The sequence below is a fragment of the Nannobrachium achirus genome (assembly GCF_963921795.1).
Source record: "Nannobrachium achirus genome assembly, chromosome: 15".
Taxonomy (NCBI): Eukaryota; Metazoa; Chordata; class Actinopteri; order Myctophiformes; family Myctophidae; genus Nannobrachium; species Nannobrachium achirus.
The window spans coordinates 6,330,171-6,454,846 of NC_137822.1; the positions used below are offsets into that span (position 1 = coordinate 6,330,171).

General features: G+C 41.6%; 13 protein-coding genes across 13 annotated transcripts in view; 6 read left to right on the top strand and 7 right to left on the bottom strand.

The window, feature by feature from the left end:
• The window catches only part of LOC308299185 (uncharacterized protein), a gene marked incomplete at both ends in the record, with an annotated part of 20,737 nt that extends 15,860 nt beyond the window's left edge, over nt 1–4,877 (bottom strand). The window contains 2 exons of the mRNA XM_080742903.1: nt 1,482–1,580; nt 4,178–4,877. Of these exons, the coding sequence (XP_080599029.1) occupies nt 1,482–1,580; nt 4,178–4,877 (799 nt within the window). The remainder of the gene's footprint in view (nt 1–1,481; nt 1,581–4,177) is intronic.
• A 14,147-nt stretch (nt 4,878–19,024) lies between these two features.
• Nucleotides 19,025–21,207, bottom strand: LOC308299186 (proteinase-activated receptor 2-like; the record flags this gene model as incomplete). Its single annotated transcript, XM_080742904.1, has 2 exons — nt 19,025–19,033; nt 20,095–21,207. 2 exons carry the CDS (start codon nt 21,205–21,207, stop codon nt 19,025–19,027), a joined length of 1,122 nt encoding a protein of 373 aa, XP_080599030.1.
• Nucleotides 21,208–31,341: 10,134 nt separating this feature from the next.
• LOC308298903 (proteinase-activated receptor 2-like) lies at nt 31,342–34,430 on the bottom strand. The gene is made up of 2 exons (XM_080742598.1): nt 34,338–34,430; nt 31,342–33,926 (listed from the first exon to the last, which is right to left on the bottom strand). Exons 1-2 carry the CDS (start codon nt 34,405–34,407, stop codon nt 32,764–32,766), a joined length of 1,233 nt encoding a protein of 410 aa, XP_080598724.1. The 5' UTR covers nt 34,408–34,430; the 3' UTR covers nt 31,342–32,763.
• A 15,742-nt stretch (nt 34,431–50,172) lies between these two features.
• LOC308299187 (proteinase-activated receptor 2-like) lies at nt 50,173–52,058 on the bottom strand (the record flags this gene model as incomplete). Its single annotated transcript, XM_080742905.1, has 2 exons — nt 50,173–51,560; nt 52,052–52,058. The coding sequence occupies 2 exons, from the start codon at nt 52,056–52,058 to the stop codon at nt 50,173–50,175; spliced, it is 1,395 nt and encodes a 464-aa protein (XP_080599031.1).
• A 4,085-nt stretch (nt 52,059–56,143) lies between these two features.
• LOC308299188 (proteinase-activated receptor 2-like) lies at nt 56,144–57,349 on the bottom strand (the record flags this gene model as incomplete). The annotated part of the gene is made up of 1 exon (XM_080742906.1): nt 56,144–57,349. One exon carries the CDS (start codon nt 57,347–57,349, stop codon nt 56,144–56,146), a length of 1,206 nt encoding a protein of 401 aa, XP_080599032.1.
• Nucleotides 57,350–58,302: 953 nt separating this feature from the next.
• On the top strand, nt 58,303–66,737 carry LOC308299189 (proteinase-activated receptor 2-like; the record flags this gene model as incomplete). The annotated part of the gene is made up of 3 exons (XM_080742907.1): nt 58,303–58,317; nt 60,687–60,693; nt 65,656–66,737. 3 exons carry the CDS (start codon nt 58,303–58,305, stop codon nt 66,735–66,737), a joined length of 1,104 nt encoding a protein of 367 aa, XP_080599033.1.
• Nucleotides 66,738–70,797: 4,060 nt separating this feature from the next.
• Nucleotides 70,798–72,113, top strand: LOC308299191 (proteinase-activated receptor 2-like; the record flags this gene model as incomplete). Its single annotated transcript, XM_080742909.1, has 2 exons — nt 70,798–70,804; nt 71,029–72,113. The coding sequence occupies 2 exons, from the start codon at nt 70,798–70,800 to the stop codon at nt 72,111–72,113; spliced, it is 1,092 nt and encodes a 363-aa protein (XP_080599035.1).
• A 7,513-nt stretch (nt 72,114–79,626) lies between these two features.
• Nucleotides 79,627–80,586, top strand: LOC308299192 (proteinase-activated receptor 2-like; the record flags this gene model as incomplete). The annotated part of the gene is made up of 1 exon (XM_080742910.1): nt 79,627–80,586. Exon 1 carries the CDS (start codon nt 79,753–79,755, stop codon nt 80,584–80,586), a length of 834 nt encoding a protein of 277 aa, XP_080599036.1. The 5' UTR covers nt 79,627–79,752.
• A 3,654-nt stretch (nt 80,587–84,240) lies between these two features.
• LOC308299193 (proteinase-activated receptor 2-like) lies at nt 84,241–86,546 on the top strand (the record flags this gene model as incomplete). Its single annotated transcript, XM_080742911.1, has 2 exons — nt 84,241–84,248; nt 85,490–86,546. The coding sequence occupies 2 exons, from the start codon at nt 84,241–84,243 to the stop codon at nt 86,544–86,546; spliced, it is 1,065 nt and encodes a 354-aa protein (XP_080599037.1).
• A 3,098-nt stretch (nt 86,547–89,644) lies between these two features.
• On the top strand, nt 89,645–92,989 carry LOC308299194 (proteinase-activated receptor 2-like; the record flags this gene model as incomplete). The annotated part of the gene is made up of 2 exons (XM_080742912.1): nt 89,645–89,687; nt 91,905–92,989. 2 exons carry the CDS (start codon nt 89,645–89,647, stop codon nt 92,987–92,989), a joined length of 1,128 nt encoding a protein of 375 aa, XP_080599038.1.
• Nucleotides 92,990–96,151: 3,162 nt separating this feature from the next.
• Nucleotides 96,152–101,533, bottom strand: cox5ba (cytochrome c oxidase subunit 5Ba). Its single transcript, XM_080743273.1, has 4 exons — nt 101,378–101,533; nt 99,418–99,488; nt 98,159–98,258; nt 96,152–96,954 (listed from the first exon to the last, which is right to left on the bottom strand). Exons 1-4 carry the CDS (start codon nt 101,484–101,486, stop codon nt 96,839–96,841), a joined length of 396 nt encoding a protein of 131 aa, XP_080599399.1. The 5' UTR covers nt 101,487–101,533; the 3' UTR covers nt 96,152–96,838.
• An 8,969-nt stretch (nt 101,534–110,502) lies between these two features.
• On the top strand, nt 110,503–113,805 carry LOC308298792 (vesicle-associated membrane protein 8). Its single transcript, XM_080742467.1, has 3 exons — nt 110,503–110,641; nt 111,864–112,034; nt 112,829–113,805. Exons 1-3 carry the CDS (start codon nt 110,639–110,641, stop codon nt 112,964–112,966), a joined length of 312 nt encoding a protein of 103 aa, XP_080598593.1. The 5' UTR covers nt 110,503–110,638; the 3' UTR covers nt 112,967–113,805.
• Nucleotides 113,806–116,482: 2,677 nt separating this feature from the next.
• Nucleotides 116,483–122,751, bottom strand: LOC308298773 (heterogeneous nuclear ribonucleoprotein D0-like). The gene is made up of 7 exons (XM_080742446.1): nt 122,628–122,751; nt 121,745–121,913; nt 121,200–121,361; nt 120,428–120,559; nt 119,806–119,920; nt 118,279–118,437; nt 116,483–116,578 (listed from the first exon to the last, which is right to left on the bottom strand). Exons 1-7 carry the CDS (start codon nt 122,735–122,737, stop codon nt 116,511–116,513), a joined length of 915 nt encoding a protein of 304 aa, XP_080598572.1. The 5' UTR covers nt 122,738–122,751; the 3' UTR covers nt 116,483–116,510.
• Nucleotides 122,752–124,676: the final 1,925 nt, after the last annotated feature.

Genomic DNA, 124,676 nt, shown 5'->3' on the forward strand with positions numbered 1-124,676 from the left:
TTGATGAATCAATCAACCAACACTTGGAGGGACAGCGAATACAATTCCCGGCACCGGCAGGTGCCGCGGCAGGTGCCGGCCGTTACCTAACCCTAACCATAACCCTAACCCTCACCTTAAAGTGATAGTTCACCTATTTTTGACATGAAGCTGTGTGAAATACTTGCCATTACAATAGGGGTTACAAATGTATTAATTCATTACCAGAGTCCCGTGGTCAGAGTTCTGGTCAGTTTTAGATGAATATAAAGTAGTTCCGGTGATTTGGCAGGGGTTCATGGCCCAATCATTAAAAATAGATGAATCCACAAAACCAGCTTCATTTGTATTGTTGACCTATTTCTACCAAATAGACCAACTTTCGTTCAACTTTGACCCCTCTGTCACATGGTACTATTTTTTGTGTCCAGTATCACTACGCCGCTGCAGCGTATTTCCCCACAACAAGGTGCTTTGCAGGCAGCTGAACAGAACGAAACCTCGCTCTTTATGGTAGAAATAGGCCAACAATACAAATGACGCTAGTTTTGTGGATTCATCTATTTTCAATGATTGGGCCACGCCAAATGGCCCCCACCCCATTGGAACTACTTAATATTCATTGGAAACTGACCAGAACTCTGACCACGGGACTCTGGTAATCAATTAATACATTTTTAACCACTGTTTTAATGGCAAGTATTTCACTCAGCTTTATGTAAAAAATAGGTGAACTATCACTTTAACCTCAGTAAAACTATGCGCCGACATATTCCATCATATTCAAGGGCTTTTGGAGAGAACTCAGAATCCAGTCAATTCAGTTTAGAGCACTGGAGTGGAGTGGAGGTGTGTCTGTGACACAGCTGATCCTCGTTGAGAATATCAAAGAATATATTTACTGATGCCGATGCATATTTATTTATTGATTGATTACATACTTTGTTAGTATATATATATATATATATATATATATATATATATATATATATATATATATGTATATATATATATATATATATATATATATATATATATATATATATATATATATATATATAAGGATAACAAAAAGTCCTTGTTTCCATAGTGGTCATAGAATAACTGGCTATTATCATTGTCATGAAATTTACTGCCAAGAGTATCGTACAGTGAAAATACGTACTGAGGTGTGAGTGGTCTTCAGGTTCCTCCTGTTTAATAGAAATGTCCCTGGCCGAGTCTGGAGAGTTCATCTTCACCTGTAGTCTGGACTCCAAAGACTGGTCTGAAATTAAGTAAGAGAATAAGGAATATTAACTGAGACCTAGTGGAGAATAACAATAATGTTTGCTGAAGGTAAAGGCAATATCTAACCCATCTCTCAGATGAATGAGATAGTTTGGATCTGAGATGTAGTGGAGCAGAAGTAAGAGTATTCGAAATTGATAATACTCAAGTAAAGTATGTATACCTCAAAATTGTACTTAAGTAAATGTAGTTACACCACTGGTGAAACTTACTAAGGTGTGGCTTTTCTTCAGATTCCTCCTGTTTCACTGAAACACTTCCAGCCTGGTCTGGAGAGTTCATCTGCACCTGTAGTCTGGACTCCACACAGTCTGGAAACAAACAATTACAATCCCAAAGTTCAAGATTAATAACAAAGACTTTAAGAGAGACACTCAACATCAACAATAAAATAAACTTTCAGCCCCCTTTTCACTTCAGTTTGTTCTGCACAATCTGATGTGGATAATATAATATACCGCATTGGCCCGAATATAGGACGACTCTGATTATAACACGTCCAGTATTTTTCAAATATCCTTTTGGGGAAAAAAATAATATGTTGAAGACAAAACAAAATACAGTTATTTATAAAGAAAAACTTTCTTATTGTAAAATTATTATAGAAAAGCTCATACAGAGTACAGACAGATAACATTCTGCTGTATCAAGTTCTATTCAAGAACAATGTTCACAATTCAGACTGTGAAAAACGAATTCTAGACTGCAACAAAACAGTTGTGCAATACATCATTGGTGAAACAATAAACGGTTTGCTATATTGCAGTTTGCAATAAAAAAAGTAAATAGATAAAAAAGGGCAGTATAACTGCAAACTGGCCTAACAGCTGGCTGGCTCTTAATATGTAAAACATCTGACTGGGAGGGGGAAGGGTGCTACATTGCAACTATCCTAATTATAATCTATCTATAAATGCGACAAATCTCTGTTTGTTTGTTTGTTTGTTTGTTTGTAATCCGCGTATCTCGAGAACCGTTCGTCCCACCGGCTTCAGATTCGGCACGCGCGTTCCCCCGAGTGCAGTGCCGGGCCTCGACCCGACCCGACTCGCGGTTTTCCGAAACCGGCGCGAAACGTTCGGAATCTCCTTATGCGGAGCTGATTGTTGACATCAGGCTGTTCCGGAGGAAATCGGCGCAAGCGCTGAGTCATTGTGACATCACTTCATAAAAGGCTCTGACATCACGTACGCCACATGAGTCAACACAAAATCTCTGTGAATGTGTATGTATGTGTCTCGAGAACCCTTCTTCCCACCGGCACGCGCGTTCTCCAGATATGGGCATAAAGTCTGACATCAGAGTTTTCTGCAACCGGTACTGTGTGTGCAGAGATCTTCATATATGGGCATAAGTGGACAAAGACAAACAGATGGTCAAAACGGGTCCTATGACAACAGGTATATTGGGGTTTGCATTAAAGGGTGGGGCATTCATGGGGTTTGCATTAAAGGGTGGGGCATTCATTCCCTATTTCAAATTCGGCACGTGCGTTCCCCACCGCAGCAGGTAGTGCAGTGCTCGGCCTCGACCCGACCCGACCCGATACACGATTTTCTGGAACCAGCACGAAAGGTTCGGATTCTGATGTCTGACATCAGGATTTTCCGGAACTGGCACTGTGTCTGCATAGATCTCCATTTATGGGCATAAAATGGATGCAGACAGACAAATACAGATATCTCCATATATGAGCATAAATGGACACAGGCAAACAGATGGTCAAAGATCTCCATATATGGGCATAAAGTGGACGCAGACAGACAGATACAGATATCTCCATATATGGGCATAAATGGACACAGGCAAACAGATGGTCAAAACGGGTCCTATGACAACAGGTATAATGGGGTTTGCATTAAGTTTGTCTCCTCCTCCATCTGTTTGTCTGTGTCCCTTTATTCCCATTATGGAGATCTCTGTATCTGTCTGTGCCTCCGACTGTGTTGCAGACACAGTGCCGGTTCCCCCTTTAAGGCAAACCCCATTATACCTGTTGTCATAGGACCCGTTTTGACCATCTGTTTGAAAAAGCGACAGAAATCTCATATATGGGCATAAAATGGACGCAGATAAACAGATATCTCCATATATGGCATATATGGGCATACAATGGATGCAGAATCACAAAGATCTCCATATACGGGCATAAAAGGGACACAGACAGACAGATACAGAGATCTCCATATATGGGCATAAAATGGACGCAGATAGACAGATATCTCCATATATGGGCATATATGGGCATAAAATGGACCCAGAACTATAACTGCAGTGATCTCCATATATGGACATAAAATGGACACCGACAGACAGACAGATACAGATATCTCCATATATGGGCATAAATGGACACAGGCAGACAAATGGTCAAAACGGGTCCTATGAAAACAGGTATAATGGGGTTTGCATTAAAGGGCGGGGCATTCATTCCCTATTTACATTGTTCCGAGTTGGCCAGGTCGCCGACTAGACGCTGGGCCGCCCGAAGGGCGGCCCAGCTTCTAGTACAATATAATGGATCATAACTGTGATTATAATACACTATAAAGTATTAATGTATTACTATGATAATTACAATACACATACTAGACTATAATAGTGGTTATAACACAATAGAATCTATTATCATGTGTCACAACTATATCCTGGTGGTCTAAATGAAAAGTCAGTGAGTGATCAGTCATTATGAAGTGTTTGGCCCTGTTTGGCCTAGCTCAGACCTACTCTGGATTGGATACTTTTTAGTACCACATCTGCTTTCACACCACTCTACCCAGGTCCTTGTAGTGGAAAACCTGGCACAAGTGGGCAGTGTGGAGTGGTGTGGTGCTGGGCCATGTCAGTGGAAAAGGGGCTCCTCATAGCTCATATGTATCAGAATAGACTACAGTACATTATTACTCACAGAGGTCTTCTGCCTCGCTGGGCTCACTGTCGCTCTCACCACTCCTGTCCTCGTCGCGTTGTTCCATGGGCCCTGCCTCCTCCCACAGAACGTCATCCTCGCTGCCATCCATAGCGTTGGAAATGCAGCATTTCTTGAACCCGTTGATGATGCTCTCTGAGGAAACAGCATCCCATGCCTGTAGGATCCATTCACAGAGCAAACGTACAGCAGGCTGCTGGACCCTTCCAGTCAGCGTTAGTGTGTGATCTGCAGACAGGAGCCACTCCGTGTATCTCTTGTGCAGACTATCCTTAAATGGCTTGTTGACGACAACATCAAGCACCTGTAGCTGGCTTGTCATTCCCACGGGGATGATCACTAGGTCACCGTTCATCGCGCACACTTGCTTTTTGACAGGCTCAGTCAAGTGTCCATCCAACACCAGCATGTTTCTTTTTTTTCTGAGCCCCCCGCGCCGTCGGCCCCACACAACCTTGAGCCAGTGCACCATCCAGCCCTTTTCCTGGGCACGTACAATAATGCCAGGTGGCATGGTTTCTTTGGGTATTCTATTGCGTCTTAAAATCACATAGGGGGGCGGTTTTGTACCATCGGCAAGGCATGCCAACATCACTGTAATCCTGCTCTTCTCGTTACCAGTAGACTTCACTAAGACCGATTTCTCACCTTTCTTGTGCACGGTGACAGGTACTGGCATGTCGAAATAAACAGGTGTTTGATCAGCGTTGCCCATCTGATCCAAGGGGTAGTCATGTTTCTTTCTTAACTCAAGCACATATCGCTGATAAGACCGTAGCCTTTCTCTGAAATCAGAGGGCAAGCGCTGGGCAAGGCTTGTCCTGCGTCGCAACACTAATCCATTTCGCGTGCTCATTCTATTATACCAGCCGAGACTCGCTTTGAACTCAGTGGGAGGGATGTTGAGTTCTTTGGCTATTTCCAGGGCCTTTAGCTGGATCACCGGTCTGGTGATAGGCAGTCCGTCATTTCGTTTTTCAGTGACATATTCACACACCCTCCTGTCAATCTCTTGGAAGCGGCCGCTTTTGGGACCACGGAAAGCTTTTCTCTGACTGTTTGCACTTTTTAGACATTCTTTTTGTGCTCTCCATTTTCGAACGTTACACTCTGTGACACCATATTTCTTGGCCGCCTGGCAGTTGTTTGTTGACTCTGCCACGTTGACAACCATTAATTTAAAGTTGGCATCAAAACTTCGCCTCTGTTGTTTGCTTACTTGTCCAGCTTTAGAGCCACTTTGTTCAAGACGTTTGCACCGTTCCTTCATTTTACATCACAGCTGACTGAAGTTGTCTGTGTGCGTTCACTGTGTTGCTTGTTGCTTCACTCGCTTACTGGTTACTTCGGTGCCGGCAAACTCGTAGTAATCCTCTCTGATAGACGATATTCCCTCTTTAAAGTAAGCAGAATTATAGATGTATCTTTTTAGAAAATCCATTTAATTATTAAGCCATTATTTGTGCAATTGAAATACTACTACTACTACTACTACTACCACTTCTAATAATAATAATAATAATAATAAAATGTTTTAATAATATTCTTTTTCAGGTAAAACACTGTTCAGGTTCACTACTATCGTAATTAAAATGCCCTTTTCCCTTCAGGTCAACGCTTCTTATTCATTGAATCATAAAAACACACTTTAACAGCTCTCAAGTGGGTAAGGACCGTCATGTATTCAGGGCTAGGAAGGACCGTACTTGTCTTTAAGCTATTTTAGCATTTAGCGTTTAATAGCCCACAAAACAAACCTGTGTAAATTCCTCCCGTCTTCACAACGTGCCAGCCTGTAGCTCTAACGAGTCCGACTGTCGTGCAAAGACAACCTCCGAGTTGCAGAGACACAACTTATAACGAAGGTTTGTTCACTGCAAACTTATGTTATAACTTATAGCAGACTTTCGCCTATGTGAAATGAGCAGAAATAGCGTTAGCAGAAATAAGGCTTCCGGCGCCGATCTCTTCAGAATAAGAGTACCCCTAAAGCCATTGAAAAACGTTGAAAAACGGACAATTTGCCATAATATGGACGTTAAAAATATAGATTAAGTATCTAAACGAACATACAAAATGCTAATTATGTTTCTGTGTAAAAAAGAAAGATTTTAATAACATAAAAACATGATAAATGGATAAATGCTGTTCACTGGAGTGCATAGCCTTTACAAATTTGACTCTGGACAGCAGGCGTCTCTTTGCGTCGTAACTTTGAACACACGCACGCGTTCGGGGAGACGTCCTCTATCACGCCACACTCTCCGCTAAGCGGGAGAGGTGTAAAATCTATTTCTGTTGGCTTTCCAGTGCAGCCACCCGCTCAAAAAAGTGACATTTTCAGACATTTTCAAACTCTAGTTGGCGCTGGAGAGCAGGCGGCTCGCTGCGTCGGCACTTTGAACACACGCACGCGTTCGGGGAGACCTCCTCTATCACGCCACACTCTCCGCTAAGCGGGAGAGGTGTAAAATCTATTTCTGTTGGCTTTCCAGTGCAGCCATCCGCTCAAAAAAGTGACATTTTCAGACATTTTCAAACTCTAGTTGGCGCTGGAGAGCAGGCGGCTCGCTGCGTCGGCACTTTGAACACACGCACGCGTTCGGGGAGACCTCCTCTATCACACCACACTCTCCGCTAAGCGGGAGAGGTGTAAAATCTATTTCTGTTGGCTTTCCAGTGCAGCCACCCGCTCAAAAAAGTGACATTTTCAGACATTTTCAAACTCTAGTTGGCGCTGGAGAGCAGGCGGCTCGCTGCGTCGGCACTTTGAACACACGCACGCGTTCGGGGAGACCTCCTCTATCACGCCACACTCTCCGCTAAGCGGGAGAGGTGTAAAATCTATTTCTGTTGGCTTTCCAGTGCAGCCACCTGCTCAAAAAGTTGTCATTTTCAGACATTTTCAGACTCTAGTTGGCGCTGGAGAGCAGGCGGCTCGCTGCGTCGGCACTTTGAACACACGCACGCGTTCGGGGAGACCTCCTCTATCACGCCACACTCTCCGCTAAGCGGGAGAGGTGTAAAATCTATTTCTGTTGGCTTTCCAGTGCAGCCACCCGCTCAAAAAAGTGTGTGTGTGTGTGTGTGTGTGTGTGTGTGTGTGTGTGTGTGTGTGTGTGTGTGTGTGTGTGTGTGTCTGTGTGTCTGTGTGTGTGCGCGCTAATAATGGCAAACATTATTCAAACACAAATCACACAAAACTGTTCAATTAAAGGTGCAACATGCAATGTACCAACTAAGTGCAAACACACTCAAATGTAAAAAGCAATAAATATATGAAGTACGACATGCTTTGTACCAAAGTGAAAATACACTCAAATGTAAAAAGGCATACAACATGCAATAAATATATAAATGAAGTACAACATGCTTTGTACCAAAGTGCTGGGACATCATTTTGTGAGAACATCTTAGAACGTGAAAATGGCCGTACTTGAAAAGACTTTCTAAGTTGTTTCGGCACTTGTCCTGGTTTATACCACCCCTCCTCAGGTGGTGGGGGGAGGACACGCTGTTTCTGTGGTGGCCTGTACAATACTTTGTCACAGAAATCTATGGCTGACTGTTTGTATAATGTGCGAATTTTCTCTACACATTCATCAAGTTTGTGTTTCTCATTTCCTAAAAGCAAAACCTTTGTGTTTTTGAACATGGCCTCACTGATCGCTGTGTTTTTCTTCATTGGTTTATTTGAGCAGCATAGACGGCAGAGAATCTCTGCAAATCACCTGAGAGTAGATCTGACCATACTGGAATACTTGGGAGGAATGTGAACAGTTTGTTTAAAATAGTTTCTGCATGATAGATATAAGTATACCTGTGTCATTGGTGTTTTTCATTGCTTGATTGGCTTTAGTCCTTAGTTGTTCAAAATGGTCTTTGAAGGGAGATGCACTTAAAGGAATGTGCTTACAGTCAAATACATCATCGCCCTCAATGTCATGTGGACTGCCTGGTTGATCATGGTCTTCCTCCCCTCCCGGCATTTTCTGCGTTTCAGACTGGATGCTGAGAAGACTAGCTTTCACCTCACTGGAGTTCCTTTTACTACCAAGTACAATACACGCTGCATATACTATATTACTTGCTTGCTCTAGTGTTTTGGCATTAAGTAAAAGGCTAAAGATAAACATAGCCAATGTATACCTCTTATCTCTCTGAATGTACTGTTGTTTGCAAATGTGACTAGCCTGTTTCATCAAATGACTCTTACATGCCCTTATGGTACAATTTCAAATCTTTGCCATCTGCCATTCCGGTCACTATTCTCCAACAGCGTAACAAATACGCTGGCATGCTATCACCATTGAGTATGCATACCAGCTTGCAAAAGCACTATGGACCTGTCACTATTGATCTGAACAGGTGTTGCATTGCAACCAAATATGTCCCTCTCTCTGGCCCTCAATTCCGTGAGGATCTCCTCCACAGCGTGCTGTGTATGAGTGTCGCTGATCATAAATGCTACAGGTGTTGAAGCGGATGATGAACTTACAACAAGCTCATAATACAAAATTATTTTAGTTGTTATATTGCTCTTAATGGTAAAGTGAGTATTTAGGAAATTGAAAGGAAAATCTTAACCTGTTTCATGTGTTTGTCCTATCTTGGATTACTCCTCAGGAGTTTGGACCTTGTCTGTATTCTTTTATTCTCTACTAAGCCGGAGAGCTGTATAAAAAAGCGTGGCGGGCCGTCCAGTGCAGCCAGATGTCAGAAAATGTTGAGTGTTTTCTTAAATCATGATCAAATGGGCAGTACAATAGAAAGTGGGTCTCATCCTCCACTAGCCACATAGTCTTTGATTTAATTCTGTTCCAGTTTACCGTCCTGATTCAATACGAAGTGGCAATATTCCCAAGCAAAACAGTGCACACATGCAGAGATCACTGGCTCATAGATAGACCACACACAACACATTTTTCACATTTATACACATTTTAATAGGACTGGCCCTCTTATTAAGATATCCCACCTGAAAATCCTACTTGCCATTCTGTCATCTGGCAGGTCAAGTTTTCTGTTCCACAGGTTTATCATATTAATCTTCCACCTAACTTCACACTGTATCCATCCCATGTCACCATTAAAGCAGATATAGGAGCCCATTTGTAAACTCAAAGAAAATATTTGATATCCCTCTCATGCACACTTACACCTTTGTTAAGTTACCTGAATCCCAAACTCCAGAGGAGTATTCCAAGATAGGACAAACACAAGTCGTTTTAATTTCCATCAATAAATACTCACTTTCTCATTCCCACATATTATCCCTACTCCCAGCTGTTTGCCTTTGCCAAGTAAAAACTGCACTTTTTCTCCCCGAACGCGTGCATGTGTTCAAAGTGCCGACGCAGTGAGCCGCCTGCTCTCCAGCGCCAACTAGAGTTTGAAAATGTCTGAAAATGTCACTTTTTTGAGCGGGTGGCTGTCTCCCGCTTAGCGGAGAGTGTGGTGTGATAGAGGAGGTCTTCCCGAACGCGTGCGTGTGTTCAAAGTGCCGACGCAGCGACAACACTGCCGGAAACCCCATCTCTGTATCTCTGTATCTTCTTCTTCTTCTTCTAATGGGGTTTCCGGCAGTGTTGACGCTTTAGCGTATTACTGCCCTCCGCAGTTCAGGGTGGTATTGCACTCCTTAGAGTTCCTATATCCTCTGATAGAGGTCTGCGTTGTGGAGGAAAGCCAGGATGCTCCTCTCCACAGCATGATGCTCCTTTCGCTGACTGAACAGTGATTTATAATCCAAGATAGAGATTCCAATATCCTCCAGTTCTTTGCGTAACTGAGCCCTCTGTTCCCTGTATTTCTCACACTCAAGTAGCACATGCACAACAGTCTCCGCTCTCCCACACTCACACAGTCCATCTGGATGTTTCCCAACAGTTTTCAAGCAGCTGGCTAGCCCACAGTGACCAAACCTTAGCCTAGTCAGTTTGACAGAGTCTCTTCTGTCCCCCCCCATGTCCATGCTCTTTTTGACAGATGTTTGCGCTGAGAAATACAGTCTCCCTTTCTCTTCATTGTTCCACTCCTCTTGCCACTGTTTCTCAAGCCCCTCTTTTATGGTGCTATAGAATTCTGGCTTGCCCAAAGGGATTTTCACATTTATGTTCTCTCTCTGTAGCGAGTTTTTGGCCAACTTGTCAGCTACTTCATTGCCCTCTACACCTGCATGCCCTGGGACCCAAAGGAAGCCTACATCACACCCTGCTTTCTCTATCTTGTTTAAGCATATTAAAGCTTTGTTTATCAGATCGGCTCTCGCTCTCGATGTCCCACTCCTCAGGGCCATCAAGGCCGCAGCTGAATCAGAGCATATCACTACTTTTTCGGGTTTCACTTGTTCAATCCACCATAATGCCCAGATTATGGCCATTATCTCTGTGGCAAAGACGGATGCCCCGTTTGTGACACGCAAGCCTTGCTGGACCTGAGGGCCCACAACATAGATTCCACACCCTGCTTTTTGGCTGTCCTTAGACCCATCCGTAAAAACCTGCATGTGTGACCCCCATGCCTCTTCTAGATACCTGTCAACCTGTGAGCTAGTGATGCCTCCCTCCTGCTTCCTATCTAGCAATGAGAGATCTACAATAGCCTCTGGGAGCAACCACACTGGTACAATCGACCAGAAAGCATGTACTAGGCCCACTTTATCTTTATCCACTCCAACTCTCTCAGCCAACTCTCCAGCCCCAGCTAAGAAATTTCTTTTTTTCCCTCCGTCAGCAGCAAACTCCCAACTCTCATTCAGCAGGCACTTGGCTGAGAGACTCAGGCTGGATCCTTTTAGTTTAGCCCAGTAATGCAGCCCTAATTTATTGCGCCTAATTCTAAGCGGCCACTCTCCCATTTCTACGAGCAAAGCTGGGATGGGAGTTGTTCTAAACGCCCCACAGCACGTTCTTAGAGCTCTCACCTGTATGGCATCCAACTTATCTAAGTTGGACTTTGCAGCAGCTCCATACACAACGCTCCCATAGTCTATTGCTGACCTGATCATTGCCTGATATATCATGAGCATAGTCCCCCTCTCAGCTCCCCATTCACACCCTGCCAGGCTCCGGAGTATGTTTATCACCTTTTCACATTTGACCCGCTCTAAAGGAGCTCCGTACAACTTTAGCCCTATTTCTGGGATTTTCCTTTTACACCCAAATATCATATACTGACTTTTAGATACAGAAATTTTAAAACTCCACTTGTTTGCCCACTCTTCTATTACATTTAATCCTTCCTGGGTTTTCTTGAGCAAAAACTTCACATTCCTGCCTCTCCTCCAGATGGCCCCATCATCAGCAAAGAGTGACCTCCCAAATCCTTGCCCAACTGTTTTAAAAATATCATTAATCATAACATTGAAGAGGACTGGGCTGATAACTGATCCCTGCGGAGTGCCATTCTCTATGTTCACAGTTTCGGAATACGCCCCTCCCACTCTCACCTGTATTGTTCTGCCCATAAGGAAATCCTTTATCCAGTTAAGCATCCTTCCCTTTACTCCTGCATCATGCAGTTTAATTAATACTCCTTCTTTCCACATGGAGTCATAGGCTTTTTCAATGTCTAAAAATACTCCAACTATAGCTTCCTTATTTACCATGGCCTTTCTAATCTCCAAGTCCAGGACTGCTACAGAGTCCATTGTGCCTCTTCCTATTCGGAACCCATTTTGATAGTCAACAAAGCATCCTCTTGTTTCTAAGAAATACACCAGCCTGTTTGTTACTATACGTTCCATTATTTTGCACAAAACTGACGTCAGAGCTATAGGCCGGTAAGAATCAGGCTTTGATGCATTTTTACCTGGCTTCAGTATTGGAATTATGACTGCATGCTTCCACTCCGCTGGTAAGCTACCTGTCTCCCATATTATATTAAACAGTGTTATTATCTCATCAAGCACAGAGTCTTTTAAATGTTTAAACATCTCGTAGCACAGTCTGTCTCTTCCTGGGGCAGTGTTGGCCCCGGCCTGAATGGCCTCTCTCAATTCTTTATGAGAAAAAAATAAATTAAATGCATCACTATTCTCATGGCAGTAATTAAGCTTCCACTGCTCACTCCTCAACGTTTCCACTCTCTTCCTCAACCCCTCTTCTCCCAGAGTGGTTGAGTTATGTACAGCCTGAAATGCTTTGACAAGCATACTTGCCCTCTCTCCGTTACTAACAGCCTCCCTTGTTCCATCATTCAGAATTGGCATTGCGTGCCTTCTAAATTTTCCTGACATTCTGTGGACTCTTGACCACACTTCTCTAAGGGGGGTATCCAGGCCTATTGTCCCACAATACTTCCTCCAACAATTCCTCTTAGCCTCCTTAATAATTTTCCTTACAACTGCTCTTAGTCTTTTATACTCAATTGCATTTATTTGTGAAGGATATTTCCTTAGCTTTCTATATGCTCTATTTCTATTTTTTATGGCTGCATCACAGTCCTTATTCCACCAAGGGACAGCTACTCTGTTTTTGGGACTCTGCCTCATGGGGATTGAGTTTAGTGCTGCACCAAGTACCATTGAGCAAAGAGATTGATTAAAATAGTCTATTGTTCCATTACTTTCAACTTCCTCCACTAGGGCTGCTGTCTCTTCTTCAAACTTTTCCCACTGGGCCTGAGCAAAATTAAACACTTCGGGCCTCTTGTCTATTTCTATTGTTAGTGTTCTCCCAAACCCACTCAAAATGGGAAAATGATCACTGCCCATAGTGTTTCTTTCTATGGGTTCCCACTCCCCCACTCTAGCCAACCCTGGCGATGCAAGCGTGAGATCAATACATGACAGTTTTCCTGTCTCTATCTGAATCCTAGTGGGCCTACCGTCATTCAACACTATCAAACCGTGCCTTTCTAAAAAGTCCTCTATTATGATTCCGTTCCTATCCCTCTTTTCACTTCCCCACAAAGGATTGTGGGCATTAAAGTCCCCAGCCCAAATAACTGGGGATCTGATTTTCTCCATTATTTTGTCTAATTCCTCCGGTAACAGTGCCTCACATGGATTGTAGAAATTGACAACAGTTATTTTCCCTTGTGAACTCCATATTTCAGTTAACACACACTCAAGGCTAGAATCGATGTCTACTACTTTGTACTGAATTCCTGTTTTAATAAACACAGCACATCCACCATGTCCATCTGCCCTATCCTTCCTTACACCCACATAGCCTGGCATAACAAAGTCTAGACATGGTTTTAACCATGTCTCTTGAACACATATAAGATCAGGCTTGTCTGTTCCAATGTCAACAAATTTCTTTAGTTCTTGTCCATTTGCAATTAGGCTCCGTGCATTCCATTGCAGAATAGCAAACATGATAATTAATTTAATCATCATTAGCATCGTCTTCATCAACCTCAATTTCCTCTACCAAATCATCCTGTGGCTTAGGTGCCTTCTCTTGGTTGCCTGACATGTCTGTCATAAATTTATGAAGTACATGAGGGTCACATGCTCCAGTTCCCAAGAACCTCCCGGCTGCCTCAACCACCTTCTTCATTATGTTAGACCTGCTTAACTCCTTGCCTTTGGGCGGATTGGTAGCAAACACCAGTACATCCACCATAAATGCCATTAAACCTTCTTTTTTAACCACAATCGAATCAACTGGCACAGGAGCAACTGGCACAGGAGGGTATGGGGAACGTAGAGACACTGATGGGGACATCTGAGAGTGAGAGCCAACGTATACTGACACATTTTCACTTTTTCCTTCCACTTTCTTTACCGCCTCTGCATACGAGATATTATGCTGCTCTTTGATCTCCTGGACCTGTTTTGCCTTTCCAAAGTGAGGGCATCCCCGAAAAGATGCCATATGCGTGCCTCCGCAGTTACAGCATTTAGTATCCGTCACTTCACAATTCAACAAATCATGCCCCCCACCACATTTTGAGCATCTTTGACTGCCGCGACATGACGCAGCAACATGGCCAAAACGTTGACATTTGAAGCATCTAAGCGGAGGCCTTTCATATTTCTTCACTTGGAAAGACAGACAGCCGAAAAACACTCTGGTCGGCAAACTATCCCCTTCGAAAGTTATCAGAACGGGGGCGTTCTGGTTACCCCCCTCCCGCGCTTTAAATCTCTTCACTTCTGTAACTTTTCCTCCCTTCATTTGTTCAAGCATCTCTTTCTCAGATATGTCAGCACAAACTCCATAAATCACCCCTTTGACTCCCTCTGCTGCTCTCTTTGAGATGGACGCCTCTACAGTTAGCCCAGCTATCTTTTTGACTGTCGCCGCTTTCTTTTGCATTTCAGCGCTCTTACAAGTCACCATAAGCATACCATTAGCCAAAATTCTAGCGTCCACCTCACCAACTCCCTTTAGCGTTTCTGCTATTTTTAAAGGATTCACAGCTCTAAACCCCCCCGCTCCCTTTGGGTCCTTCAGCTTGAATACAACTTTAAACTCCTCGTCTGTTTTCCTCATTTTCCCCGCAGTTAAGTCCCCTTCTGGGTTGACTCGCTTTAAACTTTTGCTCCCCCCTCCCCCCCCTTGGCAGAAGCCATCGACAGTTCCTGTACTTGTCCTCCTCCAACAAAGTGATGCTTTGAGTCCCAATACAATAAAGAATGTTATCCGTTTCAATAAACGGCAAAGATACAGCTCATGAAAGAATTCGACTTGCGCTCGCTCTCTGCCCGCTCCTGGCAGACAAACCGGCGTCCGACGTCACTTCCTCCTTCCTCCCTTTCTCTGTATCATTCACGTTCCGACTTTTTAGCTATTTATCTCTGTGCTCTGCTCTGTTTGTTTGGATGACGTGTTTCAACCCGGATGAAAGAGAGGAACGGACACAGTCACCCGTGCCTTGCCTCTCTCTCGTCCGGGTTGAACACACACACACACACACACACACACACACACACACACACACACACACACACACACACACACACACACACACACACACTGTATTGGACTGAAATTATTTCAGCTTTTGTTGATTTCTATTCTACAACTGCAAATCACTTCCATCATAATGTTAAAGACTCTATGGAGCAATCTATTCAACTAAATCAGATGAACAATGTTTTCTGGTGACATTTTTAAAATCAATGCCCAGACCAGTTCCCTAGAACCACATAGATGATTTGGTTGAACATGTACTGACATCTAATTTCTGTATGTTCAGCTCCATTTTTACCACTAGGTCTCAGGCACCAATATGGGGTCTAAAATGAATTTGCTTCCTTGTACTGTGGCTTCTTTTAAAAAAAAAGGAAAAAAAAGAAAACGATTTAATAATCTTTAATTATCAACACAATCCATTCCTACCATGTATCTCCAATTGGAAGAGTTACATTGATATTTTCTTCATCTGGAAAGCATAACAATCTCAATTAGAAATACTGTTCCTACGAAACAGTGTGGGCTCGCATGGAACACCATGTATGGGCGCTCCTCATTGGCTAAGGTCCCTGCCTTTGTACTGTCGGTAATTCTTTAGAGGAGAATAAACTTGACCTATAAAGTTTTGGTATAACATACTGGTCTCGCCTTTCAGCGAGCCCAATAATAATTTCTGATAAACACTAACAGACTTAATTTGAAATCCCCTATGGAATGGACCAATCCCCAATCACATACACACCCATTGTAACAGTTACAATGGGTGTGTATGTGATTGGGGATTGGTCCATTAAGATGAACTTTTTATACCCTGGTGTACAGAGATTCTAACAGACTTGGTGCTGATCTGAATAGGAAACCCACGGATAACTCTATTTTACATGGTCATTCATTCCAACCTATTCCACTCAAGAGAAGGCTGCCCATTCCCCAGTTCAACTGCATTCATCGCATCTGTAGCTCAGATGCAGGCTTTCAAACTCAACCTGATTTGGTAAAGCGATTCAAGCTAAGACAGTACAAACATGAATGTGTTGCACAGGCACAAAGCTGTTTTGAGAAAGTATCACAAACTGAATACCAACAGCACTAGACCGGTATCTGACCCCAGAGTCAATTGCATTATTCAATATTCACCTTTAGGTAAGGAATTTGAGAGTGTAATAAAATAAACACTGGCATATTGCTTTTCAGCACCTCCTCGGATAGTCTACAAAAGGCCACCTAATCTAGGAAGAGCTGACCTATACCACCCATAGAGTTATGACACCACCCATCAACCAGCCAAGCCACTTCTTACAGGACATCCCTCAGGGTAACACAGCCGCTGTCCTCAGTGTAATTTTACACATAAAATCACTACCTTCACACACACGCACGTACGTACTGAGTGGGAGTGTGTGAAAGTGACGTACCATGCCACAGGCTCTGTCTGTTTGTCTGTTTTGCAATGGAAAGTCAGGTTAATGTCTTGGAAACAGGGTCTCAACCCCTTCCATTATCCTCATCGTCACTGGTAGCTTATGACTGTGTCTAAACATGTAGCCCAACCTGTACAGCAGCTGGGATCTGCTCCTCTGTGTTGGACTTCCCAGCCCAGGGCGTTTTGACCCCCACCTTTGTGTTGCCTGCACTGCTGTACTTTACCCTGTCAAAGGACTTTCACTTGTGAGACTCCAACTCTCTCTGTGTAAAAGGTACAATACTCTGCTTTAAGTTGTTTTTTCAGACATGTGGGGGGAGTGCTTTTGGGAGGCTGGAGAGAGGAACACAAGAAGAGAGAGGAAACAAGCCCTAGCCTCGCTATAGGCTATAGCTCTGATCTCCTCTGATCCTTTTAAAAATGTTCTCATCCAAATAAGAAATTGTTCACCTGCTGTATTATTACAACTAATCTCACACAGCTTGCTGAAGAAAGACTGTTTCAGCACCTCGGACAGTGACCTTGTGGTGATTGCGCACCCAAGCTATGGGGCTGTTAAGTATGACATCATTTTGTAGGCAGAGGACAATTTCTGCCCCCAGTTTCCATGAATCTTTTTACTATTTACACATTTTTCTTCTCTTTGTTGTTGAAAGGAAAGTGTTAGAATTATACTTTAGTCGTTATTTGTCTCGGATCTGTTGAAATAGCGAGGGACAGAAAATGCTCTGGGGGCAGAGTTCTCCTCTGCCTACAAAATGATGTCACGGCTTAAAAATACTTTTAAACATGTCCTCAGCCAAATAAGAAATTGTTCACCTGCTGCATTGAGAGCATCACCATTCATTTCACACAGCTTGCTGAAGAAAGTTTCAGAACTGTTTCAGCACTTCGAACTGTGACCTTTTGGTGATTCCCTCATAATAGAGGGATTGAGCGCACCAAGCTTAGTTATGCAGACCACTGACGAATTCATGAGTTCATGGGTCATAGATAAACATCTCTGTGATGACCTACAGCCAGGGTTTACTTATGAACTGACATGTCATGACAGGTCCTCCTGTGTGTTTCCCTTCATTGCTTTACATACCATAGGATGAGTAACAGGTGACAGGGGAAGGTTCACACTTAACCCTACAGTATATACTTGAGCTTAATGTTGTTTTGTGTCTTAACCACATTTACATTTGTGATCAGAACACTTTTTCTCTTAGTAGATTTAACAAGTAGGCAATTTGTAGTTATAAAATGATATGACACAGAATAGCTCAGATGATGAGCTACTGCAATATACAAATTCTAGGTGGGGTTGGCGATAGGGCCTTTCTGTGTGGAGTTTGCATGTTCTCCCCGTGTCTCCTAGGGTAGATGCCCTCACAAAAACATGCAGTAGTCCTGGTTTCTATATTACCTCTCCCTAGCCAGCCAGGTGCTCCCCAATTCCCCTGATGCTGCAGGGGGAGAGTGGAAACCAGGACTACAGGTTAAGTAGTTGGCACTGGGTGAGAAAATGGTTGCAAAAAACGTGGGATAAAACAAAATATATATATAAAAAAAAAGAAACATAACAGTGATCTTTAATTGGTGGTTAAGTAGTTAAGTGGTTAAACAAGGACATACAGTATCTCATCCGATCTGTGTCTACTTACGTATAGGCACAGATGGGACTCCAGTTTGTCAAATAGAAAGAACATACAATAAAACTGGTATTTATGGCAAGGTTTTTCTTAAACCTTTGGATAAAAACCTTGAGTCTGAAACTGCTCAAGTTACCGTGAAGCGATGCCAAAATAGGAGAGCGAATACGAAGTAACAACATCTGGTTTATTCAGAGATATGTCCACAATACAGCATTCCTCCAATTACAGCGAAGACTAAATCTACCAACCACAGCAAAGACAATACACAGTATATACTGTAGGCTCCTGGAATTAAGACCCTCCCTTCAAGTGTGTCAAATTGGTTGAGGGACACAACCCTTCCTTCCTGGCAGGCCACACCTCCAGGGTCCATCATACAAGCAAGAAGTCATGGCCATGGGACAATCATAAGCTGATAGCTTTTGATTTTCAAAAGCAGTGTTAATTTTGTGCAGCCAGACAACGCCACTCTGGGAATTTCACCCAAAGAATACCATATAGACCATGTATATTGAATGAATACCCAATCACAGGTTTGATAAAAAGATGAGCAGAGACGTGCATTTCCAGTTTAAAAGTAAATACTTGTTTTATTTATAATTCAAGGCAGCTCATGTAATAAGAATGTCAACTGTAAGGAAAGGTTTAGAAATAGTTTATTCAATACAAAAGAGCTGTAGCTCATAACATGTACCTTTATTTCACAAATGCTAGTATTAATATCAAAAGGTTAAAATGACACAATCTACTGTTATCAAGCAGACTATAGGCCACTATACCGGGTGGGTAGGAGTGCAGAGGTGTCCAATTTACAGGAGGGTGGCAAGGAGTGAGGGGAAGTGAGGGGGAAAGGGTTAAACCACCACCAAAGGGAACGTACACTTCACTTCTGTCACTCGCACTGCAAAGAGAAACACACTATTAGACACTCAATAAAAAATAAAAAAAACAGGAAAAAGCATGCAGACACTTTATCATGCACTATTTAAAAACACTAACCCCCCCCCCCCCCCCCCCTCCAAGTACACCACTTGTGGCCAGCCACCTGTCAGGGCTCCACCCTGGTGAGGCCACGTGTCATGAGCCACCCAGAGCTGAACAGCACCGCATGCGTGCATACGAAGCTATGGCGATCGGGTCCACGCAGTCAGTGCTCTGGCTGGTCCACAAGGCAAGTAAAACATCATGGGGCTAGACAGTGGCTCCGCATGAAAATTCCCATACGAGGCCAATAGGCCTATTGACAGGTGTGGGGAAATAGCAACACCTCCCACAGTAGGATTCCCACTGTCGTGCCTGCTACATTAAAGAACACTCAGATTATGCCCAACATTAAAGAACACTCAGATTAAGCCCAAAACTTCATCGCTGCTAGAACATACAATTGAGGACAGTGCATACCTTCCATGACTCTAGGACCCAACATACCACCAGGCAACCACAAGTGAGCTGCTGGCTGGGTGTGGCTCCCTTTTATACAGCTAGGTGTCTCAGCTGTCCTGCATATTGGGTGATTAGGGGAGTCACATGACCCAAGATAGCTCAACCCACTACACTAGGATGGAATAATGTTGCTCTATCAGTATTTCTTTCTTTGTTGATGCTGCTACTGTAAGTGTTTATGTGGATATACTTAACAATCTTATCTTATCTTAAAGGTGATTCTGCTAAGCCTAATGTTACCCTTCTGTATGGAACAATGAACAATATGAAGAGGCTTATTGCCACCGAAGGGAGAGACAGCTGCTGATTTCCGAAGGTCGCAGTATACCATGAGAAATGTTGTAGCTTGTCCTTCCGTCCTTCCTTCCTTCCTACTGTAACATTTCAGGCCTACTGTAACATTTCATGTTACAGTAGGCCTAAGTGTAACATTTCATGTTACAGTAGGCCTAAGTGTAATGCAGTAGCCTAATTCAAGTGTAGGAGATGTAGTGTTTGTATTAACTGCACAGTGTGTACCGGTATAACTGTAGCCTCTGTGCTCTCTGTATCCCCAGGCACAGAGGACGTGTCATTCCTGCAGTGGTACTCCACAGACTCCAGCCTCTCCATTGTCATCCTGCTCCTACAAAGCAGTGTGTTCTTCACATGCTTTCTGAAGTCATCTGACACAAAGTAATAAATAAAGGGGTCTAGACAACTGTTAAGGCTGGCCAAACACAGAGTGATGATACAGAAGCCATATCCAGTATTAGTCTCCCCAATGCTCAGCAGAGAGTAATGAATCACCAACACTATGTTACTGGGGACGAAACACACCAGGAATGTCACCAGTACCGTCACCATCAACACCAAAGCTTTGCGACGGTTCTTTGCTGCTGTGCTGTCTAGCATGTTGTTGTCCAGGTACCGGAACAGACGAAGAACATTTACAAAAACAATCACTATGCAAGGAATAAGAAACACAACAGTGGCCATTAACATGAAGTAGTAATAAGGGTACTTGACAGAAGCGAATGGATTGTTTATGTCCCATATGACACTGACATCATGGCAGGTGGTAATATTGAGGTCCATGACTCTAACTGTGTGATCATACTGGTATAGAGGAATGGTGGTGGTCCAGATGAAAACCCAGATGGACACACAGACACCAATTGCCACTTTGTTGTTCTGCTCAGAAAAAGGGTCGACCAGAACCCGGTACCTCTGGACACTCAGACAGGCAATGAAGAGGATGGAGCAGTACATGTTCCCATAGAAGAACCCCACCAAGACTTTACACATTCCCTCTCCAAAGATCCAGTCATTTCCATTAAAGTGGTAAGCGATCTTTAGGGGGATCCAGATGACAAAAAGCACGTCAGACAGAGCCAGGTTGGCCATGTAGATCGTTGATGGATGCTTCTTCTTGGTCCTGAACAGAAACACCCACAGAGCCATGGTGTTGGCAGGCAGGCCCACAACAAACACTATGATGTAGAGGATGGGGAGGAAGATGGTGGTCAGATGACTCTTCAGTGTGTCAGCTGTTGCTTTATCCACACTAACTAGGACCTGGTCCTGGGGGTTCTCAATAAAATGAGTGAGACCACGTGGGTCTTTTCCTTTAATAGCTGTTGCATTATCCATGCTCAATTCTCCATCTCCACTAACTCCACTAACATTGACGTTGTTGTTCAACGTTGTTGACGGCTTCAACACAACCCCTCTATGACCATGTTGCTTCATCCACATCCCGGTGGTCCACATGCTCAATGGAACCACTGCCTTTTTTTCCTATAAGAAAGCCAACGTACACAAAAGTCAGTTTTACAATAGTTTAAAATGAACAGAGGTAACTTAAAGGGATGTTTCACTTTCAAACATGTTTAACGTCTACTCTCGGCATAAGAAGAATACCAGCTCTCACGGAAATCTGCAGCAGGATATCTTTTATCTAGATGAGCATATCATACTGACGTAACAGAATTGAACAGCAACCCTCTTCATTATGTTTCTAATATAACGTTATATGGCGATACATTTCCTGCTTGAAGATATGATTTCATGCCCGGTAGGCTATGCAAAATACATTTTGTTTTTTTCTGTCAAGTGTGTGGGGCTGCTGTCAAAGGGAAATAGTCATTAGTAGTCCTAAGATATAATGTAAAAATGGACGTGATGATACCATCTGGAATACACAGCATACACAATCTATTTAGGTGATGTTTGTCTCCACCAGCCGAAGGCATGGGGGAGAGTATGTTTTCCCCTCCGTCCGTCCGTCCGTGCGTGCGTGCGTCCGTCCGTCCGTCCGTCCGTGCGTCCTCGCAGATTGTGAGCACCTAATCTCAGTCGCCGTTGGCCCGGTCGCTGCCAAAGTGAGCACACACATTCCCTGGATGCCAATCTAGAACCTCTGCCCCAAATCTTTCAAATGGGCCTTTTCTAGCGCCACCTAGTGGCCGATGTTCGCAAAACACATTTCTGTGCACTACTCTTACAGATTTTGTCCAAAAATCCTACAAATCGGTAGGCAGTATCTCGACAGTCATGTGATCGACACGGATCTGTCCGATTTTGCATATTCCATCCTGATTGGCTAAGATTGGCTTCCAAAGTTTGTAGGATTGAGCCGTTTTGAACAAAATGCCTCAAATCCCAAACGCAAAGTGCAATTATCATGAAATCGCGCACACACGTTCCCACTAGGCCGAGGAAGAAATGCCACTTAATTTTTTTTAAATCAGCCTCATGGTGGCGCTATAACAGGCCGATTTGTGGTTTTACCTATAACTCCCCCGATCAGTTTCAAACTTTGTAAGCTTACTCCCTAGAGGCTAAGGATAAACCTTTGCCCTGCATTTTTCACATCAGCCTTTTATAGCGCCACCTTTGGGCCGACTTATGTAAAACATATTTTTGGATATTACTCCTTGAGATTTTATCCAAAAATCACGCAAATCGGTACAAAGTATCTCTATAGTCAGGTGTGGGCTCATATTCCATCCTGATTGGCTAATATTAGCTTCCAAAGTTTGCAGGATTGCTCAGTTTTTGAACAAAATGCCTCAAATCATCAACGCAGCTTGCGATTACCGTGACATTTGCCACACATATTCCCACTAGGTCAAGGAACAAATGCTACCTTTTTAACATTGTCCTGTTATAGCGCCACCAGCAGGTAGACTTTAGCAAAACACATTTTTGGAACACAATGCTTGAAATCATGCATGCAGCGTCCGATTGCCATGAAAGATCTAAGGTGAAGAACATATGCCACCCTTTTTACATTGGCCTATTATACAGTAGCACCACCAGGACGCACGGCCTGGTGGAGACCTGTGCTCGGAAGAGCACTACTTCTAGTTTATGTTTGTTTTCTTATTATTTAGTTAATATTGTTGTTGTCTTTATATTTTCTAAAACAATAATTCTCATTCATACTATGTTTAACATTTACATAAAAAATGTGATAGTGTATAAGTTGTCCTAGAGATATTTCACAGGGCACCCCTATAAATATGTTTTCCTCCTAGGCACCCCTTTATAGGCTATTAATAATTTTCACTCGCCATACCTATATCTATCTATTAAACCAGCAAACTCACTCACTCACTCACTCACTCACTCACACACTCACGCTCTAACGCTCACGCTTATCTACGTTTATCTATTCACTCGATTCAGCAACTGATCCCAAAGTTCACATGGTATTGGCCATTAGCATTATACCAACGGTGACGGAGCCCGAATTTAATTTCTCCCAAATTAAAGCTGTTTATTAGCGTTTTCTACTGTCTGTTGCCAGGGTTACGGTCTGTTCCTCCAGGCCATGGGATCTGTAGCCCCACACACACACAAACACACACACACACACACACACACACACACACACACACACGCACACACACACACACACACACACACACACACACACACACACACACAGCTCCCTCTCTCACAGTTAGGAATATGCATTCTCTCTCTCTCTCTCTCTCTCTCTCTCTCTCTCTCTCTATCTCTCTCTCTCACACACACGCTTTCACCAGGTGCGTTTGATGTGTGTCTCATCTACGGTCGCTTATCTCCACAAATAGGGCAAAAATTTGTTTTTCCAAAATCTTCCTGATCCATGTTGATGACATGAGTGTAGACATGCTGTGTAGTGATTTTCGTGATTTTAGGGCAAAATCTGTATAGGAGCAGTGTCCAAAAATGTGTTTTTAAAAATCAGCCTGAAGGTGGCGCTATATGGGACAGATTCATGTTGATGGGATGAGTGTAGACATACTGTGTAGCGATTTGCGTGATTTTAGGGCAAAAACTGTAGGAGCAGTGTCCAAAAATGTGTTTTAAAAATCGGCCTGAAGGTGGCGCTAGAAGAGGGCCATGTGAGAAATGAGGGGTAGGGTCTCCACGTTGCCTTGGCGGACGAATAGGTACCGGCCCCGGCTCTCCCGGACGCTCCTAGCCCGAGTTACGGCATTTTATGTGAGCTGCAGTGGAGGGGGTCCTCCACTGGGGGCGCCACCACTTTTGCATCCGTTCTGGAGCACCAGGAGTGGGTGGTCCCCAGGAATTCCCCGTGAGCAGCCCCGTTGGGGTGGTCATTTGGTCATTTTTGCACATTTGGTAATTTTTTACACCTGGGGGTCCCCCAGGGACCTGGGGGTCCCTGAAGCTCCTTGGAGGTTGTAGTTTGGCAGGTAAGGAGTGTGTGTGCAAAATTTGGCATGGATGGGGGCAACGGTTGTGGAGATATGAGCAGGGCAAAAGTGTAACGTGTGACGTGTGACGTGTGACGGACGGACGGAGAGACAGACAGACAGACAGACAGACAGACAGCCGGTGGAGGTTTTGGTAGTAAATGTAATTATGACCAGTAAGACTCCCTAAGTAAAACAAGTCTTGACAGGTCAGGAGCAGACATGCTACAGCTGTGCATCGACAATGCATTGGTTGGTTCCCAAACTTTTTCATGTCAAGGAGCCCCCATCTGAAAATGTGTAATGCCACTAATGCCAGGCCGGGATCCCCCAAAAGAGATTTTCTTTCTTTTTTTTAAAGATTTTAATCAAAGTACCCCCCCCCCCCCCCCCACACACACACACACACACACACACACACACACACACACACACACACACACACACACACACACATAGATTGCATGTTGATAGCAGATCTACACGCTTAAAGGACAACTATGTTTTCATATTTTACATGTAATGTAATTAGAGTAAAGGTTGTGCGCTTGTAGATCGGCTATTTTCAGCGCCAATGTATTTTGGTTTAAAGTGGTTCAAAAAATTCTGATGGTATATCATCATTTAGCTGGGGACCCCACTTTGAGAACCACTGCCCTACTGCATAGTGCATACGTCCATGATTCTCCATGTCACATGAATGCTGCACGTGCACACACGCACACACCAACCCAGTACGCACGCATACAAATTACTTGGATTACCTTTGGATGCCGCAAAATCAAACATTGACAATATTGCACATAAAAAATGGACGCACAAGTGCGCAAATATTTATATTTTCCCTTGAAACACTCTCAACAATTTCCAAAACAAGAATAAAAATAGTATGTGCCTTGAGTTGTGTATAAACTGGGGGTCCTTGACATTAAAAGGTTTGGCAACCACAGCTCTAGATATACTGACTTTGCACCTTTGACCCTGGAGTTTCCACGTCCATGAACTGAAGAAACTGTCTGCTGTAATTATAATTAGAACTACGTCTAAAGATGCTTCTCCTTTTGATTGATTGAAGAATGTATTAGAAGTTTGCAATAGAAAAAAGTACAGTTTCATGACAGTACAAATCACTGGTACAAGGTCAACTAAAAGGAGATCCTAGAAAGCCGAGGCTTATTTCCACAGGAACCACACTTTAAGTATCTCATATAACATTGAAAGACAGACGGATAGAACATAGTACTTTATCTAGGATAATATCAGTTTCAAAAGCATAACATCAAATACAAAGGCAGAAAAAGAGAAAAAAAGGGGGGGGGGGGGGGGGGGGAGCATGGGGGCTTAGTCTATTTCATTCACGTTTGGTGAATGTAGCTGTGGGCAGGAAGAGTTGATGTCTTCAGGCGGTAACCATAGTTCGAGTGCATCTCTCCACTCCGACATGTCTCCTTTCCGACATGTCTCCATTCCGACACTAACCCTATCTCTAACCCTAACCCTAAACCGAACCCCCATGGGAGTGTCGCCACTCCGACAATAAGAAGTCAATTTCGGAGTTGCCTGATCAACCTGATCAACCCCTACACCCCCACCCGTTCACTTAGATCAGCCAACTCAGGGATGCTGAGTTTTGCTGACAGAACCCTCGCTAAAAACCCCAGGGCAAAAATCCACTCGTCCGAGACAGTTTACCCTCCTGGCCGCGTTATTGGAAATGACACCCGAGCTCCGTTTTAAAGAGGAAAAAAGAGCTTAAAACCAACTTGCTAGGGTTACGTTGTCTTGGTGTTGATGAAGACAAGTTTATATCGGATCTGCAAGCTCAAAAGTAGTCGCATATAGTTGTCTGAATTGTATGAGTGGAACGTTAAATCAGGCACACTGCAGTGCAATTATTTACTATAAAATCTACTATTACATTTGCGTGTACAGTACACTGGGACTTGGGAGTTAATCTGTTATATAGGCTCGTGATCGCGCTGCTGCTGTTGTGATGTCTACATTATAGACATGATGTCTGCAAAAAAACACTTTCTTTAATATAGAAAACATTTGTATCATAGCCTATTCTTCTTCCTCGTTGTAGGCCTATTGTTGTTTTTAATGTAATGAAAATAGGGAGCTTTATTATGAGGAAAAAACTGGTGTGTTTTCCCTTTTAAAATTGGGTAAAATCGCGCATTTTTAAACACATTTCCTTAACGGTTATCACTTATGTAACCGATAAACTTTTGCTCCCGACAACCCCCCCCCCCCCCCCCCCCGATTTAAGTTGTGTTTATTATGTAATTGTATAATGGATGTCAGAAAATATGAAAAAATATAAATATTGGAACCGTTAAGAGAACCGTTAGGAACCGGAATCGCTAAGGACTCGGAATCGTTAAAATCCTAACGAGTCCCAACCCTAGTCTAGCTAGGGGTTTGTCATGATGCTGAATCCACTGCAAGCATCATGAAAAAAAAAAACACTCCTTGGGCTAGAAATGGCCTCAGAGAACGATGCATAGGTCTATATGGGTGAGCATTCATGTTAGTCGGAGGCCTTAGGATTTTTTTTCTCGTGCTAATCAGTCTAAAAGCGCCAAATTTTGCACAGATGTAGCCCAGGGCATGCTCTAATGATTTAGCTAGGGCGCCCGAGTCGGCGACCTTCGGGGTCCCATAAAACGATGGTTTAGTGATGAAAAGTGATGAGTCATCACTTTTCAGAGTTTTGTGGGTGTTTTCTGGAGCTGTGGCGACCCTGCAGGTCGCCGACTCGGGCGCCCTAGCTAAATCATTAGAGCATGCCCTGGGCTACATCTGTGCAAAATTTGGCGCTTTTAGACTGATTAGCACGAGAAAAAAAACCCTAAGGCCTCCGACTAACATGAATGCTCACCCATATATGCATCATTTTCTGAGGCCATTTCTAGCCCAAGGAATGTTTTTTGTGCAAAACAAATGCTTGCAATGGATTCAGCATCATGACAAACCCCTAGTTAGACCCCTCACATCCTACTTAAATACCCAGAAAAAAAGTGTTTTTCTGGGTATTTTCCTCCTGTATTGAAAGTCGATGGGAGCCCAACTTGATTTGGCCGCTGTGGCGACCCCGAATGTCGCAGACTCGGGCGCCCTAGCTAAATCATTAGAGCATACCCTGGGCTACATCTGTACAAAATTTGGCGCTTTTAGACTAATTAGCACGACATTACCATGTCATCTCCCTAACGCCTCCGACTACCTGGCATGCCCCATTTTGAGCATGTCATTGAAGGCCAAGTAAATAAATGAATACGTAATGAGAAACATTTCTGAAAATGTGTCGTGAGCTTTTAGATTGGCTTTCACAACAATGGCTTATTATGTTTCTCTGTGGCTCAGTGATTAATGCAGACATATTATCATTGTAAAATGTGTAGCACATTGGCATAGACAATAAGGAGTTTATTAAGTATTTTTGGTAAAAGAATAAATGTGTTGATTGATTTGTGTTAGTTGAAATATTTAATACATTCTCTGAAGTTTTGCTATATTTTGTTTTTATATTTGGGCATTGCTTCTGAGATATTTCCACTCATTTGAATCATCTGCTGCCTTGTACATGGTACATGATGACGTAGGCCGACATTTAACTTAGTTTTTAACCACATTGTCTTGGTTTATATTTTAATTAAAAGAAAATGCTCAAAACTACCAGTAAATACAATGCCATATGATCCATATGAGTGTGGTGTTGCCAGGCAATATAGAACATTCTTTTTTTCTTTCTTTCTTTTTTTCTTTTTAGTTGCCGGCCTGGACCAGCCAGGAATGGACCGGCCGTTCGGGAGTTGTCCCGCTTTTCCCAATGGCCAGCACGTCCCTGGACCCCACCTTTGTGTTGCCTGCACAGCTATATTTTACCCTGTCACAGGACTCAACCCTCCCTGTGTAAAAGCTACAACACTCTGCTTTAAGTTGTGAGAATGGATATTAATATGTGTTTTTACTTTTTAGACATGTGGGAGACGTGTGCTTTTGGGAGGCTGGAGAGAGGAACACAGGTGAGAGAGTGGACACAAGCCTGATGCTTTTAAACATGTCCTCAGCCAAATAAGAAACTGTTCACCTGCTGCATTGAGAGCATCACCATTCATTTCACACAGCTTGCTGAAGAAAGCTTCAGAACTGTTGCAGCACTTCGAACTGTGACCTTTTGGTGATTCCCTCATAATAGAGGGATAGAGCGCACCAAGCTTAGTTATGCAGACCAATGACGAATTCATGAGTTCATGGGTCATAGATAAACATCTCTGTGATGACCTACAGCCAGGGTTTACTTATGAACTGACATGTCATGACAGGTCCTCCTGTGTGTTTCATCATGCTGTGTTCTTTGAAAGACCCTTCCCTTCATAGCTTTACATACCATAGGATGAGTAACAGGTGACAGGGGAAGGTTCAACACTTAACCCTACAGTATATACTTGAGCTTTAATGTTGTTTTGTGTCTTAACCACATTTACATTTGTGATAGGAACACTTTTTCTCTTAGTAGATTTAACAAGTAGGCAATTTGTAGTTATAAAATAATATACTGACACAGAATAGCTCGGATGGTGATGAGCTACTGCAATATACAAATTCAGTCTATAACCTTATTCTTCATGTAGCTTCCCAACACATAGAGCAATAATATATCTCCTATACTACATAATACTGTAGCTTCATATCCATGTTTTTATCTTATTTATACAAACTCATGGTGGGGTGGACCTGGAGGCAAGATACCTTAATATAGCCTATCATAGTGTAAGAATAGAGCCTGTAGTAATAACTACGAGACTGGACAGGACATGAATATTAAATATAAAAAAATAATATGTATAATTAATCACAAATATTAACATTACACGTTTATATAATATAATAAGAGTTCTTGAACAGACTTGCAATAAATATCCCATCTTGTATACACTGTAAACATTGGAAAATAGGACAAAATACCATCTTAATTATAACAATCTCCATTTATTATAAGGAATAATAGGTACACTATAGTTCAATATGATACTGGTTTCAGTGGTACATTGAAACATAACAGTGATCTTTAATTGGTGGTTAAGTAGTTAAGTGGTTAAACAAGGACATATTTCATCTGATCTGTGTCTACTTGCGTATAGGCACAGATGGGACTCCAGTTTGTCAAATGGAAAGAACATACAATAAAACTGGTATTGATGGCGAGGTTTTTCTTAAACCTTTGGATAAAAACCTTGAGTCTGAAACAGCTCAAGTTACCGTGAAGCGATGCCAAAATTGGAGAGCAAATACGAAGTAACAACATCTGGTTTATTCAGAGATAATGTCCAGAATACAGCATTCCTCCAAATACAGCGAAGACTAAATCTACCGATCAGATCAAAGACAATAGTATATACACTGATACTGATGCTGACCTTCAAAGCAGCCAAAGGTATGGCGCCTCCATACCTCCAAAACCTGATCAACCCCTACACCCCCACCCGTTCACTTAGATCAGCCAACACAGGGATGCTGACAGAACCCTCGCTGAAGGCCCCAGGACAGAAATCCACTCATCCGAGACAGTTTGCCCTCCTGGCCCCCAAGCTGTGGAATAAACTTCCTGTCGCACTTAGAACAACGGACTCACTCGCTAGCTTTCGCCGTGGACTGAAGACTCACCTTTTCAGACTCCACCTTGACCCATAGCACCACTCAATGACCATACATGAAGCTAGTTCTCTTTACTGATTTTATTGTTTTAGATTGATATTCATATGCATTTGTTATATTGTTGTTGATGTTCTGACATGTTATCTTGTTATTATAGTACTGTATTATCTGCTTATTGTAAGTCGCTTTGGATTAAAAGCGTCTGCTAAATGCCTAAACTGTAAACTGTAAACTGTAAACACAGTATATACTATATAGGCTCCTGGACCCTCCCTTCAAGGAAGAGATAGGTCAAATTGGTTGAGGGACCCTTCCTTCCTGGCAGGCCACACCTCCAGGGTTCACCTTGCAAGCAAGAAGTCATGGCCATGGGACAATCAAAAGCTGATAGCTTTTGATTTTCAAAAGCAGTGTTAATTTTGTTGACTATAGACTAAGACTAAAAGACTACAAGATTTTTATATTTTGTCGATAACACTAGATTACACTAAAACTATTTCAGAAGACTATTATGTGTGTCTTAGTCTTAGTCTTTTTAATACGTTATTAAAAAGACTAAGAATAAGAAGACAAAATCTAAGTCTAAGACTAATGGCTGTAAAAGCTAAAACCGGTATACAGTAACTGCAATGAAATTAGAGCCAAATACATCTTTTATCTTTACATTTGAGAATGTCACTTATCTGTTCTTTTCCATTCTTGTTGGTTTTGCACAGAGAGTAGCAGACAGTGTCAGATGTGGTTATATTTTGCCTAAAAGACTTAGACTAATCCAAAAAGTCTAAAATATTTTTGATATTTAGTCGACTAAGACTAGACTAGACTAAAACAATTTCATAAGACTAAGACAGGACTAAGACTAAATGGTGTGTTATTCAAAAGACTAAGACTAAATCAAAATTTGCTGAAAAAAATAACGCTGTTCAAAAGCTGATAGCTTTTGATTGGATTAATACATTTGGAGTCATGAGACAATCAAAAGCTGATACTCAGTTCACATCCTTTGACCACAGTTAAATGATACAGCAAGTCATTGTATGTTTGAGTTAATCACAGGCTAAGCAAATTGGAGTTAACCAGACAGTCACTGTCGTTTGAGTTGTCGCATACAGTCCGTCAAAGTCTTAGGAGCTATAGTCAACTTGTTCTTGAAAAACGGATGCTAAAATAAAAATAATGTTTCGAAAATATTTTATAAAATAATAAGCTTCATACATGTGTTTCTATTCAAAAATGACCACAAAAAGCGTAAAATAATGATAAAATAATCATTTTGGCCATTGTCGGGCCGACACTTTGTTTACATCCTAGTCTAACACTATCAAAGAATAAACTAGAATGTAAACAAAGTGTCGGCTCCTTTAATAACACAGCTCATGCGTATTAATATTAACAAAATACATATGTTTAAAATAAAAGCACACTATAAAATCCTTTTTATCAGGTATATTTTAACAGGTATTGTCAAATATAAGAACAAAGGTAGGTATAACATTTAGTGAAAAAGGGAGCTGGATCTATCATGAATGAACAGAGGTTGAACTCATACAGTAACTATGAAGTACCATGCATATAGTAATACATAAGGACCGCAGGTCTACATTAGAAACGGAGGGTGAGAGAGATTTCTTCCGTTTGGTCCGTTTGATGTCCGTTCTATCTCCCTGTCTGTAACTGTCTGTATGATTAAGGTCCGTACATGGAGCCTAACGCACACCCCCCAACTGAACGTACAAGATTTGTCCGTAGCAAGAAGTACCCGCGGCCACCGTTCTTATACCTCTATGACAGCGGTTCTCAAACTATGGGTCCCAATAAGAAATATATTTCATCAAGAAACAGGAAAAAAGGAACGTTGTTGCAACCACGTGAAGAGGACACCTTGACTCACACCAAGTGAACAATGAAAATCATTTTCAAAATCTACATTCATGTTGAACAGAGACGGAGATGGAGGAAGAGTGTGTGTCTTTGAAATAGATTGGCAGGATGGGTGGGGGAAGAGATTGTGTTAGAGCTCAGGACTCAATCTGTCTTTTACAACAGGGTCTCCTCCAAATAGCACCTCGGGACTACAGGAAGGGACGGGGGGTGAGAGAAGGTTTTGGACAGTTCTGGTCAGCGATTTGCGACCTCTTGATAAGGGAGCTTAGGGTATGTTTATACGAGGACGGTCCCGTTGTTATGGTGTCGTCACCAAAACATGTAGCGCGTTTACATGGTGTATTGGCTCGTATTGTCCGTAGGGTTGGTGTGTTTAGACTGTTTACATGACAACGCACCAATTCACGCAAAATGCTGGCAAATTCCTTTTCCTCCACCAAAGAGACTACAAGAAACTCTTTCCAACTCCTGGCAGACTGACAGTCTGTGGCATTTAGTGACAAACTGGGCGTTTAAAAGTCTACAGGAGTATATCGACTCAATTCTACCAATCCATCAATTCTATCTTGCAAAAGAGTCGGTAGATATGATTACTGTATGCATTTTTGGGCGTGGTTTCGAGGCCATCCTGTGGTGTCATCGTTACAATAGTGCACAGGTTCTCAATATCAGAGCTTTAAGATTCTTCTTTTAGATTCAAAATGTTAAAACTAAATATACAGTATCTGATCTTTATGTTTGTTAAAAAAATATATGTAAATAAAAAGTTAAATAGCTATACCTTCTGATAGCAATCATTGTTAGAGTTTGTTCAGTAACAGATCAACAATCACACCATCTATTGGTACGAAGAGCCCTATTTATTCTTCCCCAGTGTCACAAGGTGAACATAACATTATTGATGGGTCAGGAGTACAGGCAGTGCACACAGTCGCACTCCCCAGAGTCCTCACTCTCCTCCGGTTGATAAGCAGCTACCGCTCTCTATATTCCCAGGCACTGAGGATGTGTTATTCCTCCTGCAGTAATTCTCCACAGACTCTGTGCTCTCCACATTCCTCCTGCTCCTACAAAGCAGTGTGTTCCTCACATGCTTCCTGAAGTCATCTGACACAAAGTAATAAATAAAGGGGTCTAGACAACTGTTGAGGCTGGCCAAACACAGAGTGGTGATGAGGCTTTTCAAACACAGATTGATGATGTAGAAGCCTTGTCCAGTATTAGTCTCCCCAATGCTCAGCAGAGAGTAATGAATCACCAACATTATGTTACTGGGGATGAAACACAACAGGAATGTCACCAGAACCGTCGCAATCAACACCAAAGCTTTGCGACGGTTCTTTGCTGCTGTGCTGTCTAGCATGTTGTTGTCCAGGTACCGAAACACAAGAACGTTGGCAACAACAATCACTATGCAAGGAATTAGAATGACAACAGTGGCCATTAACATGAAGTAGTAATAAGGGTACTTGACAGAAGCGAATATGTCATTTGAGTCCCATATGACACTGACATCATGGCAGGTGGTAATATCGAGGTCTATGACTCTAACTGTGTGATCATACTGGTATAGAGGAATGGTGGTGGTCCAGATGAAAACCCAGATGGACACACAGACACCAATTGCCACTTTGTTGTTCTGCTCAGAAAAAGGGTCGACCACAACCCGGTACCTCTGTACACTCAGACAGGCAATGAAGAGGATGGAGCAGTACATGTTCCCATAGAAGAACCCCACCAGGACTTTGCACAGCCCCTCTCCATAGATCCAGTCATTTCCATTAAAGTGGTAAGCGATCTTTAGGGGGAGCCAGATGACAAAAAGCACGTCAGACAGAGCCAGGTTGGCCATGTAAATCGCAGATGGATGCTTCTTCTTGGTCCTGAACAGAAACACCCACAGAGCCATGGTGTTGGCAGGCAGGCCCACGACAAACACTATGATGTAGAGGATGGGGAGGAAGATGGTGGTCAGATGACTCTTCAGTATGTTAGCTGTTTTCTTATCCACACGAACTTGGACCGGGCGGTTCTCATTCACAATAGCTGTTGTACTTAGGTTGTGGTCCACCACAAGCTCGACCCCATGGAAACCATCTCTTTCAACATAATCTGTTGAGATAAAATTGAGATAGCTTAGAACAGTACAACTCAAATTTCGTCAAGTTGTTAATTTACCGGTTCATGGTTCAGAGTGTATATGTGTACATACATACATACATACATGCATACATACATGCATGCATACATGCATGCATACATACATACATACATACATACATACATACATACATACCGGTACATGCATGCATACATACATACATACCGGTACATGCATGCATACATACATACATACATACATACATACATACATACATACATACATACATACATACTGTACATACATACATACATACATACAAACAGACATACATACATACATACATCTCAAAGTCTCAATTGTTGTTTAAAGCTCTCATATTATTAACACAAAAACTGCATCGAAACAACTTCCAGCCTTACCTTCCAATGCATTTGCTGTAGAAATCCAGGTGAAAAATAGCATGACTGGCAGTAATCCTGTGGAGGCCATTATTCTTGAGGCTTGTGTGTGTTCTTCTCTCTTCACTACAAAAATGACCCTTGAGTGAGAGTTCCCCTTAAGTATTGTCCTGTGTACCTCCCCCTTCTCTCCATGCCTGCCTTAACAACATAGATGGCTTTGCCGATAGATGGCTTGAGGGACGGCTTATAAGCATACCTAGATGGCAGGTCAATTGTTTCCTCATGCAGTGTTTTTTTGAAGGAAAATCTGCTTTCGGGAAGCAGCTTGTGAAGGGAAGACTGAATTGATTTACCATTTCAGGAGAGAAGTGTTTCGTGTGACATAAAGATTATTTTCATGCTAGCTGTGTGACAAGGGTTCATTCTGTCATGTCATGTCGCCCCCAGGCTGTTTCTGCAGTGGAATGTCGTTACACGCAGGAGGATTTAAATATTGTATTCAGTCTAGCCTCTGTTGAACTCCTGTGTGCAGTCAGGGGGGTTGGGTGTTTGTGCTGTCTTTTTAGGCCTGTTCTGTGAGAAGACACAGCCACACCCTACCCCCACTGACTGCACACAAGTTCAACAGGGGCTAAACTGAATACAATGATAACTGCATCCTGTCGAGATGCCAACTTGTGCCATGTGCGGTGTAATCGTGCATCAGCAAATAGTGTTAATTCTGGCATCAGTAATGTTTGTCGTTTATGTGTGTGAGCAATTTGTATGGAACCTGTGGCGGCAAAATTCATATAACAATCATTGTGGTATTGATTTATGCTGCATACTATCCAGCATCAAAGGTCGTCCTGATCCTGACGACCTTTGACGACGAGTGTCACCCCCGTCTCTCTCCCCGTTTCCTGTCAGCCTACTTACTGTACACCTATCAATAAAGGCAGCCCAAAAAATATATGGTTTAGTTCATGTGCATGTCTTGAAAATATTGTTTGCCAAACATCCAGTGTTAGGTGTCACTTTTTTTTTTTTTACTTTGACAGCATGCTTTTATTAGAAAAGAGGAGAAACAACATGAATGGTGGGTTAGGTGCACGCATGTGCACATAGTGGATGGTAGTGCTCTCTCTCAGTGAAACCTTCATGCAGTGCATATGATTTTCAGGCCACTGTGATGGAAAAAGACCCGAGATACTTAAACTCCTCCTTCACCTGGAGTAAAGCCTCATTCCCTACTTGGACTGCACAATCCATCGGTTTCCTGCTGAGAACCATGGCCTCAGATTTAGAGATGCTGATCCTCATTCCGGCCGCTGTACACTCGGCTGCGAACCGGTCCAGTGAGAGCTGAAGGTCTCGGACCGACAAGGCATTTTTAACAAAGATTTTGGATGTGGTGAGTCACAAAACAAGCACATGAACATTAATCTCTCACCTACGGCCTGTCAGAAATAATCACCCTTAACAACAGACTCCAGGGGACCAAAAGATAACCTCTGTACCCACTCACTCACTCTTTTAAAGATAAAAATGTCATCAATTAAAATGCCATCAGAGGTCTAAACAAACCTCAAAGATGGCCTTAGCTGCTGGACTATATCTCTTCTTTGGATGCTGTTAATGATGTGTCCCAGACTCTTTGTTAGGCCTGGCTTGTAACTTCTTTGAGGTCACAATGTTATTTTTTAACAATACAAAGCACAAAGACAATATGTAAGACAGACAATGACAAAATAGAACAAAATAAGGTACCAAAATAAAAAATAAAATAAAATAAAATAAAGGAGGTCATGGGACGCCCGGCACAGTTGTCATGCTTACAAGATTAACATATAACATGTACATGTAGGGATAGGATATCATCAACCTTCATAAAGAATCAGAGGTATCACCCAATTGTCTTGGCCATTTCTCCCATTTCCTTTCTCCTACCTCCTTTTCTCAGAGAGTATGTCATTTGTTCCATAAGATGTAATTGTTTCACAATATTAACATATAGGTCTATAGTAGGGCATTTTTTCTGTAAGATACAAGAATTCAAATGTAGTATTACTGATATCGAAGCCCATTATTTTTTAAAACAGTGTTGTTACTTCTGTCCAGAATGGTTGTATCACAGGGCAAGACCAAAAGATGTGCGCATGATCTACAGCTGTTTCTCCACAATCCCTCCAGTCCAATTGGTTGCCTGTTTGCTTGGACTTCTGCTTTATAAAGAAGCAAATCTGTTTTTTCCAACTGAAGTCTCTCCAAGATAAAGAGTTGGTTGTTGTTGATTGTATTGTCCATGTATCCAACCATACATCATCACTTATCACAATGTCCATTTCTTTTTCCTCATCGTTGTTTTATATACATTGTAGAATCTTTTTTCAATGACATTATATTATACAATTTGCTTACGAGACCCCTCTTACTCTTTGAGTCATACGCATCAGTGAATACCTTAATTATAGTTGGTGTAATCTCTTCTTTAGACCTTTTTATTTCTTTACCAAAGAAATCCCTCAACTGGAAGTATCTATAGAGGTCTTGTTTGACCAGTCCATATTTCTGACTTAATTTTTCAAAAATGTCAATATCCCCTTTTTTTAATTATTGTGCATATGGAAGTGATACCAAGGCGAATCCATTTTCTATATCTTGTGTCTATCAGTGCCGGCATATAGTCAGGATCATATGCTGGCCAGCTTAGAAGCTTAACCTCCCTCTGAAGTTGGAAACACCTTATCACCTCAAACCAAATTTTAAGTGATAGATTTACCCATCGATTCGATGTCAGATAGTTCTATGCTTTTCCATTTAGCAACATATGATGGGTTACACCAGTATACAAGGGGTCTCAACAGGTAAAAGCTCACCCGAGGTCTTTTTTTGTCCCAAATAAAACGTGAAATGTGTTTGTTCCATTCTCTGAATTGTTTCATGGGTATTTCTACTGGTGGCGACAAAAAGAGGTATAATAGTCTGGGTAGGATTACCATTTTAACAGATCTTATTCTACCCCCTAGGACCTAGGTCCAGAGGAAGCATGCACCATCTGTCTAGGTCATCATACATTTATCTAGTTGCACCTTTGTAATTAACATCATACAGTTGAGATAAATCTTTGGGTAGGTTTACACCTAAGTATTTAATATGGGGTAAATACCAATTACATTTATATTTTATAATTAAGTGTCATTTGAGCCTAGTGACTAAACATGAGCAGTCTTTTAAAGATCAAGCTGACATGGCATTAAGGCAAAGGTATGCAACCTCTGAACTCTGACTGATCAATAACTAGTCCAGAAATCAGCAACCTTTTTGAAATTAAGTGCCATGTCAACATAGATTTTAATGACAAATATTTTGAGATATTTTGATTGGCAGGACATAAAGATCATTAGACCTAGAGCAATAATCCACCTATCTCCCCGACTCCCTCCCCAGTCAGAGTTCAGAGTTTTAATGAATGTAGAATTTTGTGCAAGATGTCATTTGCTATTAAACTTTATTTAATTGACCACGTTTAAAAAAAGATTTGATTTTAAAATAAAAAACACACACACTTATGCCAGAGTTCCGGTGATCACCCTCCCCTGGGCCAACGTTGGCCCCTGTGCCTAAGGTTGCCTACCCCTGGTCTAGTCCATACCCATTCGAAGTTATGAGCACCCAAAATATGTGCAGAGTTTGCATTAAAAACTGGAATACAGGCAGTTGTGTGCACATGCTAATGGTCAATGCATTTGTGCAAATTCAGCCACTGAGGAAAACCGGGCATACTGTAGCTCAGAGAGCCTCGGACAGTGACCTTTTGGTTATCCCCCCATTAGGGGGATTGAGCGCACCCGAGGCAGACACAATGACACATTCATGAGTTCATGAGTCATAGTTAAAGGACAACTTTAGTTTTTTACAACAAGGGTTCATATTTTAGATTGTAATGAAAGAATATAAAAGATTAGTGTTAAAATTATTTAATTTACTTCTTTCTATTGTTTTAGAGAGTCTTATTTCAGTTGTTGGGGGCATGCGTAAAAGTGGCTAAATATGTCATTTTACACAGAATAAGCCCATTCTCAAGATACAATGCAACCTTTCATGGTTGGATGTGACTTATGGGGGCTAGAAGTGTTACTGTAAATAGCAATAAAGAAACTGCTGGGTTATTGTGTCTAAAAAGACATATTTAGCCACTTGTACGCATGCCCCCATGCATACGCATGCCCCACATTTTAGCACGGTAAACGCGATAAAACAATAGAACGAAGCAAATGAAAACATTTTAACACTCACTTTTTATTTTCTCTGATTACAATCTAAAATATGAACCCTTGTTGTAAAAAAACAAAGTTGTCCTTTAAACGTGTTTATGATTAGTGTGATGACCTACAGACAGGGTTTATTTATGAAGGGACATGTCATGACAGGTCCTCCTGTGTGTTTCATCATGCGGTGGTTTTTGAAAGACCCTTCCCGTCATTGCTTTACATACCATAGGATGAGTAACAGGTGACAGGGGAAGGTTAAATACTTTATAGTATAGGCCTATATTGTTTTGTGTCTGAACCACATTTTAAATTGTGAATGGAACACTATAATTACATATTCTATTGTAGATATACAGTAAATACAGTAAGTCATTTACTGTGTACTATTTTGCTTAAGGGCATGTTTCACTTTCAAACATTTCTGTCGGTCATTTTGTCATCTAAACCCCAGACAGTTTTTAAGTTGATTGATTCAGTATTTAGACTTAGATATTCATTTTTATCAGGCACGCCCCATTCCTATACGAATCCATAGTAACAAACAAACATTCTTGTACCAAGAGGGGAAAGCATAATCAAAATGTCATTGAATGAAGGCTCCAGCTAGAATCTTTAGTGCCCTCTTGTTGACAAAAGAGGAATCCTTATCCTGGCCAAAAACCCTGTGATGATAAGTGATGATCTGAACAACAGATTTTCTCCTAGTAGATTTTGAGTACTGCAGAGGCAAATAGCAGTTATAAAATAATATAATGCATTGGAAAAGATCAGATGGTGATGAACTACTGCATGCAATATACACATTCAGTCTATAACCTTATTCTTCATGTAGCTTCCCAACACATAGAGCAATAATATATTTCCTATACTGTAGCTTCATATCCATGTTTGTAAGGTGGAATTGTTGGCTAACTGAAGGCACGACCTTATAGCCTATCCTAGTGCACTGGTTCTCGATGTTCTTGACAAAGTTTTTAAACTAAACTTGCAGTAACTGATCTTTGCTTTTGTTAAAACATGTATATAAATAAAAAGTTAAAATAGCTATACAGTCTGATAGCAATCATTGCTAGTGTTTGTTCAGTAACAGAGTGTCTCCCTGTCTCTCTGGCACTTTACTAAAAAGAAAATGCATTTTCAGCAGAGCAGACACGTTTGGACACAAGACGGTTTTAGCGCCACCAGGAAACACTTATGTTCACAATCACCACCATGCTCAATAAAATACAACAAACCCCAAAACAACATACAATACATTTGAACCAAAACATCCATATCAGTGATGACCTAGTGATCAATCCCCACCTAATGTCCATCGCAACTAAACCTGTCATCATGGAACACACACACACACACGCACACACACACACACACACACACACACACACACACACACACACACACACACACAGCAGAGCTGAGCTGTCTGTGAGAGGCACAGCCAAAATACATACTCTACCATACAGATACGTGTAAGTTATTAAAGCAATAAGCCACAAGAGGCGAGTGGTTACCGGGGTAGTATACACCGGCTGAGAGGCGTTGGGAAACACGAGGTGCAGCCGAGTGTTTCCGACCCTCTCAGCCGGTGTATAATACCCCGGTAACCACAAGCCTCGCGTGGCTTATTGCTTTTCTAAAACGGTCACAATATTGCAACATGAAAATCATAGACATGTACCAATTAAAAGTGTTCTATTTCACTAATAATACACAATAAGGTCTGCTCTGCAAGAAAGTAGTTCCCGGCCAGGCAGCAGAAACAACACAGGTGCAGATAATTGGTGCACGTGGAACACTGTGGAAAGAAATAACGCACCTGGGTTTGATATAAACTGATTCAAGGTGTGGGTTATAGTCTCATATACCACAGCAATCAGAATCAAGGAATGGAACTAGCCGTTTTAGAAATTGTATTAACACACCACAGTGGTTCTCAACCTGTGGCCATTATAGATTGAAATGCGACCAGAGGAGGCTAATGGCTGCCAACAGTCACGTGCAACCGCAGGGATACATGGGAGAATGTGGTCGGAGCTTCCCGAAATACAGCACACAAAGCCGGCTGGTATCAGTTTAGTTGGCCATGCCCCCCGCAACTTTATCATCAATTTTAACATAAATGGGACCTTATTTTCACAAAAAGCATATCATCGTGATTGAAAGACAATTTTTAACTAGCGTTGTGAGCATGTATCAGGTGATGGATGGTGGTGGTTTATAATTATTATATTATTAATTATACATCATGACATGGAGCAGCATGTCAATCAATCACTATTTGAATGTTACACCCAGATCAGTGTTTAGTATTATTTGAGAGAAATAATCAACCAACTGAAAACAAGCCCAAAAGTAGCGACTATTTATAGGCTGAAAGAGCACTTTTATGCATAGGCCTATAACATTTATGCATTGGATATTTAAAAACAGATCTGTTATAAAATAAAATAAAAAGGAAAAAAACTGTGGGGGTCCTTTTGTTTAAACAAGGTCATTTTGGCACCCTGCAACCACCAATAATTTATACAAGCAACTTTACAGAAAACAAAGTTGATTTTAATAAGCAGAGCTGGCAACATTGACACAGATGTGTCCTTTCAGAAAACAAAACAAACAAAAGAAAAAATACGAGGGTGGCAAAAAGAAAAAGAAGAAAAAAGCAAGACGAGGATCATTCATTTGTTTAGTAGCACATTTCAACAAGTGCTTTACATAAAACATTAAAGATGGGGTGCAGTGATTTTTTTTCCCTCCTACAACATAATCATCAGGTTTTATGATTATATGAAATCAAGGTACAAGCATACAGACCACAAGCACGGACTATCCGAGACCAACATAGTTCACCAAGGGGCCAATCACGGCGAGCCGATCAGATGCCTTGATAGATAGCATTTTTAGGTTTTAGATGTTTTTTACTGATTAGGTGCGTGGTCTACCTGTTGTTATTATTATTTTTTCTAGATTGATATTCCTTTGCATTTGTTGTATTGTTGTTGATGTACTGACATATCTTGCTAATTATATTGATGTATTACCTGCATATTGTAAGTCGCTTTGGATTAAAAGCATCTGCTAAATGCCTAAACTGTAAACTGTAATGGTAAGACGGAATTCATCAGGACAGTACACATTTTCTTTCCAGCTGATTCCTCGCGACTTGCGTCAGTACAACCACATTTGCAATTTTCGAAGAATTGCACCTCTCTAGTTTACATGTTTTGATAACTTGGCAAAGTGGGTTTGGCTGTTTTTCTGCCATGGAGTGGTATTGGTGAAAAATGAACGTTTACAATTGATCCAGAATCATGATAAAGGAACAACACTTTTACAAAGACCTTGATGAAGACATTTATTGGTAAGGATTTTATTTTACACTCTAAATTACAATTTTCCCCAATAATTTCAAGCACTTCCCTCAGTCACAATGTACTGTACATCGAATCAGAATATACCTTGTTTAGTCAAGCAGATGTATCATTTCATTAATATTCATCATAGTGGTGGATATGGGTGTGTGAAAAACAAATTATCGTCACATCGTTGTTACCCAAGGTAATCCAACCAAAGGCAAAGTTTGCATAGTGACCGAGTGATTCATTTTACTGTACATTTCCATGGAAAACCCATCAAAAGAAAGGTGACAATGCTCATACAGTACAACAAGCACAACAAGCAGTACAGTGAGGAGGGAAGGGAATGGTTAGAGGAGGTGAAGCAGAGAGTTCATCATTTGGAGGATTTGCTATCAGGAAGACAGTGACCGTCTGAAGAAGAGACTTCACCAAAACACCCGACTCAGAGATCTGACACTCTCTGCTGGCATCCAAAACGTGAGATCACTTTAACCTTGTGTTCATTGTTCATTAAAATAGTTGTTTTCAGACTAGTTGTTCAAAAATGTTTAGTTGTGTCAATGTTACATTCACTCAATGAACTGCAATCAAATCCAGACATTGTGTTTTTATAGTATTGACAGTTCAATTGGTTAAATATCTGAAAACACAAATTGACATGAATCGAAAATGCACTGATGATTGTGCTGTCAAATGATGAAACTATATGGAATCATTGAACAGGTTGTGGGCGTCCCTGCTTCAACTCTCTCTCAACTAAGGGGTCCTTGGCCTGAAAGGCCTCTACCTTACTTTCAAAGGCCTCTACCTTACTTTCAAAAAAGTATAGGCCCCTCCCACAGATTTATGAAGCCAATCAGTATGGAATATCAAAACCTTGTTTGATGGTCATTGTAACATGACTCATGGGGTAATTTGTGCCTCGTTTGGTGAATAATATAATCATGCATGTTTCTGCAACAGTGTCATCTTAGCTTTTGTGGCACCCCATGGGTACAAATGAAATAGCTTTTGTCTAAAGCTGCACAATGTAACTTTCCTATGGATTTGAACCTGGTTTTCCTGCACAAGAGCTGAGCTAATGGAGCTTGTCTGCTTGCTCAGGGGATGAATTGAATCTTGTCTGATCATGTGTCTAGCTGATACGACACATGACCTTTGACACAATCTAAATTCAAGATTCAAGATTAATTTATTTGGTCCCGAAGGAAATTTGTCTTGGACATGCAGGCTGCTACATAACATACAACAGGACAAGACAGACAGAAAGTAAATTACAACGAATAGTGCACAACACACAGTGCTGACATACAGGTCAAGTGCATACATTACATTACATTAGACTAGAGTCATCACCCCTACTAACGGCCTGAGTTAAGCTGATTAACGGATATGGGAATGAATGAGTATTTGTATCTGTTCAAATGTCTTTTCTTGTTTTTAACTGGGACTCTATAACGTCTACCCGAGGGTAGCAGTTCGTATTCTGAATGCAGAATATGAGAGGGGTCAGCAATTATTCTCTTAGCTTGCTTAACTACACTTTCCTCAAATATATCTCGATAGAAGAGCAGGGAGACAAAATACAACCACCCTAATTGTATAAGTTAGAGTATTAACATACTCTATACCAAACAGGTTGTATAAGTTAATATATTGTATTAACATACTCTACCATCAGATATTACAGATATATTTTATTAAACTGCTCCACCATAGAATGCACAAAATTACATTTTATTCATTAATAAAAAAAGTTACATAAGTAAGTTAGCCTTGCCGAGCCATGAGGGCAGGAGCCTATCTCCTGTTTCTGTAGCGTGAGGCAGCTTGATGTACAAGTACACCCCCTGGACATGACGCTAGTACAGGTATGTCAATTGCAGGGACTTACCCCCCCAAACCCTTGATCGCTGACCTGACCAGGGTTCGAACGCCGACCTCCCAGTCTCAGGGTGGATGCCGGACACTCTAACCACAAGGCCACTGAGCTACATAGCGCCGCTTTAATGTAGATCGGCTATTTTCAAATATCTAATGCATAATAGGTTCAAAGTGCTCATTTAGCCCATATTTAGTCACTTCTTTTGGGCTTGTTTTCATAGAGCTGGTTGCTTATTTCTCTCGCTAAATCTGTCAACACATGTGTGACATCATGATTCAAATAATGACTGACAAGCTGCTCCATGATGCAAAATGATAAACCACCATCATCCATCACCTGCCTGTTACAACAACATCAGACAGAATGAACCGTGGATGCAACATCAACATGTTTGGACTGCAGCGAGACGGTAACAGGATAGGTGAGCACCATATAGGGACATCTGGGGCTGGGCACCTCCATGAATAATTGACAATTTTGTTCAAATGTTTAAAAAGTAATATATTAGAAAAATGGTTTTCAGTAAAGTGCACATCACTAGAACATGCTTATAACATTTGACAATTATTGACAATTAAGGACAATTAAGGTGTGTGTGTGTGTGTGTGTGTGTGTGTGTGTGTGTGTGTGTGTGTGTGTGTGTGTGTGTGTGTGTGTGTGTGTGTGTGTGTGTGTGTGTGTGTGTGTGTGTGTGTGTGTGCGCGCGCGCGCGCGTGCGTGCGTGCGTTTGTTGTTGTTGTTGATGATTATGAAGACAGTAAGACAGTCTTCAACGTTTTCAGCCCAAGGACCCCTTAGCTGAGACAGAGATGAAGCAGGGACCCCCCTCCCCCACTACAAATTGTATGAAACTAACGTTGCAGATTCAACCTTATTGTTTGACTATCATCAGTAGAATTTATGTTGGACTCATGTTAATGTGCATTTTCAGACACTTAACCACTTAAACCATCAATATGACCTTTCACTTTGAACTGTCTGCTCTTTTTTTGCCACTACACCAAACTATTTACACCAACAATACAGAATGCTGCTTGTGTTCAAGTGGGAAAGTCTCTGTAATGTACATCAGATGTGAGAGGCTGGCAGATTGCAGAAATGCCCAAGCCAAGAGAAGGATAAGAAAAAAACCCGAGGCAATTCAGGCAATGTTTCAACCACACTGGCTTGATGATGACCACCAGTGTGGTCGAAACATGTCAGCAGTTGCCTTTTTAATTTAGTAAAGGATTGTTCCTCTTTTTAACCTTGAATGCCTGCATGGATCGCCTCAGTTTCTTTCTCATGTCTTGATCCCATTTGATCCGTGAGCACCATCTACATCCTTTTACCCTTTTTACCTCCTGTGAGCACCTGGTTTCCCTTGTTTTCTTACTGACAAGAGTAAAGGATATTGGCTAAATTCTGTTCAGTGTCTGTGATAATTGGCAGTCACCACATATGGAGGAGACGAGGCTTCCTGTATCCGCGATCTGTTTCCCTGAACACTTATTGTTGAGTTTCCCAGGTTTGTGCATCTAATTGTTTTTGTTTGTGCTCAAGAATGTATTGTTAAATATGTAAGTAAAGATGTTAGTTCCAGCTTCCAGTGACCAGCTTTGGGAAATATATATGAATGCTACGGAAACAAACACTTAAAGGGGAAGACCACCCATTTTCAATATTGAACTGTGTCATTAATATATACCTTGGAGGAGAAAAGTCCACCCCTTCTGTGTTGCCTAGAACTGGAAGATTGATTACAACTTGATGACATCACACATTGTACTTTACAATACAACCCCCAAAATCAATCCTCCAGTTCTAGGCAACACAGAAGGGGGGGAACTTTTTTTCTATTTCCACACAACTCCTCTAAGGTATATTAATGACATATTTCAATATTGAAAATGGGAGGTCTTAATTCACCTTTAAGGATAGTGCTCATGTATGGTCACAATGTATGGTTGGAGAGAAAGGGGATGTTAAAAAGTTGTTGTGATGTTAAAAAGAGGAAATGGGCATGGGCAGGTGGTGTGTGTGTGAATGTGGATGTCTTTATGTCTTTATGTGTTATATGTAAAAAAACAAAACTATAAAAATACATTAAAAAAAAGATGTTGGTTCCTACGAATGGCCGCTAGTTTCAATTACGCTCCATTCAAGTGAATTGTGTTTTGCCTAACTTTACACTTGATTTGGAAAGTTAGACTTTACACTTGATTTTATTACCTTAATAAACATTGTCATAAATACTTTTAAAGTCTTGTTTAACTCACCATGATATGCGTTCTGTTAAAATATGGTCCCATTTATTTTAGAATTGAAGATAAAGTAGGGTAAGCTGTAGGAGGTGTAGGAGTACCCAGCATTCACCCTTGTCCCTTCTTCCTCTTCTTCTTCTTCTTCTTCTTCTTCTTCTTGTTTTTCGTCAAGCTTAACACATTGTCCCGCCCTCGCTGCGGTTGAAGCCAATAGCCTTCATTTCCGCTACCATTTCTAGACTATGGCGGACACCCATACGAGGGTAAAATAGGCTTAATTTACGCTCTGAAGAAACCTGGGGGTGATGTCACCGTTCCCTTAGTCCCAGTTTTCTCTACAGTCTGTGGGTGTGCCTGGCATCCAGTAGCACAGTGGTTCTCAAAGTAGGGTCCGGGGAACTCCAGGGGTCCTTGGGGGGTTTCCAGGCGGTCCCTGCCAAATGTGTTAATAGCATCAAATTCGGTTTAGCCATTTTAACCCTGTTTTACACTTCAAATATTCAAAAATACTGTAGGTGATCAATAACAAGCGTCACACTGTGTGACACTACAGTATGAGGTTGTAGATCGATTTGTTTATTTTATTGTGGGCTCGCCTTAAAAGGCGAGAACACTATGTTATCCTCATTATTTATACAGTGAGTTCCGCCGCATATCAATTTCTGCCGCAGACAGTACAAAGGCAGGGCCTTTAGATAATGAGGCGAAATTGGTGGAAAATAATCTGGGAGTGGTGTTAGCTAGAGTATTGGTGGAGCTTCACATGGCAGTTGGCACATTGCAGAATATAGTCAAGTTGGCAAACATAAGAAATAAGGAACAATTTATTTGATTTAGAGTTTTTATTGTGGGCTCACCTGAAAGGCGAGAACACTATGTTATCCTCATTATTTATATAGTGAGTTGAAAAATTGCAGATATACACCAGTAAGACTCCCTAATCGGGAGATAAGCGACCGTCAGGTCGCAGCGTGATTTTAGGCCAAAATGTGTAGGAGCTGTGTCCAAAAATGTGTTTGAAAAAATCGGCCTGAGGGTGGGGCTATATGGGACATATCCATGTTGATGAGATGAGTGTAGACATACTGTGGGGGCGCTAAATGGGACAGATCCATGTTGATGACATGAGTGTAGAGCAAGTGTGTACCGATTTGCGTGATTTTAGGGCAAAATTTGTAGGAGCAGTGTCCAAAAATGTGTTTGAAAAAATCGGCCTGATGGTGGCGCTATATGGGACAGATCCATGTTGATGCCATGAGTGTAGACATACTGTGTAGCGATTTGCGTGATTTTAGGGCCAAATCTGTAGGAGTAGTGTCCAAAAATGTGTTTGAAAAAATCGGCCTGAAGGTGGCGCTAAATGGGACAGATCCATGTTGATGAGATGAGTGTGGACATACTGTGTACCGATTTGCGTGATTTTAGGGCAAAAATTGTATGAGCAGTGTCCAAAAATGTGTTTTGCAAGAATCGGCCTCATGGTGGCGCTTGAAGAGGGCCATGTGAGAAGTGATGTGTGGAGCTTGTGGTTTGGCAGGCAAGGAGTATGTGTGCAAAATTTGGCCTGGATGGGGGCAACGGTTGCGGAGATATGAGCAGGGCAAAAGTGTGACGTGTGACTCACTGTGGTTCACAAATACAAGGTAATTTGAACAGGAGATGGAGCGACGTGCAACCACAGTGCAGGAAACATTATCTGGGTCGCGGCTCCTAATTGAAGGATGGCAGGAAGTTAGATGCTTGCATTCTGCACGTAACTATAGAGCCTACTTGTACAGTCATCTCACTAGAAACACATATGGAAACTTACTGAGAAACACCGCCTGAACCATGCTGCACCAGACAGTAGATGTCTCATACAGCGGCCACAGAGATCACAGGAGGTCACAGGAATAAAACAAGGTTTAGAATGAACTGTCTGAGTGAGAATGCATTGTGTCTGATCACAACAGTTGCCCTCTCTTGTCCTAGAATAGGACAACACTACCAGTAAGACTCCCTAATCGGGAGATAAGCGACCGTCAGGTCGCAGCGTGATTTTAGGCCAAAATGTGTAGAAGTGTGGAAAAATGTGTATGTAAAAATCGGCCTGAAGGTGGCGCTAAATGGGACATATCCATGTTGATGAGATGAGTGTAGACATACTGTGTACCGATTTGCGTGATTTTAGGGCAAAAATTGTAGGAGCAGTGTCCAACAATGTTTTTTTCAAGAATCAGCCTCATGGTGGCGCTAGAAGAGGGCCATGTGAGAATTGATGGGTGAAGGTTGTGGTTTGGCAGGCAAGGAGTATGTGTGCAAAATTTGGCATGGATCGGGGCAACGGTTGCGGAGATATGAGCAGGGCAAAAGTGTGACGTGTGACGGAGGGACAGACGGACAGACAGCCGGTGGAGGTTTTGGTAGTAAGTGCGACCTGACGGTCGCAAAAAAAAGAAAAATAGCAGATATACAAGCTCACAGCGCGGCACCGAGTGCCGCGCTGCGAGCTTGTAGATCTGCTATTTTTGAACAATTGTGAAAATTAGAATTTTGACCCGATTCTATAAGTGTCTTTTGAATCCTTCGACACTAACTCTGGGGGAGCCCAGGATCGAACAGATTCCCAAGTGGCCACTCTACCTCCTGAGCCACTGCCGCCCACTAATGCTTTCTCAAATCCACACACACACACACACACACACACACACACACACACACACACACACACACACACACACACACACACACACACAGATTGTGACAGATGGTGTGTACAAGAAGTATTTTTTTTTTTATAATCTCCCCACACTTAAAACCCCCATCTCTATCAAAAAACTAATTCTGTGTATTCCCCGGTTGGAAATTATTTTTTGCTTTAAACATGATTTGAGCTGTTTCAAAACATATCCTTTACATTCAATGCATTTAACTGTAAAAACAGAGTTTGTATTTTTGTGTGTGCGTATATTGCCCATTATTCTATAATATTTTTGCAGATGCTAACCAGTGTCAACTTTGGTATTGCCTCATCTAACCTTCAAACCAATTATTGAAACTTAATGCCTAGATCTGGGCCTGAGAGCCAAGGTGAGTTAAGACCGCCCGGGAATGTGCAGTGAAAACATTTTCAGCAAATGTAGTGTGACAAATCATTCATCACACTGTATCCAGGGACGTGCTGGCCATTGGGAAAAGCGGGACAACTCCCGAATGGCCGGTTCATTCCCGGCTGGTCCAGGCCGGCCATTAGGAAAAATGAATAAATGAATGTCCGCCTTTGTTCCATTTTGGGGGCTGGGCGGCCAACAAAGTAAATCGTCACTGTCGGGCAGAAACCTCGTATCTCCAAGTTTCAAATTTGTAATTTGTTTCGCAAAGCAAAGCCCTGCTTCATCATACAATGCCGTCGCACAAAAGTAGTGAAAACAGCAGATCTACAAGCACACAACGCCTCGCGGTGCGAGGCATTGTGTGCTTGTAGATCGACTGTTTTCACTAGTTTAAATCATTTTTAAAATGATAAATACAAAACAAACGGTTTTGGACGTACAAGGTTTCCACCCGACAACGACGAAATATAACTCATGTAATTGGCCCACTGGCTTGTCACTTTGTCACAAATCTTTGAGTAGCAGCAGCGCTATAGAGAGAGATCTCTCTCCCGGGCTGAATCAGGGGCCCAGCACGTCCCTGACTGTATCTATTGTTATGAAGAGTCCTATTTATTCTTCCCCACTATCACAAGGTGAAAATACAGAAATATTATTGGTGGGTCGGGAACAGAATAGGAGGAACAGGCAGTGTGCAGTCGATAGCATCAAATACAGTACACCAGTGTCTGCCCAGAGTCCTCACTCTCAGGCAGCATTCACACACATGCGTGAGACATATTCTCCGTATCGTCTGAGAATGAGGGGGGGTGGGAGTCCAATGCATTGTCAATGGAAGGTTGTTTGGTTTTTTTGTCGTTGCCGTGTCTCTTGCTCAACCGAAGGCTGTCTTTTGGCCAAGAGACACGGCAACGACAAAAAACCAAACAACCTTCCATTGACAATGCATTGGACTCTCCACTCCCCCCTCATTCTCATACTACACGGACACGATAGCTGTCGCAACTGTGTGTAGCGCACCTTATCTGTCTGATAAGCAGCTACTGCTCTCTGTATTCCCAGGCTCAGGGGATTTGTTATTCTTGCAGTGTTTCTCCACAGACTCCAACCTATCTGCAGTTTTCCTGCTCCTACAAAGCAGTGTGTTCTTCACATGCTTTCTGAAGTCATCTGACACAAAGTAGTAAATAAAGGGGTCTAGACAACAGTTAAGGCTGGCCAAACACAGAGTGGTGATATAGAAGACATGTCCAGTTTTAGTCTCTCCAATGCTCAGCAGATAGTAATGAATCACCAACATGATGTTACTGGGGATGAAACACACCAGGAATGTCACCAGTACCGTCGCAATCAACACCAAAGCTTTGCGACGGTTCTTTGCTGCTGTTCTGTCTACGCTACCTACCATCTTCTTCTTTAGGTACCAGAACATAAGGACATAGGCTACAACTATCACTATGCAAGGAATAAGAAACACAACGGTGGCCATTAACATGAAGTAGTAATAACGGTACTTGACAGAGGCGAATATGTCATTTGAGTCCCATATGGCAACAATATCATGGCAGGTGGTAATATTGAGGTCTATGACTCTAACTGTGTGATCATACTGGTATAGAGGAATGGTGGTGGTCCAGATGAAAACCCAGATGGACACACAGACACCAATTGCCACTTTGTTGTTCTGCTCAGAAAAAGGATCGACCACAACCCGGTACCTCTGGACACTCAGCCAGGCAATGAAGAGGATGGAGCAATACATGTTCCCATAGAAGAACCCCATCAAAACTTTACACATTCCCTCTCCAAAGATCCAGTCATTTCCATTAAAGTGGTAAGCAATCTTCAGGGGGATCCAGATGACAAAAAGCACGTCAGACAGAGCCAGGTTGGCCATGTAGATCGTTGATGGATGCTTCTTCTTGGTCCTGAACAGAAACACCCACAGAGCCATGGTGTTGGCAGGCAGGCCCACAACAAACACTATGATGTAGAGGATGGGGAGGAAGATGGTGGTCAGATGACTCTTCAGTGAGTCAGCTGCTACTTCATCCACACGAACTCGAACCTCATATGCAATGTAATCTGTTTCATTATTGACATCATATCCATAGTTCTCCACAACCCCAGGGTAATCATCATATGTTTCATTATTGACATCATATCCATAGTCCTCCTCAACCCCAGGGAAACTGTAGTTGTGTATTTTTCCATCAATGTCATCCATTTCATTATCCACATAAACTTCATCATCTCCATTAACTATACTAACATTGAGGTTGTGGTCCACCACAAGCCCTGCAGGTAAACCATGTCTTGGTCCTTTGTTGTCCTCTGTTGCTTCATCCACACTAACTATGCGCTGGTCCTGGCGGTCCACATGATCAATGGAACCATGACCTTTGTCTCCTTTAAGAAAGTAGACAAAACAACGGTTAGTTTTACGTTTGTGATGGATATTTTACTGGTATGTCTTTCATGTATATTTTTGAATATGTTGAGCTTATTGCAACAAAATTGTATTATTCTTCATAGGTAAAGCCCAGCTTGAGAACATTGTTTTCATATACTGTGGGCAGACAGCTACATACTTTCTGTTATAGTTGTGGTTGGGATCCAAATGGCCTGATATGTTATACATCACATGTTTCTACCACTGTTAAAGATAGTGGATATAATGTGTGAATTATATTATGAGGACATCTTATCACAGTTCAAAATATTTGTTTCAATTAATCTGCTTTGCAAATAAATTATTCATGAATATTGACCTAAAAACAATGCTATCTTGTAAGCTCTCATATATTCTTAAACATATATATTTTGTAATAGTTTCCCAAATTCCAACATCATGTTAAGAAATATTTATCCTACAGGTACTTAACTACATTGAGCCTTACCTGTCATCCTCACTGCATTTGATGTTGAAATCCAGGTGAAAAATAGCATGACTGACAGTAATCCTATGGAGGCCATGATTCTTGATTTGTGTGTGTCTTCTTCTCTTTTCACTACTAACATGAACCTTCTGTGTAAGAGTCCCACCCTGAAAGCCAGGTGAAATATAAGTATTGCCATCTGTGAGACTCAGTGAGAGTACCTCCCCCTTCTCTCCAGGGTGGGACTTAGTAGCATAGTATAGATGCTTTAGCTTTCAAATTTTAGATTTTCTTTTTTACACACCATTATTATGTTCTTATTTTGATCATAAGGCCCAATTGCTGAAAGTCTTCAGGTTTTCTGCAGAATGTGTTTGACTTGTACACACAGTTATGTGTTTCTGATAATACTATTGTCCACTCCATTTGTACTGTATGTACTGTATTAGTTTACGCGCATGTCTTGAAAATGTTAAGCCGCACTTTGAGACTAAACATATCGTCACTGTCGGGCAGAAACCTCGTATCTCCAAGTTCCAAATTTGTACGTTTTTTCACCAAGTAAAGCCCTGCTTCATCATACAAGGCCTTCGTCGCACAAAGGTAGTGAAAACAGCAGATCTACAAGCACACAACGCCTCGCGGTGCGAGGCGTTGCGTGCTTGTAGATCGGCTGTTTTCACTAGTTTAAATCATTTTAAAAATAATAAATGCAAAACGAACGGTTTTGGACATACAAGGTTTTCACCCGACAAAGACGATATTTTAAAGATCTTTTATGGGGTCTTTTAAAGATCAAGCTGAGATGGCAAAGGTATGCGCTCCCTCTGGGCTCTGAACTCTGAGTGATCAATAAGACAAGTCCAAACCTGTTTGAATATATGTGCAGATATGCCCAAAGTATGTGCAGAGTTTGCATTAAAAACTAGAAAACAGGCGTCTAAGTTGTGTGTTGCCTGCCTAGCATCCAGTGTTAGGCCTCACTTAATTCTGATAAATTGCTCCAGCCACTGAGGAGAAGCGGGCATACAGTAGCTCAGACAGTCAGACAGACAGACAGACAGACAGACAGACAGACAGACAGACAGACAGACAGACAGACAGACAGACAGACGTCGCCTGATTAACTGTAGGATAGGATAGGATAGGATGGGGGGAGTAACTGTCTGGTCTGGGAGATTGGTGGGGGTAGCCTTTCTAGGCTATAGCGCTGATCGGCTCAAACTGCTCTTTTCCTCAGCCAAAGAAGTAAGTATTCACGTGTTGCATTGAGAGCCTCACAATTAATCTCACACATCTTGTTGAAGATAGATTTGGTGGGGGTGGGACAGCATCTCAGACATGTGACCTAATGAATTAGTATTTTATATGCAAAGCAAATGTTTTTCACACCATAACACAACCTGCTCGAGTCCTTGCTGCCTTAAAAGTGTTTATGATGTCTATGAAGTAAGTTAAAGCAACAACTAACAAATTTACCTACCGTACATACAGTATACTTAAACTAGTAAGACGCCTCAGGGCGACAAGCGACACAGTGATGTGGACATCCGGGTTTGTGGACATCAGGTATGTGGACATCAGGGATCTCCATATATGGGCATAAAAGGGATTTGTTCCCCTGGCATCACAGGGATCTCCATATCTCCATATATGGGCATAAAAGGGATTTGTTCCCCCTGGCATCACAGGAATCTCTCTAACAGGGAATCATTAATATTGATGACATCAGGGAACTCCATATATGGGCATTAAAGGGATTCTGTTAGTGTGACATCACAGTGAAACAAGAGCGTGATGTCAGAGCAGCAAACCCATTCTGGTAGAGTGGTTCCCCTGACATCACAGTGACATCAGAGCATGATGTCAGAAAGGCAAACCCATAGACCTTAAAAATGTGTACACGTCTACACGGACACGAACAAGCTGTGACGTTTCTCATTGTAAACTGCGACCTTTGGTCACAATAAAAATATTTATTACAAAAAAGTGTAAAATGGTTACAAAGATTTGATAAAAAACATACAGTATTTATACAAACAAAGGACCTTGACATAAAAGACAAACACAAACCCACAGAAGCGGCTATGAAAAGAACAAAGCCTGAAACTAGAAGCAGTGCTTTTCCGAGCATAGGTCTTCGCCATGGGTTAGGGCGTCCTGGTGGTGCTATAATAGGCCAATGTGAAAAGGGTGGTGTGTCTTCTTCGCCAATCTTCGGCCTTTCACGGCAATCGGACGCTGCATGCATGAGTTGAGGCGTTGTGTTCCAAAAATGTGTTTTGCAAAACTCTACCTGCTGGTGGCGCTATAACAGGCCGATGTGAAAAGGTTTTTTTTCCTTGACCTAGTGGGAATATGTGTGGTAAATTTCACGGTAATCGCCAGCTGCGTTCATGATTTGAGGCATTTTGTTCAAAAACTGAGCAATCCTGCAAACTTTGGAAGCCAATATTAGCCAATTAGAATGGAATATGAAATATCGGACAGATCGGTCTTGATCACATGACTATAGAGATACTGTGTACTGATTTGCGTGATTGTTGGAGAAAATCTGATGGAGTAATAGCAAAGAATGTGTTTTACATAAGTTGGCCTCCTGGTGGCGTTATAAAAGTCAAATGTGAAAAATGCACAGCAAAGGATTTTCCTTAGCCTCTAGGCAGTGCGCATACAAAGTTTTCCACTGATCGGTGGAGTTAAAGTTAAAAAGATGAATTGGCCTGTTATAGCGCCACCAAGAGGCTGATTTGAGAAATGTTACATGGCATTTTTTCTTCCACTGCCTAGTGGGAACGTGCGAGACCAATTTCACCAAGATTGCACGTTGTGTTCATGATTTGAGGCATTTAAAAAAACCTGAGCAATCCAGCAAACTTTGGAAGCCAATTGTAGCCAATCAGGATGGAATATGGAAAATCGGACAGACCCATGTTGATCACATGACTGTAGAGATACTGTCTACCGACTGTCTAGGAGTAGTGTACAGAAATGTGTTTTGCAAACATCGGCCTCATGGTGGCGCTAGAACAGGGCCATGTTAGAAATGTGGGGCAGAGGTTCTGTATTGGCATCTAGGGAGTGTGTGTGCACAGTTGTGCCACGACTGGTCCAATGCCGCCGGAGATAAGCTGATAACAAACTAATCAGACACACACACACACACACACACACACACACACACACACACACACACACACACACACACACACACACACACCACCTCCACGGCTCAGTTCACACAGGTGTGACGGACGGACGGACGGACGGACAGAAGGACACATACACGGACAGACGGACGGACAGACACACACACACACACACACACACAGACGGACAGATGGACGGAAGGACACACACACGGACACACACACACGGACGGACAGGGGCGAAAACATACTCTCCTGGCGGAGACAACAAAGGTTTGTTTTGGTTTGGTTTGGTTTGATGTGAGAGGAAGCAGGGACCGATTCCCTGCTGCCGAGGCTAAACAGTCCTCTCATGTCTCAACAGGCTACTTTATCAGTGTCCTACAGTATTCCCTGCAGGCAGGCGGCCGGCAGTTTCAGGTGATCATTCATTAAATTTGACACAGGCGGGTGTCAGTCGATTCGATTTGGCAAACAGTTCTCCACTTCCAGAACACAGGAAACAGAAATATAAAATACAAGCTACAAGTAATATAACCACCAAATAATTATGCAATACAAGATAAAAAATACGACTGGCCTTAACAAATGAACATGCATGTTATTCAAGTTAAATCGTTTTTAGACATTATTCTGTATATTCTTGCATGTGCTAACAGTGTCACCTCTGGTACTGTATGTGCTGCTGTGCAGCGGCAAAAGTGACCACCTTTCACCGTGCACACATGTGGGGGTGATGGTTTCTCTTTTTTGCAGAAGTTATTATCTTTATTGCCGTAACTTGTGTCATCCCACCTTTTCAGCATGTAGCGTGACCAATCACGCTGTTTCTATTGTTATGAAGAGTCCTATCTATTCTTCCCCAGTCACAAGGTGAACATAACAGTAAATATTGGTGGGTCAGGAACAGAATAGGAAGAACAGGCTGTGTATCCCATCGTACACCAGAGTTTCCCCAGAGTCCTCACTCTCCTCTGTTTGATAAGCAGCTACTGCTCTCTGTATTCCCAGGCACATAGGATTTGTTCTTCCTGGAATATTTCTCCGCAGACTCTATGCTCGCCACAGCCCTCCTGCTCCTACAAAGCAGTGTGTTCTTCACATCCTTTCTGAAGTCATCTGACACAAAGTAATAAATAAATGGGTCCAGACAACTGTTAAGGCTGGCCAAACACAGAGTTGTGATGTAGAAACCATATCCATTATTAGTCTCTCCAATGCTCAGCAGATAGTAATGAATCACCAACATGATGTTACTGGGGATGAAACACACCAGGAATGTCACCAGTACTGTCACCATCAACATCAAAGTTTTATGACGGTTCTTTTCTGCTGTTCTGTCTACGTTATGCACCGTCTTCTTCTCCAGGTACCAGAACAGAAGGGCATAGGCCACAACAATCACTATGCAAGGAATAAGAAACACAACTGTGGCCATAAGCATGAAGTAGTAATAAGGATACTTGACAGAAGCAAATGGATTGTTTGTGTCCCATATGGCACTGATATCATGGCAGGTGGTAATATTGAGGTCTATGACTCTAACTGTGTGATCATACTGGTATAGAGGAATGGTGGTGGTCCAGATGAAAACCCAGATGGACACACAGACACCAATTGCCACTTTGTTGTTCCCTTTCTGCTCACAAAGTGCCTGAGAGCACCTCTGGACACTCAGACAGGCAATGAAGAGGATGGAGCAGTACATGTTCCCATAGAAGAACCCCACCAGGACTTTGCACAGCCCCTCTCCATAGATCCAGTCATTTCCATTAAAGTGGTAAGCGATCTTTAGGGGGATCCAGATGACAAAAAGCACGTCAGACAGAGCCAGGTTGGCCATGTAGATCGCTGATGGATGCTTCTTCTTGGTCCTGAACAGAAACACCCACAGAGCCATGGTGTTGGCAGGCAGGCCCACAACAAACACTATGATGTAGAGGATGGGGAGGAAGATGGTGGTCAGATGGCTCTTCAGTGAGTCAGCTGTTGCTTCATCCACACGAACTAGGACCTGGTCCTGGGAGTTCTCAATAAAATGAGTGAGACCACGTGGGTCTTTTCCTTTAATAGCTGTTGCATTATCCACTCTCAATTCTCCATCTCCATTAACCCCACTAACATTGAAGTTGTTGTTCAACACAACAACTTGTGTTGTTGATGGCTTCATCACAACAACCCCTATATTACCACGTTTTACCGGTTTGTCATCTGTTGCTTCATCCACATCCCGGCGGTCCACATGCTCAATGGAACCACGGCCTTTTTTTCCTATAAGAAAGCCAACGTACACAAAAGTCAGTTTTACAATAGTTTAAAATGAACAGAGGTAACTTAAAGGGATGTTTCACTTTCAAACATGTTTAACGTCTACTCTCGGCATAACAAGAATACCAGCTCTCACGGAAATCTGCAGAAGGATATCTATTATCTACATAAGCACATCATACTGATGTAACAGGCAAGGCATCCGTGCTGATGATTCTTTTCATTGATTGAATAATTGAATAGCAACCCTCTTCACTTCATCATGTTTCTATTAACGTTATATGGCGATACATTTCATGCTTGAAGATATGATTTCATGCCTAGTAGGCTATGCAAAATAATTTTAGTTGTAGTTTAGTAAGATATATATTGTAAAAATGGACGTGATAATACGATCTGGAATACACAGCATACACATCTATTTAGGTGATGTTTTATGTTAGTCTTCTTATTATTTAGTTAATATTGTTGTCTTTCTATTTTCTAAAACAACAATTCTCATTCATACTATGTTTAACATTTACATAAGAAATGTGATAGTGTATAAGTTGTCCTAGAGATATTTCACAGGTTAAATGTCTTATAATGTATATATAATATATTTTGTGGTTATTGTCTGAATGATAGGTTGACATGAGCAGAGAAAACATTTCACAGTAACAAAGTAGACAGCTGCATACCTTTTCTTATGGGGGATCCAAATGGCCTTATATATGGGTACTTTACATACTGTCGGATACATATATATACATATAGGATACAGTGTGTGAATTGTATTATTAGGACTACAATTCAAATTATCCAGGCTTTTTATGCCTTTTTTGATAGAATAGGTGTAGGTTAGGTTGATAGGAAATGGAGAGAAAGATGGTGAGTAACACACAGCCAAGGCTGTCAGGATCGGCACTCGAACCTGTGACACACTGTCTGGCTACATTGAGCCTAGGCACTCGGACCCCTATGCCAGCTGTCCGGGCCAAAATTATTATCACTTTATTTTATTCAATTAAGCTGCTTGGCCACTAAATTATTAATAGGCTACATATTGACTAATAAAGTACAACAACCAAACAACATAGTAGTCTCATATAAAGCTCTCATATTTTGACACGTTCAAAATAATTTGTCCTGAAACTCCCAGCCTTACCTTTTGGCCTTGTCACGTTTGATGTAGAACTCCAGGTGAAAAATAGCATGACCAAAAACAATAATCGCACTAATTCCATGACTGCTGAGGAGGTCTGTGTTATTGACTTGCTCTTCTCACTAGACTACTGAGCCTTTGCGTGTTTTATATGAAAGTCTCACCCTGAATGCATGCTAGTATCATACCGTATATAACTATATATATATAGTACCTCCCCATTCATTCTCTCTAGCTAGTAGCGTGACGTTTTCAATGTGTGTCTACAAGTTCTATCCTGTTTTCAAGGTGTGTGTGTGTGTGTGTGTGTGTGTGTGTGTGTGTGTGTGTGTGTGTGTGTGTGTGTGTGTGTGTGTGTGTGTGTGTGTGTGTGTGTGTGTGTGTGTGTGTGCGTGCGTGCGCGCGTGCGTGCGTGTGTATGTGTGTGCGTGCGTGCGTGTGCGTGCGTGTCAAACTCTCCGCAGGGGATGTTGTATTCTGTGGAAAATATGTGTCTCTTGATGTCACCACCTATACCTATATATAGTTTGGCCTTTTTGACCCTGCAAAAACTGATATGCTCACAGTGGCCTTTATGCCCCCCCTAATGAATCCATTGACTGAAAAGGTCACAAACTCTTCATACAATGTTAATACCAATATGTTATTTTGTGAAACAAACAGCTTTTTTATTTACTTCACAGATTTTAACATTAATTATTTCAGTGAACTTAAAAGCATTAGTCTCACGTGGCCAGACTGTTGCCTCCCACAACGTTCAAATGCGGAAGCTCTGAAAATGATCAAGAGATAAAGCGGATGCAACAACTCCTCCTCACTTCCGTTTTGACTTTACAGTCTAAGCATAATGTGGCTTGCTGCTTACCAGAAATGGAAATTGAAAAATTAGCTGTGAAGATATTTTAGTGAACGGAAATGACAAACAGAGAATGTGGAATAGTTGTCTGGCTACGTGAGACATTTATTTGATGGCCTTCCTGGCCTGGCATTTGGCCTTTATGCCACTTTCAACTGGAAGATTCAAGTAAAAACCTGCTAGGACGCAAACTAGTTTGACCACTGCCAAGTTCGAGTTTGTGTGTGCACGCAGATAGTTACAAATGAGTGTGTGCCAGAGCAGGTTTAGACAAACTAATATAGAAACCAAAAGCTAAGAAATTCCCCCTTGTTTCACTTTCACATGCTGGATTTACTGGAAACTAAAATAGAAAACAAAAGCTCACTAGATGTTGTTCCCCCTGTCTCAGCAGAGGAGGCTCAATCATATGAACAGTGGTTAAGTAACTAAGTACTGTACTTAAGTACACTTTTGAGTTATTTGTACATTACTATTATTCGAGTATTTCCAATTTCCACTATTTTTCTATTCCACTACATCTCTGAGGCAAATATTGTACTTTTACTCCACTACAGTTATTTGAAAACGTTAGTTATACTTTGATTTGTAATATTATTACGAAACATACATTAACCACTTCAGTCCTATATACATTTTGGCCATTTGAAAACAGCCGATCTACAAGCTCACAATGGAGTTGGCACTGTGAGCTTGTAGATCATCTGCTATTTTCAAAAGATTATTATACATTTAACTAACTTGAAATGAGACAACCCGAGAATGTGCACTTTTACTTTTGGTACTTTAAGTACATATTTATACCAATATCTTTGTACTTGTAATCAAATACATTTTTGAATTCCGGACTTTCACTTGTAACAGAATATTTCTACATCGCAATATTGATACTTTTACTTATTTGAGTACTTTTTCCACCACTGCATATGAACACCATTGCTAACTGATTTTCTGTCTGAATGGTGGTGTGGCTCTGGCTTGTCACAAACACCTTTCAAACATGTCATGACCTCACCCTGTCAGGTCAGAGGAACACAGGAGCAGGCAACTTCTTGACCATTTGCAGTGGTATTTGTTGTCCCAGGCTCCCAGCTATTGTGTGCATTGCGTCTAAGCAGCAGACGTTGTAGACGCTACGTGGAAAGGTAGCTCCGTGTGTCATCAGAGCCCATACCCTAGGTGGGGCTGGCAAAAGGGCCTTTCTGTGTGGAGTTTGCATGTTCTCCCTGTGTTTCCCAGGTACTAGGTACCCTCACAAAAAACATGCAGTAATCCTGGTCTCTATACTGCCTCCCCTGCCCTGGCCAGCCTGATGGATGGGAAAGAAACTGGGTGGAATCCCCCCCCTGTCAGATGAAAAGAAGGAAGCGCATAGAAGGAAGTCAGTACGTTACTCTCCCCAGGTTGGCAGAGGGAGTGTAGCGCCCAGGATTACATTAGACAATTGACACTTGGTTGGAGGTCGGGCTCTGAACACTGATGCTGTCTATAAAAAGACACAGAGTAGGCTCTTCTTCCTGAGGAGGCCCATGGTCTTCTGACTGGTAGAACAGGCACACATATGTTCTATACCAATAAGCTGTGGCAAGTGTCCTGTTCTATGCTGCACTCTGCTGGGGAGGCAGCCTGATGGACAAGGATGCTAAGCAGCTGAACAATTGTCTTGCAATAATTAACTGTTTAAGAACACTTTTGTCCCAACCGCTATTATGCTCTTTAACTCGATGGCCAGCCCCTAGGCCTGAACTGGGCTAATGATTTTGGTTTTAGTTATTTAGTCTATTGCCCAGGGTGCCAGTTGGGTCAGCCTGTATATATATTTCTCTATCTACCTATGACATTGACAACACACAAAGCAGTAACTGCTAGTGGGCTGACTGTGGATCTGATCCTGTAATCTCAGTTGGAGTCTGTCTATTTCCTCTGGACGTCTGGAGCATACATGGGCAACTGGCGGCCCGGGGGCCACATGCGGCCCCCACCTTCACTTAATGCGGCCCACAGGTTAATATTGGAATACTGATTATATTAATTCCAAACATGCAAAACAGGACCTCCTTTAATTACTTCAGTCCATATTAGTAGTTTTTGATGGCTAGTATTACAATTGTACTCTTTTTATGTCCAACTTATTTGTAATAAAGTTCATAAAGTATAACTAAATAAAGAACACGCCGCATTGTGACACGTTTAGCGCTTGTAGACTGGCTATTTTTAGCTACTTATTCGTGACAGTAGAATGATGGAGTGGGACATCAATTTACGAAATAAGTTACGTTCAAATATGGAGATAGAGGATTCTGTCGACAGCAACAATATGCAATGTGGCCCCCTGGAGTGAGTGTGGAAATACAGTGGCCCCCTCTATCATCAAAGTTGCCCAACCCTGCTCTGGAGCATTACAGTGACACACTGCTCTTTTTAACACAGTTTTACTTCCTTTTTTCAGTGTATACACATACAGTATATCAGGGCATTAACGACCTGTGATTTTTGCAAGTCGACTCGACTCAGTAAAAAGTTTAGTTGAAGTCGACTTTATCGTTTGAAGAGGTCATCACATCACACACGACCCCCCAATTATTTTGGGGGTCCCCTAGATGATTAACTTATTGTGCAACATTGTTTTCTCACTCAACTGTTAACAAACCAACATAAAGTTTAAGTATTGTTAAGGCAGAGTGGTTTTCCTATAAGTAAGGAAACAGAGACCGAGGCGTCTTGATCTTTGTTGTTTTATTGAGTACCCAGGGCGTTGATGTCGGGCTCAGGGTCCCAACAACAAGTGAATACAGACAGGAAATCAGCAGGTTTTATAGTGCTCACAGAAAGGTTGGAGGTTCATTTTACGTCACACAGACTACAGAAATGGTCCTTGACATCTCATCTGTTGGCACATTCCTGGCGATACAATTCCTTTTTCCTGGGTAGGGCTACATTCATATTTAGAATTCGATTGAACTTCCATGCTATACCACCATATAAAGGATCTTGGGCCTCCTCTGGGAGAGGGTAGGGCTGTCTACGTGACAAGTTCGGTCCCTTCCTATGAGATCCTATATGCCAGCTCATAACAGCTCATAAAATGTGGTTGCTATAGTTTCACCGTCTTAGTGCTGCGTCTGTCTAACCTGAGCTTTAATTTTGTCATGTGTCTCTCCCTGAGTGCACTATTCTTACCAAATGTGAGTGTGTATTGTTAACCTCATCCTGCCTGGTAGACTGCATTTCCTTTAGGGCTGGTGACTGGCAGGTGCATGCAGTGTGGTTATATAGCCCGCAGGCCCTACCTACTGTAACAGGCTGTGTGTCTTCCTGCGAGGCACTCACTAAGCACATACCGTACAGTATTAAGGCACAAGTGACTCCATGACATATATATAGATATGTTTTAGTGGTTAAAGCATAATAACATAAAACACACTTGACTACTTATCCTGTATACATGATGTATTCTTTCAATGAATAATAATATAAGGCACACATGGTTATATTTCAGTATATTGGTGATACAATATCTTAAACTACTATTCTAAGTCACACATGGATATATTGAGTATATTGGTGATACAGTATCTTAAACTACTATTCTAAGACACACATGTATATATTGAAATCCGCTTAATCATGCTACTAAAAACACTCGGCCTCCACAGTATATAGAGGGTATCTTCACATTTCTAAAGTGCCAATTTAAGGACTTTTTAATACCTCTAAAATGACAAATTAAACATTGTCCAAATTGTCAAATATATAGAGGCAGAAATTGTAAAGATAGCCGATCTACATGCTCACAACGTGAACATGTAGATCTGCTATTTTCACAATAGAACCATGTTATACCAAATGTAATGTAGCACTGTAATATTGGATCATCGTCCTTGACAATAAGCAATCCTACTGTTTGAATGCTGTACAGACGCACACATGGAGCAAAAATAATGATAGAAAAAAATACAAAGGATTTTTTTTTTCAACTTCGACTTTCGACTTTCTCTGGTGGGAGTCGACTTGTGTAATGAAGTCGACTCACTCGTCTTGTCCACTTTTTCGTTAATGCCCTGATATACATACACAGCAAAAAACAGCTGGTCAGTAAACATAATTTGCATAAAAAGGTTAGGTGGTTGCATGTTAAAAGATTAGGTCTGGTTTCTGTAAATAGTTCCTAAAAGACCAGACGAGTTTCACTTCCCTAATGAAACACACACACACACACACACACACACACACACACACACACACACACACACACACACACACACACACACACACACACACACACACACACACACACACACACACACACACAGACACACACACACACACACACACTCTCTGACGCAAAGAGAACCGAGCAAATGTGCTTGTTTTGGTTAGTTACAGTGGTTGGTTTAATTTCTGACATTCTCTAGAGCCAAGAGAAGAAGACACACACAGACATGATGGCCTCAAAACAACTGCTGTCAATTATGCTGTTTTTCACCTGGATTGCTACATCAAGTGCATTAGCCAGTACATGTCCCCCAGTTAAAGGTAAGTCCACAAGTTGTCTTATTTTCCATTTTTAATTGGCTTTATTGTTTATTATGATCCCCATTAGCTACCGCCTTAGCAGCAGCTGTACTCAACCTGGGGTCCACAGAGAAATACATTACATTACATGACAACATTTTACATGACAATGAATTCTTTATTAGATGTTTACATATAGAAAAAATATACACATATACACAATACACATAGACTTTACTGCAGTGGTTCTCAACCCACATGATTGGTAGGGGGAGAATTACAGCCTGAAAGGTAGTCAACAAACGATTCTCTAATAAATGGTCAAAAAATTGCAGAATTGTCAAATAATATAACAAAGAGGCAAAAATAGTGAAAATAGCTTATATCTACAAGCTTACAATGCCTCAGCCTCACAACGCGAGGCGTTGTGAGCTTATAGATTAGCTATATTCACAATATTTGTCTGTGTAACCGAGTCAAACTAAATGTAATGCCCCAACACCTACTGCACATACCAAATTGCTTATCAGGGTTGGGGGTCACCAGTTCAAATATGAGTATTTTGGTGGGTCACGGCCTGAAAAGGTTGAGAACCATTGCTTTACTGTTCCTGCTGATGATGGATCTTTTTCACTACAAAGGGACATAACCTTCCATAACCTGAAATCTCCAGAACCTGAGGAATTTCTCTGATGGTTTTATTATGTTGATGTTTCCATTAGTAACCAGAACCCCAGAAGGGGTAGGTATGTCATAAAATGTCAAATGAGTAATATACATTTTTAAAATAGTGTAGATCTGCTGTTTTCTTCTAAATTACAAGTTACAAGTGTGACAGCACCACAACTTCCCACTAAATTCATATTAACTGATGATTTGGATCTTATGTAGTATGAGTGATGCGCGTGCGGTTAAGGTTAGGGTTTGCCGCGTGTACACTTCCCCTTCTTGAGATTTTCAGTGGAATGTCTTGACCTCTGACTTGTCAGTAACAGACAACATTGACGCATCATCACACTGTAGGTCACCAGGCCAATAAATTAGTGCACTGTTCCACCGATGAAAATATTCACTTTCACTTTCCTACATTACTAAATGCATGGTCAGGGACCACATACAATACCTTCATGGACCACCAGTGGTCCACAGACCACCTGCTTTAAAAAAATCGAACCTCTGTTCGAAGTGGAGCTGTGTGTGTGTGTGTGTGTGTGTGTGTGTGTGTGTGTGTGTGTGTGTGTGTGTGTGTGGGTGTCTGGCCTGGCCTGAACAACAGCGCCCTCGTGTGGTCACAAAAGGTCCTGTAGGCTACAGACAGACAGACAGACAGACAGACAGACACACAGACACGGCCACACACACGGCCACGTATAGGGAGCTTGTGTTCCACACAGCTCCAAAAACTGCTTTAAACCACAAGAGAGACCATAATTTAGACTTTGGATCAGAGACAAAACCTACGATTATTAGAAATATAATGATGAGGGTCACTGTTTGGTTATAATGAATAAAATAACATCATCGGCACACACAGAAAGTATCCTTTAAAGGACATGCACTTCGGCAAGGCTGCGTGCCGAAACAAAGAACTCTTATGAACTGTGTGCGACCGGTAAATTAATTTCTTAAAGGAATTTGAGTTGCATTCTTGTTGTCATCACTGTGAAATTGACTTTTGTGTATGTCTGCTTAGTTGGAGGAAAACGGGGGCGTTTCCTCGGGGTTGTGGACCCCCAGGACCAGGGCCGTGTTTGTGTGGATGAAGCAACAGCTGACACACTGAAGAGCCATCTGACCACCATCTTCCTCCCCATCCTCTACATCATAGTGTTTGTTGTGGGCCTGCCTGCCAACACCATGGCTCTGTGGGTGTTTCTGTTCAGGACCAAGGAAAAGAATCCATCAACGATCTACATGGCCAACCTGGCTCTGTCTGACGTGCTTTTTATCATCTGGATCCCCCTAAAGATCGCTTACCATTTTAATGGAAATGACTGGATCTTTGGAGAGGGGCTGTGCAAAGTCCTGGTGGGGTTCTTCTATGGGAACATGTACTGCTCCATCCTCTTCATTGCCTGTCTGAGTGTGCAGAGGTGCTGGCTTATTGCTAACCCTTTTTCTGAGCAGAGGTGGAACAACAAGGTGGCAATCGGTGTCTGTGTGTCCATCTGGGTTTTCATCTGGACCACCACCATTCCTCTATACCAGTATGATCACACAGTTAGTGTTAAAAACCTCAATATTACCACCTGCCATGATGTAAATGCCATAAAGGACTCAAGGGACGCATTCGCTTCTATCAAGTACCCTTATTACTACTTCATGTTAATGGCCACTGTTGTGTTTCTAATTCCTTGCATAGTGATTGTTGTTGCCAATGTTCTTCTGTTTCGGTACCTGGACAATAACAAGGTAGACAGCACAGCAGCAAAGAACCGTCACAAAGCTTTGGTGTTGATTGCGATGGTGCTGGTGACATTCCTGGTGTGTTTCCTGCCCAGTAACATAATGTTGGTGATGTATTACTTTCTGCTGAGCATTGGGGAGACAAATAATGGATATGGGGTCTACATCACCACTCTGTGTTTGGCAAGCCTTAACAGTTGTCTAGACCCCTTTATGTACTACTTCGTGGACGATGACTTCAGAAAGCATGTGAAGAACACACTGCTTTGTAGGAGCAGGAGAACTGCGGAGAGGATGGAGTCTACGGCGAAATACTCCAGGAATAACAAATCCTATGTGTCTGCGAATACGGACAGCAGCACCTGCTAATCAAACAGAGAAGAGTGAGGACTCTGGGAAAACACTGGGATACTGTCGATTGTGTACTGTCTGACCTTCCGACCTGTCTGACCCACTGATACTGTTATGTAGGCTACACTTTGAGACACTGTCTGGAGGCACTCTTCTTATCCAGTACTGTGTGATTTATTGGTTACGTCCTTTTTTGCTTTACCATTAGGCCAAGTATAGCTACCTGCTTCCTGGTAGGAACTTTTTCGGGAGTTCCCCCATCAAGGTTCTAATTTGGCTGAGTCGATACCAAACATGAGATGTACAGTATACAGTGCATATATTCATGATGGACTCATTATGGGACTCCATGGATGCTTGCAAATACTGTTGTTTTATTTTGTATCTTCTTCTCTAACCATGATGAATATGCTAATGTACATGTTGGCTATATCTGCTGTTTTCATTATGTGTGCAGAGTAGATAGACTGCAAACAAAATATCTTATAATCGTCCAAATTAACATCAAATGAATAAAGAATGAAATAAACTGAAAGATGACACTGCAAAAAGTAGTGTAGATAGACACTACTGTATTTGCTGATTTGCACTATATAAGAGGAAACTGATCATGAAAACATAAAAAGGGCAGAAGTGGTCTTGTAGACAGGAAAGCATCTGACTCTGCGGTGTCAGTCACAAGATCACCACAGACACAGCAAGAGTTTCCTTTCCCCTCTGAGATTGTCAGAGTCCTACCCTGTACATACTGTATAGTGTTTTTATAACTGCGATGATTTTTTTACTTGCTATTTGTTGCGTCCATGAATTTAATACTGGACTTCCGACATAAGACCGTTAAAGGACTTATTTGGGATGGTCCTTTTAAGCAGGGTTTTTAACTGTACTTGTAGGCCTACTGTACAATTTCTTTTTATTATTGTATTGACTATACTTGTACTGTTCTACATTTTGTCTAATAAAATATTCAATCAATCAATCAAAGTCAAGACAAAAGCCATTTATCACTGCTTATCATGATCTACACCAGTGGTTCCTCAACCTTTCTTAGAGTTCCTTGAATTGTCACTTCACTGTCATCTGGGGACCCACCAAAATCATGTGAGAACCCCCTGGGGGTCCCAACCCACAGGTTGAGAACCACTGAGGTACACTACAGGCTACTCTGTGACCACATCCTCTCCTCTCATGCAGTCCTCTACACCCCCGCAGACAGAGCTGCTAGCTCCAGTTTCATATCATATATGGATATACCACCAACACACAACCTCCACTTTTACACTGACAAGAACATTTCTTGTACTGATAGAGGAGGCTTATCGCAAAACACGTTGTGAGCTCGTACATTGCCTATTTCCACTATTCTGTGTACAACAAAGTTCTACACAGTATAGGGCCTAAGTGGTTAACATACCGGTATGCAGGTTATAGGCCTGTACTCATCCCTCATCTCAAAGCTGTCCCATTATTTCCTTGCTGCTCCATAAAAAGGGTTAGGAACATTAAATTCTCCAATTTGAGTAAGATCTCAAGAATCAAGAGAATCTGTCACTGTTAATACACGTATAAACTGAACACAACACAACACAACACAACACAATAAAAATAGTATTGTAATAGTAATATAAATAAGTTAAGTAAGTAAAAATAACTTTCTCCATATTATCCCCCAATTATTCTAAAAATGAATACATGGATTATCCCATCCCAATGCCAATTCTAAAACATCTAAAACACCTCCTAAAACTTGATTTGTATAATGAAGTCTGTCTGATATGCATGCTAAAACAGTGCCCATATTTGGAGATGACTGACATCACTGACACCGCCGCCATGGTAACAGCCGCATGCGGAAATAGTGGCCAAATTTGGAGTTGACCAATTGCTATAACTACAAAGTTACTTTCAATCCCTCATATTCTGTGCACACCCCATAACCCAAACTCTACACATAATCGGAGCACATAGGTACGAACAGGCAAGGACTAGTATAAATAAATAACAACATCTAAAATTACACTCCATACACATACATATACAGCAAACACATTGTTCAGCTGGTCAGTAAAGATAATTTCACATGCATAAAAAGGTTTGGTGGTTACATGATAAGGGGAAATGAGCAAAAGTGCTTTGGTTAGTTACAGTAGTTGGTTTCATTTCTTCCATTGTCTCGTGCCAAGAGAAGAAGACACACACAGACATGATGGCTTCAATACAACTGCTGTCAATTATGCTGTTTTTCACCTGGATTTCTACATCAAGTGCATTAGACAGAAGATGTCCAGGTAAGGCCACAAGTTGATTTAATTGGCTTTATTGACTCTTTGGATCTCCATTAGCTACCGTGGCAGTAGCTGTACTGTACCTGGAGTCCTTATCAGGGTGCAGGATCACCATGCAGTTCAATTATTTGATGATTATTTTGGGGTGTCACCTGTCACGGCCTGATGAGGTTGAGAACCACTGCTTTACCTTACCTGCTGATGATGATTATTATATATAATGATAATCACGCAACTTGGATGGCAAATCACAACCTCCGCCCCTGATTTCTCACATGACCTCTTCTAGGCAGTGTCCAAAAAATACATTTTTGGACACTGCTCCTAAAGATGTTGGCCTAAAATCACGCAAAGCGTTACACAGTATCTCTAAAGTCATATCATCAACATGGATCTGTCCCATTTCCCATATTCCCTCCTGATTCGGGAGAATGTTTTTTGCAGGTCTTTCAGTCCGAGTGTATCAAAAAAGCAACTGGGTTAAAGCTATACTGTGTAAGTTCAACTAGTGGTCAGTAGCGGTATTGCTTTTTTCGGCCGTTTTTCGGCCGGAGTCGTCGCGGACCACCGCCGCGGACCACCGGAGCGGCGCCGCAAACCACCGCGACCAATAGTAATCCGTGGAGTGGTAGAACGCATGGTAGAACGTAATTTTCTGGCCAGGATTTGTGGATTAAGAGGTTAAAATCCTTCACCATGGTAAACACTGTAGCCAAGCAGAGGCGCTTCCTGGAGACCAGAGCAGATAAGCTGTGATTGGCCGGTAGTGTACCATGTGTGCATGATCGGCGATGTGATTGGGCAACGTATACACAACGTATACAGATGATGCAGATTACGTCATTTTGGCGCGAAATCCGGTCCACGGCCAGGATCATAGAAAACATATAAAGAGAAGGCTTCAGAAGCTGAAAATAACGGAGTGGGTGTTCTAAAACTTTAGCGATTTAACAGTTAGGACAATTTTAAGATTTGTTTTATAAAAAATCAAACCTCGGTTCGAAGTGGAGCGGTGAATCTGAGCAGCTATACCCTGTGTGTGTTGCTAAATGCCTAAACTGTAAACTGTAAACTGTGCCTGTGAGTGAGTGGTGAGTGTGCCTGGCCTGCACAAAACAGCGCCCCTCCTTTAACTAGTGTGTTGTGTGTGGCCACTCAAGGTATTGCCAGGCTACGGACACGGCCAGCCAGCCAGCCACCCAGCCACCCAGCCACCCAGCCAGGGACATACCCACGGACATACCTGTCTATTGGGAGCGCTTTCACCGCTCCAAAAAAGTTACATGGTACAACTTTAAGCACTGTTGGTCCGACCAGTTTAACATTCACCAGGTTAGCATTCACCAGCGTCGGTAGGTTAGCATTTTACCAGGTTAGCATTCACCAGCGTTAGTTTTACTGAGCTGAGGTTAGGGTTAAGGTTTAGGTTTAGGTATAGGCTATCTCCGCCTCCACGACTTTCGGCACCTCCGCGCAGCCAATCACAAGTTTCTGCTGCCTTAAGCCAGTTGCTTTTTTGAAACACTCGGACTGAAAGACCTGCAAAAAACACTCTCCCCTCCTGATTCGCTACGATTGCCTTCTAAAGTTTGTGCATGCGACCTGACGGTCGCTTATCTCACGATTAGGGAGTCTTACTGGTATTATATATATACAAATTAAAGAATCAGGCTGTGGTGAATGGAAAGGAATGTAGAATCTGTGAAATAAGTTACACATGGGATGGCACATTATTTCTTCTAGTGGAAAGGAGACATTACTTTACATGGCACAATTGTTACAGTATAGCGTAAATGTTTAGTAATGGAGTGTCTGTGGCATTGGGAAAACTACAGAGTTTAAAACCACCACCACCACCCTGACTAAGAACCAACCTAGGGACCACTGCTGTGTTGGGTGGGGATATGGACTAAGATTAGTGCTTTGGTAACACTTGCTGTTATCCCACTGTTTCTCAACAAATAGTCCACAGACTACTAGTGGTCCTGTGAAATTGACCTTTGTGTATGTCTGCTTAATTGAAGGAAAACGGGCGCGTTTCCTCGGGGTTGTGGACCCCCAGGACCAGGACCAAGTTTGTGTGGATAAAGCAACAGCTGACACACTGAAGAGCCATCTGACCACCATCTTCCTCCCCATCCTCTACATCATAGTGTTTGTTGTGGGCCTGCCTGCCAACACCATGGCTCTGTGGGTGTTTCTGTTCAGGACCAAGAAGAAGAATCCATCAACGATCTACATGGCCAACCTGGCTCTGTCTGACGTGCTTTTTGTCATCTGGATCCCCCTAAAGATCGCTTACCACTTTAATGGAAATGACTGGATCTTTGGAGAGGGAATGTGTAAAGTCTTGGTGGGGTTCTTCTATGGGAACATGTACTGCTCCATCCTCTTCATTGCCTGTCTGAGTGTACAGAGGTACCGGGTTGTGGTCGACCCTTTTTCTGAGCAGAAAGGGAACAACAAGGTGGCAATTGGTGTTTGTGTGTCCATCTGGGTTTTCATCTGGACCACCACCATTCCTCTATACCAGTATGATCACACAGTTAGAGTCAAAGATCTCAATATTACCACCTGCCATGATGTCAATGTCATATGGGACATAAACAATGCATTTGCTTCTGTCAAGTACCCTTATTACTACTTCATGTTAATGGTCACAGTTGTGTTTCTTATTCCTTGCATAGTGATTGTCGTGGCCTATGTCCTTATGCTCTGGTACCTAAAGAAGGCGGCGGTACGTAACGTTAACAGAGCAGCAAAAAATAACCATCACAAAGCTTCGGTGTTGATGGTGACGGTGCTGGTGACATTCCTGGTGTGTTTCGTTCCCAGTAACATAATGTTGGTGATTTATTACTATCTGCTGAGCATTGGGGAGACTAATAATGGATATGTCTTCTATATCATCACTCTGTGTTTGGCCAGCCTTAACAGTTGTCTAGACCCCTTTATGTACTACTTTGTGTCAGATGGCTTCAGAAATCATGTGAAGAACACACTGCTTTGTAGGAGCAGGAGGGCTGCAGAGAGGTTGAAGTCTGTGGAGAAACACTGCAGGAATAACAAATCCTCTGGCTCTGGGAATACAGACAGCAGCACCTGCTAATCAAACGACAGAGAAAAGTGAGGACTCTGGGAAGACACTGGGATACTGTCGATAGTGTACTGTCTGACCCACTGATACTGTTATGAAGGCACTTTGAGACACTGGAGGCACTCTTCTTAACCGATACTGTGTGATTCATTGGTTACGACTAGGGATGCCCCGATCAGGTTTTTTTTGCTCCCGATCCGATACCGATCAAATATTATTGCTTCCGATTCGATCCCAATCTTTCCCGATCCGATCTTTTGGCAAGGCATTAAGAAAAAAAAATTCTATTCATTCTGTCACTTAGTGCAGCAATGAATCAACAAATTAAAAACAAAGCTTATGAGTAGTGTATAGATATAGGCCTACTAGTGCAGTGTTTCTCAATCATTGTGCAGCGGACCTTTGGTGTGGCCTTTGAAATTTGGCAGTGAAGTCACGATTTAAGGACTTTTAAAACCTGTTTAATACCTCAAAAAATAAAATAAAATAGACCATTACAGCATCAAAAATAATCAACAAACTATATAAAAACTGGTAAAACATTGGCCATTTTTAAAGTTGAAACAAAATAAGTTAAGAACCAATTAACCAGTCTGCTTTAAAAGTATGCAGTAGCAGCTAGTTCAGTGGTTCTCAACCTTTTCAGGCCGTGACCCCCAAAATAATCATATTTTAACTGGGGACCCCCGACCCTGAAGAGTTGAGGAAGTATATTTTGTATAACACGGTTCTATTGTGAAAATAGCAGATCTACATGCTCACAACGCCTCGCAACCACAATTTCTGGCTTTAATATTTGACAATTTGGCCAATGTTTAATTTGTCATTTTAGAGGTATTAAAAAGTCCTTAATTTTTCACTTTCGAAATGTGTAGATACCCTCTATACACTTAAACTTTATGTTGATTTGTTTACTGTTGAGAGAGAAAACAATGTTGCACATTAAGTTAATCATCTGGGGACCCCCCCAAAATAATTTGAGGACCCCCCTGGGGGTCCCGACCCACAGGTTGAGAACCACTGAGCTAGTTGACAGTGCAGAGAGACATAATTGCCTTCCTTTGATCCATTAGCAAGGGGCCAATTACTACTTATTGGCATCAGCTGCCAGCTGTACACAGAGTCTGACACAATCACCTTCCCTCTGCAGTGCTCTGTCTGTCTCATTTCTCCAAAAGCCCTTGAATATGATTGAAAATGATTAAGGATTACTGTGATTATGGTAAGCTTACATTTCATATCGCATTCACCTTACCTGTAACTTTCAGTACTCCCAGAAAATATTTTTTTGAAAAAAAAAAAAAAAAAAAAAAAACGATTTTTTTTCCCGATCTCCGATCTTATAAAAACGGCCATATCGGCGGCCGATCCGATCACGTGATCGGGATCGGGCAACCCTAGTTACGACCTTTTTTGCTTTACCATTAGGCCAAGTAAAGCTACCTGCTTTCTGGTACTTTTTCAGGAGTTCCCCCATCAAGGTTCTAATTTGGCTGAGTTGATACCAAACATGAGATGTATGCAGTGCATATCTTCATGATGGACTTATTATGGGACTCCATGGATGCTTGCAAATACTGTTGTTGTTGTTTTATTGTCTCCACCAGCCGAAGGCTTGGGGGAGAGTATGTTTTCCCCTCCGTCCGTCCGTCCGTCCGTCCGTCCGTCCGTGTGTCCGTGCGTGCGTGTGTGCGTCCTCGCAGTTTGTGTGCAGCTAATCTCAGTCACCGTTGGCCCAGTCGCTGCCAAAGTGAGCACACACATTCCCTGGATGCCAATCTAGAACCTCTGCCCTAAATTTTTCAAATGGGCTTTTTCTAGCGCCACCTAGTGGCCGATGTTCGCAAGACACATTTCTGTGCACTACTCTTACAGATTTTGTCCAAAAATCCTACAAATCGGTAGGCAGTATCTCGACAGTCATGTGATCGACACGGATCTGTCCGATTTTGCATATTCCATCCTGATTGGCTAAGATTGGCTTCCAAAGTTTGTAGGATTGAGCCGTTTGGAACAAAATGCCTCAAATCCCAAACGCAAAGTGCAATTATCATGAAATCGCGCACACACGTTCCCACTAGGCCGAGGAAGAAATGCCACTTAATTTCTTTTAAATCAGCCTCATGGTGGCGCTATAACAGGCCGATTTGTGGTTTTACCTATAACTCCACCAATCAGTTTCAAGCTTTGTAAGCGCACTCCCTAGAGGCTAAGGATAAACCTTTGCCCTGCATTTTTCACATCAGCCTTTTATAGCGCCACCTTTGGGCCGACTTATGTAAAACACATTTTTGGATATTACTCCTTGAGATTTTATCCAAAAATCACGCAAATCGGTACACAGTATCTCTATAGTCATGTGATCAAGTCCGATCCGTCTGATATTTCATATTCCATCCTGATTGGCTAATATTAGCTTCCAAAGTTTGCAGGATTGCTCCGTTTTTGAACAAAATGCTTCAAATCATCAACGCAGCTTGCGATTACTGTGAAATTTGCCACAGAAATTCCCACAAGGTCAAGGAACAAATGCTACCTTTTTTCACATTGGCCTGTTATAGCGCCACCAGCAGGTAGACTTTAGCAAAACACATTTTTGGAACACAATGCTTCAAATCATGCATGCAGTGTCCGATTTCCATGAAAGATCTATGGTGAAGAACATATGCCACCCTTTTTACATTGGCCTATTACAGTAGCACCACCAGGACACACGGCCTGGTGGAGACCTGTGCTCGGAAGAGCACTGCTTCTAGTTTTGTATCTTCTTCTCTAACCATGATGAATATGCTAATGTACATGTTGGCTATGCTGTTTTCATTATGTGTGCAGAGTAGATAGACTGCAAACAAAATATCTTATAATCGTCCAAATTAAAATCAAATGAATAAAGAATGAAATAAACTGAAAGATGACACTGCAAACAGTAGTGTAGATAGACACTACTGTATTTGCTGATTTGCACTATATAAGAGGAAACTGATCATGAAAACATAAAAAGGGCAGAAGTGGTCTTGTAGACAGGAAAGCATCAATGCGGTGTCAGTCACAAGATCACCACAGACACTGCAAGAGTTTCCTTTCCCCTCTGAGATTGTCAGAGTCCTACCCTGTACATACTGTATAGTGTTTTTACAACTGCAAAGATTTTTTTACTTGCTATTTGTTACGTCCATGAATTTAATACCGGACTTCCGACGTAAACAAGACCGTTAAAGGACTTATTTGGGATGCTCCTTTTAGGCAGGGTTTTTAACTGTACTTGTACTGTACTTTTTTTTTTATTGTATTGACTATACTTGTACTGTTCTACATTTTTTCTAATAAAATATTCAATCAATCAATCAAAGTCAAGACAAAAGCCATTTATCACTGCTTATCGTGATCTACACCAGTGGTTCAAAACCTTTTCATGCGACCCACACAATTTGACAATGTGCCCAATTTGGCGCATAAAAAGTTCTTAAAGTTCCTTGAATTGTCACTTCACTGTCATCTGGGGACCCACCAAAATCATGTGGAAACCCCCCTGGGAGTCCCAACCCACAGGTTGAGAACCACTGAGGTACACTACAGGCTACTCTGTGACCACATCCTCTCCTCTCATGCAGTCCTCTACACCCCCACAGACAGAGCTGCTAGCTCCAGTTTCATATCACAACCTCCACTTTTACACTGACGAGAACATTTCTTGTACTGATAGAAGAGGGTTATCGCAAAACACGTTGTGAGCTTGTACATTGCCTATTTCCACTATTCTTTGTACAACAAAGTTATACACAGTATAGGGCTTAAGTGGTTAACATATGCAGGTTATAGGCCTGTACTCATCTCAAAGCTGTCCCATTATTTCCTTAGGCCTACTGTTCCATAAAAAGAGTTAGGAACATTAAAATCTCCAATTTGAGTAAGATCTCAAGGATCAAGAGAATCTGTCACTGTTAATACACGTATAAACTGAACACAACACAATAAGAATAGTATTGTAATAGTAATATAAATAAGTTAAGTAAGTAAAAATAACTTTCTCCATATTATCCCCCAATTATTCTAAAAATAAATACATGGATTATCCCATCCCAATGCCAATTCTAAAAGATCTAAAACACCTCCTAAAACTTGACCTGTATAATGATGTCTGTCTGATATGCATGCTAAAACAGTGCCCATATTTGGAGATGACTGACATCACTGACACCGCCGCCATGGTAACAGCCGCATGCAGAAACAGTGGCCAAATTTGGAGTTGACCAATTGCTATAACTACAAAGTTACTTTCAATCCCTCATATCGTCGTTGTCGGGTGGAAACCTTGTATGTCCAAAACCGTTTGTTTTGTATTTATCATTTTAAAAATGAATTAAACAAGTGAAAACAGCCGATCTACAAGCACACAACGCCTCGTGGTGCTTGTAGATCTGCTGTTTTCACTCATTTTGTGTGACGGCCTTGTATGATGAAGCAGGGCTTTGCTTTGCGAAAAATCACACCCGTGTGAACTGAGCGGTGGAGTCTGTGCGCGCACGCATGTGTGTGTGTGCGTGCGTGCGTGCGTGCGTGTGTGTGAGTGTGAGTGTGCCTTGCCTGTTCTGGCCTGGCCTGAACAACAGCGCCCCTCCCTTAACATGTGTGGTCAGAAAAGGTACTACACCACAGGCTTGAGGCTACATACAGACCCACCCACATACATACAAACAAACATACATACCTACACACACGGCCACGCTATGGAGACGGTGTGACCACCGCTCAAAAATAAATCAGCAAAATTATTTTTTACAAATGCTGGTTCCATTTTATGCCAGGAGAGGGCAGTACATTCACAGCACATGATGCACAAGTCCTCTCTTCACCACTGTACCATCAAAATCACACCCGTGTGAACTGAGCGGTGGTTCTCCCCCCCCCCCCCCCCCCCCCCGTGTGTGTGTGTGTGTGTGTGTGTGTGTGTGTGTGTGTGTGTGTGTGTGTGTGGCCTGGACAACAGCGCCCCTCCCTTAACATGTGTGGTCAGAAAAAGTACTACACAGGCTTGAGGCTACATACAGACCCACCCACATACAAACAAACAAACTAACAAACAAACATACCTACACACACGGCCACGCTATGGAGACGGTGTGACCACCGCTCAAAAATGTACACATTTGAAACTTGGAGATACGAGGTGTCTGCCCGACAGTCACGATACATGTGCACACACCATAACACAAACTCTACACATAATCGGAGCACATAGGTACAAACAGGCAAGCACTAGTATAAATAAATAACAACATCTAAAATTACACTCCATACACATACATATACAGCAAACACATTGTTCAGCTGGTCAGTAAAGATAATTTCACATGCATAAAAAGGTTTGGTGGTTACATGATAAAGAGAATTGAGCAAAGTAAAAAAAAAGGAGAATTGAGCAAAGGTGGTTACACTTTGGTTAGTTACAGTAGTTGGTTTAATTTCTTCCGTTGTCTCGTGCCAACTGCCAAGAGAAGAAGACACACACAGACATGATGGCTTCAATACAACTGCTGTCAATTATGCTGTTTTTCACCTGGATTTCTACATCAAGTGCATTAGACAGACACAGAAGATGTCCAGGTAAGGCCACAAGTTGATTTAATTGGCTTTATTGACTATTTGGATCTCCATTAGCTACCTTAGCAGTAGCTGTACTCTACCTGGAGTCCTTATCAGGGTGCGGGATCACCATGCAGTTCAATTATTTGTTGATTATTTTGGGGTGTCACCTGTCACGGCCTGATAAGGTTGAGAACCATTGCTTTACTACCTGCTGATGGTGATTATATATAATGATAATCACGCAACTTGGACGGCAAATCACAACCTCCGCCCCTGATTTCTCACATGACCCTCTTCTAGCGCCACCATCAGGCTGATTTTTGCAAAAGACATTTTTGGACACTGCTCCTAAAGATGTTGGCCTAAAATCACGCAAAGCGGTACACAGTATCTCTAAAGTCATATCATTAACATGGATCTGTCCCATTTCCCATATTCCCTCCTGATTCTGGGGAATGTTTTTTCAGGTCTTTCAGTCCGAGTGTATCAAAAAAGCAACTGGGTTAAGCACCGTTGGTCCGACCAGTTTAACATTCACCACATTAGCTTTCACCAGCGTCGGTAGGTTAGCATTTTACCAGGTTAGCATTCACCAGCGTTAGTTTTACTGAGCTGAGGTTAGGGTTAAGGTTTAGGTATAGGCTTTCTCTGCCTCCACGACTTTCGGCACCTCCGCGCAGCCAATCACAAGTTTCTGCTGCCTTAAGCCAGTTGCTTTTTTGAAACACTCGGACTGAAAGACCTGCAAAAAACACTCTCCCCTCCTGATTCGCTACGATTGCCTTCTAAAGTTTGTGCATGCGACCTGACGGTCGCTTATCTCCCAATTAGGGAGTCTTACTGGTATTATATATACAAATTAAAGTATAACATATACTGTATAAGTTGTGAATTTTGATTTCCCACAACTGAGGCTTGTAACAACCTTCTTGAGCAACGCCCAAAATGGTTCCTGAGAACCAGGCTGTGGTGAATGGAAAGAAATGTAGAACCTGTGAAATAAGTTACACATGGGATGGCACATTGCTTAGTTCTTCTAGTGGTAAGGAGACATTACTTTACATGGCACAATTGTTACAGTATAGCGTTCTCAGCTGTACCAGAAGAGAATAGGATATGCAATGTATGTGACCTGAAAGATGTTGAACATGAATTTCATTTCATGTTTTATTGTACTCTATATGATGATTTGAGGGTCCCTTTGTTTGATGTAATGCAAAAACAAAAACCTGAGCTGTTCTGGGAAGATGATGGACAGAAGTTAAAATGGTTGTTTAATTATGAAGTCTTTAAGACGACACATTTTGTTTCTAAAGCCTGGAGTAGAAGACAATCTCAGCTCTTCAAATAGTAGCTTGAGTGTTAAAGTTGGTTATGTGTTTGATCATTGTTTGTGTGAATTGTTATGTCGGTGAATTGTTTTTTGTTAAATGAAATGTAAAAGTGTCCTGTAAGTCCATATGGGCTGGGCTTCCTTGGAAGCATGACACTAAATAGTACTGGAGTGTCTGTGGCATTGGGAAAACTACAGAGTTTAAAACCACCATCACCCTGACTAAGAACCAACCTAAGGACCACTGCTGTGTTGGGTGGGGATATGGACTAAGATTAGTGCTTTGGTAATCTCTCGAGACAGCCTCAGAGACAGCCTCAGAGTCGCTACGACAGACCGATAGGTGTCGCCCTTTCTTCTTTGACGATGGGTTCCCAGATTGGTGCTTTGGTAACACTTGCTGTTATCCCACTGTTTCTCAACAAATAGTCCACAGACTACTAGTGGTCCAAACAAAGAGCTCTTATGAACTGTGTGCAACCGATAAATTAATTATTAATGACTTAAATACATTTGAGTTGTGGTTGCATTCTCGTCATCACTGTGAAATTGACTTCTGTGTATGTCTGCTTAATAGAAGGACCCCGTTTCTTCAGGCTTGTGGACCCCCAGGACCAGGGTCGAGTTTGTGTGGATGAAGCAGACGCTGACACACTGAAGAGCCATCTGACCACCATCTTCCTCCCCATCCTCTACATCATAGTGTTTGTTGTGGGCCTGCCTGCCAACACCATGGCTCTGTGGGTGTTTCTGTTCAGGACCAAGAAGAAGCATCCATCAATGATCTACATGGCCAACCTGGCTCTGTCTGACGTGCTTTTTGTCATCTGGATCCCCCTAAAGATCGCTTACCACTTTAATGGAAATGACTGGATCTATGGAGAGGGGCTGTGCAAAGTCCTGGTGGGGTTCTTCTATGGGAACATGTACTGCTCCATCCTCTTCATTGCCTGTCTGAGTGTACAGAGGTGCTCTCAGGCACTTTCCGAGCAGAAAGGGAACAACAAAGTGGCAATTGGTGTCTGTGTGTCCATCTGGGTTTTCATCTGGACCACCATTCCTCTATACCAGTATGATCACACAGTTAGAGTCATAGACCTCAATATTACCACCTGCCATGATGTTGCCATATGGGACTTAAATGACAAATTTGCTTCTCTCAAGTACCATTATTACTACTTCATGTTAATGGCCACAGTTGTGTTTCTTATTCCTTGCATAGTGATTGTTGTGGCCTATGTCCTTATGCTCTGGTACCGAAAGGCGGCGGCGGTACGTAACGTTAACAGAGCAGCCAGTAACATAATGTTGGTGATTTATTACTATCTGCTGAGTATTGGCGAGACAAATAATGGATATGGTTTCTACATCACCACTCTGTGTTTGGCCAGCCTTAACAGTTGTCTAGACCCCTTTATTTACTACTTTGTGTCAGATGACTTCAGAAAGCATGTGAAGAACACACTGCTTTGTAGGAGCAGGAGAACTGTAGAGAGGTTGGAGGCTGTGGAGAAACACTGCAGGAATAACAAATCCTCGTCTGGGAATACGGACAGCAGTAACTGACTCCTGTTAATCTAACAGATGAGAGTGAGGACTCTGGGAAGACACTAGTGTACTACAGTATATGGGATGCTGTCGATTGTGTACTGTCTGACCTTCCGACCAGTCTGACCCACTGATACTGTTATGTAGGCTACACTTTGACACACTGGAGAAGAATACATATAGACTCTCCTTTCCTGCTCTCCTGATACTGTGTGATTTATTGGTTACTTCCTTTTTTGCTTCACCATTAGGCCAAGTCAAGCTACTTGCTTCCTGGTACTTTTTCAGGAGTTCCCCCCATCAAGATTCTAAGTTGGCTGAGTCGATACTAAACAAGAGATGTATACAATGCAGACTGGTTGGTCAGAGAGAATCACCAATATCTTCATGATGGACTTATGGTGGGACTCCATGGATACTTGCAAATACTGTTGTTGTTGTTGTTGTTGTTGTTGTTTTATTTTGTATCTTCTCTAACCATGATGAATATGCTAATGCTAATGTAACTTGTTGGATATAGCTGATGTTTTCATTGTGTGTGCACAGAGTAGACTGCATACAAAATATCTTATATTTTCCAAATTAACATCAAATAAAGAATGAAAGAAACTAAAGGACTCCAGCATGATTCTGCAAACAGTAATGTACCGCAATAGGCTTATTAAACACAACTGTACTTTCTGCTTTGCTCTTTAAGAGGAAACTGAACGAAAACATAAGGGTACGTGGTCTTATCGACAGGAAAGCATCTGCGGTATCACAAGATCACCAAAGAGAGACACAGCAAGAGTTACTTTTCCCCTCTGAGGCTAGGAACTCCGCTTTCCCCCAGGGTGTTGGAGCCCAGCCGGCCTTGGTGTGGGAGAGAGAGAGAAATGAGGTGAGCCACAAGACAATGAGGACATCATATTCAATCCAACAGCATTCCATAATCCAATCCATAAGCTTCAAAATAATTACAAAGCCAGGTGAGCCACAAGGTAGTGAGGATATCAGGTTCAATCAGCACTGCTGTCCTTCCACATGTGACAGAGTGTTGCCTGCTTGCTGTCTGGCTCCAACTGACTGACCAGCTACCTGGGAGCTGGTGAGTAATTAAGATGATTGTCGGATGGGCTGCAGGTGTAAAACCCAGTTACCTATGGGCTGTAATACATGGACGGGGTAGTATAGGCTACTCCCTGTAGCACCTCCCAAACAGTCAAACTCTCTGAGCGGACTGGTTCTCTTGGTCTGGTGTTGCGTAATGAACCTAGAGTTTCTCTGGTCTGAGGCAAGACCTGGCCAATGAGAGTCGGAGCCTCGGAGGAGGGGGTGGGTCTAACGAGACAGCAAATCAGCAGAATTGAAAAATCTATTTTAATTTGCAATGATCTACTATATCGTTATACAAAAAGCATATATCGTACCGTTGTGGCTTTGTATCCTATCGGTATCATTTTGCGGTATCAATGCAGTACCGGTATCGAATTGTTTTGCAGTGCAAATAATTGATTGTATGGAAACTAAGTATTTGTGCCTTGTATTTAGCAATTTTAAGAGGAACATTTTAAAAGAGGGGTTTAATTACTTTTCCATTCCATATTGGTCTATCGATAAATGTGTGTAATCTCTGTGTTCATGTCAAGGTGTGGGTTTGTCCATATGTGTTTTAATATATGTCCATGTATTTGCTAAGGAATCACAGTGTTTACTTATTTATATCCATAATAATAGGCAAATTGTAAACCTCTCAGGGCTTCCATTGTGAATCAACATGAATTTATATGCCTCAACCCCCAGACGGACTTTATATATCAATTTCTTTTGCACTAAAATATTTTTATACAAGAATCCATTTAATGTAGGCCTATGGGAGACCTTAGGGATGAGGAAAAACTATGTTGTGTTTGGTTCTACCTCCGGGAGGGGTATCTCTGAAAGTATTTCTATTTTTGGGTCTTAAAGGGTTAATTAAAGGTCCTTGAATTGTCACTTCACTGTCATCTGGGGACCCACCAAAATCATGTGGGAACCCCCCTGGGGGTCCCAACCCACAGGTTGAGAACCTCTGAGGTACACTACAGGCTACTCTGTGACCACATCCTCTCCTCTCATGCAGTCCTCTACACCCCCACAGACAGAGCTGCTAGCTCCAGTTTCATATCATATACGGATATACCACCAACACGCAACCTCCACTTTTACACTGACGAGAACATTTCTTGTACTGATAGAGGAGGCTTATCGGTTATCGCAAAACACGTTGTGAGCTCTTACATTGCCTATTTCCACTATTCTGTGTACAACAAAGTTATACACAGTATAGGGCCTAAGTGATTAACATAGGTTATAGGCCTGTACTCATCTCAAAGCTGTCCCATTATTTCCTTACTGCTCCATAAAAAGGGTTTGGAGCATTAAAATCTCCAATTTGAGTAAGATCTCAAGAATCAAGAGAATCTGTCACTGTTAATACACATATAAACTGAACACAACACAATAAGAATAGTATTGTAATAGTAAATATAAATAAGTTAAGTAAGTAAAAAGAGCTTTCTCCATATTATCCCCCAATTATTCTAAAAATAAATACATGGATTATCCCATCCCAATGCCAATTCTAAAACATCTAAAACACCTCCTAAAACTTGACCTGTATAATGATGTCTGTCTGATATGCATGCTAAAACAGTGCCCATATTTGGAGATGACTGACACCGCCGCCATGGTAACAGCCGCATGCAGAAACAGTGGCCAAATTTGGAGTTACTTTCAATCCCTCATATCGTCGTTGTCGGGTGGAAACCTTGTATGTCCAAAACCGTTTGTTTTGTATTTATCATTTTAAAAATGATTTAAACGAGTGAAAACAGCCGATCTACAAGCACACAACGCCTCGCGGTGCTTGTAGATCTGCTGTTTTCACTAATTTTGTGTGACAGCCTTGTATGATGAAGCAGGACTTTGCTTTGCGAAAACATTTACACATTTGAAACTTGGAGATACGAGGTGTCTGCACGACAGTGACATATACTGTGCACACCCCATAACCCAAACTCTACACATAATTGGAGCACATTATGTACGAACAGGCAATGACTAGTCTAAATAAATCAAAAATTACACTATACACATATGTACATATACAGCAAACATATTGTTCAGCTGGTCTGTAAAGATAATTTCACATGCATCAAAAGCTTTGGTGGTTACATGATTAAGAGAATTGAGCAAAGTTAAAAAAAGGAGAAATGAGCAAAGGGTAGTTAGGGTTAGGGTAGTTGGTTGGTTTCATTTCTTCTGTTGTCTTGTGCCAAGCGAAGAAGAGACATACAGACATGATGGCTTCAATACAACTGCTGTCAATTATGCTGTTTTTCACCTGGATTTCTACATCAAGTGCATTAGACAGTACATGTCCCCCAGTTAAAGGTAAGGCCACACGTTGTTTTAATCGTGTTTTCATTGGCTTTTTTGTTTATTTGGATCCCCATTAGCTACCATCTTAGCAGCAGCTGTACTCTACCTGAAATGAATAAAGACAATTACTGCACAAAAGGCCTAATCAACAAACTATAAGCGTGTTATAAATCAAATGTATTATTATTATTATTATAATTAACTATCCTCTAATAACTGGTCAAACATTGGCCAAATTGTCATAAGAAAGAGGCAAGCATTAGACAGAAGATGTCCAGGTAAGGCCACAAGTTGATTTAATTGGCTTTATTGACTATTTGGATCCCCATTAGGTACCTTTGCCACAGAACCATGCAGTTCAATTATGTGTTGATGATTATTTTGTGGTGTCACCTGCACTGGCTGATAAGTTTGAGAACCACTCTTACCTGCTGGCAGGGACATGCTGGGCCCCTGATTCAGCCCGGGAAAAAGAGTTGTAGAGGCCCTCATTGCGTGCTATAGAGAGAGAGAGCTCTCTCTATAGCGCTGCTGCTACTCAAAGATTTGCCATTTCAGATCATGACAAGTGACAAGCCAGTGGGCCAATTACATGAGTTATATTTCGTCATTGTCGGGTGGAAACCTTGTATGTCCAAAACCGTTTTAAAAATGATTTAAACTAGTGAAAACAGCCGATCTACAAGCACACAACGCCTCGCACCACGAGGCGTTGTATGCTTGTAGATCTGCTGTTTTCACTACTTTTGTGCGACAGCCTTGTATGATGAAGCAGGGCCGTTTTGTGAAAAAATGTACACATTTGAAACTTGGAGATACAAGGTTTCTGTCCGACAGTGACAATTTACTTTGTTGGCCGCCCAGCCCCCAAAATGGAACGAAGGGCGATTTTATTTCTTCTTTTTTTCTAATGGCCGGCCTGGACCAGCTGACTATGAACCGGCTGTTCGGGAGTTGTCCCACTTTTCCCATTGGCCAGCACGTCCCTGCCTGCTGATGATGATTGTATATAATGATAATATGATTATATTATATTATATATAAACAAATTAACGTATAACGTATACTGAATAAGTTGTGAGTTCCGGTTTGCCACAACTGAGGTTTCGTAACAACTTCTTGAGCAACACCCAAAATGGTTCTTGAGAACCAGGCTGTGGTGAATAGAAAGAAATGTAGAACCTGTGAAATAAGTTACACATGGGATGGCACATTGCTTAGTTCTTCTAGTGGAAAGGAGACATTACTTTACATGGCACAATTGTTACAGTATAACATACATTTTTAGTAATGGAGTGTCTGTGGCATTAGGAAAACTACAGAGTTTAAAACCACTGACTAAGAACCAACCTAGGGACCACTGCTGTGTTGGGTGGGGATATTGACTAAGATTAGTGCTTTGTTAAAACTTGCTGTTATCCCACTGTTTCTCAACAAATAGTCCACAGACTACTAGTGGTCCTGTGAAATTGACCTTTGTGTATGTCTGCTTAATTGAAGGAAAACGGCATTTCCTCAGGCTTGTGGACCCCCAGGACCAGGTCCTAGTTTGTGTGGATGAAGCAACCGCTGACACACTGAAGAGTCATCTGACCACCATCTTCCTCCCCATCCTCTACATCATAGTGTTTGTTGTGGGCCTGCCTGCCAACACCATGGCTCTGTGGGTGTTTCTGTTCAGGACAAAGAAGAAGCATCCATCTGCGATCTACATGGCCAACCTGGCTCTGTCTGACGTGCTTTTTGTCATCTGGATCCCCCTAAAGATCGCTTACCACTTTAATGGAAATGACTGGATTTTTGGAGAGGGGCTGTGTAAAGTCTTGGTGGGGTTCTTCTATGGGAACATGTACTGCTCCATCCTCTTCATTGCCTGTCTGAGTGTACAGAGGTACCGGGTTGTGGTCGACCCTTTTTCTGAGCAGAACAACAAAGTGGCAATTGGTGTCTGTGTGTCCATCTGGGTTTTCATCTGGATCACCACCATTCCTCTATACCAGTATGATCACACAGTTAGAGTCAAAGATCTCAATATTACCACCTGCCATGATGTTAATGCCATATGGGACATATACAATCTATTCGATTCTGTCAAGTACGCTTATTACTACTTCATGTTAATGGCCACAGTTGTGTTTCTTATTCCTTGCATAGTGATTGTTGTGGCCTATGTCCTTATGCTCTGGTACCGAAAGACGGCGGCGGTACGTAACGTTAACAGAGCAGCAAAAAAGAACCATCGCAAAGCTTTGGTGTTGATGGTGACGGTACTGGTGACATTCCTGGTGTGTTTCATCCCCAGTAACATAATGTTGGTGATTTATTACTATCTGCTGAGTATTGGCGAGACAAATAATGGATATGGTTTCTACATCCTCACTCTTTGTTTGGCCAGCCTTAACAGTTGTCTAGACCCCTTTATTTACTACTTTGTGTCAGATGACTTCAGAAAGCATGTGAAGAACACACTGCTTTGTAGGAGCAGGAGAACTGCAGAGAGGTTGGAGGCTGTGGAGAAACACGGCAGGAATAACAAATCCTCTGGGTCTGGGAATACGGACAGCAGTACCTGTTAATCTAACAGATGAGAGTGAGGACTCTGGGAAGACACTAGTGTACTACAGTATATGGGATGCTGTCGATTGTGTACTGTCTGACCTTCCGACCAGTCTGACCCACTGATACTGTTATGTAGGCTACACTTTGACACACTGGAGAAGAATACATATAGACTCTCCTTTCCTGCTCTCCTGATACTGTGTGATTTATTGGTTACTTCCTTTTTTGCTTCACCATTAGGCCAAGTCAAGCTACTTGCTTCCTGGTACTTTTTCAGGAGTTCCCCCATCAAGATTCTAAGTTGGCTGAGTCGATACTAAACAAGAGATGTATACAATGCAGACTGGTTGGTCAGAGAGAATCACCAATATCTTCATGATGGACTTATGGTGGGACTCCATGGATACTTGCAAATACTGTTGTTGTTGTTGTTGTTGTTGTTGTTGTTGTTTTATTTTGTATCTTCTCTAACCATGATGAATATGTTAATGCTAATGTAACTTGTTGGATATAGCTGATGTTTTCATTGTGTGTGCACAGAGTAGACTGCATACAAAATATCTTATATTTTTCCAAATTAACATCAAATAAAGAATGAAAGAAACTAAAGGACTCTAATGTACCGCACTAGACCACAACTGTACTTTCTGCTTTGCTCTTTAAGAGGAAACTGAACGAAAACATAAGGGTAGACGTGGTCTTATCGACAGGAAAGCATCTGCGGTATCAGTCACAAGATCACCAAAGAGAGACACAGCAAGAGTTACTTTTCCCCTCTGAGGCTAGGAACTCCGCTTTCCCCCAGGGTGTTGGAGCCCAGCCGGCCTTGGTGTGGGAGAGAGAGAGAAATGAGGTGAGCCATAAGACAATGAGGACATCTTATTCAATCCAACAGCATTCCATAATCCAATCCATAAGCTTCAAAATAATTACAAAGCCAGGTGAGCCACAAGGTAGTGAGGATATCAGGTTCAATCAGCACTGCCGTCCTTCCACATGTGACAGAGTGTTGCCTGCTTGCTGTCTGGCTCCAACTGACTGACCAGCCACCTGGGAGATGGTGAGTAATTAAGATGATTGTCGGATGGGCTGCAGGTGTAAAACCCAGTTACCTATGGGCTGTAATACATGGACGGGGTAGTATAGGCTACTCCCTGTAGCACCTCCCCCAGTCTTAGGCCTGTGACAAACACTCAAACTATCTGATAGTCGGGGGATATCTTTAGAAATAGTGTCAAATCCTGGAATAAATTCCTTACCAAAATAATTCTTCACCAATGTGTTTGTAAAGGTGTCTAGTAACACATCTCACAAAGACTGAAATTCAGTTTCCCTAGGAAAATCTTTGACAGCTAGGGTAATTCTGGGTCTCATTCACTCACTATACACTATACTATAGGGGAAGAAATCACTCCCAAAAAATATGCTTTAAGTGGGATGTGAGGGGTCTAACTAGGTGTTTTTAATTATTCTGAATCCATTGCAAGCATTTGTTTTGCACCAAAAACATTCCTTGGGCTAGAAATGGACCCCCATACCACTGTGAAAAGTGATGACTCATCACTAAACCATCATTTTATGGGCTGTTTTTAGCCCAATGAATGTTTTTTGTGCAAAACAAATGCTTGCAATGGATTCAGAATAATTAAAAACACCTAGTTTGACCCCTCACATCCCACTTAAAGCATATTTTTTGGGAGTGATTTTGTTCCCTATAGTGTGTGCCAGCGGCTACGTCATTGTAGTCCTTAGCGGCCATTTCTTGTGACAAAACACAGGTGTTTCAATTGTTTGATTGCATAGAACTAATGCTATAGTCTAATCAGAACACCTGTGTAAGGCTGTGTTGTCACAAGAAATGGCCGCTCTTAGAACTACATTTGGCACACCCTATAGTATAGTGTATAGTGAGTGAATGAGACCCAGAATTACCCTAGCTGTCAAAGATTTTCTTAGGGAAAATGAATTTCAGTCTTTGTAAGATGTGTTACTAGACACCTTTACAAACACATTGGTGAAGAAATGTTTTGGTAAGGAATTTATTCTAGGACTTTTTAAGATATCCCCCGATTATGAGCGACTGGTTCTCTTGGTCTGGTGTTGCGTAATGATCCTAGAGTTTCTCTGGTCTGAGGCAAGACCTGGCCAATGAGAGTCGGAGCCTTGGAGGAGGGGGTGGGTCTAACGAGACAGCAAATCAGCAGAAACAGAAAATCAACAGAAACAGTGGAGGGAGGGGGCACTCAGCCAGAGCTCTTAATTGCTCCCTTTTAACTTCAAAGGGGGTTGTGCACACCTCGTTAGTGATCTCTCTAATCAATGAAAGCATCAAAGACAACAACCTGTTTCATGCCTGTCATAGAGGGGAGGGTGGAATGTTTTTGTGTACACACAAGTCAAACACAACCCCTCCCACCAGATCTCTTGTGATTTCAAATCTCAAATCCCCTCCCCTTTGAAATCTCAACACAATTGGACAATGTCAGACTCAAGCTCCAGCGCAGAGTCTGAAATCAGGCTAGGTTGAGGCATATAAACTATAGGGATGTAATGATATAGTACCGTAACTCAATTGAAAAATCTATTTTAATTTGCAATGATCTACTATATCGATATGCAAAAAGCATACCGGTATATCGTACCGTTGTGGCTTTGTATCGTATCGGTATCATTTTGCGGTATCAATGCAGTACCGACTGCAACGCAGTCGGTATCGAATTGTTTTGCAGTGCAAATAATTGATTGTATGGAAACTAAGTATGTGTGCCTTGTATTTAGCAATTTTAAGAGGAAAATTTTAAAAGAGGGGTTTAATTACTTTTCCATTTCATATTGGTCTATTGATAAATGTGTGTAATCTCGTGTTCATGTCAAGGTGTGGGTTTGTCCATATGTGTTTTAATATATGTCCATGTATTTGCTAAGAAATCACAGTGTTTACTTATTTATATCCATAATAATAGGCAAATTGTAAACCTCTCAGGGCTTCCATTGTGAATCAACATGAATTTATATGCCTCAACCCCCAGACGGACTTTATATATCAATTTCTTTTGCACTAAAATATTTTTTATACAAGAATCCATTTCATGTAGGCCTATGGGAGACCTTAGGGATGAGGAAAAACTATGTTGTGTTTGGTTCTACCTCCGGGAGGGGTATCTCTGAAAGTATTTCTATTTTTGGGTCTTAAAGGGTTAATTAAAGGTCCTTGAATTGTCACTTCACTGTCATCTGGGGACCCACCAAAATCATGTGGGAACCCCCCTGGGGGTCCCAACCCACAGGTTGAGAACCTCTGAGGTACACTACAGGCTACTCTGTGACCACATCCTCTCCTCTCATGCAGTCCTCTACACCCCCACAGACAGAGCTGCTAGCTCCAGTTTCATATCATATACGGATATACCACCAACACGCAACCTCCACTTTTACACTGACGAGAACATTTCTTGTACTGATAGAGGAGGCTTATCGGTTATCGCAAAACACGTTGTGAGCTCTTACATTGCCTATTTCCACTATTCTGTGTACAACAAAGTTATACACAGTATAGGGCCTAAGTGATTAACATAGGTTATAGGCCTGTACTCATCTCAAAGCTGTCCCATTATTTCCTTACTGCTCCATAAAAAGGGTTAGGAGCATTAAAATCTCCAATTTGAGTAAGATCTCAAGAATCTAGAGAACCTGTCACTGTTAACACAGATATAAACTGAACACAACACAATAAGAATAGTATTGTAATAGTAATTAATATAAATAAGTTAAGTGAGTAAAAAGAGCTTTCTCCATATTATCCCCCAATTATTCTAAAAAATAAATACATGGATTATCCCATCCCAATGCCAATTCTAAAACATCTAAAACACCTCCTAAAACTTGACCTGTATAATGATGTCTGTCTGATATGCATGCTAAAACAGTGCCCATATTTGGAGATGACTGACACCACTGACACCGCCGCCATGGTAACAGCCGCATGCGGAAACAGGTGCCAAATTTGGAGTTGACCAATTGCTATAACTTTGGTTAGTTACAGGTGTTGGTTTCCTTTCTTCCGTTGTCTCGTGCCAAGAGAAGAAGACGCACACAGACATGATGGCTTCAATACAACTGTCAATTATGCTGTTTTTCACCTGGATTTCTACATCAAGTGCATTAGACAGAAGCTATCCAGGTAAGGCCACAAGTTGATTTAATTGGCTTTATTGACTATTTGGATCCCCATTAGCTACCTTAGCAGTAGCTGTACTCTACCTGGAGTCCTTATCAGGGTGCAGGATCACCATGCAGTTCAATTATTTGTTGGTTATTTTGGGGTGTCAACTGTCAGTGACAGTCTGTCACGGCCTGATGAGGTTGAGAACCACTGCTTTACCTTACCTGCTGATGATGATTATATATAATGATAATCACGCAACTTGGATGGCAAATCACAACATCCGCCCCTGATTTCTCACATGACCCTCTCGGTACACAGTATCTCTAGTCATATCATCAACATGGATCTGTCCCATTTCCCATATTCCCTCCTGATTCGGGAGAATGCTTTTTTGCAGGTCTTTCAGTCCGAGTGTATCAAAAAAGCAACTGGGTTAAGCACCGTTGGTCCGACCAGTTTAACATTCATCAGGTTAGCATTCACCAGCGTTGGCAGGTTAGCATTCACCAGCGTTAGTTTTACTGAGCTGAGGTTAGGGTTAAGGTTTAGGTTTAGGCACCTGTGTAAGGCTGTGTTGTCACAAGAAATGGCCGCTCTTAGAACTACATTTGGCACACCCTATAGTATAGTGTATAGTGAGTGAATGAGACCCAGAATTACCCTAGCTGTCAAAGATTTTCTTAGGGAAAATGAATTTCAGTCTTTGTAAGATGTGTTACTAGACACCTTTACAAACACATTGGTGAAGAAATGTTTTGGTAAGGAATTTATTCTAGGACTTTTTAAGATATCCCCCGATTATGAGCGACTGGTTCTCTTGGTCTGGTGTTGCGTAATGATCCTAGAGTTTCTCTGGTCTGAGGCAAGACCTGGCCAATGAGAGTCGGAGCCTTGGAGGAGGGGGTGGATTATTCACTATCGGAGTGAATTTCGGAGCACGCAAATAAAAAAATCAAACTCACGTTATGTCAGTCACGTTTGCACACTGCCGCCCGTTTCGCGCACCACTCTGTCCCTTGCTCTCTCTATCTCTCTCTCTCTCCTTGCCCTGAAAAACGCATTTCGCAACGAAAAACGCAGCAGTGTGCAACCAGCTTAAGATTAGTGCTTTGGTAACACTTGCTGTTATCCCACTGTTTCTCAACAAATAGTCCACAGACTACTAGTGGTCCTGTGAAATTGACCTTTGTGTATGTCTGCTTAATTGAAGGAAAACGGGGGCGTTTCCTCGGGCTTGTGGACCCCCAGGACCAGGTCCTAGTTCGTGTGGATGAAGCAGACGCTGACACACTGAAGAGCCATCTGACCACCATCTTCCTCCCCATCCTCTACATCATAGTGTTTGTTGTGGGCCTGCCTGCCAACACCATGGCTCTGTGGGTGTTTCTGTTCAGGACCAAGAAGAAGAATCCATCAACGATCTACATGGCCAACCTGGCTCTGTCTGATGTGCTTTTTGTCATCTGGATCCCCCTAAAGATCGCTTACCACTTTAATGGAAATGACTGGATCTATGGAGAGGGAATGTGCAAAGTCCTGGTGGGGTTCTTCTATGGGAACATGTACTGCTCCATCCTCTTCATTGCCTGTCTGAGTGTACAGAGGTGCTGGGTTGTGGTCGACCCATTTTCTGAGCAGAAAGGGAACAACAAAGTGGCAATTGGTGTTTGTGTGTCCATCTGGGTTTTCATCTGGACCACCACCATTCCTCTATACCAGTATGATCACACAGTTAGAGTCATAGACCTCAATATTACCACCTGCCATGATGTCAGTGCCATATGGGACATAAACAATCCATTCGATTCTGTCAAGTACCCTTATTACTACTTCATGTTAATGGCCACAGTTGTGTTTCTTATTCCTTGCATAGTGATTGTTGTGGCCTATGTCCTTATGCTGTGGTACCGAAAGAAGAAGGCGGTACGTAACGTTAACAGAGCAGCAAAAAAGAACGATCGCAAAGCTTTGGTGTTGATGGTGACAGTACTGGTGACATTCCTTGTGTGTTTTGTCCCTAGTAACATAATGTTGGTGATTCATTACTATCTGCTGAGTATTGGCGAGACAAATAATGGATATGGTTTCTACATCCTCACTCTGTGTTTGGCCAGCCTTAACAGTTGTCTAGACCCCTTTATTTACTACTTTGTGTCAGATGACTTCAGAAAGCATGTGAAGAACACACTGCTTCGTAGGAGCAGGAGAACTGCAGAGAGGTTGGAGGCTGTGGAGAAACACTGCAGGAATAACAAATCCTCTGGGTCTGGGAATACGGACAGCAGTACCTGTTAATCTAACAGATGAGAGTGAGGACTCTGGGAAGACACAAGTGTACTACAGTATATGGGATGCTGTCGATTGTGTACTGTCTGACCTTCCGACCAGACTGACCCACTGATACTGTTATGTAGGCTACACTTTGACACACTGGAGAAGAATACATACAGTATGACTCTCCTTAACCGATACTGTGTGATTTATTGGTTACAACCTTTTTTGCTTTACCATTAGGCAAAGCTACCTGCTTCCTGATACTTTTTCAGGAGTTCCCCCATCAAGGTTCTAGGTTGGCTGAGTCGATAACAAACAAGAGATGTATACAATGCAGACAGGTTGGTCAGACAGAATCGCCAATATCTTCATGGTGGACTTATGGTGGGACTCCATGGATGCTTGCAAATTCTGTTGTTTTACTTTGTATAAGCAAGATGAATACTGCCTTACAAAGGCAGAGTGCAGTAACTACGTACAGGAATTTCACTCAAAAATGGGTTGAGAGGTGTCAGCCAAATGAGATACAGGCACATATGTGATTGTGATATTAAACTGATTGTATATTCTGTTCTTGAGGTAAATGTTCATCCCCCAATATCATGAAGGCTAATTTGAAAAAATTGGGCGACACAAATAAGTTGGTGTGTCCGAAAACGTAGTTACTGCACTCTGCCTTTGTAGGGCAGAATATGCTAATGCTAATGTAACTTGTTGGATGATATAGCTGATGTTTTAGAGTAGACTGCATACAAAATATCTTATATCTTAAATTAACATTAAATAAAGAATGAAAGAAACTATAGGACTCCAGCATGATTCTGCACACAGTTATGTACCGCACTAGGCTTATTAGACACAACTGTATTGCTGCTTTGCACTATGAGGAAAACATAAGGGCATAGGTGGTTTTATCGACAGGAAAGCATCTGACTCTGAGGTATCAGTCACAAGATCACCACAGAGACACAGCAATAGTTTCTTTTCCCCTCTGAGGCTATCAGAGCCCAGAGCAAACAAAACAAAATTGCCAGGTCAAATGTACCGTATCGTATATGCTATATGGTTTAATTAAGTAGTTAAAATGGAAAGGTGTGTTGGAGAATAACAGCCAATACTGAGAAAAGAGAGTATGTCCCTCACACTGACTGACAAACATGAGTTCATGTTTGTGCAGACCTGCAGAGATGGTGGTTGCAGAGAGGCAGTTGTTCTTTGCAATTAAGGCAAATGTATTATGGTTAGGTAGAAGGTGGGACATAAGCCATTTATTGCTACTTAACATGAACTACACCAGTGGTTCTTAATTTCTGACCAGTTTTTGTAGTATCGCATAAAAAGGTCCTTAATGGTCCTTGAACTGTCATCTGGGGACCCCTCCAAACAGGTTGAGAACAACTGATCTGCACTACAGGCTACTCTTTGACCACATCCTCTCCTCTCATGCAGTCCTCCACACCCCCGCGGACAGAGCTGCTAGCTCCAGTTTCAGTACCACCAACACACAACCTCCACTTATACACCAACAAGAACATTTCCTGTACTGGTATCGCAACGCGTTGAGCTTGTACATTGCCTATTTCTACTATTCTTTGTACAACAGTTAAAACAACCAGTTTATAGGCCTGTAATGTATACATATCTCAAAGCCGTCCCATAATTGCCTTACTGTTCCATAAGAAGGGTAAGGAGCATTAAAATCTCCAATTTGAGTAAAATCTCAAGAATCAAGAGATTTTTTGTCACTGTTAATACAGGTATAAGCTGCAAAATGATACTGTGGCAAGGTCCACAAAACTCAACAACACAACACAATAAGGACGGTAATGTAATAGTAATGTAATTAAGTTAACTAAATTAAGTAAACAGAGCTTTCTCCATATTACCCTAACCCTAACCCTTAAAAAATAAACAATTACATTGATTATCACCTTTAGACCCAAGGCCAATAAACCCTTTTGCAAATCCCGCCCCATTCTGCCCTGTTACTATGATGGGACATTAACCCTGGGCAGATTGTTTTTATAGTGGAAGTGGATGGGATTTTTTTTCCCTTCATAGCCTCATTACAGCTATATAAAGTACCAAAGGAAAAACACCTAGGTGATATTAATAAAAAGGGAAGACAAAGGTACAGTAGTTACATTGCAAAACAGGGGATTTACCCGAAAATATATGTTTTAATTTGTTTAATCCCAGTGGGACAGAATCCTCTTTGCAGATTCTTTTATAGTGGTAGTGGATGCGATTTTTTTTCCCTTCATAGCCTCATTACAGCTATATAAAGTACCACAAAAAACACATCTACATGATATTAATAAAAAGGGAAGAAAAAGGTACAGTAATTACATAGCAAAACAGTAGTTTTCCCCCGAAAAATAAATGTTTTAATTAGTTTAATCCTCTGGATCAGAGATAGAAAGAGAAGCGCATTGCATCTTGGGTACTAGGAAGAGGACAGAGAGAATGTTTCTCCTCACATAATAGGCTGGCTTTTCGTAATTCTGCCCATTTAAATTATATGTACCCAATCGTGACTCTTAGACCATTGATAAGGTACATGTGAACTAGTTTGTTGAAGCTTATTCGTTATGATGAGCGAGATCGCTTGACGCTTGCCGTCGCTATCACCGTACCGGCCGATCTCCGTGTCGCGCACTGCGGACAGTTTTTGAAAGGCTGAAGCAACATTCTCCACTGCACAAACTCCACCCCCGATAGCAAAAAGTGAATGTTTTTTTCTGGTTGGCCAGTCAGGGAGTCTCAGGGACCAATCAGAAGGCTGACAAACGGTCTATTCTAAAACACCTCCTAAAAACTACAAATCTTAATAAAAAAAACAATTAATGTCACTATATAGCAACATCTGTGTCATCTTTTCGACACCCAACCCAAACCATTACCCTAACCTCCGTGGGGTGAGTCGCTAAACCTCCCGACGCTCCTTTGTCAAAATGACGGTCGTTTGAAAGAGCGAGATTTCCCCTTGCAAATAGGTTTTCAGATATTGTTCCATTTTGAGTACAGCAGGCTTGAGCTGATATGCATCATTGTGATAGACTGCCAATTTCTTCATCCAGCTTGGCAGGAAATAGAATCGTTTCTCACTTGCCAGAATGTACTTGGGAAGAACATAGTAAAAGACATCCACAGCTGTCAAGTAAGAGTTAAAGACTTTATTGGTTTAAAAGGAGTCGTAAAATGGACCTATCGGTTCAAAAGGAGTCGTAAAATGAACCTACCGGTATATACAATACATGTACCAATGTAAACTGCATGTTGATGGAAATGTTTGAAATAGATTGAGTCCCACAACCATCTTGAGGGCATGAAATAAAATCGGCAAACGTAAAACAAAGACTGGTGAGGTTACCCAATATATCAAGATAGAACAATTCAAAGACGAGATCAGACAGAGACGCAAAAAGCACGAGACCACATGTTGTTCCCAACAATAGATGCTTGAGGTATTCCGCCACACCAGTTCAGTCTAGGCGCACCACCAAGACTGAATTGGTCAGCACAGACTAAGCGTTTAAAAACAAGAGTACTTGACCTGTAATATGCTGGGTTTTGATGAATGTTTCGTTTTCACCGTTGTGCAATTATTTTCAATAATATAAAGTAAGTGCGAACCCATAGTCATATTGTATATTGCGTTGCTATTGAGATATTTGAAATAAATAGCTATTGAGGTATATCCTGTACTCGTCCTACAGAATCTGCAGATTCTGAGACATCTCTGTCTAATCTTTCTTCTAGTCATTCTAAAAGGTAGCACGGTGGAATCTTTCAGAGTGAATGTAACATGGTTTAGTTGAGGTTTTAGAGGTGTAGCTATCATTATCATTACACAAGAACATTTATAACTTAGTGGTGCGGCAGCTCGTGCGGCACCAGTTTGTAGTGGGCACCGCAGGATGGGCAGCGCTGGGCCTCGCCGTCGTGAAGCCAGAACCACACCACACACGTGTTGTCTTCCTCGCCTGGAGGGGAAAATGAGTCACGGTGAGAAACGGACGAGAACAAGAGTTCCATAACATAGGGCAGGGTTCCCCAATTAGTTTTACCCAAGGGCCGAATCATGTCTAGGGTACCAAGCCGAGGGCCACAACATTGCAGGGGACGACAGCGGCGTTCCCGCTACTCCAACGACAGTTCAGATATCGTCGTTGTCGGGTGAAAATCTTGTATCTCCAAAACCGTTTGTTTGGCATTTATGATTTTAAAAATGATTTAAACTAGTGAAAACAGCCGATCTACTAGCACACAACGCCTCGCATCAGCTGTTTTCACTACTTTTGTGCAACAGCCTTGTATGATGAAGCAGGGCTTTACTTTGCGAAAGAACATACAAATTTGGAGATACGAGGTTTCCACCCGACAACGACGATATACTAGTGTTGTTGCTGCTCTTATACCACCATTATTACTGGGGTTGGTGGGGGCCAGACAGTAGCCCCGTGCTGGCCGCAAATGGCCTGTGGGCCACCTACTGGGGAACCCTGACATACGGTCATCTCTATATAGTTCATTAGCCACATGACGCCTAGCGTGTCCATTCTGGGCACATCAAAATTGGCGAATATTCAGGAAAGATGAGTCTGAACGTCAAATAAATAGTTTGATCTACATTGAACATGCTCTCATCAGTTTAGAGCATGCATCTTGAAACATCAACACTATGTTGATTTTAAAACTATTGATATGGGAAAAAACGTACGATTTATGTATAACTATCTTATACATTCACACAATGGGAAAACAGTCGATTTCATCTACTGCCATAGTGTCATTGTTTAAACATGGCTGTGATACACAGAAGATGTGGTATTGCCACTCTATAATAATCATCTCCTCACATCAGAATGGGATTTCTTTGGAGAAACGGTAAGTTTCCCTTGAAAAAGTAGGAGGATAAGGAGTGGACACAGCATGGGTTGGCAGCTTGTGGTAATATCTGTGTGTGTTTTAACACATATACAGATCATGAACACAATCAATGACCTTCCCTTAATTCTTTGCAGGTACCCGTTAGGCTCTATAAACGGTCTATAGTGGCCTCGCTGACTATCATGATATCACCAGCCATGCTGCACAAACAACAAAATTCCACATCACTATTTTCGGTATCTGTCCCAAATTATATCAGTTATACATGTTGTCAAGAGAACAAGAAAAGTGACTTACAAACACATCCCACAATCCTCTTGTTTGTGATGGAGGGCACAAGATGGGGGTCAGTCTTGGAACCGGCATACTCCTTTGGCCTGAACATATTGTATGGATCCTGTGGCAGAAACATTTAGTTAACATTTGTTTTTCTGTCTAGCCAACATAACATTCAAACATTATTACAGCAGAATTGACCACAGGTTCTTAAGAGATAAGATAAACCTGCATTGATCCCCGGGGGGACATTCAGGTGTCATAGCAGCGACAGGAGGAAGGTTGAAACACAGGAAGGGTAAGATAAGTAAAGATTACACACACACAGAATGAGAAAAAGAAATTGCATTAAATAAAATGCCATTCCCAGTTTAAGAAAATTATGACCGTGCACACTTTACACATAAATTAAGTATTAGATACCATAATATTGATATGCAACTTAGTAATTTAATTTTACCATTTTATTGTAAAAGTCTGAAACTGAGCCATTTCTCAACAAGGGACATGGCAGCGTACAAGGCACTGTCTCCTTGGTGGAAATACATTTCTAGTAAGGTTGGGGTATTTGATTCCCAGCACCACAAGAGGGAGACATGAGCGCGCATGTGTGTGTGGGGAGACATGAATGAAAACCTAATAGGCAATGCATACTCAACCTCAGTTAATTTCAAAGACCACCATAGCTCTGAGTGTAGTCAGTGTACAATGACTGAACAAATGGACCCCCCTCCAGGAACCCTGAGTCCCTCCCTGGTTCCCACTTTGAGAACAAATGGCCTATGCTTTAATAAGGCAAAGTAATATTTAACAATAATCCAGAGTGATAGAAGAACCAAGTCACTGTAGAATAGCGTTAACCCATTTAGACATGGAACGCATCTTTGTCACTTTAGATTTTAACCACTTTAAATATATTAAATATTATTGTATAGTTAAGCTATAGCGTGGCACCGAGTGCTGTGCTATGAGCTTGTACTGTAGAAGTGCATTTTTTTAAGAATCATTACATTTTTAGCAAATCATTGAATATACCGGTATATTCTTTTCAAAGCAAACTTTCGAAACTCAAATCTTTGCTTCTAGGGGTCCCTGGAACAACATATTTTGAGATGGGGTCTGCGGTCAAATCCATATAATTCTAGGGCTCCTTGACATTAAAACGTTTGAGCACCACTGATATAGAAACACAGGTTTTTCACAAAACCATTAGGAGTTAGAAGATTTTTTCCGGCCTCGGGTCTTAATGGTGTTAATAGAAACCATTTCGGCTGGCATACCGTGCCCTCCTTCATGGCGTTCATGATGATCTTCTCCATGCCAGTGGCTTGCTCCTCATCAGTTGGAATTCCTATCAATCAGACAAAAAAAATCATGTTAAACCTAATTCCAAACACTGTTTAATCACTTTTGCCCTATTCCAAACATTGAACAACCTATAATACGGGTAAAAAAAAAGAAAGTAAAATTAAATTACTACTGGATTACACTGCTTCACTCACCAATTTATTCAGAGGATCAACAAGCAATAGAGGGTATGCCCATGCATAAAGTAAATGGCATATCGAGTGGCACAGTGAGTGGCAAAATGAGTTTAACGTCATTTAACATTGTTTAATGCAATCAGATAGGGCTTTTCATCTAGTGTACTTTGCTTTGTCTGGTAGATTTGTTGGGTAGATTTGTGTTGCTTTGAGAAATGATAATCTAGAATAAGAATAATCTATTGTGTTTATAAATCTTACAATAAATGCGAGACATCTCTGTGAGTATAGATTATAATACTTACAATTTGATAGCTCTAACAGAGCACATTCCTATTGGGCACCAGTGTGTTTTATCCAATGAACAGTTAGCTCATTTTGTAGAAAAATGTATACAATCTAATCTAGTTGTTAAAACCCAAGAAAAAGAAAGAAAAGCGTAAAAAGAGGCTTGAAGTTGAACACTCAACGGTGTGAGTGAGAAGCTGTGTCCAAACTTTTGACTGGTATGAACATAGTGACCTTGACCTCACACATTGGTTTTTTTTTTGTCGCATTTTGAAGCCTTGTGTATTGTCCAATGCAGACTTCTCAAACTGACCTAAAGTTACCATAATATTGAGAACCCCTGCCTGATCTAACATCACAATCAAGCAAATGTTTGGTAATAATCTTCATGTCTGACCTCCATTTCTGTGGTTAGAAACTCCTTTGGACCATAACGTAAACGATACAACAAGTTCATGTTTATGCGTGATATGTCAATAACAAAATATATATAGGCCTATCATAGATATTAAATAAAGCTGTCCATTTGCCCTAAGGAACACAATGTAAATAAGCAAACCTGTATGTCAGTAGGACTTATATGTCGGTATCAGTCGAGAATGCGGGTGTCTAACCCTGTTTCAATGCTCTAGCCTAGCCTAGACCCCTGGGAGATGGATTGCTGAGGTGGAGCGCAACCATGATGACCTACCATCAGCTCCCAGTACTTACCGCACGTTCTTAGTTACCCAAGCCGTGCGACTCGCATACGCCCAGTTGGCGGTGCCCGGGATCGAACCCAGAACCTTGTGGTCCAAAGGCGAGTGCTCTACCACCCGGACACAGAATATAATAATGTCAAATATAATAATAATAATATATATAATAATTAACAACCACTGTATAACTGTATGATGATTATGATATGAATAATAATAACAATGGTAACAGTATTTTATTATATTAAAATATAATTCTATTTTGTTTCTATGAATACTTTTCAGTTTGAGCTTAGATGTTCCCTTTCAAACATGATGAGGCTGCGAAAATAATGTTGAGCTTGGCTTCACTAGCTGTTCCATAGGATGAGTACTATAGACCTGATATTCCATACATTTTACACAACATTTCTCATGTAACTGGAGTGCACATGTCATGTGATGTACAGTATATGGAATATCAACCATTCAAGCCAGGGCTAGGATTTAACAGTAATCCGCGGTCCTAGTCAACATCAGCATAACTGGGGATGGATCGACTATATTACACAACACACAGAAATAGTCTAAAGTTAACATAACATGTAGTAAATATAACAGTCCAATAAAGATTAGCGATCATTGTTTAGTTGTTGTTTTCCTCCCCTCAATCGGATCAGCATCAGGGCAAACTCTTTGACCTCATTGTTGACACCGGTGGCAGTAAAAACCTAAAAGCTTGAACACGTTTTGTTTTATTCGTGGCTGTGAGTGATGGTGTCCCTCCTCACCTCCTCCAGCCGCCATGGAGCGGCTCAGAGCGGGCCTGAGGACCAGCGGGGCCCGGCGGCATGTGGTTGCAGCCCGGCAGGCTGAGCGCAGCAGTAACCTTGCAGCCATGTTGCTCTTCGATCTTCCTCTCTTCTGACTGTCAACCTGGAGATGACGTCAGTCGGTTTGTGGATTATGAAATCGTGTCGCTTTGTTTTGACGTCGTTTCCGACCCCCCCCCCCCCCCCCCCCCCCATCCCATCTTATTTATTTGATTATGTATTTATTCAAGTCATCATTATCATCTTACAGAGTTTGACAGTTTTATTTATTTTAGGCATAAATAATTTAGTGTGTCGAAAACAGTGTATTGTGTGTTTTAATTTATCTATTTATAATATACCTATATCTTTGAGCGGTCCTCTTGAATGAAACGGATCAACGTCATAATAAAACTTGAACTTGAACAGTGGAAAAGGGCCGTTCTATGCATTATTCACTTATTAACACTTTGACTGCCACAATGTTAAGGGTTTTAAGGGTATAACCCTTGCCACCATAGACGGCCATTCATTTTTGACGGAATAAATTGAAAATGGTAGGATGTACGAAAATTGACAAAAATTTCAGAGAATATAGAGTCGGAACCTTAGCTTTCACCATAAAAATTTCGTCCTGCTGTGGTGTTCTGCTGTGGAGAAACCTGAGGGAGAGCGAAAGCTGTACAGATGAAAAAGGAGCATCAGAAATTTACTTTCCGAGATAATTGAGGTCAAAGGAAAAAAACTTTCAGAAGCCCTAGAAACAAATTGGTAAATGGTACAAGAACACACAGTACCTCTAAATGACGAACAGGGTGCCGGCCATAATGCTGTAAAAAAAAAAAGTTAAAAAAAGTTGTACCGTGGTCTAGTTATAAGGCAGGAAAGTGGAAGAAGCCAGGAGACTGACAGAGGCTCTTTTTTCATCTTCCCAGGATGAAGGAGAGACAGAGTAGAATCCACTGTGTTTTGACCTGGGATTTTTTATTCAAGCCTTCAGTTAGACATCAGACATCTCAAAAATAAAGATAAAAACTCTGATAAAGATTAAAAAAAAACTTTACATTGCTGTTTCACTTCAGTATAGTTGTAGATGTGTTCCATTGCAATCATCATTTTAGTCACTTCAAACTAAAACGGTCAAACTACCCTGAGCAATTCAAAGTCATAATACATAAAATTAAATAAAAATTTATGTACATTCATATGGAAATGTTTGTATTGACAAATTCAAGCCAACTGCGACAAACTTCACCATGTTAGAATCCAGACCAGGCAACTGCAAGTAAGAGTAATTATGAAAAAAAAAACATAATTACCATAAGGTATATATAATTATTTGCTATACATTTTATATACACAGGTACATATATTTCCAAAATAGCAGATCTACAAGCTCATAGCCCGGCACCGCGCTATGAGCTTGTAGATCTGCCATTTACATATGATGCCTAATAGCCGATCTACAAGCTCATAGCCCAGCAAGGCACTATGAGCTTAGTATTTTCATGGCTCTCCTTTTAGTAGACCTTGTACCAGTGATGTACCGTCATGAAACTGTACCTTTTCCTATGCAAACTTCTAATAAAGTCTTCAATCAATCAATCAATCAATCCCTTCTTTGTATTTACCTACTGTATGTTTTTATACTGTTTTTTATTTCCCTCTTTTTTCCTGACTATATCTACTGCATAGTACTGTGTTCTATCCGTCTGTCATTCAATGTTATATGAGATACTGCAATGGTTTACTATGGAAATAAGCATAGTCTTTTCATGGATCTCACGATCTCCTTTTAGTAGACCTTGTACCAGTGAACTGTACCGTCATGAAACTGTACCTTTTCCTATGCAAACTTCTAATAAAGTCTTCAATCAATCAATCAATCAATCAATCAATCAATCTCTCTCTCCCCAACGTTCTCTCTTGTATCATGGCTGTAAGGTTTATAAAGAGAGAGAGAGAGAGAGAGAGAGGGAGAGAGAGAGGAAATCTGAGCAGGCTTAGCAAACAACGTTGGCACCGCTTCGATGGGTTACCTTTAGAATAAAACACGATAAAACTATAAACATACAATGAGGATTACCACTGGGATTCTTTTTCGATCTCCATCTCGCTGGATTGGTCAGACTGCGACGTTTGCGAGTGACTTATAGTGGTTGTTTTGCTGGGATGTGTTTGTTTTGCACTAAATGGAGCATCTGTCCTCCTTTCTCACCAAGCTAAGCTAAAGAGGCGTCAATTGGGTATGGCAAGCTACAGGGGGAATATAATAAAATGTACTGTAATCGTGCCTGTTGTAAAGTTATGGTAACATGACTGGTGTCTTGCACGCGAGCCTCGCGCGCGTGAAAGACACCAGTCATGTTGCCATAACTTAGCTTTTTCTGAACTGACGCCGCTGAGCTAAACGCCCTGCTCGATCGGTGGTCCGCGCGCGGACCACCTGTTGTGATCCGAGATGAGCATAATCATCTCTCATCTCATGCTTGCTCTCGGAGCGACGTCGGCCCCCCCAAACACGCCAATACACCACTGTATATCAATCAATCAATCTAGCAACAACCACTTACTTTATATAGCAGTTCTTTTCGCTGCGACGCCGCGGCTCGGTGGTCCCTGGTGGCCTGGTCGATGAACCATGACGATCCAGTAAAACTTTTCAGATCACATGTAACGAAGTAGTCCTCAGTAGTATAGTAAAGCACTAAACTAAACCCCCCCCCAAACACATGCTGCTGCTCCTTCCGTGAATGCCGTCCATCCAGCAATCCCAGGCCTGGGGAGGACGGTCATGTACCAAATCACCATGGTAACACAAGGTAACACAAGCTGATTGGCCACACAATGGTAACCATGGTGATTTTAGTCATTCCAGGGCCCAGGACGGCTGAATCCAAGCGTCAGTGATACATATGCTCCTAATCTTGTGTTTAATAAAAAAAAGACATTTATGTGGCATATGCCGTTCGTGGCGGTGAAGGGGGGGTAAAAACGTATGTGGCATATGACCTCCGTGGCGGTCAAAGTGTTAACAATGGGAGAGGAAAAACTAGATCACACAATATTAAGACACAATTTAAAGAATGGGAAAGCTATTGAAACAGTGAGATTGCATTTTATTTATGCGTTTAATAGTTTAATAGTGTTTTACTGGTCGCTCTGTTTCCCTCTCCAACTCACCACAAGACTCTGTAGGCTACTGCTGCTTTCACACAGCACACACCACACAAACATCAAACATGCCACGCCTGTCGCCTCTAGTACAGATATTGACCTCCACTACACTGACCACACAGTGTCACTGTTTTCTCGTTGTGTGTAGGCCTACCTGCACCAACTGAGATAGACCATAATATTGTGGCATTGAGAAAACGAAGGAATACAATATTTTCTATTTTTGAGCGGTGGTGAGCCGCTCCTCTGAATGCCTGGGTATGTCAGTTTGTGGCCGTGTGGATGGTGGGTGACAACACACACACACACACACACACACACACACACACACACACACACACACACACACACACACACACACACACACACACACACACTAATGCCTGGGTGACCTACAGTACCTTAAAGTGCAACTGTCGAGCAACCTTGCAATGCATGTATTTTACCCATATACCTCAACCCCTGCGGGGTTGCTCCACTCACCCAGCGGAGCACAGCCTCCAACGCTCAGTTCACACGATTGTGATTTTTAATTACAGGTATACTCAAAGACACTTAATAGAATAATTAATCTTAATTCTTAAGATAAATATCCATGCAAATGGGCCAACCAAATAAAAGTGCCCAGTTATCACCTAGGCCCCTGAGGTAAGTGCCTCTGAGAATACTGTCAATCAACACTCTAATTGGTAATTGGTTGAGACAATGTTGGTTGACATAATATCCAACAATGCACTAGCCTCACACAACTGATTAAGTCCAGCCAGAGGTGTTGTCTGAGGGAAGCCAAACCAAAATAAGGTTTAAGGCCCTTTCCCACTGGGAGCGATAATGATAAAACAATATTTTCAATTGAAGTGGATGGCAGCGTCCAAAAACCACAACCATAAAGCTGTCATAATTGATGTGAATGCCGACATATCGTTACCTTTATTGCGTCAGGTGGGAATGAACCTTTACTCTTATGTAGCTGTACACAAGAGTAACTATAAAGTACAACCTTGAACCTTGAAGGTGTGGAAGGAAACATACAGGCAGCAGTTGAAAGCCGTCTGTCAGACCTGTAAGCGTCTAGTGAAAGCCCTGCATCACTCCCATCTGACGGTCAGATGCTGTATCTGGACAGGCAATGTCATCCAGAATTTGACTTGATTTTTGCATGAAGAAATATGCGTTTCAACACAATATAACTTCAACTCAGGGTGTAGCCCACACATAAAAGTGTAATAATTTTAACATACTTATATTCCTGAAAAATAATAAGATGAACTAGAGCAGTGGTTCTCAAATGATTTCATGTCAACATTTGAAAACATTGTGCACAGGAATGCTACGCACACCAGGTCCTTGTAGTGGTGCAGGCTCACGACAGTGTAATCTCAAAAGATGTCTTAAAAAGACAGAAAGGTGGCCGCACACACCGTAGCCACTGTGCCAACATTTATTTTAGGACAACAGGAGCAACAATAAATCAACGTTTCAGCAGCTAACTGCCTTCTTTTTAACCATCTGAAAATATTTTGTGCCAGCTAGGGACTCCCATCTGTGTTATTTGTCATTTTTTTCCAAGATATTTTTGAAAATAGAGGATCTACTGTAAACTTGGAGATTGTCTATTTCCCAAAATAGCCAATGTATACAGGTTTAACTCATTTGTATGCTATATTAACTCATTTAGCTGCATGGGGACCACCTGGAACCCCTTCAAGGACCCACTGGAGGTCACTGGACCCCAATTTCAGAGACACCGAACTAGAAAACTAACTATGCTCTGTAGATATATCTCAGTGGGCCATGCCAGGAGTCATGGCCCACTGTACTTCCCTCTGTCTGTCTGGGGCATGTTGACAATGTGTTGAGCTTGTGCACATGCAGGGATATAATAAAGGACTGTAATTATATCATTATGGTGCAACCACAGGGACAGGCTGTATGGAGACCTTTGGACGGTGACCACACCGAGAGGTAGTGTGGTAGATGTTGTCATCGCTATAGGACAAACACAACATTACAATGTTACAGCCTGAAGACCAATTCATTGTCCAGACATATACAGTATGTGTACAGTGTAACGTATGGACCAGCAGGGACAGACTGGAAACAAAACAAACCTGGGGGAACACACACACACACACACACACACACACACACACACACACACACACACACACACACACACACACACACACACACACCACCTGGGTTTGGTCTTCATCAGATCAGAGTGTGCACACTCTAGTCTATCTTGATGAAAACAGATGACAAGTGATAGGCAAGAGATTCAAGACACACATAATTTGGCAACACCCAGCACATCCTGTGTCAGCCCTGCGGCAGAAGTATTGCCCAGGCCTCCCCCTTTAAAACTTCCATCGAGTCCACCCACTCTGAGCACCATCATTTGGGCCAGCCAGTGTCCCCCAACCCAAACTCCCAGAACAACATTAGGAGTTCAGGTGCTCGAGTTCCTGTCCACTGATGCGTGGTCTAAGGGTTTAAATTTGGCTTGGCCGAATGGCTACTCTACCATCGGCTACAAACATAACGATGTTCGGGGGAGGTTAAGCTGGGCAGGGTCTAGGGAGGATGATCTTTGTCACTGCGCTAACGATCTGCTTTTTTTTTAAACGCTGTGAAAATGTGTGCAAATCTTTGAATATATGTATTTTCTAAGCGAACATTTGTAACTCAAATTGTGCTTCTGGGGGTCCCTGGAACTAAATATTTTGAGATGGGAGTCCGGGGCCAAATATATATCATTTTGGGGGTCCTTCACATGAAAAGGTTTGAGCACCACTGACATAAAAACATAGGTTTTTCAAAAAACCTTTTGAAATATTCAAAGACTTGCACAAACTTTTTATGATTTTTCAAAAATAGCAGATTTACTAGCTCGCAGTGAGTTTGTATATCTGCTATTTTTCAACAGTTGAAGTACCCAGGGCCCAGAATCTGGTGCGACAACCCTGGCCGCGCTACCTGTCAGGTGACCCAGGAGGGTATAAAGCAGTAGCAACACATGCGTGGGTAGGGTTAAGTGGCATAACGACTAAATTGGGAGACAACAGGGGTAAAGAATGATTGGCCACCCTAAAAACTAACGAAAAGCATAGTTCTGCCCCGCTGCAGAGCTGGTTCAATATATCAAAAGGCTTTGTCAACTTCCCTATCACAATGAAATGCACACGGGTGGCAAAAACAACAGGAAGTATTATGAGGGTTGATCAGCTCAGTGGCCTTGTGTGCCCTGCTTGGCACTCAGCTGTTAGATTGGGGTTAAGTCCCTGCGACATACCGTAGCCTCTCGGCTTTTGAGGGCTGCTTAATATTATATTAATTAATATATATATAATTACTTACTGTAAGGGATGCCGATTTATTACCACAGATTTTACTCTATTGTTATCAGTGCGGGTAAACTTTTCAGCACAACTCTCAGCGTTTCAAAGACATAGAGAAGACTGCTCCGTTTATGGCTTCTGAGTTCTAAGTCCTACAGCTACAACACCAAATATACTGTATATTAAGATAGCATTGAAAATCACTTCACATTCTGTACTAAAACATCAGCAAGTAAACCAAAGATAAGAGTGTTGTACATTTGTCGCTGTGTTGTTTAGAGGTTGTTCAATATGTGATTAAAATTTGGGGTCAGTTGAATGCTGCGTTCATTATTTTTGCACAAACTTTGGAAGGCAATCAGACATTCACCTCCAGACCTATCAGCCAGGCGAACACTGAGTGTTCCCGAAGGGTTCCCAGTTCGATCCCAGGCTCCCCAGAGTTAGTGTCGAAGAGTCCTTGAGCAAGACTCTGAACCCCTAGTTGCTCCCGGTGAGCAGGTTGGTGCCTTGCATGGTTTCTTCTGCCATCGGTGTATGAATGTGTGTGTGAATGGGTGAATGTAATGCACAATCTCTGTAAAGCGCCTTGGATAATGGCACCATTTACCATTTAAGACAATTAATATCCTGTTATATTCAACGGAAGATAAAAAAGAAAACACAAAACTAATATTATAAACTAATAATAATTAAGAGAGCCTACTCACTACCCATAGTGTTGCATAAGATATTTGGTGCGAAGGGAGATTGAATGTAGGTGTCTCAGAAGTTGTGCATTACCCGTTGTGTGTCTGTGATGTCAGTACTATGACGTCAGACTCAGAGTATGACGTCAGCATGCAGAAGACAGCCATGGTTTGCGACACTGTTCATTATCAGTGATGTCAGCGCGAAGAGTGGAATGCTCCCCGTTTTTTTTTTGCAATAGGTTCACACCCACCGTAGGAGATGAATTGTAAAGGAGCGTTGGATTAATAGTTAGATATGACACACAATACAATACAATAATTATTTTGAGTGTCCTTTCAGGTCAGTAATTTTATGACGTTTCCTGAATGAGAGATGTTCTTTTGTAGTGTGTAAGTAACATATCTTGGCATGGTGGGGGTTGGATTGGAGATGTTAACTGGTTGGCCAAGTTGTCACATGTGGCCAGGAAATAGTCCTTAAGGCCTCTCCATACTTCGACCTAAATGTTCGGTGAGTTGTGTTTTCCAACACAAGTGCAAATTTCCAAACTCTCGTTCGGTCCAATGCTTTTCAGAAGTCCCGAGGGATATAATTTGATGGTAGAAAAGGACCTTTTGACCGAAAACGGCGGTTTCGGTCGAAGTATGGAGAGGCCTTTAGTCAGGGCCTTTTCCTTCCTGTCAACACTCACACTTCTGCAAAACACTTAACTTACTCATAATTCCCCTTTGTGATTCATCTAGTGATCAGTGCTCAATGAGTCTTGAATGCCAACTTATTTAATGATTTAACTTGTGAAACAATGACCATGAATTTGAACTAAGAGCACAAGAACATGGAAGTAAGGGCAGATGGGGGAAGTACTGCATCTTCTAGAATATCACGGACATTATGGTCAGAGTCAGGATAATGTAACAGTTCCACATAAAACAGAGACACACTATTGTAAATGTGTGTCCTTTGTGGGACTTGGACCGCTGAACAAAATTGTTGAACAGGTTGAATAAAATCAGTTGTTAAATGAGAAGAGTAGCAGCAGCAAAGGTTGATCACGGAAAATAAGAACTCTATATGGGGCATAACAACAGATAAAAGTAAATAATGCCAATCAATAACAATGCCAGAGCATAGTTTTGGAGGCCTGAGTCACACAACAGAGTCTCTTTAAGTTGTTAAGTTAAGAACTGAGGATTTGTGGTGGAAAGGGGAGATTGAGGGACATTTTATAGTTGATACTGTATATATCAAGAAAATCTCCACAGTCAGTTCAGGCTGATATATAAAAGAATAGCTGGGTAATAATAAATACCGAGCAGGTGTCTTTGATATGATGTAAACAAATGCATATTCTGTTAACATAAAAAGGACCTGCCTTCCTGCTTGCCTTCCTTCCTTGCTTATACTGCTGACAAAATGCCAAATTGCAGAGTTGAGGATGTAGAAATAAAGTGAAGCAATAACCAGCGTCTTTTTATTGCCTTTCAGAGCTGCAGCTCCACTTATTACAGAGTCAGAGAAAAGGTGGCCTTTGCTCAGTGCTGAGCTGTATCTGGCGCATGCCCTAACGGTGCCATAGAATTAGGACAAATAGAAAAGTGTATTGTCAATCACCGGAATGATTTGTTATAAGAAACCTTGGGGGTTAAATTAGGGGACGTGTATTTTACTTCTCTTCCTAAGTTGAGTGTGAAGTCGATTACGACATGTGTGAACCACTGGAGCTGTTGCCTGTTCATGATACGAACTCTAGTTCTTTGTAGTGACTTATGACAGGCTTATATGTTGGGCCAATCACATGCTTACATTGCGGCAGCAGGCAGTTAATGTGTAACTAACAAAAGGGAGGGTCAGTTATGTAGACATTTGCTTACCAACTGTATGACTCATATGGTCACCAAGAAGCTGCTGCTCCAATTGTTTACTATGCTGGCAGAGGTGGATAACAGAACACTGTGAAGATATTGAGCTGTGTGAAGGCAGAGTGCTTCTTTTGTTTGGCGTATAAAACTAAGGACAGAGCTATTATACCATGGTGAGTGTTGGGGAGTTTGTTCCCCTTTTTCTTTTCCAGGAACCTCATGTGAAAGCTATGTTAAGCAAAGTGAATTTGTGACTAACTGTGACATACTGTACTGTGATCATACTTTTCCCTTCATACAAGTTGTGATTTTTTTTTTATCATTGTGCTATAGTTTGTGAAAGTAATAATCACTGACAAGATCATCTGAAGCGAAACCAGGAAACCGGCGTGACATGTGACTGCCATAACAGTATAAAGTGTCAGTGAATTCATTATAGCTGCTCCGACTGCTCACAGTACACTTTATAGTCTAGATCAGGGGTCAGCAACGTTTTTCAGGTCAAGGACCCCTAATAGTAGAGAGAGAGAGAGAGAGAGAGAGAGAGAGAGAGAGAGAGAGAGAGAGAGAGAGAGAGAGAGAGAGAGAGAGAGAGAGAGAGAGAGATGAAGCAGGGACCCCCACTACTTTGTATAAAACTGTGTTGCAGATTAAACTTTTTCAGATTTCATAGATAGCTTCATAGACTTGTTTGCCAGCAGTAGCACTATCATCAGTTTATGTTAGAGCTTGTAGATCTGCTACTTTTGGCTGAAAAGGGTAGGGTTCAAGTTAGGCCAGGTTCAAGTGGTTAATGTAAAAAAAGAAAATCCTATCACAGAGCCGGATCCCCTGTCGAAGACCACTGGTCTAGATTGTAATTTATTGTAAGCCACCTGCAACACAATCACATGCTGATGAGTTCTCATTTATAAGTTATAGTAACACTATTTATCTGGACTTGTTTCAGAGCTGCTGAAGTTTGTCACACATAATGTAACATGTAATATGTTGTAGTTCATTGTAGTCCGCTAGCATGCTGTATTTCAAACAATCCTCAAGGGCCACCTCCCCCAAACAATTTCTATATTTATAGAGAAGACAAAGCTTTTCTGTTGTATCTGCAAGTCATTTCAAGCTTTCTTCCCATCATAAAAAAACTTGACTTATGATATATCATTTAACATATTTTGATACATTTAGGCTGTTATATATATTTATGTTATTTTTAAATAATTGTAAAATTGTCCTATGTACCGACTGTACGTACACCATGGATCACTAGTGGTCTGTGGCCCACTGGATGAGAAAAAGTGTTTATTCCATCACAATTATTACATAATCGTCATAAACGTTCATGGGAAGGTGTTTTTAACTAAATGTGTTACTGACATTACCTTCCTGTCTATTTTACAGGCTGACTCGGGTTCTCGAGATCCAGAATCTATGTCACCCAGCAAGATGGATCAGGTGCAGGGCCAGGTCAATGAGGTGAAAGTCATACTGAAAGACAACATCCAGAAAGTGCTGGAGAGAGGGGAGAACTTGGACAACTTGGTTAGCACGACAGAAGGCCTTCAAGCTAATGTAAGTATTGTGTTGTCACATACAAAAGTTACGTCACCCTCAATATTAGCATCATGGCAATCACAACACATTTCGAAACTTTAAAGGGCGACTTCACCCATTTCCAACCTGTCTTTGCACAATTGGTCCTCACTAATGCTCATGATAAAATGGTAAAAAAGGAAAAAGGATTCTAGTCGTCATATGAGGGCTGTGGACACTTCATAAATTCACTTACCAGTGACATCATAGTTGGGCAGGTTTAATGTGAGAACAATGGTTATACTAATAGCATGATACCTTTCCAGGAATAGAAAGCCTGCAGTTCCTGCAGGGTGGATTCCCCATCAATGATGCCACTTGTAGGCAGGTTTCTGAACTGTCCACAGCCCTCCACTGAGACTCAGTAGACAGCAATTCTCTATCTTTTTTGTATACGTATCATATCCCACAAGGGGAACTTCCGTATTCAGCTTCACCCAGCTGAGTGCTGCCCAGTGCTCACAGAGGAGCGTGGAGGGGGGAGCAGTTAGGGGTTAAGTTCAGCGACACTGAACTTTGACACATTGCTGAGAGCTGGAATCTTACCTGGGACCTCCAGGACCTCTGGAGTCCTTGGCGGGCTCACTTATAATTCAGCTGAAAATGAGTGAAGTCAAATTTGTGTCGTACGTCGCATAGTGAAAAAATTGCAGATTAGCCAATTTTGACAATTTTAAAATTATACACTTTTTAAAATGTTTTACATTTTGCCCAAAATAGGGACGCCCGGGTTAAGGTGGTTAATTAACACCTGCAACATTTTCTTTTCTCAGGCTGACTCTTTCCAAAGGACAGCTACGCGAGTTGCAAGGAAGTACTGGTGGAAAAACGTTAAGATGTGGATTATAATCGGTCTAATTGTGGTGATCGCCATTGTTCTCATCATCCTGGCTGCTACAGGTTACATTTAAGGTCATGCACTCCCAAATGGAGGACTGCAGGCTTTACAAATGCAGAGGACGGGAACTCAATGTGTAAATAACCATGTCATTTAATGGACATTCCGATCATCCTCATTCCACTTAAGCCCCATATCTAAAAACGAACGTTTTCACATGGGAGGACAGGTTTACAGTGGTTAAAGATGTTGTATACTATTTCAAGAACAATTCAAAAGGCACCTGATGTGACTTTAAGTACAGTTAAATGAATGTCAGAGATGTATAACTTAATGATGTGAGACCTGTAAAATGCCAAAGTAGGTCCTCAACACTCCACCAGTTGTTTAGTCATGGGCCAGAGAAGAAACAACATGTATCTATCAAGGTATCCAAAAATGATAAGAAATGTCCATGTATTCTTTTTTCCTTTCATACTTTTATTCTTAATTTCTTTCTCTTTTTTTTCATTTTAACTCAATGTATATACTGTATTTTTGGACTGCCATACTGTAATAACATAAAGTCATATTAGAGTGATATAATAAAATGTAAAGAAAAGTAAAAACCACAGCCTAGAAGATTATATGTTCGCTAACACAATCCAATTGACAAATCGACAAAGCAATAAACAAAGAGCGGCCATCACGCTTGGCGCACAAAGAAAACTACGAACTAAAACGGCAGCTTATCTGTAATAACTTAGCAGTATTGTAATGAAACAAAACATCGAAACTTTGAACGCTTTGCGGATTACAACAAATATAATGCTGAAGACTAGGGCTGTCACAATTATTACATAATCGTCTAATCGCGATTATTTGACATAATCGCGAATATTTTTCATAATCGTTTCCATGTTGAAAAATGTTCATAGATTTTTTTTAAGTAAAAAATAGTGGAAATAGCAGATCTACAAGCTCACAACGTGTCGCGATGCGACGCGTTGTGAGCTTGTAGATCGGCTATTTCCACTATCAATGTTATTTTTTAAGTAGAAAGTTGTACTGTGTGTCAGTAATTTCTTTGTATATTTAGGTTATGTGTCATCTCTGCCATGTGCAACTTCAAAGCCTAAAAGCCAAACAGAAATGTAATTATCCACAACAAAAACACAATGAAATCGTTAATCGCAATTATTTGAGAGACAATTAATCGTCATGTAAAATGTCATATCGTGACAGCCCTACTGAAGACAAAGTAAACGTAGCTCGATATTCTTTCATCGATCTCAGTCATGTCAATCGTTTTCCTGCACGCTGTCACCTCTTCTGCCAGTGCTCCAACAGAGAATTCAGTCTCCTCTTACGGCGAAGCCTAGAAAACAAAAGGGACAGATAATCAGACATAAATCAACAAACACTTAAATCACAAATGAATAAATCATAGGAATGCCCCGTGCATAGTATGTCCGATGCGAACATCTATTTTAACATTAAAATTAAAAAAACAGAAGTAAGTCCATAAGCTAGAAATCCTGAAGTGCAACAAATCGAAGAAGAGGTCAAAGCCATATTACTTTATGAATACAAGGAGACTTCGATTGGTCAAAAAATACACGTTAGAGAAAACATTACTGCACATGCAAATTTCTGGAGATGTAGTGATACTTTGATTCTTGATGTTTTACAAAGGTTAAGAAGAGAATTTTGTTAGAAGAAAATTACATGTAACAACGTTTAATAAGAGGAGTCTTTCCGTCGCTGTCACTAACAGAAAACAAAACAATACATTTTATGCAAAAAAAATGAATGCACTTCTTCAACACAGTAGCGTCCAAGTACAAACCAGGTTTTAGCTCATGGACTACTGGCTAATACTGCTTACAAGGGCTAAATAAAGAAAGCAAGCAATTCAGATAAGATTAGGAACACATATTACTGGAAAGTCCAGAGAAAGCTGTACATATCCTTTGAAAAACAAACGTTATTTTTACATATTTAACAATTACTTGTGTGGGGGGGGAGAATAAGGGCCTGTAAAAAATGACAATTACATGTGTGTATATTTTTAAATTTTACATTACATTACATTACAATACAGCAGAAAATACAATGAATTAAAGGAAAGATGACAAAAAAGCTGGACGTGTCCCAATTTGTTTAGTTTTTAGAAAAAGCTGATACAGGGATGTTGTAAGACCATACCAAATGGCAGCGTTCGAGAGCAGTATGCCTCTCGTACCCGGTCCGCATTGAGCGGGCCCTGAGAGTATCTGGGGAGTCAGCTCATGGCCTGCAAGGAAGCTCCGCTGGCAGGTACAAACAAGGTATGTCAGAGTTAGGAGACAACATACTTCCGTTTTTTCTTTTTTTTTCCTTTGCACATCCTCAATGGGGCTTTTAAGCCGTGACATCATTTTGTAGGCAGAGGAGAACTCTGCCCCCAGAGCATTTTCTGTCCCTCGTTATTTCAACAGATCCGAGACAAAAATAACGACTAAAGTATAATTCTAACACTTTCTTTTCAACAACAAAGAGAAGAAAAATTTGTAAATAGTAAAAATAGTAAAAAGATTCACGGAAACTGGGGGCAGAAATTCTCCTCTGCCTACAAAATGATGTCATACTTAACAGCCCCATAACCACTTGAACCCTATATGCCAGTGTTTCTCAAACAAATGTTCAAATTTCAAGGTGTACAAACGGAACCAAATGAACCATTTGGTTCCATTTATACGCTGACAGAGTTAAAGACTTGTGGGTCAATTTAGGCCCCCCCCCTCACGCGTCAGTGTTGATTTTGACAGCACATTTGGGTTTAGTTTTATACTCGTTTGAATAAAATCAAATTTAGTTTTCGTCATATTTTAGTCATCTGAATCATCTCTAGTTTTAGTTGACTAAATATACAGTTGATTTTGTCAACAACATTTCATTTGGTGGGCCTTGATGGCGTTGTAATGCCCGATTCTACACTAGAGTTGCATGCTGAAAATAGCAGATCTACAAGCTTTTAGATTAGCTTTATTCAGAGAGCAACACCCGAGCACAACCACACATAAAATGACTCAGTTCTACTGGATCTCTTCTCCATTAGTCCCTCCCTAACATTTTGTCTTAGTTTTAGTCATCATAGCGTAGTTTTCATTTTATTTGTCAGTGAAAAAAGGTAGTAGACGAAAAAATGTTTTAGTCAACAAAATCAACACTGCGACGCAGTGATCTCGTACGATCAGCTATTTTTCGGCGATTGTAATGTTTCGCCTGTTGTGACATGGCCAGAAGAATGGGGATGCTAGGGTTCGAGTGGTTACGTTTGGCATCCATTTACTGCAGTTAGGAGTGCTTTACCTGTTAACTTTACAGTTAAAACAACGGTGCAAAAAAAAAAAGAGACAGCAGAAGGCCTGGCTGTTAACATAATCACCACAAAGGCTGTAGCAGCCTCTATGTTACCACTACTGTAAAGCACTTGAAGGGTTACTGAGAAAAAAGAATTACAAGAAAGAAATTACATATTATTATTATTACATATTATTGTTACCATACAGAACGTTAACTACGTATATCACATTTGTGTTAAAGAGATGATGTTTTTTTTTTGTTTTTTAACATACCTGTAGATTTTTGTCACGTTAATAGGGCTTGTAACTGTTTTGGTGACCACCACGCCTGGGCGACTTGCCGTAACCACCTGGCTGACCTACGAATGTCACCGACCGTTACACTTTATATTCATGTTTAATGTTCATACTGATGCAGTTATAAACAACTAAGAATAAAAGCAGGTAGGGATGGGCGATATGGTGATAATTATCATTGAGACGATACAATGTCTCCACAATATGCCTTTTCAGAGGTATCGTATATATCGTGATAGAATTGACGGAGCCTTGTAAAAAATCCTGTTTAATCGTTAATACAGAGATCCATGGCAGAATTCAATTTAAACCTGCATTTTGGTCTAAATCAGTAGTTCTCAAACTTTAAAATGTCAAGGTCTCCACTTAACTCTGACAGTATGCAAATTACGGGTCCATTTGGTTTCATTTGTATACTGTCAGAGTTACATACTTGTAAAGTTCAATTTAGACCAACCAAAAGGAACCCAGAGAGTCTAGTTTTTGTCAAGTAACTTGAAAAATAACCATAAAAACCAACGTGAAAAAGAATTGTGATAAAATTATATATCGTGATACGGCTTGGGAAAATATCGTGATATTGTATTTTTCCATATCGTCCACCCCTAAAAGCAGGTGCACTTCCTCTGGGTGCCTTTTTGTTTAGGCAGTGGGTGCTCAGCTATCCACAAGTTTCCGCGGGAGTTTACTGGAGACTATCAGGACCAAACTTCCGGGTTTAACAGCAGACATACAAGCTCACGTCGCGTCGCAGATGCAACCCGTTGTGAGCTTGTAAATCGGCGGCGGAAGATCGATGCAGACGTTTGCGCAATGCACTATGGGGCGTAGGAAACTCGTAGATAGATATAACTAGGTTCATATACTGTACCTCCAAAGTGGAAACTCCAAAATAAAGGATGCAAGACTAGCTCAGATATACATTCTTATTTATTGTGAACTCTTTCTCGTTTAGGCATCAGCCTTCCTCAGAGCAGATTTTAAAAAGGGATAATGGGGGCGCCCGCTGGTCTTGCGGTCCAGGAGCATACCATATAGGCTCTGATGCCTGACAAGTGTGTCGTGGGTTCGGGTCCCGATCCGAACTACCTTTGCTGCGTGTCACTCCCCCATCTCTCTCCTCATTTCCTGTCAGTCTGCTGTCCTATCAATAAAGGCATAAAAGCCCCCCCAAAAAAACAAATCTTAAAAAAAAGAAAAGAAAAATGTGATAATGGAGGTGTAGGCCCCTCTTTTAATTAATGTTAAAGAAGTCAAAAAGTAGTAAAAAGAGGGGCCTACAGGGGTGCCCGCAGGCCTAGCGGTCCAGGCGCATACCACATAGGCTCTGATGCCTGACAGTGCGTCACGGGTTTGAGTCCCGATTCCGATGACCTTTGCTGCGCGTCACTCCCCGTCTCTCTCTCCCCGTTTCCCGTCTAAAAAAGAAAAAAAAGAGGGGCCTACACCCCCATCATCACTTTTTAAAATCTGCCCTGGGGAAGGCTGAGGCCGAAAACGCGCCAAGAGTTCACAATTAATAAGAATGAGCCAGGCTTGTATCTTTTATTTTGGAGTGCTGCTTTTTCGCAGTTATAACAACTCTTAAATACTTGCTTGTATCAGTGTCGTGCACCTGAAGTAGCCGATCTACAAACTCACAATGTGTAGATATGCTATTATAGGTGCATGGCACTGACACAAGACTAATATAAATAAGGCTTTAGCTGATAAAAATGTTTATATACTTTGTCAATATGCTTCACCAATTAAAACGACTTACTGTTGTAGTCATCGTATCCATAATAATTGTTGTAACCAGTGTAATCGTAGCCACCGTATCCTCCATATCCTCCGCCGTTGTATCCATAATTTCCATAATTCCCGCCGTACCCTTGATTCCAGTAGTTGCCGTAACCTTGGTTCCAGTTTTGATTAGGCCCTGGATTTCAAGAGTTTATGAAAGATACAATGCAGCTCAGCGGTCATACACAATTATTCTACATGGAAGTTGAATCATTCTTATCACTATGCAAACACAGCCAGCATGGGGCTGATAGCTTACTTGATTAGAGACTTGGGTCCTTGTAGTACATTCATATATTCAACTTTTAAAAACACCCCAAATAGTCAAAAGTACTGACAGTAAATGGGTGAATAATATCTACTGTTAATCACTGCCCTATTCATTTATAATGTTTTCACAAATAGCCAATCTTTAAGCTCACAGTGTGTTGTGATGTGACACGTTGTGAGCTTGTACATGGCTGTGTGAAGATATTACAACACATTATATATTTGAAAATGTTCATGTCCAAAATAGGGATGAAAGTGAAAAGTGGTTAATAATCACTCTATCCATAAGGTATGAAAAGCCACAACTAGGCCTGTCACAATTATTACATAGTCTAATCGCAATTATTTGAGATAACCGTTTCCATGTTGAAAGATCTGGAAGAATAGCGGAAATAGCAGATCTACAAGCTCACAGCGCGTCACAAAGTGACGCGCCGTAAGCTTGTAGATCAGCTATTCCCGCTATTTTCAAGAAATGTTTTTAAAGTATAAATGATTAAATAGTCAGTAATCTGCCCGACCCTACTCAGGTTGAAGATGGATGGAGTACCCTGTGCAGGTTTGTGTGATTATGAAGCCTAAATGGCAAACAGAAATTATGTTTGAATTCATATGTTCTAGTCTTCAATGCCGAAAACACAATTAAATCGTTAATTGCAATTATTTGTGTGACAATTAATCGTCAATCTAAATTTGTAAAAACGTGACAGCTCTAGCCACTACTAGGGCATTCACGAATAGTGATTTTTAGTATTCGAATTATTCGACCTCAAAGTATTCGAATAGTCGAATATTCGACAGGACTGGCCAAACTGTCAAATATTAAGTAAGCAAGAGGGGAACATTGTGAAAATAGCCGATCTACATGCTCACAACGCCTCACGGCGATGTGAGCATGTAGATCTGCTATTTTCACAATATTTATCTGCGGAACCGAGTCACATTAAATGTAATGCCTACAATTCCAAGTGCTTGTCAGGGTGGGGGTCCCCAGTTCAAATATGTTTATTTTGGGGGTCACAGCCTAAAAAGGTTTGAAAACCCCTGGTATAGAGCATTAACAAATTGACAACTCATTCTTATGACTTCCTATCTAGCCAAGCTTTATAAACTATATATTTTTTAAAGAGAAAACAATGGGAAAAAAAGTGAATATTTGACTTCTGTGAACAACGTTGAATAGTGACTTTGATATTCGAATATTTGGTGAATGCCCTAGCCACAACCCAGGTACTATGTACTATGTACTCACCACCTCTACCCCGAGACCTGGGCGAGTATCCACCTCTACCTCCCCAGGGCTGCTGCTGCTGGTATTGTTCCTTGGACATTGCCACTTTAATTTCACACTGATGGAAAAAGACATTAGGATCACTCATCTCCTTTCACTTTCACCCAGCACTGAAAACTATCTATGTCAGTGTTTCTCAACCACTGTGCCTGGGGACCTTTGATGTGCCCCTGAGAAGGGTCAAGTGTGCCCCTTGAAACTGCTTGAAAGCCAGTATTGTATTTATCATTTTAAAAATTATTTAAACTAGTGAAAACAGCCGATCTACAAGCACACAACGCCTCGCGGGTGCGAGGCGTTGTGTGCTTGTAGATCTGCTGTTTTCACTACTGTTGTGCGACAGCCTTGTATGATGAAGCAGGGCTTTACTTTGCGAAGAAACGTACACATTTGAAACTTAGAGATACAAGGTTTCTTCCCGACAGTGACGATATTTACACACCCGTATTATGTTGGTGTGCCCATGGATTCTTGGGACATGAAAAGTGTGTCCATGCAGAAATAAAGGTTGAGAAACACGAGACACAATACCTAGCAAGTATTTAGAAGGAGATGCTAATTTTACCTTGCTCAGTCCTATATTGTGGAATTTCTTCTCCATGATGGTTTTAACAGGTTCCTCTTCTTTAAATGTTATGAAGCAGAACCCCCTCCTTTTGTTCGTCTTGTTCTCCATGGGCAGCTCGATGGATTCCACCTGCTCGCGGAAACAATGGACTGTTCATTTGAGCTTAATATACAGCATAATATAACCACAGTAGAGTGGTTTCCAGACTTTTTGTAATCATGGCACACCTGCTGTATATTCATAGTGAAAATAGCAGATGTAGAACGTGACATGTTGAGTTTGTAAAAGCTGGTCTCTCTACCACAGTAAAATTGATACTAGAAAGATGCAATTATGGTAAATTGCAAGTGTGGTTGCCGTTTTTGCATTTTCCCATTCAAGTCAATGGGGTTACTTTATATAGTAACTTTTGGCCAATGAGGAAGCAGCAAAAACTTTAAAGAGTAACTTTTAGCCAATGAGGAAACAGCATTGCAGGATTGCTTGAACAATCCTCTGGACTTTATGGAATAACATTTAGCCAATGAGTAAGCAGCAAAAACAGCTTTTAGCCAATGAGGAAACTGCATAAAGGTGACGTCAGAGGAATGCCGGTTCCTCATTGGCTAAATGTTACTCTTTAAACTCGGGCCGATAACATTAGTGTGTCACCCTTCAGGCAACCACACTAATAAAGTAGTAAGTCAAATAATCTTTACAAAATGAAACATCTACTGGCTAAACCCTTCCAACAAGCGCATAGAATATATTAATTTGACATGAACTCTACCTCTCCAAAGGCACCAAAGTATTCTCGGATTTTCTCCTCTGGAGTGTCAGGAGAGAGACCGCCTACAAAGACCTTCTTTATGGGTTCCTTGCTCTTCATTGCCTTGGCCTTTTTTGGGTCGATTACTTTTCCATTAAGTTTATGTTCCTTCTGTGTAGCAACCTTTAATATAATATATATACATATTAGAGAGGGAGAGAGGGGAAAAAAAGAAAGACAAACAATGGTAATTTGTTCATCACTTCACCTATAATGACATGCCCACAATAGGGACATCAGATTGAAAGTGAAACATGTATTGAGCTAAAATATGAATAAACACTAGTTGTAGTGTAATTGTTGGTGAGCTGACATGGTATATGTAGACTAGGGTAACCTAATACAAGCCACGTGGTTACTGTTTGTCAAAAGAATCACACCTAGCGTGAATTGAATTCCACAGGGCAAAATAGCAATCAAAATACATCAAGCATTATTTTGTATGAATACATAGTATATAGCTTGTCATTGATTGATTCGTCTAATATGGCAGACATACTCACTACCTTGTCAACACTCTCAGCCTCTTTGAACAGCACAAATCCAAAGCCCCTGGACCTGCCCGTCATAGGGTCCAGTTTTAACGTGCAGTCAACAACCTCCCCATACTTGTTGAAGTAATCTTTCAAGTCCTTCTTTGTTGTGTCCCAACTCAGCCCTCCGACAAACATCTTCCTAAGAACAAAACAAAACAAAGGTTTCAGTAAACTATTGATAGAGAGTTGATATAGAGTCAAGTTAACAGAGTTACGTTTCAACGCGATATCTCTAGCACATCTGCATTGGTAGTGGGTTGTCTGCATAATCCCTACTCTTCCCATGGAGACATTTAGACCCTACTGGTTGACAAGCAGTAGTCTACTGCCTGAAGCTCATTGGCCTCACCTGGCCATAGTATTATGCCATCATATTTTGAGGATTCCATTTTTTGCAAGAGCAGTAGTAACAGGAATACTGTAGGTGTGTGAGTGTATATAAATAGAATTGTATTGTGTAAAAAAAGCATGCAGATGCCATAGCACCTATGCATAGCACCCCAAATAATTAATGACTGCGGTAACTTCCCACTGGACTTCAAGCAACTCTGACTTCAGAAGCTTGACATTTCTCTATTATGAATCCTTGTTTTTAGTGGTCTCGTGTAATATTGTAATATTTTTGAAATATGGACTTTTGATATCCATGTAAATTCATACATTCAATTTGAGCAATTTGTCACTGCATGTGCAATGCATCTAAAAAATATGTTTCGAGAAATATATGAATGTTTCAAGAAAATGTACTTTTACACAAAATTCTAATTTCTTCAGATGGATCTGTAATTTCTGTATAGGCATGGGGGTTGGTCAGGTGTATTGTAATAATATATAGGCTAATATCTCATCTTACCCCTCATCCTCTTCGTTCTTGCTGGCATCGATCTTGGAGCCCTCCGTGTCCCCTCCTCCTCCTGTGATGATGGCACCACCTCCAAGACCCTCCACACTGGCAGGCTGCATGGGATCATCACTGGCCTCCCCATCCTCCTCCTCCATCTCCTCCATTCTCATCACTGTCGCCTCCTCGTCGCAGAATTCCAGCTCCTCCGACATGTTTTTCTTCTTTTTTTTTTAAAGCCCCGCTCGCTGTTCGTTCGTTGCACAACACAACTCTCTCTATATAATAATAATAGCCTTTTTAAATGGCTTCTTCTTCCTGTTGTCACTGTCTTAAACCCCGGATTCACGTTATGTAAAATATATTTATATCAGATGGTTGGTTGCTTGCTTGCTAACGTTCCAAAAACAACAACACTAAACTACACCTTAAAGCTCCTTGAGGCTCCTTCGTCTTCAAGTTCAAGGCTGTAAAAAACAGTCTAATTTGTGTATTTCTAATTTTTTACAGATGGTTTGTGTTATTTTTGTTTTTCTATTTTAGGTTTGCTTCTTCTTCAGTCTCCGTTAGTTGCGACGGTACGTTTCGCCCACTTTGTATGCGTCGCTCGTACGACGGTGTCGCGTGCACCGAAAATAGCCGATCTACAAGCTCACGTCGCGCTGCCTCCGTGACGCGCTGTGAGCTTGTAGATCGGCGCACCGCCTCTTCTTCTGCCACGGTTTCATGGGCGTTGAGGAGAATGCTGATTGTGCGCATTACTGCCACCCACTGGTACACAGAGTTGTACCGTTGCACTGTTAATTATAAGGCCCAACATTTATACAAAATGCTCCACAAATTGCTACAAAAGACGTGATAGCCACTCGTTTTGGGGATGAACAAGAAGTTGAACTGAAGGGTCCATTTAATGTCTGTCTTATACTGATGGTCTGTGTGTCTTTGAATCTTTCAACATTTTCCAAATGTCTTCTTTCTTCTTCTTCTTACCTCACACCTCACTTATCTGGGGGGACACTTTACTCTATTTCGTGAGCCACAGGTCACAGATGAACAAAGATGTTAAGATTTACAGTTTTCATGGGAGCTTTCCTTCTGGGAACTCGAGTCTGCTCCCACTGGCCATGACACTCCCACACACAACCAAGGCCATGCTTTGGCCATGTAAATGTTACTTTCCACCATAGTGGATCCTAGTCATGTGAACTCTGAGGAAATTAAACCATTCTTCTGAGTCTGTTTGTCAGATAGTCTGCAGTAAAATGGCATGGAGAGCAGTTCAACTGGACAGAGACAGGTTCAGGTTCTGCTGTTCCATCTGTCTTGACCTACTGAAGGTTCCGGTGAGTGTTCCCTGTGGACACAACTACTGTAGTGGGTGTATCGAGGGCTACTGGAACCAGGATCATCAGAGAGGGAGGTACAGCTGTCCACTCCACAGTGCAGACAGACGTTTATGCCAAGACCCGTTCTGAAGAAAAAGACCATGTTGGCCGAGGTGGTGGAGAGAGGGTCTTCAGCGTTTTTTTTTCAGACCAAGGGCCTCTTAGCTGAGAGTCAGCGATGAAGCAGGGACCCCCCACTACATATTTGATTCTGTTAAATATGTTCTCCTTAAGTACAGTTATGAGGTAGGCCTATTTGTACTTTACTTGAGTATTTCCAATTTCCAATACTTTTACTTCTACTCCTCTACATCTCGGATCCAAATATTGTACTTTCACTCCACTACAATTATTCATTTTTGTTAGGCCTACTAAATTTAGATTATTATAAAACATACATTAACCACTTCAGCCCTATATACATTTTGGCCTTTTGAAAATAGCCGATATACAAGCTCACGATGCGACACTTTGTGAGCTTGTAGATCTGCCTTTTTCAAAACATGTTTTACACATTTGAAATGGGACATTCTGCATAATGAGTGCGTTCTACTTTTGGTGCTTTAAGTACATTTTGATGCCAATACTTTTATACCTTTACTCGGGTACATTTTGAATCCCAGACTTTTATTTTTAACAGAGTATTTATTGCAGTATTGATATGATACACATAATG

Bases quoted from the DNA above. Each gene is read 5' to 3' on its own strand.
- LOC308298792 (XM_080742467.1), top strand. The intron at 112,035-112,828 runs GTAAGTATTGTG...TTCTTTTCTCAG, and splicing joins CAGAAGGCCTTCAAGCTAAT to GCTGACTCTTTCCAAAGGAC.
- LOC308298903 (XM_080742598.1), bottom strand. From the start codon at position 34,407: ATGGCCTCCACAGGATTACTGCCAGTCATGCTATTTTTCACCTGGATT. The intron at 33,927-34,337 runs GTAAGGCTGGAA...TTATCTCAACAG, and splicing joins TACAGCAAATGCATTGGAAG to ATTATGTTGAAAGAGATGGT.
- LOC308298773 (XM_080742446.1), bottom strand. From the start codon at position 122,737: ATGCAGCCTGCCAGTGTGGAGGGTCTTGGAGGTGGTGCCATCATCACA. The intron at 121,362-121,744 runs GTAGTGAGTATG...ATTATATTAAAG, and splicing joins AGGCTGAGAGTGTTGACAAG to GTTGCTACACAGAAGGAACA. The intron at 120,560-121,199 runs GTAGAGTTCATG...TTCCGCGAGCAG, and splicing joins ACTTTGGTGCCTTTGGAGAG to GTGGAATCCATCGAGCTGCC.
- cox5ba (XM_080743273.1), bottom strand. From the start codon at position 101,486: ATGGCTGCAAGGTTACTGCTGCGCTCAGCCTGCCGGGCTGCAACCACA. The intron at 99,489-101,377 runs GTGAGGAGGGAC...TCTGATTGATAG, and splicing joins CTCCATGGCGGCTGGAGGAG to GAATTCCAACTGATGAGGAG. The intron at 98,259-99,417 runs GTATGCCAGCCG...TTTCTGCCACAG, and splicing joins ACGCCATGAAGGAGGGCACG to GATCCATACAATATGTTCAG.